The sequence below is a fragment of the Pagrus major genome, chromosome 12 (genome assembly GCF_040436345.1).
Source record: "Pagrus major chromosome 12, Pma_NU_1.0".
Taxonomy (NCBI): Eukaryota; Metazoa; Chordata; class Actinopteri; order Spariformes; family Sparidae; genus Pagrus; species Pagrus major.
Genome location: NC_133226.1, coordinates 17,149,066 through 17,271,323, shown reverse-complemented (window position 1 = coordinate 17,271,323; position 122,258 = coordinate 17,149,066). Strand labels below are relative to the sequence as shown.

The following is a 122,258-nucleotide window of genomic DNA, read 5'->3' as shown; positions in this document are numbered from 1 at the left end:
TTACAAAAAGGTGGTTCTGTCTTTAGGGGGATAGATGCAATTTAAAGACCACATGAAGACAAAAAGAAATTTTAGTCAACGTTATTAAGGCATTATTTTCTCATTAGAAGGGTGTCTTCTAATTCAGATAAATAAGAGCTTGGGGTGTGGCGCTAGAGGCTGCTTTTCACATTATTGTCTGCAAGTTGTTCTTTTCTTTATCTTTGCCATTAGCGTGATGGATACCAAGGTGCAGTCACTTGAGGAAATTACAGTAAACATGGTGTTAAAATCTCTTGATCTGCACTCATAGTTCATCTTTCTTCTTCTGAGGCATTTGGCTGGTGTCATCACAAACTCTCAAGTCATGAAAATATATATTGTTTTCCTTCATCCATATCTGAGCTCTAACTTCATGGGGTCTTTAAGTTTCAAGACAAATCAACACTATTCATAAGAGCCTAGTCTGTTCTGTTACATTTGCTTGTAGTTCCACATATCAAAGATGAATTAATGCACATCCTTTACAACTGGACTGTGTGAGTGTAAGTGACGCGCATGTGTTTCCTCTTCAGCCGAAGTTGCGTCTGTTGTACTTTTTTGTAGAAATCTATCAGATTATATAAGTATGATTGCACTAAAACTGTACAAAGCTTCTCATTCAGCTCTGTCCTCTCTGGCTGGTTGGACAGATGACGTTTATACCATAGAGCCTCTCAGCTGGGCTTCATAACTTCTGTGGAGAAAAAGGGGAATCCTATGAAGCAACTCGCTAATTGAGCTGAGGGTTCCGACTGAAGCGAATTTAATTGAAAGCGTGATGGTGTGTGTGAGTGTGCAGTGTTGCACTGGGAGGATGAAGGAGGAAGGTGTGTAAATATAAGTAGAAGGTGAAATTAATGAGATTGCTCACATTAAGAAGTCGTGGTGTTATTCCCAAAAAAAGAGAGGGACCAATCAGAAGTTAAGAAAATGAGCGACATTTCCAAAACTGGAGAACAAAACGAGTCAAATATGTCATACTCATGCACTTGCAGCCGACAAAACTTGAGTACATCTTCGTTGGGCATTAAAAGCAAGAAATTAGGTTGGATCCCAACATCTGGACCGACTTCATACCTTTTTTTTAAAAGACATTTCTGATGTATGCTTTAAGAGAGAGACGCTCATATTCACAAATGTAGATCGGAGGATGAATGTATTGACGTCAACAGTGTAGAGCTCTTTCCTTTTACAGCCAGTAACTTAGAGCTACGCTATCACAGCTAAGTTTTTCCATTGCAGATCAAATCATGGCAGAGGCCTCTGTTTTGTGAGAGTCTCCCCATGATTTGTAATGTGCGAGGACATGAGGGTCTCACTGTGATAAGTCATACACGAAAAAAAACACCTTTTGGAGGTATTGCACCCTCTTATTTGGATATCTTTGAATTATAAGGTCCTCTCTGATGTGTTTAGGACACATTTGCTCATTTATGAAATTGCACACTTTAATATTTATCACTGAAAGAGTTAATGCAAGTTCTGGTATTTTAAGCCTATGATAGGAAGCAAAATGTAATTTAAAATATAAGATATTTGGTGGCCATATGTACTTGGTGTTTTTTACAGGGAGGTAAACAGCACTGCGTCTACCCTAAACCACAGCACTTTGTTAGTAATTGCTGTGGTTACTCTCATTCTTGATTTTTTTTTTTTTTTTTTTTCTTTGATTTTTTTATTCCTCGCTTCTTAGCATTCTGTCACTTTTTAGTTTCCTTTGAAACACGCCACAAAGTATGATTTTCCTCTTTTCTCCATTTTGTTTTTGGGAGTGGGCAGACCAAAAGGTAAATATACATTAAAATCCTTTTAGTGTTGTTTCGGGGCTTGTAAAATAACAAAACAATGTGGATAAAATGACTTCCCACGCTTTCTAATTCACTGTTAAATATGTTATGCGTGATTGAAACAAATAGCAATGAGAAAGCATTTATTGTCTTTACTGTAAAAGAGGTGGTGTGTATATACTGTAACTGTGTAACATATTGTATATTCATTATGCCTGGTGTGTGGGGAGAAGAGCTGCTCTGCCATGTTTATTGGCAGTGTGGACTGTGTGTATGTCTGTTAGATCAGAGTCGGGGCATCGGCGGGTACTGACTGGCTGTGATTTAATACAAAGATTGACTTAAAAAAAAGTGAAAATATTCTATTTATTTGGAATAAGTTAGTGTCTCAACTAATCAGTTTTAGTGTAAAATAGAAGTGAGTGTTGGATCGAAATGAAGGATCATTCAGAGAACTGATTTGTTTGAGGGCTGCTTCTGACAGAAGCTTACTGATTTCTTTTTTTTCCTTGAGTAATATTTTCTCCCCTTTTCCTGAATAAAACTGATTGAGCAACTTGAATGCATGTGACCTGATTTCTTTGTCATTTTGATTCACAACAATGGCTCCAGCATGCACAATAACTGAAGCAGCTTAATGGAATTCAGTGTATTATTATTTAAACCTGTGCTTTTTCTACTGAGACAAGTCAAACTGTCTTTCATAATGAAGGCCTATTCCTTTTCCCACTCATGATCATAATTAAATACCAAATGCCCAGAGATTTTTCTGGTGAGTTTATTAGATAAGGATTTCAAACCCATTTTTCTGCTTGAAAAATTGCCAAAAATGTTGAGTTTTTGCCACCTTTTGGATACTTTATTGTGGATAACGAAATTTGAAAAGAATTTGTACTTAATTTCCCCATGGGCATGATTTTCATTCTCTCTTGCCTGAACCATTTTTTAGTAAGACAAAAACTGGTGGACGGACAGTTTGGTTCCCAGAGGATATTCCTCTGTATTAATCCACCTTCGATTTCTGTAAAATGTCTCAAAAACCTTTGGATGGTCTGTCATGATATGATGATGAACTGTAAAAACTTTGGCAATTCATTAAAGGTACAGTATGTAATATCTATGTAAGAATTTTTGTTTAAAACAATCAAAAAGGAACTAAAATTATCAACACAGTGGGAAGACATCAGTTTGACATCCTGTCGTCAACATCTATTCATTGCAGTGCAGACAAATCTACTAAGGTTAGCATGCAAACTGACTTGTCCTGGAAAGTCCTGTCTCGTAATACCACTTTGTACCACCAAGAGGCGACAGTCCGATGGTAAAGTCCTCTGTAGTTTCACATAGCGGCGAGTACGCTAGCTCTCTTGCCTTTTTCAGTCTAATAAATAAGCAAAAAAAAAAAAACGTCTACGTCAAGAAAGGAAATTCTTCTTTACACCTATTTTCCTTTCTTAACATATAAATGAAACCATACAACTAGCTAACTGCAGTTGGTGGTTACGCTGGGGACCTGTGACAGGTGGCCAATTCTTACATATTGCACCTGTAACTTCTCTAAAATTTTAGCTTGTTCGATGCTTTGGTTTGTGGCCAAATGCTAACATGCTCAGCTACACCTGCAAAATCGGCATGTTAGCATCATCATCGTGAGCAGAGTTCAGTTCACCTCCCACACCAGATCCTGTCTAGCTACTGCTGTGTTGATTACCAATGTTTACCACAATGAAGAGACAAAGAAGGAAACGTCGTTCAGTACACTGAGGTTTTTATTGTGTTGACAAAGCACGGCAGTCCTGCAGGTTAAAGTCATCGTTCCTCCCACAGCAGCTTGAACAAGATGTGGGACCTGGTTTCTGCAGGACTTCACACATTCACACTGTCTCTCCCTGCACCTCTACACACAGAGAGAGACAAGAAAAACAAAAAAAGCCCTCTCTGCTACAAGCTAAAGTATCAAAGAACCTGCCAAAGTCCATATACATCACTGCATTACACATTTTTTATACGTTTTTCAAATATTTCCTTATACACATACTCATTTATTCATAATAATTTAAATATTCAGAAATTTCATACATTGCAGACTAAAATCTCTAGACGGTGGAAGTACAAGTCCCATAAGATGCATCACACATATACATAATAACACAATAAGATATGTCCATTATAAACTATTTACTGTTAAATAATAAGTAGAATATGCTTTGTTGTGTTTGCATGGAGCACGAAGATGCACAAGGGGTCACTGAAGTGTTTCAAATCGGTTTTAAATGACATCAATTGAGGTACAGAGGTGGGGTTTTCATATGGCTGGTTTTTCTGTTTTGGAGGGGGGGGGGGGGGGTCCAAATACTACACGTCACACTGACAGCAGGTTGTGAAAAAGGTGGGTTGAACTCACAGGCGATGTGAGGGTGAAACAGGAGGAGCGTTTGATAGTTTTATGCATAGACTGTGGCTGTTTTCATGCTCTCACTCACCCCCGTGACCACTGAGAGAGGAAAGAGAAAGGAAAAGAAAAAGGAAAAACAGACATGAATGATGAATGGCAGATCTTACACCTGGATAAAAGTTTGAAGCATAATGTGATCGAAAACACTCCAAATATTTAAAACCTTTCCCATCAGGGACCTCATTCCCTCTGAATAAAAAGGAGGTATAAGGAGCTATCTAACAGTCTCAGGGTGCCACCCAGGCCTCAGATTCCCTTCCTCTCAATTAAAAATGCGCTCTCTTGTGTGATGAAGCCGTCTGCAGAAGGACTTTCTATATATTGCACTTTCTATTTAGATCCCGCCTCTGTAAGATAACACAGTAACAATGTTTTTGTGAAGAGGAGAGGAGAAAAGAGGGAAAGGAGCCAAAGAAGGCGCCTCTTAAAGCCAAAAAAGATTGGGAAACCATTTTCTTTGTCGCATATGTTCTGTGGGAGGTGGTTGTGACAAAGTAGTGAGATTACAGTTATGTGAGCTATATGGCTTTCCACTCAATTACACAAGAAAGTTATATCACAGGTGACAGTGAGGCCTTCTGGAGTCTACAACAGGAATGAAAGTCCAGAAGGTCCCTAAAATGATTGCTCCTCAAGTCCTAGTGCAAGAGGAGAAAGAGGATGAGGAAGAGGAGGGAAAGAAAGGATGAGGAGCAGCAGCCCCCTCCTCTCTCGTGTGAGCTGAGTGAGTGATGGATGTTGCAGTCTGTTTCATAGTTGGTGGAAAACCGGGATGAGTTTTAGAAGAGAGGAGGTAAAAGGGAGGAGGCGAGGGGTTTCCTCTAAGAGTTGTATGGCGGCAAGGGGCTCTCGGGCCGAGAGGGTCCGCCCCTGTTCGGCCGTGAAAAGGGTATAAAAAGAGGGAAAGTAAAAGAAAAGCTTAGATGTCAGGATGACCAAGTGGAAGATGAAAAGAGAAACCATAATGATGAGGAGACCCTGGGGGAAATACCTGACAAATAAAGCACCTCATAGCCTGAAATGCTGTGAGGAAAATGAGCGTTTAAAATTTTTTTTTGGTGAAGAAGAAAAAGCAAAGAAATCAACAGGAAAACAGGAAAAAAAATAAGTCAGTCAGCAGCCAGAATACCCATTAGAAAGGCTGGAGTATAAAGTAATACTCAGGCAAAGTGTCATGCTAAGTGTTGCAAATGTCTCCCACCAAATATTCTGCATCGTGTATATATATATATATATGTTTGTATTCATGTAAGCAGGTGTGCATGCACATGTGCACTCACACAAAATTTGCTTCTCATATTTCTCTACATAGTTTATTTGAATTCTGAGGGTGCAGCATGTTCGTACGTCACTCATGCAGGTGTGTTTCAAGTATTCTGCATCTCTGTGTGCAGCAGAGGGGTTGGGAGGGAAGGGGGGGGTGAGAGGGAGAGGGAAAGGGAGAGGGAGAGAAAGAGAGGCATGGCTTGTTGTGACGGAGCAGGAGAAGGTTGCCGGTTTGGGTCGGGTGTGGCAGAAAACGACAGGAAGGTGGCACTGTTGTCCACGGCCGCTCATCCAGAGGAGGGAGCGACCAGGCGGGCGGAGGAGGGAGGGAGGAGCTCAGAGGTCTAGTGGGTTGGAGAAGGTGGGGGTCTCCGGCTGCCATGGATACAAACACACAGGAAGAGATACAGAGAAGACAGGACGGGATCAGGTTGGATAAGTGATTTCACAGGCGTTTGCGGCTCATTTAAAGCTCAAGATTAGCGATTATACTTACTGTACATAGTGCTATTTCAGGGCCTCCCCATGTGTAAATACATGCACATACACATAAACACAGTACCTTCACTCGTAAACACAGACAACCATCTATATCGTGAAATAACACATGGAAGGAAACCCGGAAACACAAAAAACATCACAAAGATATCAGGATACATGGCCACAATGCAGGTAATTTATGTTTGCAGTCGAGGCCAAATGCAGGCAGTATTATTCATATTGTCTAAGTACAGCACAGTAGCATGCACTTAAACAGATTCTTTACTCCTTTTTCGGTCAGTGTAAATGTTCATATAAATCCATAAAAGTCTGAAAACAGGCTGTTGATGAATACTTTAATCAGAGGGCATAAATCTAAAATACCCTCCAAAACAGCCTCTGGGTCTCAATGAAATGTTAGGGGTCTCTATTCAAATAACAAGTAAGCATATTAAAAATTAAAGAATAGTTTTATATTTGCTCAGATCTACATGGCAAAGAAGAAGTTACGACCAGCACCCAGTTGGCTTAGCTTAGCATAAAGACAAACAGAAATAGTCTTTGCTGGCTGCAAACTTTGACAACAATAAGACTGAGATATAACATGTTATTTGGTGAGTTTTAGAGGCGCTGGCAAGTGGATCCTGCTAACTTTGGACAGAGCCAGGCTAGTTGTTTCCCACTAGTCTGGAATGTGAGATACATGGCAATTTTTATAATAAGTGAGTCATTTACGAAAGAAAAGTTTTAGAATTTTAAAATTGCCATATTTTAAAGACATAATCAAAAATGTAGTCAGGTAATCCTTGATAATATAACTAGAATCTAATGACATATTATTTCAAATGAAATCTGGACTGATTATAGCATCTTTATTAATCTGATTATGTAATCCTGATTGCATGTAATCTGTTACTGCCTAACCCTGGCCACTACTGTACAGATATATTGGTACCGAGCTTTTCATCCAGCTCTCTGCAAGACAGTAAATAAGCGTATTCCCCAAGATGAACATACTGTTCCTTTAAAAATGAAAAAAAGTTTCTCCGTTTGAGTTTGTTATTCGTAAAAATATATCTACTCACAACCCCCTTGTACAGGTTGCACATGTCTAGTTGCAGACATGGCAACCCTAAAGTGATGATCCCCTTTTAGATTGTGATCTTTTAATTGTTTTCTAGAAGCCTAATGAAGGTAAAACTATCTGATATTTTCCAGAGAAAAAGGTTTGCTTGAGAATCACCTGTGGTGCTGGCTGCCAAAGTCTGTATTAAACAGTGACACTGACAGATACCATCATTCTGGAGGACAACATCCGACACTTAGAGAGTTAGGGATGGGTGGGATGTCATGGCCTACATACATCACATACAACATCGACACAAAAACAACAATAATCTTTAGGTTTTGGACATTTGAGTTGACTCCTCCTGTCTAACCCATTGCTTCTGCAGTCTGCGAAAATGTCCCCCCTTCACGAAACACGTTGACACATTCTTATATCCCCACCAATACATAAAAAAAAAAATTGCATCAACTCCAAAAGGCTCAAACACTGACGCAAACACACACACGCCATCTGAAATGGGTGTGTGTTTGCCCATGCAGCGCTCTGAGAAGAGAAAAGAAAAAGTGAGAAAAAGAAGATGGCATGCAGCGAAAGGATGCCTTCTGAGAGGAGGAGAAAGAAGGAAAGTGATGATGATGGTGAGGATGATGATGATGATGATGGCGGACAGTACCCAACGTACCAGAAACGTTAGTCCTCATTGGTCAGTGATAGTGATTCTGTAGAAGGAACAATAGTCATGTGTGGGACAGAGGTGTGGTGAGGAAAAGAGGGATGAAGAGGAGGAAGAGAGAAAAGGGGGCGCAAACAGTTACAGTGCAGGAAATGACCAAGGTCACATGTGCTCAGCTCTCACTTAGGACAAACCCGAATAAAGGATGGAAGAAGTTCACTATTGAGGATTTTGAGTGAGGGCTTTTTCTGATTTTGAGGCTGCAAAATTTGCCAGTGAGAGCTTTGCTCAGCAACGTTAGTGTCTCCTTCAGTTAAAGAGGCAAGCCGCTACTCTGACAGTGAATAGGTCCGGGATAAAAAAACGTCAGCTAGCTCACAAACACAGGCAGGCACAAGGCAATTTTTACAGGTGAAAAGGCACATACAGTTAATGGAGAACAGAAAAGTCCCATCTAACGCTCATTCTGATCCCTGACTCGCTTTAGAGCACACATAAGGGCGTAAGCGATGAACATGAGTGGAGTGTTAGCTATCACTGGTGATGTTTGACAGCGTGTTGAGAGTTTAAAATGGTGGCAGAAAGGTAGAAACAAGTCTACGTCAAAGGTAGAAGTCAAATGTTTACCCACACCAAGAGTAAATGAGGGAAGCGGTCCACTGATCATGAGTTATATCACGGTCTATCCATCTATTTAGGGATCTATTCGTCTATCCATCTATCCTCTATCACAACCATTTGTCTTTCACTGTCATTTACCTCCTTTATCCCCTCATCCAGGTGTCTTCACATCCCCCTTAGTAACAGAGAGTATCCACACTTCAGGTTGGCTAACGTGTCATAATGTCATAAGCTATGGTTTGGATGTAAAAGGGCTGGTTGTCTTAAATACCTCTCACATGTTCACTCACCTAGGCACACTTGGGGGTGCGCGGTTAGGCCGGGAGGGCACGGTGGGCGGCGGCCCGCTGTAAGGGTCCGGGGAAGCGCCCGGGCGAGACGGAACAGGGGGTCCCCCAGCAGGGGGAGGCCCAGGTGGAGGCCCACGAGAGCCTGGGCGGGCCGGAGGTCCTGGTGGAGCCCTGCGGTTCGGAGTTGGACTGGTGGCTGGAGACCTGGAGGAGAAGGGAGGTAATTTACCAGGGACTATGTGTGACAGAGGCTTAAGAAAAATATAACAAATCTGATGTAAATACAGTGAAACATGGGCTATAAGTGATAGAAGTGTGTATTCCTAAATGTATTAAAGGATTCAAACAAGCTTTCCGTTTCCACCAACCGATGACTTACCTTCCTCCGGAGCCGCCTCGCTGCACCTGCAGCCAGGAGTCATCAACAGGAGGTGGCATGGCGGTGGTTACAGTGGATGTGCTGATGTCACCAATGATGCTGAGGGCCTCCCTCAGGGCGTGATACATCCGCAGCATCTCGTCGCGGTGCGTGGCCTGCTCCTGAGACTCCTCCATCAGCGTGTTCTGGTCACCACACGAGTACAGCTGAGCCAGCAGCTCTGCATTGATGAACTCCTTAGTCTGGAAAAAATAATGACAGATGTTTTGTGATGAAAGTTAAAGTTTCTGGCTTGTTTTTAGGAGATCTATGTTTGGAAAATACAGGATAGAAATCTGACATTGTTAATCATGAGGTGCATGATGGTCTTCGGCATCAAGTCGCGGACGGTCTTGTTGACGATGGCCATGTAGGAGTCGACCAGGTTACGAATGGTCTCGACCTGCCGCTCCAGCTGAGGATCCATGCTGTGCATGAGGTTGTCAGAGCCATTTTCTTCACTGCCTTCACTCTGTGGAGATGAATAAGGGAGGGGGGACAGAGGACACAGAGTTTGACTTCAGTTAATAAAAGGATTCGAGGAATGTAGACACAATATGAGAGATAAAAGTGAGGCACCATCACATGGGAGTTATACAGCAAGAGTTATATTTTAATAAAAGTATTTGTTTTGTAGTAGTACTACTAGTAGTAATTCTGTCGGATAAAAATGCTACATGAACATAGTCTCCTAGATCAGATAATAAAATAGCAAATAGAAGTTCTCCTGCTAACTCTGAATTGATTGTAAACACATAAAATGTCAAGTAAATTCCTCCAAAACAATTGTTTTAGGGTGAAACATTGTATAAAAGACACAAAATGATGCAAATGAAGGGCGCGGACAAAAAAAATGACATACCTTTCCTTCCTTGTCCTATAAGGTCAAAGAGCGATGAAGAACACAGACAGTGAAAGAGGACAGAGACAGCGTCACGAGAGACTCGACAACATTAAAATAGACTCCAAATCAACATCACAGCAACAGTCATGTAAACAACAAACCAATACCTACGTTTACTTTTGTGTAGGTTAATCATGTGTTGAACCTGCATATGGTTTCATACTGTATATCCAATCGTTAATGGAGAAATATCAATTCACCATATACATTTTCCTGCCCATATCTTTTATGTGCATGCATAAAACAAATACTTTTAAAAAATCGTACCGTGACCCGCTCAGGATAAACTCCGGCCCTGAGGAAGGACGCCTTCCAAGCATCAACATCCTCCTGACCCTCACAGGCCAGCTCCAGCTGACGGTAGTCCTTGTACACATTCCTGTGGACACACAGTAAGATCAGAACAACGCTCAGTGATGATCCCAATCTTTTTATATATTGTAGTCACCTGAGCAGCTGTATCAGCGGTGGAAAGTAACTAAGTACATCTATATATTTAGCTACTTCTAGCGACTTTTAACTCCACTGGATTTATTTAACGGATAAAGTTTGAGATTCAACATACAAAACATGTGATCATGTTACAGATGAAACTAAACAAAAGTATATAGAGCTGTTAACATTTATTTAATACAAAATTCAGGTCTTATTTATGTGTTAATTCTTCAAAAGCAATATCCTAAACGACTGACAGGAGCCAGTCTGCATGATTAGTAACTTTACTTTTATTACTTGAAGTCCTTTTTTTGTAAACAAAAACATTATGACTTGAGATCTCTTGAATTCAAATCATGAAATGTTGGGTCTACAGAGCAAATGCTAATGCTAAATGTTTCTTTTCACTTGATTTTATAATATATTCGGTTTCAGTTTTAACATGACATCATCATTTGCAATTTAAAATGAACAAAACATCCACATTTTGCTAATTGTTTCATGGTGAGAGAGTTTTTTTCACGTGTAATGCTTCCATATAGCATTTTGCATGTTTCCTGTAAAAACACTCCTTTGTAAGAAAAATGCAACAGAGGTTTAATATTATCTTGGCAGGAGAAATGCCACTGTGACGTGATCAATAATGTGTATCAGCTGTGTGTATCCACTGTATATTGATATGTGTGTGTATAATAACACCTCTGTTCGGTGTTGAAGAGGGCAAAGATATGCTTGCTGGACATGAAGCCTTTCTCCACGTCGCGCAGCTTCAGGTTGTCCACCTGCAGCATGTACTTCTTCTCCTTCTCCTGCAGGAGGCGAAAGAGAAACACACGGATTATTACACAAGTCAGGAAGAGAAAAAAGGAGACTCCATGGGTGAGGAATTTAACTGGAGAGTAAAAATGGTCATAGAGATTACAATTATTTGCGCTGACAATGTCACTTAGACCAAAATGGACAAAAGTGGATGATTTCCTACTTAATACGTACACTTAATATATTATGATTTTGGATAATCAACTTGAGAATCAGTCACAGAGAAACAAGAAGAGATTGGATTAAAAGAGACAAAGAGAAATCAGATGAAAGAACTCAGGGGAAATCAGGATTAAACGCTCTCATTTGAAATTTAACAGCAGACGTAAAAAAAAAAAAAAAAGAGAGGGAAGAAAAAGGAAAGAGAGACGAATGGGAAAGTCGTACAGTCCCCTCGTCTGTGGTTTTGATTACAGTTGTGCAGAGTGAAAAAAAAAAGAAAAAAAAAAGGCGAGCAACAAATGAGAAACACACACACACTGAGAGAGAGAGAGAGAAGAGAAACCGCGCTCCAGTGTAGAAATCTCTTGTACTTGTAAATCTGCACACAACATATGACATCCAGACATCCAACTATTTATGAATCAGGGAACCTCAAAGTTCATCAGCTCGGTCTGACGCATGCCAGCACTCTCTCTCTCCTCCTCCTCTATCTCAGTGTTTCTCACTCACTCGCTCACACGCACACACGCATAAAACACACACACACACACATGTTGTGGTTAAAAACTCTCAAAGTCTATTGTTACAAAAGGTTTGCGTGCGTGTGTGTGTGTGTGGGAATGTTTTACTATCGACAGTAAAATTAGTGTTTGAAAAAAAGAGGAGCCAAATATAGCACAGGGTGAGTGAGTTTCTATAAACATACACTAAACATACGCACACATGCATACACAGGAACACACACACACACACAAACGCGCACACACACACACTGCTTTGGTTGCAAACAGCACCTTTGAGCGTAGTCTCTAACTAACCTTAAAACCATCTGGATAGCTAACCACGGGCCTGCCCTGCCCAATCCAGTGTGTGTGTGTGTGTGTGTGTGTGTGTGTGTGTGTGTGTGTGTGTGTGTATGTGTGTGTAAGAGAGAGAGTGAGACAGGGGGGGTTGTGTGTGTGACCAAACTCCTTCATCAAAGGATTTATGACCTGAGCAGCCAAATGGTCATATCCCCTAAATGCATGTAAAAACTCTCTCTCTCTCTCTCTCTCTCTCTCACACACACACACACACACACACACACACACACACTTGGCAGCAGCAGTACACCCAGGTGCTGTACAAAAAAAAAAAAAAAACTAAACAAGCAGTCGCCCCAGACTGCTTGCTGGATGCTGACATCATCATTTATGGTGGCAGTGAGGGCGAAGAGGTCCCCGTCCTTCGTCTCTAGTTTGTTCTGTTTTTTCTCCATCTTTGCTCTCTCTCTCTCTCCAGGTCTTTTTTTTTACTCTTTCCCCTTGTTCCCTCGTCTCTGGCTTCCCCTCTCCCTGGGAGTGAGCAACCTTGGACTGATTCATACATTTTCCTCTCCTCTGGCCAGTAAATCCAGTCAAGAGAGTTGGAACGGGGGAAGGAGGAGGAGACGGGGGGAGTACAGAGAAACTGAACTAAAGCATGGACAGAAAGGCAAAGTAATGTGATGATAATGATATTGAGACCAAAAGACCCACTATCTGTAGGTTGTTACTGAGAGGAAGTGTGTGAGAATAGAAACATGATGTTTGATGCACATACAAACAACAAGAAACGTCAGAAAAGAAAAAACAAGACATAGGAACACAACGCAACCACTTCTGAAGGGTTTCCTCTCTCAATCAGCCCAACTTGTATGTGTGTTTTTATGTGTGTCTGTGTGTGTGCAGTTGTGTGTGTTGAGGGGAGTTGAGTGCTTTCCCATATGCTCCCATAAAAGCCAGCCAGCAATAGCAGACGAACGTACAGATTTCAGATGTTAAGCGCACACACACACACACAGGAACACAAGAGAAAACAAAAAGTCAAGCACACACAGACACATAGACGCACACATGACATGCATTTATGAGATACATATGTATGAAGAACGTGGACACACTTTATTTGACCTTTTTTACTTTACAGATCTCTGTGAATTAGCTTCCAAGAGACAGAAAGACACACGCACAGAGCGAGGTACGGATATGTGATGGCAAAACCACTACTGAGCTGTCAGGAGACTTCCCTTATGTTTGCATGAATCACCATGGAAAGTGTAAAACAAAGTTTTGCGTGTACACGGTCATGAGAAGAGCGCGGATTTGCAGATGCAGGACAAGATTTCAACAACATGTCGGAAAAAATTGTGAAAGACAAACCAGTGATCCTGTGCTGGAATACTACCTGACTGTGGTTTTCCATTACTTTGTGGTATTTTGATTCAACTAACATTCCTTTGTGCACATGAATACGCAGCATATAACCATTCATTTAAATCAACCATTATGTAGGCACCACGTTGGTGCATGTGTCAACTTGCTGTTGGAGATGAGAGCAAAAAAACACAGCAAGTCCTGGAGTATCAATACTGCAAAAAATGAGTATTGAAACCACTTCAAATATTCAGTACTATTCGATACTTTTGACAACACTATTCAGTTACCAGCATATTAGGCAAACCTAACAATAGAGAGCTGAAGTTACACCCCTTCCCGTGGACCCCACGGGACCCTATGTCAGAAAAACTTTGTATGTTAGTGAATGGAGAGAGACAAATCATTTTTGATTCGGTTTGAATTGTGCCATGAGCTACACATGTTTGTGAATTCAAAAGATCATTTTCCAAGTCAATAAAGTTTGTCGTAAAACAAGTCAAATATCATCTAGTTTTGTCAGACGATAATAAAATCAATCTGGTCATATTGACAACTGCAGTTATGTGACAGGAGAGTTTGTCAGTTCTATGAGCTGCTGATATGCAGGACCAGCTCTACAGTGTTTGAGTTATGGGTTTTGGTGACCGTTCAACAAGACGACATTACTAACGCCACTGTTGGCTGTGTAGTCCTTATAATTATGTATTTTCACAGTCTTATATTTCATTAGTTTTATGACAAAATGTGAATTTATTGACTTGGAAAATCATCTTTTAAATTGACAAACATCATATAGCGAAGTTGTCAGTTTAGCCATAGGCTACATTTAAACTCTAAGGCTTGTCTCGCACAGTCACGGCTGTCACTCTGAATTGATGAGGTGATTTTCTCTTTCCTTTGTCCAAAATGAAAGCCATTTTGACAGCTGACAGTTTGTAACCAACTTAACCAGCTGACTTTGCTACGAGGCGCTTATTGCATTACATGCATTACGTTCTCAAACCAGCCACCAGTGACTTGACAGGCTGAGTCACAGGCAACGCCATCAGCCGGCCCGAGTTTAGCTGAGACGGATCAGTTCACTCTGCTGCAACTTCACCCTGCAATGTTCGTCTCGTCACGAATCTTTGGTCTGAACTGGGCTGAATACAATAGTCCTGCAATGAATCACACCATCAGTATTTTTTGGGAACTGATTTAGAGGGGTGTTGATTTAACTTTATACTAATTTTAGAGGGCAGCAGTTTGTGCTGATGTATTGTATTGTAACGAAAACAATTCACCAGCATCACAAACTACAGCCCGATCGAACAGCTGAATCAACAGTTTCACCAAATATTTAACATTACAACCGTCATGATGGTGAGATTTATTGCACGACTAATACACTTATACAAGAGTGTATGTCAATGTGGCTCTGCTTGTGTCACATTACCGTAAGTTAAACACACATAAAGACACACAGTAGCTAAAGATGCTCTGGGTGTGGCTGTCACTGAGGTTACAGTGTACCAACCACCAGCTGAGCTTACTCACTTATTATGAGGTACTGTGTCAGCCAGGTGCCTCGAATGTGAATGCATTAGCAACGGAGCTCAATAAATTCACGCTCAATGAATCTGTTTGTGGATTGTCCATCGTTCAGGATAATTCAAAGGCCTCGCAGGAAACAGTTCATCAAAATTATTTTTTACCAAAGAAATAGTCCCATTGATGGGGAGCTCTGTGGGTTATACACAATCTTTCCAGTTTGCTGACCACCAGAGTTAGTTGAGAAAACACGCCTCTTACAATTTCAGTGACCTGACCCTTTAACTCTGGATACTAGGTTTGAAACCTTTAAAAGTTCAAACCCACAACAACTCGTAAATAGAATCAAATGAATTATTTTTATTCACACCTGAACTACATGTGCGATGTGTCCATTTTTTAATCACACACACACTCACACATAAACGCATCAGTCTAGGCAGTGCACTTGGTATTTAACCTGTGGTGTTTGGAGCGGTGTGTGAGCAAAGTACTTTCCATGGTTTTGTTTTGCTTGTGAGTAATAGCAGGCTCATTATGAGAAGCCAAAGGAAGTTCACTCCTGCATTCATAAAGGCACTTCACCACTCTGCACGCCGTCCAAGAAACGTCTCAAAGACTCAAACGCTGTTTCAAAATGTGGATGAAATATGGCCTCTCTCTCTCACACACACACACACACACATACACACACACAGATATGCTGGAGTATGTATACACACTAAAAACACACACACACGTGGGGACCTTACACAAACCGTATCCAATTAACACTTTGAAACAAATCTGAGTAGTTTGGTGGGCAAAACCAAGAAGATAGCCGTTTACGGCATCCATGTTGTTTTAAGAGGCTGCATGTCTTAGTATGTGTGTGTATGTGTGTGTGTGTGGTGGTGTGTATGTTGATGGGAGTCTTGATAGAAAAGTCCTGGTGACTTGGGCCATGCATCAAAGGGCTGCGGAGAAGCCGCACGGCATCTGGGAGCAATAACGCTGCTTCTAACCCTTCATTACCACAAAGACTGGGCCCTGGGTGGCAGCCAACGGCAATTTTCACAACCCTCCTCCTCACCTCCCTCCGTTTTTCTTTCCCTCCATTCTTCTACCATTCCCCCTATTGAGTTCTGTCCTTAAAGAAAAAAAAATTAAACACAGAGAGCATTTCTGTGAGTCGAACATAAAAAAGGATGGGACTCGCTGGGGTTGAAGCTTGTTCAGTGTCAATGCCCAATTAGAAGAGTTTGGTCCAGTTAATTAATTCATAAAGAGCTTTCAGCAATTTGGCTTCTCCCAAAATGGCTCATTTAAAAATATTCCAAACATAAATAAGACAGATAATGCTGATTCAAACAGAAATCCAGCTAACGCAAGCAAAATGAGTGTTTGTTCTGTGAGTAATACGTCTTTGAGAAACATCATCTGAGGAAACTTAACTCGACTTAATGCTGTTTGGACTTTATTTAAAGTAAGGCCACATGTTGCCAGCATTTAAATCAGGAACAGCAAACTATTTAGCCGAGGGAGTTACGATTGGGAACGGCTAGATTGGAGCTATTCTAGGCGAATGTGTAAAAACACACAGCTGTTGATGAGTCATCGAGCTGCATGGTTGTGCAATAATGCTCGTAACAAATCGCCTTGGGCGGCCTGCCAGTGTCCGAACTTTCTAATACTTCATATATCATGGGAAGTGCTACTTGATAGCAGCGCAGACACAAAGAGTCTTCTGGCTTGTCTAATCTGAAATGTCCAGTTTCACAGGGATAAAAACATAAATTCTCACATTTTCCGTTGATGAAAAAATTGGAATTTAATGTATGACATGTTTTGCTTGGCTTTTCATTACTTCATCTGACTTTGCCGACTCTCAAAAAAGTGACAGCCTCTGTGCTTCGCTCAGCTCTCCCTGTGGGAACGAGCACAAACACAAATAAACGTCTTCACTGAGAAAGGAAACATGACAATGACACATTCAGTCAGCGGGAAGGTCAGTGATACCTTCCTGTTTAGCAGCTAATTGCCAAGCAGTTAATGATCTGCTCTGCGTTTACCTCCGCAGAGGGTCAGTGTAACAACCTAGAGGCTATAAGCAGGACATGTGATCAATCACCGGTGACCACCAAAGAGTAGAAGAAGGAGGGAGGGGGCGCCGCAGCCCGCTAACCACATAAACACGTGAAAATCCCCACACGTCTGGCGACTGCTGTCTCACGGAGGGCAAACGCTCTGGAGAACCTGTGTGTTTAGTGTCTTTCAGTAAAATACAATCACTGCTACGTGGTGGCAATAAACCGAAGGATGTTTTTGGAGCAAGCTGACCGTATTTGTTTCTCTTTGGAACATATTGTTATACTGTTGACCTATTTTTTGTTATAGTTCACTTATTATTTTTCTTGTTATTTTTTCAGTTCTCTGTTGCAGTTTAGTTAAGTTTAGGCAACAAAGATAAATTAATGAAAGCAAGAGCAGACATTTCACTTCACAAGTGAACAAACGGAAACATTTCTCAAGAGCAATTCCTAAAGGGGACACCAAAGGTGCAGTACAAAAGATTCAAGTGTGAGGTAATGGGAAGAAAAAAATGCAGTCATAACTGTGTTAATGTGTTTTTGTTCTCTTAAGGTAGAAGTAAATAAAAATGTCAAATGCATCATTCAGCCCTGTGGACAGGATAGAATTTCAACTATTATATTTTCTGCTGTTTTGTACTGACATTTCCACAAAACGTGTCATATCATTCACATGTTTATTAACTGACTTTCATGTCAGGAGGTGCAGGGGACGGTGGATATTTCTGACTGAACACAGTGTTTCAACATTTGTAAAGGGGACACCACTGAATATTTTTAAGGAGAACTCGGGACACTTTCTAGCCGTGTTTGTGGCAACAAAACTGGGAGTTTTTAACGAGACCTCAGGACATCTACAGCGGTGTTTGTGACAACCAAAACAGATAACTATTTTAAGCCAAAATGCTAAGCTTTTCTAACCCAAACCAAGTGGTTTTGGTGCTTAAACATAACCCTTTGACACAAGAGAAAAATAGCATCTTTTGTTTAAAGTTAACTTTTGCAAAGTAGCTACTTACCAGCCAGCACCGCCAACACACTCCCAGAAACTGCTGACACTTGTTCTGAGCGCTAATGCGTTTGGAGGTGCAGGTTTATGGGGGGAACCAATCTTTAATTAATCAATAAATCGATTTATTAAAATGTTGTTTTCACTGATATAGGTTGTTGAGGGGGACACATCTCTGTTTTCTCCAGGAAGAAGAGGTCAGGACCCATTTCTACATGTTTTTAAGATTTTGCCTTTTTTCTAACTAATATATTTGTGAATGTAGTTATTTTGATCTTGAATTACGAGGTGATGAATCTGATATAACATTTACATATTGTGTCGGATGAATGTTTGATGTTTGATGTTTTGATATACGATATATTCTTTTTGGGATGTTTATTACTTTGGATATTAGTTTGGATGATAAACCACACCTGCCATCATAGAGCCTCTCTGCCTATTGTTGTGCATGATGTATCAATATGGTTGTGATTCATCTATTTTTCAAACAGTTAGAAAGATCCAAGTGGGATCGAAACGTTGTCTTTATTAAAAACCTGTATCATGGAGTAAATATGTTTCATTCTTCTTCTTCAACAAAAATACGTTCTAAACCATGTGTTATAAAGGATAACTTCTCCCATGTGCATATTTTTCTGGGCTTTTTCCCTTGTTGCAAAGCTATGATAATACAAAAACACAATTGGTCAATTGCAACGATCCAACGCCGTGACATCACGTTCTGCAAACCTGAGTAATATTTAATTGTAAGTTTCTATACTCATACAGTATTCATGTGTGTGCATGTGAAATCCATGTCAAAATGACAAATTACGCCTTTAAATAGTCTCTTTGTTTTCACATGTCAAACAAATATTATAAGATGTAATGGTGGGTGCATTAAGGAAGAAAAAAAAGGCACCGATAAACTGACACATTCACATCTGAGGAGCACATGTGAGTTAAAATGTTCACATATGCAAACCAACATGGAGTCACAACAGGGTTTCACGTGCAACTTTTTGGGAAAGGTTTCACAACGGTAAGTATAGAATCCTAAATATGTGTATGTGGTTTTACAGTAATAGATTCAAAATTAGGGGAAACAAGGGAGGAAGTTACTGTAATCCTGTTTAACTGACACATCATAGTCATTTCATCATCGGAACTGCACGATCCAAGCATAGTAATATCTAAATGAACTGCTAGAGTAGTTTTTATAGTTAAACGAACTGCCAGGATATAAAATTTGCACTTCTAAATCAAACTCGTTCTTCATTCTACAAAGAGGGAGTGTTAGAGTATAGTTTTTATGACAGGATTGTGCCAATTGTGGGCCGTTCCAAAAGGGTGGAGAGCTTTCTTTTTTTTTTTTACTTTACACATTTACAGTAAATCTAGTCTTGTAAAACTTGATATATATGAAGATGAAAATCTCTCACTTATGTCAAGGTTAAAGCCTCAGTTGTATCTCATTCAGGAAATCATGGAAAGGTGACAAAATATAAATATATACCAAATAGTATGAAGTATAGCTGTAAATATAAATATATCATATATATCATGAGAATATGTTCTTTAAAAGCTATAAAACAACCACAGAAATATTAAAGTTCATGTCATGTGTTATTAAACACATGCAGTAATTTTTGAGCGTCTGTCAATCCTCCTTCAAAGGAGGCAGCGAGCCTGCAGAGTCTCACATGCACATGACAAAATTATACACACACACGCGCGCGTGCACACACACACACACACACACACACACACACAGGCAGAGTGTGTATACAACATGCCAAAAGACGTTAAGTGCACACCAGCATGGTTTCTTTGTATCTCTCCTGTATCTGTAGGCTTTGTTTCTCTAATGACTTTTGTATTGACATTATGTATTCTATGTGTATGATGGGAACAATCAGAGGAATTTACAGAAAGACAAACATACATTACTCATTTATCTCATCAGTCAGGCAGGATAAACTTTGAATTATCCACAAACCGCCCTGTATACCTCCTCGGCTCCCCCTGACATGCTGCGGTCATCACTAGTCTCCTGTTTCTCTTTTACAACCTTGAACCCTCCTCTAATGTTTTCTTTTACAGTGAGACACAGTGATCTGTTCATTACTGGTTTTGGTACCATTGTTGCCATTTTTTCCATCATTTTGTCCATTAAATCTTTCACTTACATCCTTTCTTTTTGCTCACTTTCATTAACTTCAGTGGTTGGAATACAATTTCTAAATTTCTGCCTTTCTGTTGGCTGTCTCTTTTATCTCTGAGCCTGATATTCTTTGCATTTAACAGGCTGCAAAGACACAGAAGCCGACTTGACCATTTCTGTTTATCTTTATCAGTGTCTTATCACGAGTGTGTTAGTGTGTGTGTGAAACAGTCGACTTTGCATAAATCTGAACCACTCAAACGTGTGGAAAAAAAGCAAGCTTTACTTATTTTATCCAAACTTAATACTTAAATGCCACTACATTTTCCAGGGAATTGTTGTACTGTTTATTCCACGTCTGTTTGTTGATTTGTTGGTTTGTTGGTTTGTCAGCAGAATTACACAAAAGCTACTGAAAGGATTTACACGAAATTTGGATGGAGGATGGGTCCCTGCCCAGAATAGACCCCATTAACTTTCAGTGCGGATCCAGATAAAGGGACGGATGTAGAAATTTCTTTCTCACTTCTTTAACGCTGCAAGATAGTGTTTTTTTTGGGGGGGGGGGGGTTTTCATAATTTTCGTTAATTTCTCAGGGAATAATGGATGGATCTGAAAAATCAGGTGTATTTAGGTGGCTGGTATCTATGAGTGAGTACAAGTTGATGTGGATCAAAATAAAAATCCGGATCTATTTTTTTTTATCTATAGGATTAGGCATTATTGAATTAAAGGGGACTGTTTGGCCTTGGTGCTATATGCTGTACTGAGTGCTATTCTAGTTTTAAAGCTGTAGTTACCAGTCATGACTGAAAAGCTGTGTCCACTTGTTGTGTGTCACATTTTTAGATTTTTTTGAATTATTATTAGTTTCATTTAAAACAACTTTATGTCAATTTTAATTATTTTGATGGCACAGTGTCTTGTAACAGGGTTAATGGTGTCTCTGTCTCAGCCACTCCGCCCCTCTATCACTTGTTTCTGCACTATGTAATTAAGTTTTGTTTGTAGTTAGCACCTACATTACACCTGACAAATTGTTACAGACCTGGGATTTGTATTTTTACGACAGTGGCGTTGCATTCAGAAACTGTGGGGGGCGCCAAATCACACAAAATGCCAATTTCTACATAACGTTGCTTTAAAAAACGTATCAAGGTCCGCAGAGCTAAAAGTATCCAGTATTTCACAAAAAGTATAAAATTGGAGCAGGGCTGCAATTTACGATTATGTTCACGATTAACTGTTTAATCGTTCAGTCAATCAGGAACCTAAAGTAACGTCTTCAAATTGCTTCTTTTGTCCAACCAACAGTCCAAAACCCAAAGATTTTACTATCATAAATGACAAGCAAAATCAGGAATGCCATACCTCTAAGAAGCTGGAACCAGCAAATGTTTGACATTTTTGATTTTTCGATTTTATCAAAATAGTTGGCAACTGACTTTCTTTCAACTGACTAAACAATTTTGAGGGGCTCTGACCCTTAGGTTGGGAACCAATGACTGGACTAGACTATCTAACAGTTAAAAAAGTTAATACTATAGCTACACTTTGACCAGCTACAATAGCCCATTGCTGCTTACACGAATACACATTGATGCATCAGCGCAGAATGATGCTACATTTCCCCGATAATACTTTTTTACTTCTTATTTTTGTACGGTATCTGATATGATGAAGATGTTCCCTTTTTTTTTTTCCAATTTTAGAAAGAAATAATGGTGATACAATATTATGAGGGAGACAGGACATAAAGTGAAGCCATTATGTGGTTGACATTCACGCTATCCAACGAGCACAACAGCAATTTAACATGCTATCTCTGGTTTGAAAACTATCTGCGAGCTTTCAGTGTGACTCAGCTGACTGATGACACTCGCATGAAATACTGGGGATCACATTCTGGGGCTGCCTTTATGGGTTTGGCTGAGCTTGTTACACACACTCTCAAATAAATCTACAGCATGGCGTTCACACGCTCAGCATTGCCGCTCGAAAGATACAATTACACCCACGTAAAGTGACGGAGCCGTTCGCTTCATGCACAGTCAGAAACCTGAGGTTTCTCATGACAATATTAACGATCGAGACAGAATAACACAGAATCATAGATTTCACTGGATGTGTGTGTGTGCGCATACTTTCTCAATATTTCTGGCTTTACTGACTAAGAGTTCGCAAAGGAAGCCGCCTGCCTGGTCATCCAAACAGTGGAAACAATGTTGGTGCGACCGCAGCGCTCCCCCCACCCACCCATTAAAATTCGCTCCTTCTAATCCCTGCACCCGAAACTTAACTGCAACAAGTAACGAGGACTGACTTCTATCACTCTCTTCTCTGGCTTGTTTCTCGGCTACATTTTTTCATTTACGTTGAAGCTCGCGGGGCATCATTTCGCCTCCTTTCGCCCCACATTTTTAACTTTCTTCCTTCTTTCCTCTCTCACTTTCCCTCCATCCCTCCCTCTGTACTGCTGACTCGTCTCTCCTGGGATTGTGCCTGCTTTGATTTGGAGCTCAGGTTGGAGCTCAGAAACCATAGCTAAAACAAACACACGGCCTTGGCCACCTCTGCACACACACGCACGCACGCACACACACACACACACACACACACACACACACACACACACACACACACACACACACATATATACACCTGGAAACGCTAGCATTGATTACTCCTGTCTGCCAGAGGTTAGACACCTAAATATGCGTGTGTGTGTGAAACGAAGAAGGTGAAGGAGGCAAACTTTGGCTACTCATGTCTCAACTGTGAGTCACACACTTTTCCTCTTCGTCCACACACACACACACACACACACACACACACAACCCCTTTCGCTCTGGTTCTGATTTACCAGTAGTATGTCACCCTTCACCAGCACCCCCCCTCCGTGTGTGTGTGTGTGTGTGTGTGTGTGTGTGTGTGTGTGTGTGTGTGCGTGCGTGTGTGCGTGTGTGTGTTGGGAAGGCTGCAGAGCTGCATAAAGGGCTCTTTATTCGAGTAGGACAGGGAGAGGAAATCAGCTTTAGAAGTAAAAACAGAGGGAGCAAGAAGGAGATGGAGACCACAGGGCTGCACATCTGGAGTTATTACAAGGCTTCCTCCTGCTTGCCAAGAAAACGCCGACATTCCTGCCCCTCGCTACAAAGACCACGGAGCCTCTACTCTCATCCAGCCCCACTCCTACACACATCCATCACTCAAAAACCACATTTACGCTCGCATGTACCATAAGTAGGGATATGCACATACACTGGATGGAAGGGAACAGACAAATGCAGACGTTCCCGCCCTCAGCAGCCAGTACTTCAGTCCCATTCCAAACTTTACAACGCACACGCCAAATGAATGTGTCTCACTTCCTGTTCACCTTTGACCTTCCACTTTCTCCCCGAAAGACAGAGAAGAAAAAAAGAAAATGAGAGAGGAGGGGGGGGGAGCCAGACAGAGGGAGGGGGGGAGAGAGGAAGAAGAGAGGAGAGGAAAAATGGGGGGCCGGCGAGCTCCTCCTCTTTCTCTCTCCATATCTCCTCTCTCTCTCCTTCCCTTTTCTCCTTCTGGCTCTCGAAGGGGAAACTTGAGGGCCAGTCCTTTGCCACGTCGAGCCTTCAGCCGGTTCACCTCGCTCGCTACTGGAGCGGCTTTTTAAGCTCCGGGAAGGTTTCGGAAGACGAATCCAAACAACTTGAGGGCCAAAAGTAGCGTTTGAACACGATCGGCGTGGCTTTTGCGGCAATGTTGAATGAAAGGACATTGGGAGATGTTTCGGGTCTAAGCAGTCGAGAAGGAGAGAAAAGAAACATCAGCCAAGAAGAAGAGACATCAGTGAAGAGAGACTGACAAGTCGCAAGTATTCCCTCTGCAATTTCTTTTCCGTTTGGCATGTGTCAAGGAGGTAAAAGGTTTTCCGCTGTTTAAGTGGGAGGTGTTGGGTCAGAGTTAGTCTGATCTCTGACTACAACTATTGACTGATCAATTCTAACCAAGAGAGAGTAAGAGCACTTGGAGACCAAAGATCTGGCTCTGGGGTGTTTCAGTTTTTTGATGACGGCTTCGTCTTACCAGTTTTTTTAAAACTGTTTAACATCTTGTGAAATATCCTGGTTTTTATTTATTTATTCTTGACCTGGAGGTCAGAGGGGGCAAACCAAGTTTAGGTTCTATAAATCTGTGCTTTATGGGGTATGACCTTTATGTGTGTTTATACATTCATGCTTGTCTTTCTCTATCTGTGTATCTGCTTTAATCCATTTCCATTGAGAAAATCGTTTTTTGTGTTCTTTACTGCACAATGATCAACTGAAAGAAATAAATGATTAATGGAAGATTTGGCCAATAATCTTCTAAAAAATACGCAAAATTCATTGAATACATAATCAGATTTATTAAATTGATTAATTACTCTTCAACATCTCTTTGTGTTGTTGAGAAACATCCAAAATCGTCTGGTGTTTCTCCTACAGAGCTCGGTCTGGAATGCTGCTTCTCACAGCGGGAGTGTCGTTGAATCTGCCAGTCCGTGGCTATCACATCTGTCTAACCTCTCCTCTTCCTCCTCCTTCACCTCCCTGCCGGCCCCTTCATCCATCCCTCACATGCTGTTTTCCTTCAGGTCTGCACAATCAGCCTGATCAGCACTTTGTAAGAGTCGGACTATGAGAGCAGAAGGACCTGGAATCGCAGTGAGTATACTTTCAAAAGTTTCATACAGTGGTGGTGTCTGTAAAACCTTCTCCACAGCATCCTTCAGCCGCCCAGCCCGCCTGCCCAGTGTTCAGACTACCTGTTCAGGAAGTAGTGGTTGTACAGTAGTCTGCACATTGGTTAGGCTGGCCGGGGAAGCACGGGACGACTCACAAAGCGCTCCAGAGGGGCATCCAGCAGGCGCAAGCGCATCAGGCTGTGGGAACACGCAGCACCACCCCTCGTCCATCTGGGCAAGCCTAAAAAAAGCACCCGAAGGCTTCACCACAGAGGCCTGGCGTTGGATTTATGAGTGACAGATAACTAAAGTCCCAAAATGTTTGAGTTTATTTTGCTGTGTAAGGATTTTTTTTATTGTTTGAACAAAGCATGAAGCCTGATGAAGATAAAAATGTAAAAAAGTGTTTGAAAAACTTGAAATAAAATGAATTGGATATCTATTTCGCATTGGTTCTTTTTTCTTTTCTCAAGCAAGTTACACAGTCTCGGAAATTAAACCTAAAAAAAATTGGAAATCCTACGTTGACATACAGATTTACACTCATATGTTCATTTTTCCTACAAACCCAAAAGTTATAACTGAGAGCTGAATCCAGAAAAAGTTCAACCGCACTGAAAAAAGATAACTAAAACACACAGTAAACCCCCAACATCGCGCTGCACTCCTGACCAACATGTACAATTACGTCTCAGCCTTCCCTGCATCAACTTGTGGCCGCTTTACCTCAAATGACCATGTAATGTGCAGAGAGGCAGGAAGCCACCATACAAAAATGTTGAAAGAGCAGCCACTCTATCATTGTCTGTTCGCCAGTTTAACGAGTCTTTGTATAGCTCTCCCAAAAAAAGACAGAAAATTGTTTGTGGCTTCGAGTGTTTGTAGGTGACGTCATGTGAAACACTGCAAGTTTAGCTAAGACCCCCTGTCTCGTTTTTTCTTTTTCTACCTTCGCCGGGGCCGCAGTTTGTCTTCCAGCCCGCCTGTCTTTGATAAAGCGAAGCCGCAGCTCGCCGTTTTTGAACTCCCTCTCCCGCTCGAGCACACAAAAGCAAAGTAGAGAGGAGCAGAAACATTCACACGGTGTCCCATCACATCACAGAGCATTGTCTGCAGGAATGAAAAACCGCAAACCAACCTGTTTCCATTTAGAGCCATGCCACCATGTCACACACACACACACACACACACACACACACACACACACACACACACACACACACACATAAACACACACATAGTATAGCAGACATGTTTCTGGTGAGTGCGTTGAAAGCAGCAGTCTGCTGTTTCCCCCCAGGATGTTTACAGCTGGGATCACCAGGCGAGTCTGGCTTTCTGGCAGCTTTACAGCAGCAGCAGGGAAACCCGGCACACACACACACACACACACACACACACACACACACACACACACACACACACACACACACACGCACACACACACACACACACACACACACAAAGAGGGGGCATCCAAAGAAAATACGTCCCAACGACCACTAAAGGAGCTTATTTGTGTGTCAAAGTGAAAATGGCCCTGTGTAAATACATGAATTTTATTTCAAGAACATACAAATATCACATGTGACGTGTTCAGCTTTTTTTTTTTAAGTGCGTTTCTGTTTTCTTTTCAACCATTTTTTCTCCATTCACATCTCTCACTCTCCCTCCCTCCCTCTCTCTTTAAGCTACAGAGCAGCCTGATTCAAAGAATTGGCATGTCCTGTGGTAATACAGACCAGAAGGTTTCTAGGCGCACACACACATTTACACACACACACATGCACACTAACCAAAACATCCTGGCACCACTAGTTGGGTTGAAAGTTATTATTAGTGTCTGGGGGTGGTGTGTGCATGTGTGTTTCTGTGCCTGTGTGTATGTGTGTTACCAGGCTGCGGCGAGGGTTTTCCCCATGACGAGAGGCAGTCAATAAAACGGCGCTGCGCTGTTTTGCGAGTTGATGTTAAGAAACATGTGAATGTGCCTGTATGTGAATGCAAAAACGGCACAAAATGATGCACAGAAACATTTTTTCAGCAGGTAATCATACTTCAAAAAAAAAAAATCTAAACATGAAACTGTTTCCAACTTTTTATCAACTGTGTGTATTTTGGCAAGCATCCACCCAGGTGCACATGTGAGTATAAGCCCTAAGGAGTGCTCTAACCTCTAGCGTGTGTGTGCTTGTGTGACTGGACTATGTAAAAATGTTCAGTTTGGATAGAAAACAAAATGGAAAGTTCCTCTTTTCTCTCATTTTCCTGTCTTTTCTTAAATAATCTACAGTGCTGCAGCGGCCTTTGGCCTCTGCGCTGAGCTTTAACACCCGCACCGTGTGTTGGTTTTGGGTCTCCCCGCGCCCTCGCTCCTTTAATGTTCAAATAAATATACAGAACAAGAAGCGAGGGAAAGACGGAGGGAGGGGACAGGGGAGAAGGAGAGGGTGACGAGGAAAGACTGAGACAGAGAGAGGATGGAGAGACGGGTGAGGGGAGGGGAGACTGAAGAAGAGTTTCCTCGAGGATGTGTCAGGGAGCGATGGGAAATAAGGGGAGGAAAAAGATAGGAAGAGAGGCTGTAAGAGCAAAACCCCCAGCACTTTCTACCATTTTCTGTCTCCCCCCTCCCTCCCTCTTCTCCTCACTTTCTCTCCCTTCACATGGTCCTTGTTACTCCTGCTGCTAACCAGCTAACAAGAGACACTCCTGCCTGCTCCCCTCTCCTCCCCTACAACCCAGTCCCGCTCCCGCTCCGTGCCCCTTCTTTGAAATGAAGTAAGTTTATTAGAAGCAGCTTGTGTGTGCGTGTGTGTGTGTGCGTGTGTGTGTGTGTGTGTGTGTGTGTGTGTGTGTGTGTGTGTGTGTGTGTGTGTGTGTGTGTGTGTGTGTGTGTGTGTGTGTAATTGGGACCAGGGCAGGGCAGGGGGCCCTGGTATGCACATGTGTGTGCCAGCTTCAGTGTCTGACATACTGGGGGGTCCTGACTCTTTGTAAAGGGCCTTCTCAATGCTACACACGCGCACATACACACACTCATGTCAGAGAGCAGAGCGGCTGTGGCTAAGGCCTGGAGACAGTGAGACTGTGGCTAGCTCCTAATAGTTCTGCAAAGCATCATGGGACACCGCTCTGACCAGTCTGTCCAGTAACAAAAGCACGTGGAGGACCAGCAGTCAGTTTTGCCCGTGGGATGAGCTGGAATGAACTTTGGACCAGAAAGTGGAAAAGAAACTCAAGTAATCGCTCAGATCCAACTGAAATAAATCTCCTGGTATTGTAATTTGCTGGAAAATATTACAAAAATGCTGCTGTTAAAATGAGATGCATAGTGGTGGTGGTGTCTGAGGTTGGCCAGTAAAGATAGCTCTCACAGTAAAATGCAATGTCCCGGTGCAGAACATAGTTTTAGTCTGATCACATTAAACAACATCCAGTAGGGTTTATTAACATTTAAATATGACAATTCAGCTACTAAAAATAAACTAGTTTGCTTACAGGGATGGCTGTAAGATCATTTGTATTGCTTTGCCAGACATGACACAGGTTTGTTTTTATTAATTAATGTGTTTTGAGACGTTCAATGAAACCTTCAAAGCACCAACTGCATAATTAATCCAAATGCTATCGTGATTGAGGTACAGACCCCAACAAATTTCACATCATCATCATGATTTCAATAGTTTTTTCACTACTAATCATGAATCACATCCCAATCGCAATATCTGTCAAAACTATTGCAATAAGACTTCTTTCACTAAATCGTGCAGCTCTTATCAACATGAAGGACTTTTATACTAGCTCCTGAAATAAAACTGACAACACTACACTGCCTGACGATAAATTGCCGGGCTGATTTTATTACTGCCATTTTAAAAAAGACAAATCAATGGCGGCGTATACTATCATGAAATTGCAGAACGAAAAAGTAAAGAGCCCTCGAGGGATAAATACTTTTTGCATCTGTAAAATGTACAACTTACTGTGTACCTTGGTCACAAACAAACCAAATTAAAGGAATCCTTATCAAAAATATTTTTCATATTATGTATTTATGTAAAGAAACAAAATCTAGACTGTTATCACATTTCTTAAACACAAAATTGTCAATGTTGACATCAGCTTAAAAAATTCAGCACCAGTCGACTCCTTTTGCATTCAAATAATCCTTCGTCGTACAAAAATACCCAAAAGCAAAATGTCATTAAAGACATTATTTTTATTAATAAAGAGTAGTTGTGTATATATTTTCCAGTGGATGATTGATTTTCCTGACTCCCTTCTTTTCCCTTTTAATGACAAAGAGTGTTTTTCTGCCAAACACTCTCGCCCTACAACGAGCTAATTAGTGAGCTGTCGCATTATTTTACCATTTTTTAAGCTGCTTTGTTCTTTGGACAACACGAAACAGATAAACAAATGCACAGCTGTCAGTTTGACTGATGCATTGAGGATTTGACAGGCAGCAGACAATTAAAGTGTCTTTAAGTGTGAGCGCGTGTGAACTCACCTCGTCATCTTTATACCAGGACAGGGACTCGGCGGTGAGGACAAACCAGTACTCCTTGGCTCCTCCCTTCATGATGCCGATGTTGTTGATGGTCAGCCAGCCCTTCCTGATCACCTGACGGACACACAGACAATAAGGGAAAGTGATTATAAATAACATCCAGCAGATAGAAATCAACAAAATTGACACTACATTTGTCAGACTGTGTATGTAACACACATATGTACCTACACTAACAATATAATGTCACTGCTTCTAGTGGAGATAAGAGGCAACTGCCACAAACAACAGCAGGATGACGCTCACCTACATGACTGAACACATTCCTCACACTCTTTTTTTTTTTTCTCTTCCTCTCCTTATATTTCATTCTCTCCACCATACAGGAACTATACACACATACAGTACATGGTGTTATTTACCTTGAACCGATCGTTAACTCCTCTCTCCGGCTGAATGAGAATGTGGAGAAATGTTACAAAGCTACGCCAACGCAGGACATTTAGTAAAGGGATGGTCAAGTACCAGCACATTACAGCTGGCTGCTGGGACGGCAGCAGGGGGACAGCAAGCAGGGTGGAGGCAAAGGGGAGTAAGGAGGCTACAACAAGAGTGGCCCATGTCAAACCTTTTGGAGGCCATGCAGTGAAATGCAGGAGCCTGACTGTTTTATACTGCATGTGCTTCTTGAATAGAAGTGGAGGAGTGATCAAAATCCAGTTACCAATATATATTCCAGCTGTTGTTCTTAGGACATTCTCTCAATCTACTCTCAAGTTATCTCCCCAACTATCTTCTGGTGTAGCCACTTGTATCCATACACTGTTTAGTTTCCTCTCAAGTAGCTATAAAGTAATAAAGCTTTTTTTTTTAAAAAAGGTGCTAGTTTGTGTCTTTAAGATGAATTAAGCAGAAACATTTTGGATATTAACACCAAATGGATGTAATGATACCTTCGGTTTAAAATGCTCTTGATTGGGTCCAACTCCCACATGTGTTCTCACTCTGCCCTTGTGTATATCACTGAATTAAACCTAAACGCTTTGAAGAATGCTCATTAGCGTTTATCAATTGTGATGTGAGCCAAATAAACATGTTTTTGAGATGTGCTGCCCTTTTATTTGCTCACTGGATTTTTTGGGTCCAGCTCTCCACTAGCTGTTGATGCACAGCCTCCTTTTCCGATTAAATTTTATTTATATAACACAAAATTAAAATGATAAAAAGAGTAATGACTACACACTGACCCCAAACCATAGATTTATTTGAAGATTAAACATTTCAAGTGTCTGGATCTGACGGATATATATATATATTATATCTACACATTACATAAAAGAAATTTGGGTTTGGAGTCAGTGTACAGGCTTATCTCTTCTCATCGGTGGCGTTAGCATGAAGGGCTTTACAATCTGGATCTACAATCTACATCTCTCTTTATTGTTAGAACCTCAACTTGGATGTGGAAAAAAAAACCATATCTGCACATCTGTTATTCAGCATATTCTGTATAAATGGTATCTTTAGAGAGATAAGTCCATAAAAGTGGGTTTTAAAGGTTCCTTCAGTTTTCAGTATGGAGGTCAGATGGTTGTTTAATCAGGAGAACAGAAGCTGCAGGGCCGACTACATCCATCTGTAAACAGGAAGTGAAGATCACCACTTTGTTTACAATGTGCCCTAACCTTTGACCTCAACCTGGGTGGTTGTTATGACAACTGACAACTATGGAGGTGACATATGTCTGGCACACTGCAGGTCATCATCTCCCCGGGCCTTCTGCTATTTTGGGGGAATAAAAGAAGGAGACGGAGGGAAGAAGTCTAGTGACGTGTAGTTAAAAATGTTTGGTTTAACCTCTTTGAGCTCTCTCTTTCTCCTTTTCTGTGCGAGGCAACTCAAGAACACACAGAGGGACTTTCTCTTTATCTAGTTCAGACTACTGCTGGGGGGCGTCTATTTACTGCCAAAGCAAACTGGCCTCAGTGTCGGAGACACAGCGAGCATCTAAAAACTGAGCCTTTCAACAAGACTGAGAGATGACAGGAAAATTACATAACACGGAGGCAAATCTCGATCGGACTCTTTTATGATCTCTCAGGCTTCCTTTACTGTAAGTGTGTGTATGAGCGTCAGTGTGTGTGTGTGTGTGCCTGCAGGGAGGATACAGCTGAAAAAGAGAGTAAAGAGAAGCAGCCAAGCATTCCCCATGACAGCCACCTGCCCATTTACTGTTAGTTACTAGAAAGCTCGTTTCATCCTCACATACAATCACACACACGCTCAGGAATCTCTCAACTACAATCCAGCACATGTAAAAGACATAAAAGTTTAAAGATATATAGATACGTGTATCCTGACAAATAAAATTATGAGCACATACGCATGAAAGCTCACTTCCAGACATGCACAGAATCTCACACACTCACACTTCCAGCACACACACTACTCACCATGATCTCATCCTGAAGCAGAAAAGCCACAGAGAGGAGGACAACACGGCAAAGAGAGAAACGAGACACAGCAAAAAAGAGAAATCACTCAGAGGAAAGAAGAGGAAAACAAAAACAGAAATGAAGAGCTGAAGAGAGAAATATCAAAGAAAAGTAGACGAGGATTGAGATGCTTTCAGAAGGCAAGAGCAGAGTGCAAATTATGATAAATGTGTTTGTTTAATCCCCATTATGTCGTCATGAATGTGATATTGTGACATATCTACAATAAACAGGTAATGTTAGCACACAGCTAAAAAAAAACATGTCAAATTTAAGTGAAGTTCTGTGGAAAAGTCACAAAAGTCACATGATTTCTTTATAACCAAATTGTAACTTTTTTTTTATTATTTCTGTTTTCTCCACATTCACTGCTGCACCTAAATAAATGAAAAAACCTGTCACACGTGTTACATAATTGTCTCTCACTGTGACACACTTCGAGATCCAGATAGAGATTTAAAATTTCCAACCATTTTCTGTGATTAAAATGACAGATTTTGAGGATTGTGCAACCCTGGCAGAGGTATTCTAGTGCTTTCTATTTGATATTAATATTATGATCATTGTTTTTAAAGCCATAAGCTGCACGGACTCCTCCACATCTCAGTTAAACTAAGGTCTGGTATTTTGCTGACGTCACCGTGACTCTCACCAAAAAGACAAGTTATTTCAAGATTCGACAACTGTTGTCCATTAGTGTGTAGCATGTACAAAGGCTATACAGGGCTGCATTGTGTTGTATATGGACTGTTGCCCAGGGTAACAAGATACTGTATAGCTGTGCTACATTTAACATGGGCAAAACAGAGAGCTGAGTGCTAACAGAACAACGCCTGAGGCCGAGACCGTATGAAGTTCAGATGTCATGTTGCTGGCCAACAGATGAAACGCGCTGGATGAGTTCAGTCTGGAGTAATTTTCCTGTAGCTTAACGAGAGATGAGTCCGTACTATAACCTGTAAAATGTCAAATAAAAGTGTGCACTGGACATGACAGTATGTTAAGTTGGGTCAGAGTACCTGGTTGCCAGCTGTCTTCTTCTTGTTCATTTGGCTGATCCTCTGCTGAGCGCTGCACAACAAAAACACATCAGAACATTTTGGCCTTTAATTGCACACGAACTGATGAATCTCTGAGCACTAAACGCTGCACTGATTGTTGATATATGTACGACATAATGGAGGAAACAAACAGAAGCTCACTTGGCAAATCCAATGAAGTCCTCATGGTTGGTGTTCATGTAGGACAGCTCGATGTCTATCAACAGCAACACCTGAAAAAGAAAGAGAGAGCGAGACAGAACTGTAACCAATGATTTATTTACTGATTTTGATTGATTTTTAAAATTTTTCATGCATTTATTTCTGCTCGGCTCGATAACTGTCACTCTCTTTTCACCTGTCTTAGCAAAACTTCCACAATCTGGTTCAAAACGCTGCTGCCAAGCTTCTGACCAAGTTTGCCAAAGATCCCATGTTACACCAATCCTCGTGTCTTTATACTGGCTGCCCATCAAATTCTGAATCAAATTCAAGATCCTTGTAATCACATTCAGAGCCTTGCATGGTCACAGGCACCTGCCTACATTAAAGAGCGACTGCTGCCATAAAATTCAAGCAGGAATCTTGTTTCTTTTTGACAGAATATGGATAGATAGATAGATAGATAGATAGATAGATAGATAGATAGATAGATAGATAGATAGATAGATAGATAGATAGATAGATAGATAGATAGACAGTGTGTAGTTTTGTTTTTATGTTACCTGTCCCTTCGTGCGATTTTCTCGATCCCTGATGTGCTGGGTGACGATTCTCTCCATCTCCTCTCTCAACATGGGATACTGAGCCAGCTGTGAGCACAGAAAACAGTAGGTAGGTAGCAAAAACAACGAAAAACACACATGCAAGGGCATCCACACACACTCTCAATTCTACATACAAGCTTCAGTACACCACAACTTTACTTATCGCACTAAATCACAACACACGGTTCCACTAATACAACAAAATACGTTACAGAAACAAAATCAAACAGGTTATGTTTTAAGGAGTTGATCGCAGACTCCGCTCTTGTCTCTGCACACCCTGACCAGTGGGTGGATTTTATGTGCAAAATGTCTATTTGTTGCCAAAATGGAACAAATGCAGAAGAATAGAGCGAAGTCTGTGATATTACCACACAAACACAGAATAAACAATGTTCCTGGCAGAAAAGATTCTTTTTCCCAGCACACTGTGGGTCTTTTTCCATGAGCTCATTGTAAACCCACGAACGCAGACATTGGTGGGCCTCCAATGTGACACAAACACATTTGGAGAAGTGTGAGGAAAGAAGAAAAATCAAAACCAAAAAATCACAGCGTGAGGAAGAAAAATACACGCTGTTTTCTTGCAAGTTACAATGCATCTTTCATGTCTGCCAGACAGCTTGGTGATAGACCTCTTTCTGGTTCCCAAGTTGATTTACTGCTTCCTGGGTATGGTCCAATTACAAAACAGAGAACATCCATAAACACTAGATGCTTTATAATAATGGGCCACGCTGGTAAGATGAACATTACTCACATTGCTATTGTTATTGTTATTACTATATTGCCAGCAATATAGCAAACTGAAACAGAACTGAAAAGCAATTAACCAATCATAGCTGAGCAACCGTGACGAGGCACAGCAGGTGTTGAATGGGGCTGTAAGAGGAATAACTCTACATTAAAGAAATTGAGAGTTTGGAAGGTCACGTCTTCTGTCATTGCCAAATGAGCAAAAGTTTAAGGCCGGGTTCAAACTGTGTGTTTGTCTGCTCTAGCGTAAGTTCAAAACGTTAGCATACCCGGCTAATCCCCTTCAGTAATAACCTACCATTACTTCCAAATCCAAGGAGCCTTTCATTGGCTAACTACATTATTTTTTGGGATTACAGGTTACAAAAATAAGTTAGAACATTTGAGTAACAATAGCAGCTCATGTTCTTTGTCTTATCTAAAATACAGTACAGTAATACAAGGGCTAACAAGCTTTACAATGCAAGAACAATTTTATATTTGCAAAAAAAAGTCCAATTGAAACATTAAAAAGACAGCTGAAGACTGAGTTTTCAATATGGAGTTAGCTCAATTAGCTAGCTTGCTAACATTTGCTACAGAGAGAGTCAGCTTGAAACATTAAAAGGACAGCTGAAGTTTTCAATATGGAGTTAGCTCAATTAGCAAGCTAGCTAGCTACAACGAGAGTCAGACTGAAACATTAGAACGAAAACTGAAAATGTTTGTTTCAACATGGAGTTAGCTTAATTAGCCAGCTAGCCAGCTAGAATAACAATTGTCATTGTAGTTGTCAAAAAAGCCTGCTTTTGTTTGCTTCTGTATGAAATTGAAGAAAAAAAATTGCTATAGCTTTTATATATGCCACCGCTATCACCGTAAACTTCATAGTGCCACGCTAAAATGGAAAGTTTGACATTCATAGAAACAGTAGGGCCTAACCTCTTTGAAATATGTCAATTTTACAACTTGGTAAGCATAGATGGTAGGCTAACATTGTCACCAGTGTCTCATTATTTTAACTGTAAACTGATTTGATATGGTTTATTTTTATGGTTTTCACATCTTGTGAATTCACCCAAATCCTAGAAATTTGTGAAAACCATGAAAAGAAAACATTTATAAACAAAACTCGACAAACTGTGGATGTATTCAATGTCCAAGCAACTGAAAGGAACAGAATTTCTTGAAAGGTGCATAGAAACTTGAAGACAGACTGTCAAAATTTGATGAAATGTTCAGTGTCTTAAAAAAGGGACACAGAAACACAAAACAGACAGTTGAAAGAAATGTTTTTTTTTATCACCAAGGCAGCAGGCAGAGGCACTCAAACTGATTCAGACTGACATGCAATGCAAAGGAGCAGGGAGGGAGGGATGGGAGAGAGGGTGATGGAGAAGGACTTCAAACTGACCCCTTTGTGGATTTTCCCAACCACTGTATATTACAATACAGTATCTTTAAATATAGTATGTCTCTGAAAGTGAAATCGAGATAAAAGTGTGACAGAGAAGAGAAATCCAAAGGAGGTCACGCTTTTTTTTTTTTTGGTCATTTGCTTTGCGAGGAAGCAGCCGGTTCAAAGGGTTAGAGGAAAACAGGATGGAGAGGACAAAAGAGAAATAAAACGAGAAATAAAGAGATGTTCGAAGTACGTAAATTAGTCAGCGAGTGGAACGACACAATCAGTCACCATACTGACAAAGACAAGAAAAAAGACTTTAACCAACTTAAACCAGAGTATTTTTAGACATCATGAGGTCAAATATGAAAGAAAATTATCCAACATGCAGGTTAAGAATTTGTTAAATTGTCAATATAAGGCCAATAATTAACAGAACACAAAAGACAAAGAAAGTTTAATTAAGATGCAGATTATATGGTTACACTAGTAAGATTAAAAGTAAGGATAGACCGATATCTGCTGGCTGAAGTCATATTGTCAAGAAAAGATATAGCGTTTTTTATCTACACCTGCTCTGAATATGCATGTAACAGTGGTTTCTAATCATGATGTTTTTCCAAAAATATTACAGCGAGTATTGAATTTGATTCACTTTACATTAATAAAATAATCTCAATACACTGAACATCGGCAGGGTGATGCTTTTTAGCCACACGAATGCCTCGTGGCTCTAGGTATTGATCGGCCCGCCACTTAAGTCCAGACTGATCTTTTAATTAAACGGTTATAAAACTGATAAAAACAAATATAGCTATGACAATTTTTTTATGTAAGACTGGGTTGCTAAAAATCACTGCATGTCATGATGACGATGTTATCTGTGCTGTGAGTACAGCTTAACAGCGCTAGCCTTGCTGCTAGTTTTACTGAAGCTAGATTCTTGTTTATAGGCAAAAAAAGTCCTAATTAAATTATGTGTTAATTTTTTGGGGAAAAAACATTCTCAAAAAAACACAAAAATCTAAGTTTTTAATCTCTTTTTATGTGCAAACGCTTAAAATTAGCATTACCCCATCTTTAAAAGCGTTGCTAATCATAAATAGTCGCTCAAACCTACGTCATGGATAGTTAAATTCCATTTGGCTCTTTATGCGAACAATCTGTCTGGCGTATTAATGCTTTGATAAATTATATTTATGTTAGACATAGCATTTAGGGGGGATAACTTCTGTAGGCTAAATCAATAAAACCAGTTCCACATTAACGTAGAATGGAAGTCTTGCTCATTTTCCCTGCTGTAAAGACATTTTTTTAAATAAATAATGTAATATTTAACTCTCATTATATAATATAAATCTCCTGAGTAACTCCTTAGTATTATTGTCACTTTAAAGGGAGGAAGCAGGTCTTTTTTTCTCTCCCGCCCAGCCATCGGTCTACCCATACCTGTGCGATTAACAGAGATAATGAGAGTGGCTTGGTTCTCCTTTGGCATTTTACCTTGTTACTACACTTTTGTATGGTGGAGGTGAGTTCGCTCACTACCATATCTATACACTTCAGTGTGGGCTCCTTCAGCTTTTGGATCTGCTTTTTCACTATAGCCTCAAAGGCCAGGTCAGGGGTGAACAGCCCCGTCCTGTAGGGATAGGGCAGGCGGCACGGGAGAGAGGAGGAAAAAAAAAAAAAAAGAAAAGAAAAAGAAAGAGACAAAAAAAGGTGGAGATAGAGGAGGAGTAAAAGCACCAAAAGAAGACATAAAGGAACAGGCAGACAGAGAGAAAGTGAGGATGTGAGACAAACAAAAAAAAAAGAAAAACACGTGAAAACAGATGGCGAGGGAAAGAGATAACACAGACGAGGAAGGTAAACATTTGAAATGGAACAGAAGAAACAACAGATTGAAGATTAAAAAAAAAAAAGAAAAAAAGGCAGGAGGTGTGGAGGTTGGGGAGGGGGGTAAACAGCACAGAAGGAAGAAAATGCAAGTGAGACATTTGGTTTCCCCTGAAGCCATTCTAGAAACAGGACAGTGCTGGAGTCTCTCTCTATCAATAAAGACCAGAGATAAAGAACAGTGTGAAGAGAGGAAGAAATAGAGAGAGCTCCCAGCCTGCACAACTCCACCAGCCAAAAACTCCAAGCAACGCACAGCGAGACCGCAGCTGTGCACCTCGACGTTCAGCCAAACCCCCCCTGATCCCTCCTGGTGTTGACCCTTTCTCCACCCATCCCTCCTTCTCCCCTGACTTCCAGAGGGAGTGCAATCATAACATTTATTATCCCAAGGCCTCCAGGTTGTTGCAGTCCAACCGCTGTTCAAATTGTTTGGTCACAGTGGATCAGTTTGGATACAGACTACTGATCTTTCTTTTGGCCACACTCATAAGCCTCCGTAGCTGAGACTGCAGCCCCTGTGGCCTGCTGAAGAGCTGTTAAACATAATGGTCATGGCTCCTGTCTGCTGCAGGTGCACAGCTTCAGTCTCACACACAAGGACGTCTGAACGCTGAGGTCATCCAATATGACTGCCAGGTAATGTAAATGACAGATTATCCCCTAAAAATATGTTTTGTATCTTACTCAAGGTTCTTGAAAGAGAGGACCTGAAGTAAATATATATTTTACAGCCAAGCTTGCCTCAGAGACTAATTCAAAAAACTTAAACTGTCCCAATTCCACATTAAATACCAACTCTCAGTTGTGTGCCCAATATTATAGCATAGTGTATATGTGCAAACAATATAGTAACCTGTGCAATGTTAATATCTTGTGTAAACATGATACATGTAATAACAAGATGATAAGATAATATCTTGTGCAAACTATGCTGTAATATAGATATCTCGTGTAAACAAGGTAATAACTTAAGAGAATATCTTGTGTGGACAAGATACACGTAGTAATGAGATACTAACAAGATAATAACTTTTTAAAATTAGCAGTAACTTGTGCAAATAAAACAAATAAGTTAATATCTTTGAACAAGATAAGTTATGCAAACATAACTTAATATCTTCTGCACAGTGGAGTGTAACTCGTGCAAACGAGATAGTAACTTTTGCAAACGAGATACATGTGATAACAAGATGATAACAAGATAGCATCTCACATGAACAAGATAAGATCTTGTGCAAACTACACTGTAACTTGTGAAAAAAATAAAATATCTTGTATGAACGAGATAATATCTTGTGTGGGCAAGAAAAACTTGTGTGAACGAGATACATGGAAACAAGATGATAAGATAATATCTTCTGCACACTAGAGCATAACTTGTAGATACAAGATAATATGTGGTGTGAACACGATAAATGAAAAACAAAATGATAATGATTTTCTTTGTTTAAATTGAAATGGCAGTGGCACTTAGTACTGGAAGTAGTTTGTATTTTGTAGAGCAGAAAAGAGAATACTATTAGCTTTCCAAGATGACACACTGGCAGAAAGCCTTTTAATCAGTCATAAACGGAGCTGAGACTGCTGCTCTGACATTTAACATTGTACAGGCAACCATATTTTGATGACTGCTCAGCCTCCACACTGTTTTTTCTTCAGCACAGCTTTCTACCACGGCCAGCCTGTCCAGCGGCACAGTCGGCAGGCAGGCAGGTATATACCGCAGCCCACCCCGCCACTCCAGGTGTGCCCTCGCTGTCCAAAAGACAACGAGGGCTGGAGAGAGCAGGCGGCTACAGTAAAGGGAGTGAACAGCAGAGGGACCTTGCAGATGAGGGTTGAAAATAAAAAAAAAGTGCTAACTACCGTTCACTTTTATGTTTTACCTTCTTGGTACACTGCCTAACCGTATTGACTAGCTCAGAAATGACCATGTCCACACATTTGGTGCAAGGCTCTTTAATCTTCCCAATCTGCCTTTTCACAATGGTCTCAAAGGCCATGTCCGGGGTGAAGAGGCCAGTTCTGCCCGACAGAGAGAGAACCAGCCACAGGGCCAAAAAAAGAGAAGGATGGAGGAGAGAAAAAAAAAACAGAAGGAGGGAGAAGGGTTGGGTAAAGAGAAGAGTGTTAATTGTAAAGAATTACCCCCAGTTTCTGAGCTTTTCCCCAAACATAAACAAATGACACAGAGAGAAGGAGTGAGAATGGAAGTGAAAAACAGCTACAAAGCAGCATGTTAGAGAAAATATTAAGTTATATCAAGTAATCAATTACATTTCTAGGGCAGATATCCTCAAATTTCCCCTCAAGAAACCAAATTACGCCAAATAGCTGGTTACAATTGACTGCTTTGACTACTATTACTCAATCATCAACAACTCATTATAGCCTGTAATTATCTGACTTAGACAGACAAAAAATATTTTTGCAGCAAATATAAATTTAAATGATTGTTCTGATGTTTTCGGCCTCATTAGGAGCCAATATCATCAAACAAAGAGAGAGAACAAGGACAGAGTGGGCTACCACATGTCCCAGATAAAAGGTGCAGGATTTCCCCAATCAGACAAATGACTGACAAACAGGCCACACAAACAAAAACAAGTATCACAGTAACCAATCTGATCCCAAACCCTCCCTGTCTAAGTGTACCGATGCCATAAGTATTCAACAGAGCACTCAGTCTGAGTATAGAGGTCTTGGCGATTAGATAAGCAGTTAGATGCAGTCTGGCCAGCAGAGGTGACTGAGATGGAGAGAGGAAAGAGGAGATGAAGTAAAGAGGGAGGGAAGCAGGGATGGAGGGGTGAGTTGGAGGGCGGACGTGCCTGATTCCATGAATGTTCTTGATGGCGTAGCTGATCTCCTTGCGGAGCTCTTTCTCATCAAACTCCATCTGCAGACGAAACAGGGACAGCAGGAGAGGATTTAGTAGACACGCTCTTTCTCTTACAGATTCATAAATCAGTTATACTTTTCTCTCTCTTTAATCCTTTAGTCTTTATTTTCTCTACAGATTTCCAAACACCTTGTCAGCTATAAAATGCTTTTCTTGGCTTATCACTTTCTGTAAATTGCGATCCAGATTTTGCACAAATTTGCAGTACAATTTCAATGCATACATTATTTATTGATTAGACCAGTGCTTCCTAACCTGCGGGTAGTTCACCACTAGCAATTCTAAATTTGAACTATGAACACACTGTATCTTGTCTGTTTTTCAAAGAACTTTGTTGTGGACTATTTCCTTGATGTTAAACAGCGACTTCCTGGAGTCTTTTTGTCACCATGAGGTTGCCAGGCAACCAGGTGAGTATCCAGGAAGTGACTGCCTCTTGAAAAAGAAAAGACTACAACTTGTGTTTTTACACTTGGTTTCTGAACAGATTAAACAAACTATATATCAGGGTTAAACAAGTTCTCCACTGAAGCAAATATCCGCACAGATAATTCACTTTTAAGTAGTTGTAGAGTAGACCTCTAGTTGACCTTGTCTTAATCCCGCAGACGTATTCAAACAGGTGCATGAGTCAAAAACAGACTTTATTTTAAGGCGTCATGATCTAAAAATGTTCAGGAGCCGCTGAATTTTAATACACATCCTTCATTATCTCATAAATGTCTCTGCCGCTTTCATTTTCTAAACCTGAAACACTGGCTGCAGATTAAGCTGATTTCTTTCCTGTACAATCTGTTTTAAATTTGAAATATATCCCTTTTATTTTCTGTTTTGAATCATTCTTTCCCACATTCCTCAACAAAGTTTTATATTTTCTTCGAAGCATGCATTACAAACATATGAATCACTATTTTCTGTGTTGTCAGTCAAGTTTCTGGATAGCAAGCAAACTGCTTTGTCCTCTCAGTGGGAAACCAACATTTTTCTGAGGCCTCAGTCACAGACAGTAAGTTTTATATCCTCAGAGGGAGGGCGAGAGAGGACGGAGGAGAGGGATGGATGAAAGGAGGGAGATGAAGGAAGTGAAGGGCTGACTGAAAGAGAACGTGACATGTAAAAGAGGGCGTGAGGTAAAAGGCTCAGGAGGTAGATGAAGGGAGGGAGAACGTGCTTGGGATAAAGATGATGTGAAAGGTGAAGAGAGAGGATGTGGGGGGAGGGAGAAAATGTGGATGGATGTAATGAGAGAGTGGGAGAAACAGAAGGAAGAAGGTGAAGTGAGAGGAAGATGACAATGGGAGAGGTTGTCAAATGGAGAGGGAGGAAACAGGGAATGTTTGGGTCAGAAAAGGCCTTTCTCGCCTTCTGAGGCTGGGAAATGATACCCAGAAGAGAGAGACGTTACGATGTGACGATTATTTTATTATAATTCGACATATAAATAGAAAACAAAATAAGGAGAATTTCCACATATTCACAGCTGTTGAACAGACATGATCAGGGTTTGGTGGCTGTGCCCACGTCTGCAAAATCAGATTGGGTGTTTTTTGCAAATAAATAAGCTGCAACAAACCGGTACTGTTAGGGTAAAACATGTAAAACAATTACCTTGTGGGATTTCAAGAGTCATCAGCACAGAGTGTTTCATGCAACATATATATCACCATCTTTTTCCTTAATTTATTGTATGTATTACTTAAAGAAAGAGAGGAAAAAAACTGTCTGACACACACCTTGACCAGCTCAAAGGGGAAGCGTTCATGGAAAATGCGATTGATCCTGGCACCGCCCGATAGCTCAGCTGTGTCAATCTGGTCCCCAGAGCCCTCTATACACTTCTCAAAGTCCACAGAGAACTGCTGCACCATCCTACAGGGAAGCACAGACACAGGTATCAATACATCTTTTAGCCTGTTTCTATCTATTCCATCGATTTCCTTTCCAATGTATCTACTCACTGGAGCAGAGCCTTGGTCTTGCGAGATGGATCATCAGGTCTGAAGTTCTTGTACTCCTCCACCTCCTTCTCTATGGAGAGAAGCTGACTCTGCAGCTTAGCCCGCAGGTTCGGCAGGGTGTCCCGGATGTGGTTGGTCAGTTGCTGTGCAGGTCAAAGGTCAGAGTTAGATCAGTGGGAATATGGGAAATGTCGGAATTACCCTTCCCATTTCGCATGTTGGGAAGTCGTTTGAAATTACATTAAACTGCTTTTAAAGAAGATTTGTTGTATTTTACACATGTTTATAGCTGTTTGAAGCAGCTAAAACCACTCTCTATATTCCCTTAAACCCCTAAAATATTGCTTTACCTGACTTTTTATGAGGGTTAATGTTAATAAATAACTTTTCTTGTGATAAAAATATGACGTTAAAAGCGGCAATTTGCGTACCAACCAACTTGTTCTGACTCGAGGAGCCGATTATTCTGACATCACATAAACCCACTATTACTGTGCGTTCATGTGCTGTCGGAATTATTGGAAAAACGTTTTTCCGACTGGGAAAATTCACGTGAATGCCCTCTCAAGTCAGAAACTACAACTCAGAATTTTGGTACACGAGTTGGCGAGTTAACGTCCTTTGACGCTGAAACATGGCGGAAGAAAGTTAACATTGGGTTGATGGTAAGAAGCTTGAACCAGTCATTCATTGTATAGTCACTGCATCGTTTCCTTTGCTTTTCCTTGTCACTCAAATACTGGAAACAGCTGCAAACGTGTTGTTTAAACAATCTGAGCGATAAAAGGCAAAGCAGTTATTCTTCCCAACTCTGGAAATGGAACCATCCGAGACCTGGAGTTGCTGGAAAACATACACCCATAATGCAGACACTTGTGACCAACACTCTTGTGCTTATACACACCTGATTGAGGACTTTTTGGAGGTAGGGAGTGCCCATGCGGTCAGCCAGGTGTCTGTATGAAGGGTGGGAGAGGAAGAACTTCCTCTCAGCAGCCATAGCAGCATTGATGTCTTTCCTTCCATCTATGTCCTTCTGGCTCCTGTTCACCACGCCGATGTAACCTGGACACAAAAGACAAGAGTCCACTCAGACGTTAAGGATGCAGTCTGAAAAACACTGTAAGATTTTGCAGAAAACCAGATCCAACTCTTTTTATCACTCTCTGGAATTTCTGAGAGCGGACTGGAACTGATTCAATACTTGTGGCCTGACTGGTAATTTGGAAGATAATACAGTCTTGCATTAAAGAATCTGGGATTGTGCTGGGCTCTTACTTTCTACATATGAGCTGTGTTGAAACAGCCAAACCCAAAATGAACAGCCCCTCCAGGACCAAACCGCTTAAAACTGTGTTTAATAATGTTTAGCTGACAAAAACCACATTTTAGGAGACTTCGGGGTTAAAGAAAAGAATATGGATGAGGAATGAAGAGGAAAGAAAGGAAGGAAGGAGGAATTACAAGAATAAATGTCTGCATGTGTGTGTCCAACTTTTTAAGACAGAAAGAGAAACAGAAAAACAACCAAGAGAGTTCAGGTCACACAGATCCCGTTTCACCTCCAGTTAAGTTTTCTCATGCATCACTCCGTTAAAGGCTGTTTCATGCTCTATAACTAATGCAACTGTGAGCCAGCAGCCTTGTAAATGTGAGCGTCGGCAGGATTAGACAGAGAGAGAGAGCAAGAGAGACGGGGAGGAAAAGAAAGGGGAGGGAAAAACGTAGAAAAAACAAAGGACATGGAAAATATTCAAAAGCACATGCCTGGGTTCTAACCAAGAGCAAATGGAAAAGAAAATCACCACATCAGCACATTGCAGGAAAGGGCAGCTCACAAGATACATGCAAGCTCTTTTTCAGTGTTTTAATCTTTTCTCCCTTCTCCTTTCTTCTTTCTCTGTCTTTTCTTACTCAGTATCATTTTATCCCCCCCTTCCTCCCTCCATCCATCCGTCCTTTTTCTGTAACTTTTTCTCTGTGGTCTGGAGCACTGAACATCTCTGCGTACGACTGCCTTATTACCACAAGAGGGAAACAGTGTGTCATTGTGACGGTCTTGAAGTGGAGAGAACAAGCACTGTTAGTGTGTGTGTGTCTGTGTGTATGTGTGTGCTCACCCCTCCTGAGTGGAAGCAGTTTATTCTCCAGGATGTCCTTCGCGTCTGTCCCCTCGTCCATCAGGTCCAGCTTGGTGATCACACCGATGGTCCTCATCCCTACATGAACCCACAAACACACACCGCAGTGATGAACAATCCTAAATATGGAGACCTGAACAGAAATGCTGTAAAAATGTATATGTTATATAATTAAACTGAAAAACAAATACAAAAATTTATGTCTTATAATAATAACATATTATAAGATATGATAATGACACATTTAATGTATGAATTAGGGCATCATATTTTATATAGTGAGCACATTTTTTGGCCTGAAAAGTAACTAGTAACTATCAAATAACTCTAGTGGGGTAAAAAGTACAATATTTCTTATTGAAATGTGGTGGAGAAGTATTAAATAACACATAGTAAAATGGAAATACTCAAGTAAAGCACCTACAAATTACATTTAATTACAGTAAATGTGCTTAGTTACTGTCCTCCACTGGCTTCTGTAAATTACAGTCAGATTACAGTATGTGGGCCTGTGTGTGTGTGTGTGTGTGTGTGTGTGTGTGTGTGTGTGTGTGTGTGTGTGTGTGTGTAAACTAACCCTGAGGGTCGACCTCTTTGGCAATCTTTAAAGCGTCAGAGTTGGCCAGATCAGAGTTGGCCGGGGACACGGCCAGCATCAGGCAGTTCTCCTTGGTGACAAACTGCATCAGCATCTCTCTGATCTGGGCCTCGATGTCTGCAGGTTGGTCACCCACGGGCACCTTGGTCATCCCCGGCAGATCCACCAGGGTCAGGTTCAGGACTGTGAGACGAAAAAAGGAACAGCATGACTAAGAGAAAGCTAAGAGGGCTTTTCAGATGAATTGTTGCCAAATAAAAAGCATTGCGGTTCATAATTTATTGATGTCAGACATGGATAAATTTAGCCCAACAAATACAGTTTCTTCAGCCTCACCATGAGGGGAGTAGACACGCAGGTTGATGGGCACAGGGGAGATGCCCTTGTTTGCTCCAGTGATGCGGTCAGTCTCTGCCTCGATCTCCTGCCGGACCTCATCAAAATCTGTGAACTTTTTACCCTTACAGTGGAGGAACTCTGCATGTTCTGAAAGAGACGGTAAAAAATAAAAGATCAGTGAAAGTGAAAGTAGTGTAAGAGAGGAAAAGACAACAGTAAAATAGACAGTGAAGAGGAAAAAAGCTGAACTTTTCATCTAAAAAATAAGGAAAACTTTTTTTAACTTTAATTTGAATGCACACTACAACTGGAAACCAAAAGATTCCCTGTAACCATAAAATATTCAAAGTCAGTGAAATACTTCATGCACAACTCTGTAACCAGGTTTTAAATAAGCATTTTGCCACCAAAAGATAGATTCAATAATATTATTTGAGAAAAAAATGTATGCAAAAAATTACAACACTACAATTGCACTTCTGAGCATTAGTAATGTAAAAAATATTGGTAGCACGACATGAAAAAGTTCATTTCATTTTGTCTTGGGGGGTAATCATCTCTGAGTTTTAAAAACTACAGTTCCCATAATTTGAGGGTTTTGTGTACACGGAAAGTAAAATATTGTCAGTCAATATTGTTGTCAACACTTGCTTAGATTTGGGCAAATTGGCACAAAAAGTATGCCGAATTAGCACTTAGCTGTTCCTGTTTGCAATTTACCCACGGACCTACAGACAACTTTCACCATGTTACTATGATACTGAATAAAACCTTAAAATGTGAGAATTCTAAGGCAGGTTCTGGAGTTATAAAAATCATTGTTTTCCTATGATTTCTGAGTGGATTTATGGACTTTTATCCACAATGGACATTAGCGATATTCTCAGAAGGGCCAAACAGAGTCTTCAATGCCAATTGCAGCTCTTTTGGACTTGAAGGATTTTAGAGTACCTTAATTGCCTCTGTGAGCTGCCTCACAGTTGGGAAAATATCTGGCATAAGGTAACCCAGCAGCCATGACTGTGTATTAAAACGAAATTAGGTTTAATTAATTTCCGATCGACTGTGAGTGAGCTGTGAGGGAAAAAAGCTTGCTAGCACGGCCCTACAACAATCTAATTAATTGAAACCAGGATTAACATGTGGATGCTGTGCTCTTCATAAGGTCTGTAGAGATAAATGGAGTGGAAAAGATGTTGAAGGAGCAGTGTGGAGGAGGATCGTTTGGACTCCAGAGGGCAGAGCTAAAAGCTGTGTCAATGTCTTAACTGCTCTCTTCTTCTCAGAAGAATCAAAGAAAATGCTTCATGAATTAATGAATGGGACTGTTATCCTATTCACATCTCCAAGAACAATGGGAATAGAAAGGGGAAAGTGTTTTGCTGTAGATGTTGAAATCAGTGCCCAAGTGCTTTAAGATGCAGTTCATTTAATGGCCACTAGATGCTGGTTTTAACCAAACCCCCACAGAATTGAGGGGAATAGAAGGAACTGAAAACTTCTCTATTAAAATGTATTTTGAAATATCTCTTTCAACTCATGGACAGCATTTGCAACTGAAGCCTCTCAGCTGAGTGGTGAAACAACAAATGTATCTATCTCACATCATCAACATCTATCTGTAATGGGATGTATCTATCAACATCCCATTACATGGAATAAAAGAACCTCCTTGGTGTTTAAGATGTATTTACCTGTGGGACAGTTCATCAGCTGCAGAACCAAAGGACGACGAGTCACAATGCCGGACCCACGGGGAAGGAAATCCCTGAAAGACAACAGACAGACCACAAGGACGATGGTCAGTAAACTAACAACAATGCAAAGGGACTAAAGTAAAAAGTCAATCTCGAACATTTTACATAAAGCAGAAACACTGCGAAAACAAATAAACCCATTCAAGAAATCAGAAACGGACACAATATGTTATTAACAACATGAATTAACAAATGACTAAAAGACGAAAGAGCATGAGTCAATGATAATAAATCAGCATTCTGGGGATTTGGGAAGACTGAGGTTAAAAAGAAGCATTATTCCCTCAGGAAATCTGTGCAAAGTAAGGACACGTGCAAGTGCAATGTGTGTGTTTGTGTTTGTGTGTGCAATCCTGACAAACAGCTTACCCTCACACGACAGCTGTGGTCTCACCAGGCTCAATGTCCATTTGATTTACTGCAGTGCTTTTCTTTATAGGTACATCCAGGTGGAAAATTATTTAGAAAAGATTTTTCTGAAATTTCCTGAAATTATTCCTGGATTGATACATCACTATTCCACATGTAAGAATGTTTTTTAATAAACAAAAGTACAAGAGTACAGCTTTTGCGATCCTTCACATCGACAGGTGACAAAATCAAAATCAGGAAAAAAACTCACCGCACACAAGACAACCTGATGAAGGTCTAGGTACCGAAACGTTGTTGTCATTAAACTTAATTGCAAGTGAATTGGACGGTGTGGGGCAGTTTTTTTTCCTAAAAAACGAAAAGGTAAAATTCAAAAAAACATGACTGTGGGAGGTGATACGGCTGTTCATCAGCTTTAGCTGTTGTTTAAATGTAAGTCATTACTTTACAAAGAGAGTCGACACGTCCTCAGCAGCAGATTAGTACAGAACAATTTCACACTTTAAAAACACTTTATGGTTCACAGGCAAATACAAATCCAAGTAGAAGGCTAGACAACTGAGCTACACTAGCTGTTGGCGTGAGCATCTTTAGATTGATGATGATTGAAAATGTGTGCCAGTATTGCAGCATTTATAATGTTCTCTTAGCAATCTGATATTTCTGTTCCAAATTCTGATACTTTACTGATTTACTGAAAACTAACAATGATGTTGTTTTGCAAAAAAAGAAGATATTAGTGATTCTTTTAAGTTATTTCAATAACAAAAGGGATTTTATGTAATATTACAATTTCTGTCCCTTGAAGTTTGTTGTCTGTGCGTCAGTGCATCGCATCTGTCTGCCCTGGCGTGTCTGAGGTGTGTTTGTGAATCAACTAGAGCATGTGTCCGCACAGACGACTGCCTGCCAACATGTTTTTTTTAAAGCACAAACACTGTTTTCTTCGGGGGAGTTCAGCTGCTTATGCAACATCAGCGTCAACTCGCCACTGGCACAGTGTGCTCCTCAACCAGCTGACTGGACAGTTATCACTCAGTGATGCGTGGTGGGTGTGTGTGTGTGTGTGTTTATAACAATGACAAGAGGCTATAGGAGACACATTCTGTTGTTTTCAACAACAAACAGCTTAATGACAGAGTTGTATTTAAAGCACTCGGATGAAGAACTGCAAAATGTTTCCATTAAAAACTGGGTTTCCAACAATACATTAAGCTACAGTGAACAACACTCTGTATAATCAACTGAACAACATTAATAAGTAACAGATGAAGCCTCTGTTTGAACCCGAAGCAAAGCCTGAGGCAGTTTGATACATGAGTCATAAGCTGAGAGTTAATCACAGAGAGAACTGCTTTTACTCAAAACCTAACCAGAAAAAGGGTTAGGAGTTCAACAAGGGGATCGTGTTTAACTGTAACTGTGCCTCCACGCTTAATCTCTTTTGGTTTGTGAGTTTGGTCTTTCTGAGGGCGGTAAACATTTCGGAGTTACAACATGTCATTACATTCTGTTTTGGCTTTGTTGGAGTAGTTCAACATTTAGATAAATATTGGCTTTACTCTCATGTTTGTGCGCTAAACATGAAGCTGACCACGCATCTCACAATGCAAAATTCAATGGCATAAAGTCCCGAATTCCTTCTTTGATAGGTTCCTTGGTCGGGAGCAGGAAGCCTCCGTTAGTTGCCTGGCAACTGGTCCGACCATAGTCTGGCACATAACACCATAACTTGTGTTTACATGTCAGTGTTTATATGGATTAAAGAAACAAAATATTACATTTTAATTGGTGATCTTCATTATTGTTGGATAAAGCTAGGCTAGCTGTTTCCTCTTGTTTCCATTCTTTATGCTAAGCTAAGCTAACTGTAACTTGCAATAGTCTTTGGTTTAATGGTCAGATATGGGAGTGGTATTGATTTTCTTATCTCAAGTTGAGCTATTATCTTAATTTGATCAGAGGAATCAAGAGCTGTAATTTATTTAACGCTGCTCGCAACTCTCTCACATACACACTGATGCCCTTAACAGTCCTGGTTCACATTTAAAGCATTTTTCATAAACTATTTAATCATTTTTCAATTTGACCCCCCTTTCCTTTATCTGTGCAAATCATAAAATAGTTGTTGGCAATGGTAGGTTGCAGGTTTTAATTCTGTGAACAAGCAGATGTATTAATACAAGGAAAATAAGAAAGAGAGGCAGTGTTTCTACTTGATGGCTTCCTAGTTGTTATTCACTCACATTGAGCACTAATTAGTGTTGAAACAGCTCTGCATCAGCCCTAAAATAGGCAGTAACATAAACAAATCTTTAACAATTTTTTAAACACAATTTCTAAGTGTACAGGTAGTGATCAAATCAAAAATGGTCCTTTTCATTATCCTTTTCCAACCTGCAGTATATCACTTAACGCATAGGGGACTTTATGACAAACAAGCTTTGATTGTGTGACTGTTGAAGAGACATAATAGCTAATGTTTGCCTATCCTCCACACCTGCTACTCTGGATACAGCAATCCATTTCAACCATTGTTTCAGTGTTTGTTGTCCTAAGGCAGCCCTTTACAACAAAGGCAACCCCCCTCTCTGTTGGCCTCTACGCGTGTCTGCCCATCTGCTGCTCTACCTGCCCGCCACTGTGTTTCTGAGGCTGTCCCTCTCGCCCACTTGGACGCCTAATGGAGAAGACAGATGGCCTTAACTGCAGGTCTTCCTCTCACTCCTCCTCCTCCTCCTCCTCCTCCTCAAACTGCCACTACGAGGATGCTCCGAATGTGAGAAGCTACACACAGAATCTGCTACGATACTGAAAAGACTTTACTCTAACTGTTCCCTCATCATTTACCTAATCCTGCTGAGAGGATGTGAGTCCTCGCACACCAACCTTCCTGTGGTTTCATCCCCACTTATTAAGGTGGGGGAGTGAAAACACTTACACTCATCACAACCCCCCGCACAGCAGGGACACAGAGGAGAGGGCTGAAATTGGAGAATTAATAAAAAAAGGAGCAGATCGAGTAGACAAGGAGAAATGCTGATATTTTTCAGAACAGGAACAGAGAAGCCAGACAGTGACGGAGAACCGCACAGCCTTCACACATTTTGCAATAGTGTTCATAGTAGTAGCTGTGCTTTAATATCTCTGGATGTATTCTGTCACTCCTGCATGGTTATTTTACCCTAGAGCTGCAATTAACGATTATTTTCATTAGCAATTAATCTGGCGATTATTTCAGGATTAATTGATCATAAAATATATATATAAAAAAAAGAGAAAGATGCTCATCATAGTTTTCAAGAGCTCTGAGCAGCAAATTCTTACATTTAAGAAGCTGGAACGAGTAAATCTTTGATTGTTTTGCTTGAAAAATGACTGAAACGATTAATCCATTCTCAGAATAGTTGGCAGTTCGTGTTCTATTGATCGACAAATCGATTAAATGATGGATCATTGCACCTCCATTCTGTCCAATAGCAGTTTGTCAATTGATTTCCTGAAATTTAGATGTATGTATATCAAAAAATCATCATAGGTGAACAATAATCAGGGGAAGAGGGCATGTGAGTCTGTGTATGTGTATGTGTATGTGTGTGAGAGTGTGGGTGGGTCGGGGGAGGTCGCACACACACACACACACACACACACACACACACACACACACACTGAGCGTCATTGTTGCAGAGTCACCAACGAGCACCAATCAGATTCATTTGATTGACTTTTTGTTGAGCATCTTGTTGTTCTGAGCAAATCAATTACAGGTCAAATGATTTTGCAGAATAAACTTTTAGGCCCTGAATCAGTCATCCACTCTCTGTCGTTGGCTACAGCGTGCACACACACACACACGCACACTCACACACACGTCTAGTTGGTGCCAGCTGCTGTGGAGTAGTGACTCATTGCTTCATTGTTGCAAACTGTACACATTCAGTGGTAAACAATCATTACACACAGATGTAAGGATATGTACACACACAGATGACCTATTCACACTTCACAGTTCTGTTGAGACGTTACATATGACACACATGTCAAATGAATGCATTGTATTAAATGTGTCATGCATTTTCCAATAAAACAATTTTAAAAAATACATATTTTGTTACATTTCCGCATTAAAATGACAAAAAAAAAAAAATGACTAGACCTTGTTATATATGTTGTTGGGTTGCGTACTCACATCATCCCAAATGTTTCCTACAAAGTTCAAACCCAGATAAATCTGAATGTTGCGTTTCATTTGGTCGCCTGTCACTCTAACTTCTCCGAGAAACATGGGATAACACATCAGAGGACGGAAGTCGGCAAACGTGACTAAAGATAACATAAGTAACACTTTGAAACATTACCTCCTCTGTGAACATTTCTGCCTGAGTCACGTCAGATACTTCCACTTGCAAGATACATTACATCATCATTAGACTGAGTCTTTCTGTGCGTTCATGTCTTGTTAGAAATATCAGAAAATAGGAACAACTCAGAAAGTCTGAGAAAATTCTGGTACGCGAGTTTCTGAATTGATGTGATATGAATCTAAAACATGGCAGATAAAAGTAAACACTGGGTTGATGGTGAGAAACTTCTATCAAAGTCATGTATTATATAGTCAATCAACCACTACTGGAAACAGCTGTCAAAGTGTTTTTTTAACGCTCTGAGCGATAAAAGAAACTTATTTTTGGCGTTCATGTTGCTCCCTCATTCCGACATGACTCACATGAACACACCAAAGTCGGAAGAACGGCTTCCCAACTCGGGAAATGGGACCATCCCAGGAGCACATGAATGCAACGTTTACTTTGATTAGGCAGAAATTACATACTGTGTGTTTAAAATGTACATTTCAAACAGTATCTGACTACAGGGTTTGTTTGTTTTTTTTGGGTATTTGGTCATGTATGGTTGTGCTTTTAAAGAAAAAGAGAGAATAAGAGCAAGATGAACACTGTAAAAAAGTTTGCCCTATTCTCTCAGTGAAAATAAACTGTTAAACAATAGTTTTCATGTGAATGTCTCTTCTCTCAGTGGTTGTTTCTTGCTGTATAAATGTTACTTTCGGACATTATAATAACTCAAACTCAACACCCTGTTCTGCTGGTCTCATCATGTGCGTCACATCACTTCCGATTCCCCACACACAGTCAGACACTGAGCCTCATCTAATCCAGCTTTAATGCCTACAGCAATAACAGCCCTGATGACAGTCGTGAACCAGCACAACCAGGCAATTTCCCTGCTGAGCAGCGCGTGGGTCGCAGAAAGATGAGACTGCTTTTTGGTGATGAGTTTTATACACATAAACACTCACATGCACACACACACGTACAGTACATATTGCTGTCAGCCACAGCAGTCGACCGAGCCAATGAAACGTCCTGTTGCTGGATGGTGAACATCCAGATTAGACCGGAGCCAATGGGAGAATGTATTGCAGGTGAACTGCGGCCCAAACAGAGATTAGTGGTAATCCTCTGTAGCAGTATCAGGACAAACGGTCTCCTCTCTTCCTCTTCCTCTGCCTCTCGCTCACTGCTTCCTCACCTCTACTGTGTCCGCACCAACTGTTTTTATACTTTACAGAGTACATAAAAAAGAGAGCAGTAACTTTACCATTTGGCGCAAATTAGAACTGAAACAACTTAATAATAATAATAATTCAGTAGTCTATGGATGGAATAATAATCTGCAACTATTTTTGTTGTGTTTAGTCATTTTTCAAGCAACGTTACTACTTCCGACTCTCATTTGTGAGGATTGTAAACACTTTTATTTGTCTTGTATGATACTTAACTGATCTGGTCTTTGAGGTTTGAAGTGTTGGTCACACAAAACAAGCAATTACTTGCATGGTTGTAATGGTTGTCTTGACTACAAATGTAGCTGCTGTAACAAAGCAATTTCCTGTAAAGGATCAATAAAGAATCTATCTATCTACTTAATGTGACATCAGACTATATGCAAAGAGTTGGGTAAATAGACACAATATTTGAAACTGCTTACTGACTAATTTATTTATTAGTTTTTAAGAAAGAAGCAGGACATTATGTTTGTAGTTAAATAGTTGTTTCCAAGTTTATAAGCAGTTGTTCATTTCTATTTTCATTTTTTTTAATAGATTGCTAAAATATCAATAAATGGAAAAAGACCCATTTAAACTCAGATACAGCCAAGATGAATGATTGTGATAATTAAAGGTGCATTATGTAGTTTTGGGGAACAATTTTTAACCAGAAGCGAAAGATCTCCAGACAGATTGTTTTTGTAGATGTGACTGAGTAAACAAACTGACTTTAAAAGGCCTTTGGCGGACCCTGCCACCTTTCTAGCTTCAAACAGTGTTCTGACCTTAACAGCTTGTGTATTCAGTTATAGAAAAAAAAATTCTGAGTTTGTTCTATTACCTCATTAATACTGACTTTGAATTGTTTCCCCAAAACTACAGTGCCCCTTTAAAGGTGATTGGAAGTTACTTTTCGTTTATTCTTCTCTGGCTTGTATGAATTTTCCTCCTTACACACTCAGCTGACCTGTTGTGCTTTAACTCAAGATTATTTATTATGATAGCAAATAATTTGAATTAATCAAATGGAGGTACAGTAGTTGAACACTGTCTCCATTTTCCCTATAATTAGTACCAAATTATCATATGGTCCTTTCCAGAATTAACAATTAAATATCCTTTTTTTCCCCCCAGGAAATTATAAGGAAACTATGGAAAAATAATGTGATTGACAAGCTGCTTTTAAAGAAAAAATCTAATTATGCTGAACAACAGAACCAGAAAATCTGCATTTAATCCGTATGGTCAATAGTTTATTATATTGCAGCATCATCGTGTCATTAAACAACTCTTCTTTCTGTGTTTCTATTACACTCCCTCCAAAGCATTCCTGAAAAGAATAAAGGCTTTATCAACGGCGCTCTTTACTGTCCTTGTCTTCCACATGAGTGAAGCTGCTGCTACTCGCTGTAATGCCTCCAGCCTTCTCTGTGTTATGTAATACATGAAGCTATATATCATCAACTTAATCTCTGTGTGGGGGGTTGGATGGCAGCCGGGAGAGAAAAACGTCTGTGTTGTAGTTTTATGTTGCTGGGTTGTGCTAGTGCCAGCAGCCTTCAGTGATAGCAAAGTGCTTCAGTCGACTAAGCAGCAATATTCTCCTGAGTGCGTCCCAGGAAAATGTCACACAGTTTGAGAGCTTTTGTGATAATCTCTTCTTTTGCATGCCACTATTAGATATAAAATTGACCCCACATCCCTCAAAATGATTATCAAAAAGTCCCCGAGGCAAACCTCCAAGCATAGCATTTACTAAACATACATGCTATTGTTTCTATAATCCAGCATGGTCTGAGGTGCCCTTTGATCTATTATGATGATATATACAGTATATTCTACATGGAAAGCAATTCTCACTGGAAAGCGATCATCTAAGGTACATTCAGTGTCTGCTGTGTTTTAAGAGAAGCAGCTGTGGTGCTGATTTTGCATCAGCTGTTTTAAAAAGAGCTGTCCGCGGTGCTGAAAGTGGGTTCTGGGCAAAAAACATGTAGCTGAGGACATACGCTATACTTCTGTAAACGTCACCATACTGAATGTGCTGCATGCTGTGGTAAGCAACTGAAGTGATTAGCATATTGCATGATAAACAGAGCAAACTAAATCCCAGCCTTACTGAAACTCTTCTGTGTCTGGCTTGTTTAAGAGTCTACTCGCTCATTCAAACCAAAAGAAATATAACATTTCCAGTGCATAAATGTAAAAAGAATCTCCCTTAAATGCTTTCTGACCCATTTTCAGAGTCATGATGGTGGAACAAAGCAGCATAAATCAAACATGAAGACATTACTGTGCAAAAGCTACAACAAAACCAATACGCGTCATATTTGCTGTGGAACTGCAAATCCCCAAAAGACACCCTAATTCAAATCATAGCTAAATACAGAGATAAACACAGCGTTGAGCTTTTATTGTGAAGAAAACTCTTTAAAGACAGAATCTGCCACAAACTAACTTTCTGAGCGATTTACTCCTTGTTTCCTGCTACTTTTTTTTTACCTCCTTTCAAGATAAAATGTCACACTGCTCACATAATAATCATGTTGTATTTAGTCAAATGTCAACATGGGACCAGACATCCCCACCTCCACCGGAACGACTGTGCACATGAGTAGTTTTAACCAAGTTGGCACCGTATGCGTCAGGCCCTGGAGACCAGTGAAGCTCACTGCCTTGTGCTTATGCCTTAATTAGACTCATGGGAGACTGAAATACAGACTGGCTGACAGACACAGATAGGAAACGAGGGTTGGGCTCCGATTCAGATTTGTGAAATGTCTTTTTCACTGTTAAATCAATGGGAAACGACTAGAAGAGGACTATGGAGTCATGTGTGTGCAGGTATTACAGATATGGTCCTGAAGCATAACTTTTAATCGATAAGCCAATCAAAGAATTAATCAGAAGCAATTTTGATAAGCGATTAAGTGATACTGAAAGTCAATTATCAAGCAAAAATGTCCAAACTTTACTGTTTTCAGCTTGTAAAAAGAAAGAATTAGCTTTTTTTCTGCTTTTGCATCATTGAAAAATTAGTATCTTTGACTGTTTTTGACTTTGGACATTTAATAGACTAAATCCTCGTTCTTTATTAAAAAAGTAATAAAAAGACATTGACCACTCGGAAAATAAAAGTGTGTCGCATGCTTTATTCAAAGTGCAAATAATTCAAGAAGCAAAGGAGAAAGTAGAGTCCCACAATCCATCTCAACTTGTATCTTTTATATCATTACGTTTGGTGGATCCCTGTCATTTTTTCATTTAACCTCGCTGCCTTTGCTTTAGAGTTGGGCACTTTTATACCTGACAGCAACAAAGCACCTTTGAGTTCCAACTGAATGAGACAGAAAAGGCTGCGAAGCGTGGGTTGAACTGAGGTGACAACCAGTGAAGCGAGCAATAACAAGAGGGGAGACATCAGTAGACTCTCCGCAAGGACGAATTATGAAAGCAGGATAAAAAAAAAATAAGGACGGACGACAAAGGGGAATAGATTAATTCGATTAGTGTCCTCAGGTGTTCTCTCAGCCATTAGTGCACCATATCCAAACGGCTTGTCTACCACTGAGAGGTTGGTTGTCCTTGGGCCTGAGCCACGCTAGCCCGGCTTGCATCAAAAATCTAATCGACCTGAGAGGAGAGGTGCCATGGCAAAGTATCAGGAAGAACAGTGTCTAGATGTACAGTTAACTCCTTTCAACACGGATTGCCAGTTTTTCCCCAAATCCTATATCAAGTCTCGAAGGAAAATGCCCGCTGTCTTGCCTCCATTTAACCTAAAAAACTGAACCCAAACAAGTTTTAAACAGCTGATATGCCTTGAGAAATAATTGATGAAATATCTCTCTGCCATTTATACGTCTCCTGTACTTTGGTATTGATTGTCTGTGCTGACCGTAAGCAGCAAACAGAGGGGGAACGCAGCCAGGAGCAGAGCTGAGTGAGCGAAATATTCACTCCTATGTTGCTGTCAAAATGTTCGACAATGCTTTTCAATTAAAAGTAAAAAGGATTAAAAAGCATGTGAATTTCTGTATAAAAGACAGAGAAGGTACAATAGAGATGGAGAAAAGAGGTGTTTCGACGTGTAAACACACAATACAGCTGTAAGTGTGTGTTGCTTTAGGCAGATAACGCAAACACAATAGGCTACAGGGGGGTGGAGGACTGGATGAGCACGAGGACCTGAGCGACGTCACTGCAGCTGGACCAAGAGACTGCATACATTAACACAGAGAAGTGCTGCATGACAGGATGCTCCTCTGCAATCTGTTCACTGTAATGAGATGGCAAACACTGCAGCTTTTACTGACACAAATCACTTGGCATCTTCATCAAAGGTTGGCTTCATTATGATCCAACATTTCCGAGAAATGATGTTTCAATGTTTTCCTTTTCTACCTCCTGTCGTGATCATCTAAACCACTGGTCCCTGAGGGGAGGCAGTGTAATTAGGCACAAGCTGTTTCTATGACAACTGCTGAGTGAGTACAGCAAAACCTGCCCCCCATAATGAGCGTTAAGAGACTGTTTTAACAGCACTAAACACTGAAAAACACTCAAGAAGGCCTTCGAAAAAGGACTACATGTTACTGAAGGCATTTTAAGATGATGTCAAAACACTGAATCTGAAATGAACCTCCAGAGAATGTCTGATTTCTCTCCTAGACGGATATGTATAAAATAAAGTACCACACGATGGCTTTGAATGGTATGAACAATAGTTTGTGTTATAAATAGCAGTGTGTATTTCTTACATTTTAGATCATTTAGGTGCTGACATGGACTTAATGTTGATGTCTGTTTACAGGCATTAGGAAGTAACGCTACTGCTGCATAATGCTAGCTGTAGAAACCCTTTTGTAGTTCCAAAAGGAGCAACACAATGTCTGATAAATTGCCTACAGGGATGTCACGAAAGGCATCGGTTGGAGCTGAACGCTACATATTATAAAAAGAAAAACATCTGGAAGTGTTGTGGCGAATAGAAGTGAGCTTACCAGACCTTTATACCCACTCCTCACCTCTGCTTAAAACTATCAGCTTGAGAGGGAACTTATCTAAGTTCCCAAAGTCCTACGTTCCCAAGGTCCTTTGTTCCCAGAGACATATGTTTCCAGGGTCCTACTTTCAGAAGTTACCCTGTTCCCAAGGTCCTATTTTCCTAGAGTCCTATGTTCCCATGGTCTGATGTTCCCAAGGCCCTAAGATCCCACGGTTCCAGCTTGCCAAGGTCCTATGTTCCCAGGGTCCTAAGTTCCCCATTTCATTAGTGTGTTAACACATACTAACCCTCCTGTTGTTTTTGGATCAAACAACCCTAACACTCCAGCTGGGGAACACAGGACCATGGGAACATAAGGATTACTCCACTTGGGACTACATTAGCACTACTAGCATAACACAACCAAATCTTTGTCCGAACTGTTGGCGGTTCAAGTTGCATTGTGGGTAATGCAGGCACTAGGTTTTGAAAAGGGAAAGAACGCGAAGTTAACTGTTCATTCTGAGTTTGACAATGTTATAACAGTACAATGTGAAATCAGTGAGGGGCTCTTGTAAATGACACTGAGGCTTGATCGTTCACCACTGTACGGCTTCCACAATCAGCATCCCGTGTGGATTACCCTGACATGTAAACAGTAGGCATGCCTCATGTACTACCTGTTAAAATAGGGATTAGCACCGTCGCCATGTGGTGAACTGTTTGTCTCTGCTGCCAAACAAATGTAAGAGATGAGATTGAAGGTGTTAGGCAAAAGAGATAACAATGGTAGAAGTGTTCACGTCTAATGAGATCTACCGGAGAGTGATGAATCAATTACAAATGTCAAGTCAGTTCCTGCACAGATGGATCCCTCTTGTCTAGTGTGATATATTACAGTTTGTCCTGGAATACCCGGCCTTGTTTAGTGTTGGGGGGGGGCTGGCCTGGAGCCACAGTATGCATACAATCTGACCTTGCTTAAGCAGGAAAATACTGCTGAATCACACACTCGGTCACTGAAGTCTGTGAGACCACAAAAAATCTTCAGATCAGGTGAAATACAATCAAGCAGGGCTGACCAACAGTTAGTTAGTGACACTTGCGTTGTCGCCTGCATGCAGTAAGCTTCACTTACAGCATAAGCACTGGCAGACAGATGGATGAGCTGAGCTGGAAGGGCTCAAAGCTCAGGTGGACTCTGTCTCTCTCTCGCTCTCTGTGCAAGGTCATACTGCAGCATAACAGATCAGATTTGGTTCCCCTTGAATCATCATCAGCTCTGACGGAAATACAACTGAGCATGTTGGCGAGGCTTTCCGCTAAAAAAACAGCAAGCGTCACTGTGCACCTTTTCGCCTGGTCAGGATTAAAGAGCCTGAGGACAACAAAATGGTAGCACAACAACACATCCACAATGTGGCTGACAACAGGAAGTCAGCCTCCAAACTTAGCCATGTCAGAGGACGCATATTCACAATCACGTACAACTTTTTACTCAAATAAAAAAATATGAAGTTTAGAAACTTTGCTCATAACACTCATTAAAAAGAGGTGGTTCCTCCTATGAAACACCAAGTTATTGGACAGAAATGTGTGGTTCCGTGAACGCATCATGCAGCAGTTGACAGATAAACTTCACTGGGGATTTATGAAGGGCCTAACAAAATAATCTCCTCGCCTTGGTGTTGTGTTCACGGGAGAAGAAGAAGAAGAAGAAGAGAGGGAGGATTTCAGGAACATTCATAAGATCTCACTGAAGTGGATTTTAAACCTGCATGAGAAGGGGGATGGGGATTGGGGAGCGCATAATGAGCGCACCGGGCCGCACCGGCGTGCATGTACAGCCTTAAAAAAAAAAAAAAGCCACTTACTTCCCGACGAAGTTCTCCAGCACCGAGCTCTTCCCCGCACTCTGGCCGCCCACCACGGCGATCTGGGGCAGGTCCAGGTTCGCGTTTTGTCCGATGGCGGAGAAGGCATCCTGCATGCGGTTCACCAGAGGAATCAAATCCTCCATTCCCCGGTTCCCCATCTCTGCGACGCACCAGGCACACTATCTATATGTCTCTCTATCTTCCTTGTCAGAGCAGGCAGGGAGGGACTGGTGTGTTGCTGTTCTCTCCTCGACACCCTCGCGTTCAGAGGGTGTTTTGGACCTCACTCCTCGGGTCGCTCCCTCATTGACTGCCTTGCGCCTCCTCGGTGTGTCGGATCACCTCAGCCGGGACTCTCTCCAGCACTCGAGCGTGAACACTCCTCTCCACCGAGCACCGCAGGGGGGGAGGATGAGGATGATCTCTTGTATTTTCTCAGGAGGGATCCCTGCAGTTCTGCACGCACACCGCTGGGTGGTACATCGTCACTGGGTTTTCTGTCACATTGTGCTGTTTTATTCACTGGGAATGTCTTTTTTTGTTCTGATACTCCGAAGTCTACACGTGTGTGAGTGTGTTTAGAAAGTTTGCCATCAAGTTTTGAGTGTTTTTTGCTCAAATTTGGGATTTTTGGGGGATGCACAGATCTGTCCATGGTGCTGAATCTGTGAGCCACAGCTTTTTGGATACTAAAAGCTACTGTATACATGTTTTATTAAATACTTGTGATTTTGACCTTTTTATCCAGGTCAGCATCCAGCTGTGCAACACTTCTGTTCTTGACAGGTTGCTAATCACATATCAACATACATTTGAATACAATATGCATTAAAAATAGGGTCTGGAAGTCTGCGACCACGAGGGAAAATACTGCTATTTTGCATTTGTTTCAAATCTTACACTATTTTTCCATTACAAATGATAATATGAGCCTAAAAATACGAGTGAAATGTTGGATCAAAAACAAAACAAGAATGTTCATGAATTTGAGTATCTTTATAGTATTTGGTATTTCCCGAGTTGACTTTACTTTTTTTTAAATAAGACTTATAAGACAGTCATCTTACGGTGAAACTCTGGTATTTCTTTCACCTTGTCTCCTCTCCTTACAAGTAGTTTAGAAAGTGCTACTTGTCCCCTACAAGACAGCCTTATTTTGAGAATATAGCTTATACTTTTATATTTAAGTTTACTGTAATTGGCTACATAAATTGCATTTAGGATAAACGAGCCCTTTTGTATACGCCAAGACATATGACAGATTATAATGTAGTATATAAAATACCTACTGTAGGCTATATAATGTACATATTTACACTGCAGCTGCATTGTTGTAAAGTGCATGTTTCAATGTGTATTAATTTACATTTCAATATCGTATACCCACTCTCGGTTAGTGTTGCAGGGACATTTCACACATGCTGTTTGTCAATATGAAAATTCAGATGATGGCTCTCTTGAGTATATGATTAACTTCATTATTTCCTTTTTTTAGTCACACCACATACATTTTTTTTCTTTTTAAATCTCCTGCAAAGTTTTTACCTTTTCTTTTGGACCTGAGAATGCTACTTGAATCCCTGAGTTTACAGAGCCCCTGTGAAACCCCTTCTGCTATTTTTTTTTTCATGCATTTATCTTCTAATGTCTCAATGTTTTACCTGAATTATGTGAATATTTTTTTCTTTTTTGAATAAATAATTTAAAAAAAGCTTTTATTTATTATTCACTTGCTGTTCTCCAGACGGCCACCAGAGGGCGACAGGGTCCACTCATCTCTCCGCACTGTCGAGGCTGTTGTGGGTCCCTCTCTGCTTTATGCAAGTTGCACCGGGGCTGAGAGCAGGTACTTCACCCTGTGCTATGATTTTAGTTGGATAATCAACAACCATCGCTGCTCTCCTCTTTGAGAAGTAAGTCTTAACATCTGTAGGAAGGGAAAATGTAGAAAAGACGCGAGAAAGCGCAGCTGCTTTATGTGTAAGTTAGCTAGGTAGTTCTCTGCTATGCTAAGCTAACTTGTTGGGTTCAGTTACGGAGCGGTGGCTAACGCTAGCTTCGTTCATTTCACGGCAGGTGTAGCTTGTTCATTTATTGACTTCACGATTTCTACTTTCTGTTAGTTTCTGAGCGAGGTGCCGCTCTTTTCCACAAAGAAAATGTAAACGCCTCATTCTCTCCACGGAGTTGGCTAACGGTAAAGGAATTTAAATAAGCTAAGTGCTAGACCAAAAAGTAAATTATTGTTAGCCGACATGCTAACACTAGCTAGTTGTCATCACGAAATGTGAGAGCGACCTGTTGTTTCAGGAGGTGCGCACTCATATTGAATCAGTTTTTTACAAAGAGGAGAGTTGTTCTGAGAGCCGGGACACTTAATCACACACACGCCTTTTCCCCCTCTTATCCACAGATATTTTATTTTCAGGGCTGTCAAAACACTGGTACCTCACAGCTGCTGCTCTGTCAACTCAGTCTAACGGAGGAAATTAAAGCCCGTAATGTTCAACCCACACATCCATCAGCAGCAGCAGCAACAGCAGCAGCAACAGTTTCACCAGCACCTGCGGCAGCTACAACAACTTTTCCAGCAGCAGCCTCCCCCTCCTCCACCGCCACAGCCGCCTCCAGGGCATCATGTTCCCCATCACCACCACCAGAACCCGCGGTAAGAGCGTTAACTCGAGGCCGGGGATTAGGCAGGGCCCTCCGGATGAGATGTGTGTGGCTGGCTGGTGGATGGCAGCTGAGCTGGAAACAATACATGGCAGACTTTAGCTTTCTAAGATGAGTTAAATGTGCAGATGTGAAGTCATTTTTTATTTAAATGGAATAGTTGTACACCTTGGTGAATGGACATCCACCCCAGGCTGTGGTTTGTTGTGATTTTTATTGAAGTAAATCTATGACCTAGATCCTGCAGCTATAAAGGCCAGTAATACATCTGACTGGTATTCCTTATAGGAAGGCTTGAGTCACTGTTTTGATGACTTGCAACTTGACTTGACAAGAAATTAAATGACTTGAGACTCTACTTGGACTTGGAAAACAAAGAACTCTTGACTTTACTTGAGACATGATGATTTGAATGACTTGTTTTAATTTTTAAAAAACATTTTTTAGTCTGTTTGAAAGTCGTGGGGATTTTTTTATTACAGAAGAAATTAAGATATAAAAAACTTTTTATAAAGTTATTGTTTTTTGTTTGATTACTTTGATTTCACTGAATATAAATCATAATACAAATTCACCTTATTGTCATACTTTTTGAACAGGTTAGATAAACTGGCGAAGTATATCGTTTTATACAGGTACTATTAACCCGTCTTTTCTATTCATAAAGACAGGAAACCGATCAGATATCATTTGTAAAACTGTGTTGTTGCCATGTTCTGTCATCTGGTCTGCTCAAAGGTAGTGTTGATAAAATGTGGATTATGTAATTACGCACGTGTCATGCACTCTGCTGCAACATTAATGGCTCCAGACCAAAAAGTTATGATGATGACATCACCTCTGTTTTGTCCCTCTGGCACTGGTTACCAACACAAACAAAGTTTAATTATAATTCCACAACTTCTAGTTAATCATACTGTCTGTTTGTGTCATGTCACATAAAAACTCAGTGTCCTTGTCCTTAATAATTTGATTTAGCATCTTAATGTATTGGGTTGTACTTTTTTTGATGTAACGAGAACTATTTTTAATCACTGCTTACTGACTCATACCATGATTTCTTAAAGTAGACTATATTTAACCTTTTTTCAAACTAGAAACTTAGATTGACATTAAAGTCAAACCTTCGACAAGACAGGGTCAAAATAGCAGTGATGAGGACACAACAAGACAACAACAACATCAAATCAGATCACAATAGCAGCAAAATGTACAAAAATTGCATAAATAATTGTCATAATCAAGAAAGTGTATACGTCCAGATTGGTTTGGGGAGAGTGGTTGTAGCTGTCCATGTTAAGTCATTTTGTTTCCCACTCATTATTTTCTACATCAGGGTATTTCAAAATATTACAGATGCATATACATTTCCACGTTTGTAAGAAGGCAGACTCTTTTGCGCTGGTTGACAGATAAATCGTTCAGCTGTAACATTGTGTTTTTTAGCTACAGATTTCAGTGAGGTCATTTGTTTTAAAATAATGCTGCATGTTCCATTTTCTCTTGTGTATTTGTTGCCCAGAGCCATTCCCGTTGCTCCCCAGGCAGCCCCTCCTCCCAGGATGGTCAACCTGTGCCAGGCAAGCCAGACTACGCTCATTGCCCCCAATCCCATGCTGCAGGGGGCCCTCCTGATGCAACAGATGCAGGGTACAGTTTGAATTACAGCTGCATCTGGAAGCGCACAACAGTGCCAAATATAAAGACTTTTTTTCTCACCTTACCTTTGTGTGTATCTTTACCCATCATTCTTTGCCTTCATCCAGGCAACATGCGGGGCTTCGGGATGGGTGGACAGCAGTTCCGTCAGTTCTTTGCAGCTTCCTCCAGGTCGTCTCTTCTCGGGCCCGTTCCCATGGGCATGGCCATAAAGACCCCCATGATGGGTTTCCCCGCTGGTCGACAGTTCCACCCCCATGCACGCTACTACAACAATGCTGCCACCACCACAGCCTCCTCCTCCTCCTCCTACTCCTCCTCCTCTACCACAGTAATTACAACAGCACCATTAATGACTGTAATCACTGTAAAGGTTTCAAGTCCAGCTAATGTGGTCAGCACAAGACTAGCTGGAGCGAGCATCAAATCGTTAGTGATGTCTGCAACTTACAGAACAGATGACACCCATAAGCAAAAACATGTCTCCTCTTTTTGTTTTTAATAGTTTTTTTCTTTTTGACAACAACGTAGTTTGGAGACTTTGGCCACACACATAACAAATACTTAATTGTAGAGCTGAAACAATTACTTGATTAATCAATGAGTTGTTGGGCAGAGAATTTAAAGAAACTATTATGATATGCGATTAATCATTTACGCAATTTCTTAACTTGGAATGGCCAAAATGAATTGCTTTCAGCTTTTTTACAAGTCTTACATAATTTTATATTAAATGCCTTGTCGTTTTAGACAGTCGGTTGGACAAAACGAGATATTTATATACGTTAAATTAAGGTGATTTTATCCACTCTGATTATATGAAACATATTTGAAAAAACATTGTTCATATATCCAAACGTATTTATAGAATAATTTTTGCTGCCTGAATCAATTATATCCTGTTCTATCTATTTTGTTCTATGTTGGTGTCTCTTCGCTGCAACTTTTGCAGACTGGGATGCAGAGCTTTGTCTGTTTAGTCTTAAATTAACAAGCCAGGCCTTTCATACACAGTATATTTATAATCCTTTTCTCTCTGTGTAGGATGCCGCAGCTCGTCAGCCAGACAGGAAGAGAGACAGCGAGCAGATGGCAGCAGGGAGCACAGACGACCAACCAGCAGCTAGCAGTACCAATGAAGCCACTGATAAGACTGAAACAGGTAGAGCTGCAATCTGACCAGCACTGACACATGCTAAATATTTAACGTTAGAAGCTTGATACAGTGTGTAGGACAGTATGTACAGTGTGTTAAATGTTTGAATGTCATGTGACCTTCAGCTTGTGTAGAAAATTAATTAAGAGTAATTTTTTTTGTTTCCAACTTTGGTTTTCCTTTTCTACCCACAGATGGTGCCGTGGGAGGAGAGGACGGATCCGCACAGCCCTCTGAGGACCAACTTGAAGAACCTGTAGTTAAGAAGCAGAGGACAGAGGAGTAGGAAAAACCTTGCTTATTTCTGTGAATTTAGTAAATGTTGATCCGACTTCACATGCTCAGTGCTTAACACCTTAATCTCTGACAAAAATACACAATGAAAAAGAGGGAATACAGGATGCACAGTGTTTTCACTGGTCCTCAATATCCATGAAAGTTTGTGATCTGAGGGTGAAAATTCAAGGAATAGAAAGTTTTAGGAAAAAAACATGGGTCATTGTTAGAGCTTGCATGTATATATTTTGTGCATTAATAGAAATTGAAGTTCTTTTAAACTTTATCTTTAATTAACAGTAAGAAATAGGTTAAGTTCCACTGTCTGTCTACTGCAGCTGCATCATTGTTTCAAACGCCATCTGCCCTGAGTTTTAAATAAACTTACACACGTGAGCTTCTGTAAAGCATCTCTGTGTTTTTACATTAAATAACCTTGATCTGTGAAACTTCTGCCCTCTCCTTGACTACTGACCCCCAACGTTGGGCTTTTTTTCTCTCAGGCCAGAGGAGCCCAAAGAGCCGTGTGTTGTTGAGACTGTCACTATATCAGATACAGATGGGGAAGTTCTTTTCTCAGAGTGTAACAGCAACACAGAGGACAGCCAGCCTGAAGGTAAAACCAGCAGAATCATAGAGTATATTGTCTCTAATACTAAGTACTAATTTGATTTATGTAGTATAGTTTAGTTTAGATCTGAAAATAGATGAAAGCGAACTGTCTTCTTTTTTTTTTTTGGCTTGCAATCTTTTCCCAGACTGCATCATTCTGGAGGAAGGAGGCTCCACGGGGGGATCAGATGTTGTTGAGGCGCTGGAGGAGAGCAGAGCTGCTGAGGTGAGCGGGGCTTTTATTTGTGAGGGTATATCATGTAAACATTAAATGATAATTGATTTTGAACTAAGCTGAATGCTGGTTGTCAGTATTTTTAAACCTCCTGCATGCAGTACATATCTGGTTTTCAATCTCTCAGCAGGTGCGCAGCTGTTCGTCAGCTCCTTCCCCATCAGGCAGGCTGAGTGAAGATGACCACCAGGTTACTTTGCCCCCGGAGGAGATGCCCCAAGAGGAGATGCCACAGGACAAAGATGCCCCTTTGGCTTCACCAGACAACCAGGAGGAAGGAGAGGAGGGTGTAACGGAGGGCGCCAACAAGTTCTACTGCTACCTCTGCGGCATCACCTGCCACAACCAGCAAGTAGGTTGAACATACTGTACGCAGGTCGTAATTGAAAGTACGAGGATTTTGTTTAACCTCACTGTTTTCTCTTTCCAGAACTTCAGGAGTCATATGAACAGTGTTTCCCACCAGCAGAGGATGATGGAGATCCAACACATGAGCAATGCATGCCTGGTCACCTTGCTGCCACGAGTACATGAGACTCTACAGGGAGCAATCAAAGATGGGTCCGTTTAAAAACACAAACAAGCATCTGATTTTTTAATTTTGTTTTAACCTCAAAGAGATTGAACTCTTTTTTTTCTTTTTCTTTTTCCTGCCAGTCTTTTTACGGTTGTTGTTTTTCTGTGTTGTCTGCAGGGAGAAGAAAGAAGACTTAAAGCACTGGTGTGCCACCTGTCACACTCACTTCACCAGCAGCATCACGGATCACCGTCGCACAGAGGAGCACAGAGTAATCAGCTACTCACTTTTTATACAAGCACATTTACATGGCATAAAAGTTTGAGAAGTTTTAAATATTTTAAAGTGGTTTGAAACCACCTGTCTGGTTTTAATGTGTCCCTCTGACTCTTCTCAGCTTGCCAGTAGAACGGCCATCTCCTCCTGCACAGTCTGCAAGAAACACTTCAGGACCTCCCAGTTTTTTGTGGAGCACTTGCAGTCCCTGGAGCACAGACAGAAAATGGAGAAGGTATCTGTGTTGACATTCCTGATTTAGAACCAGTAAACTACAAGTAAGTGTTTTCCCAAAAATGAAAATGACATGAAATATCCATGTTTGACACCATTTAATAGCTCCAGGAAAAGGAGGGCTGTGAGACCTTGGGCAAGCTGACTGCCATGGACACTGAGGGCTTTTCATTGGAAGAGGTGGAGGGCAGTGAGGTAGAGGAAGAAGAGGAAGAACAGAGGAGAGAAGGAGACCAAGACTGCTCTGAGACACAGGTGATTTGCACTGTAATTTGCTAAGATTTTCATTTAAATAGCCAGTAAGCTTTACATGACAAGATTGAACTAAAATTCAACATTACTTTGAGATAATCTCTGAAATAATTTAGTACATCGCAGTTGAAGCAATTGTCATACTCGAGTTCTTTACTGTGTTTCTGGTGACCCGGTACAGGATGGCTGGTCCTCCCTGAAAGAAGTGACTCTAAAGGACATGACCAGTGATGAGCAATATGACCCTGAAATGGTTTACGGTGAGAAGAGTAACTCCTGATTCTTTACTGCCTTATTCATTTAGTTGTTTTCCTGCTTGTTGTTTCGATTTGATACTATTCAATATTACTGTGTAATAGTTTATTCTCCGATTTCTTCCGCCACAGGGTCCAGTTTTTTTGTTCCAGTCGCAGGTTTTATCTGCAGACTCTGCAACAAGTTTTACCACTTTGAGTCTTCAGCCCTACATACCCACTGCAAATCACTGAAGCACTTCGAGAAGCTCAAGGTTGGTTTTTGATAGAGCTCAAACGATTAATCGATAAATTGTCAACTATTAAATTAATTGCAGACTATTTTGATAGTCAATAACTTGGTTTGAGTAATTTAAAACAAAAGAAGCCAAGTTCTCAGATTGCAGCTTTTTAAATGTCATTATTTTCTGGTTTCTTTACACTGAGTATTTTTGGATTGTAGACGAAACAAGTATTTTTTCCCAATTTTCTGCCATTTTATAGACCAAACAACTGATCGATTAATGGAGAAAATTATCAACAGATTAATCGACACTGAAAATAATTGTTAGTTGCGGGTCTAGTTTTTGTTGACTTCACTCAATCTTTTTTCCACCTTTTAATAGGGGAGTTGTTAGCATACTAACTATGTACATACATATATATATATATATATATATATATATATATATATATATACATATATACATATATATATATTTTTATTTCTAATTTATTTTATTTTATATTTTTGGTCATTTGAGATGTATATATTTTGTTTAATTGATAGTATAACCCTGGCATCAATGCATGCGTGTGTTAGCTTTTGATTCCAATCACTATTTTTATGCTTTCTCCTCTCAGAGGCACAAAGAGATGCTGAGTCAAAAAGATGAAGCTGTCTCATGTTCCAGAGGTTCTCCCCAAGCTACAGACAGCCTCATGCCTGTAATAGAAACTGCCACAGACTTTTTGGATGAAACTTCCTGCTCTGATGACACTGGTTTAGTTACAAATGTAAACTTCATGCAGCCTTTGACTACGCTTGAACAACTGAACGTACAGACAGAAGAGACCAGCAACCTCCACATCAGTGAGGAAGAGACCACATCCCAGCCTGCTGAGCTGCCTGCTGGCAGCAGAGAGGAACCAGAGTCGGTGGCAGGAGCTGCTGCTGAGGATACTAATGAAGGAGAGGAGGAAAAGGAAGCTCCTGCTGTCCCAGGGAGAAAGAGCGGCACAGGGAAGGAAAAAAACACACCCAAACGCAGGTCAGGGAGGGCAGCAAACAGACGCTGAGTCAAAGATAGGATGTAGAAAGAGAGGAAACCTTGGGACAGGATGTGTCGGTATGTGAAGAGGTGCTTTCATTAAACAGAGACCAAGAAATTAACAGCCCAGAAAGTCTGAAATAAACGCACACCAACACAGAGGAAGACTGAAGGACGGTTACTCGGTTGTTGAAACATGACTTATGTGTTCTCCCAGGGTGGGAAATTTACACCTGACAGCTACCAAATACAGGTTGAATCAGTGATCGGTGAGCAAGTATCTTACAATCGCCTCCTGGTAAGAGAATGATGTTCTTGAGTTAGCTTATCTCCAGCCTTAACATGAGATGAAAGCAAACAAAATGAGATAATTTCACAGTATGTGCGCCTAGCCTCTGTATTTATGAATCTGTCCAAACTGCATTTATGTTGCCTGATTTCAAAATAATATTTCATTTATGAATAAGGAGAAGCTCCCTCCTGGTAATTGCGATATCTGTATACTATGATAATTATACTATTTTGGAACTTTGAGAGCTAAATGAAAATTTGTAGGTTTAATGTGACGTTTATCTAAAAAAAAAAAAAAAACGAGAAGAAAGGAAATATGAAGTAATTTATGTATTTTTGAGGTTCCCCAATTGAAAATCTTATTTTTTCATTTCCACCTTCTACATTAAAACTGGTACAAGGAACTTATTTTAATTTTTTGTCGATTCTGGCGACCCCTGTAGTCAAAATTAAACGAAGTAAACTTGTTTTAGTGCTGCACCACCAGACAACAGAGCAGCTTCTTTCCTCAGGCTGTGAGACTGCTCAGTTATCCTCAGCACTCTGCCATAAAAACTACTTTTAATTTAATGACTTATCCAACCCAGATGAGTGGGAATCCGAACCGGCGTAAGAATAACTATAGTGTACAGAAGTAGCCAGTCTTCTCACTAATGTCCCATTTGCTTCTTACCCCTAAAAAACAGTGCCCAGGCTTATTACATGTGGCTGGATTTAAGAAAAGAACACCTTGTTCTGTTAGATTTTCCATCCATTTATTCTCCGAGGCTGGCTCACCAAAAAGTTAATTTCCCACCCTGCTGTCTGTGAGGATCAGGAGGTTGATGAGGGCTGATTGTCAGCTTCTGCTAATTCTTTAGCTAGCTGTGATGAATGGTCGTTAACTTAATATAAATGTCAGAGACATTTTCAACATTGCTAACCACATAGCACACGCTTTTAGCAACCTGATATGTAGAATGTAACCAAACTAAGTGTTTGAGCAGGTGACAGCTTTTGTTTATTTTATTTAATTTTATATATATAAAAAAAAAAAAAGTGTTAAAATGGTACTTTGCTTGAGTGTTTAAAAATTATGAATCTTAAATAGATCATAGCTTCGTTCAGGGCATTTCATGATATTTTATTTATTTTATTTTGGGTTCAAGTTGATGTCGTGTTTGGGGCAAAAAAGTTGTGGCAGCTGTCGCTTTTGCTCTGAAACAGTCCTGCACACATTCTAGTAGCCCTCACTACCAGCAATTGGCATTTTTGGTATATTGTAGATTTAAAAAAAAGTCCCCATACAAATCTGTAGGAGCTGAATGTTGTAGTCAATGAAATATCTAAAAACCCTTTTACATCTGCACACATTCATGGAAAAGAAACCCCTGTATTCTTGGAATGAAGCTCTAAAATGAGAAACTACAGCAGCCAACAGCTTCATTAGCACATCACAAGCAACAAAAGTAAGGTGTTTGATTAAATGATTAGCTGTCCCTGACTCCCTGAGGACTCCTCACAGTCACAGAAGGCTGCACTTACATCTTCATTATGCTTATTTTGACATCTGAAAGCGTGTCCGTAACGGCAGGTAAATGCTACCTGAAGCTTGAAAGACTGTAAAGTTGTTTTGTTTTTTTTTATAATTCCTGCTGGGTGTTGAAGGTCTTCAGAGAGCCAATAAATCTGCCTTTTAGCTCAGAATTTATGAAATCACAGTTCAGTTAATGGAAGGAGAAAAACCATGAAGTGTCTGTAGGTGTTTAATGTAGCAAATTATCCTTGCAAACTTTTAAACACTGATTTATTTTAAGCACCAGTAATTTACAGCAGATGATCCCAATTACAGATGATACAAATGTAGAATTTCGGTTCGAGCATTTCCTCTGTTCTTCTTGACTAGTGTGCTGCTCTGGAAACATTTAATCCTCCATTATAGAGAAGGATATTTTAAACCGCAAAAAGACTGACTGACACATGTAGCAACTCTTGTAGTCTTGGTGACGACTGTCACATGATGCATCATATTCTGTCTGAAGGAACCAGATATGATGATGGATGGAAACTGTACTATTTTGATCTCAAACAGAAGGAAGCGAGAAAGAAGAGGACATGTACAGTATAATTTCAAACAAAAGCTGTTTGTTTCTTATTGTATTTTTATTCAGCTACTGACAAAAATTGAGATGAACAAACAGGTGATGTTTTCTAACTGCTGGAAGTTTAATGTATTTTTGGATGTTTGTTTTTCTGGGGGGGGTGGGGTGGGGGTCATTTTAATTTATATTAAAATGTCTGACAATTCCCACACTTTGTCGATTTTGACTTATTTTAGCAAGCACTTAACAAGCAAGCACACATACAAACACTTTTAAGACTATCACTTATTCTAAACAGGTTAATGAAAACAAACAGGATAGCACAGAGTAGATTTACAGTCATGCTGCAGATCAGTCATTATTCTGTACAAGGGTAGACATCTGGAATGTTGCATATTTTGTTTTTGGGAAGCTGAACATCAACACAATATGGATCAACATACTACACAGACGTACAACTGTGACCCCTGATTGCCTGTGTGGACAAAGTCTGAATATTATGGGGGTTCTGGAGTGATGTGTTCCACGTATGGCAGGTCACTGGGGATATCAGCATGTTAGATTTTTATAGCAGCTTTAGAATTAATGCCAATGATGTCCCACTTGGACCTGAACAACACTGTGCACGAACAGAAGGATACAGCTTTTTCAACTTCAAGTCTCTTAGATTTCCCCCGTAACCGTGGTTGTACAGAAAACTGCTGGACGTCAATAAACTCTGGTCTGCTCGGAGAGCAAACGTCGTCACACCACAGTTCAACAAAAGGAGAAGATTGAGTTCAGTGACAGAGGAGAAGCAAATTATCACACACCTGCTGATGGGGTGGGACATTCACAGAGGAATCAAACAGGCATCAAAGGTCAGTAGTCCACCAGACTCAATCCCCCTCATCCTATTGCTTTCATCACTCATTTTTGCCATCACCATTGTCCTCATTTATGTCTTCTTTGCTGGCTGAGGATTCGTCTCCCTCTGCAGGACAGTTCTCCTCCTCCTGGTCTGGGGGGCCGAACAGCTGGGCCCTGAACTCCAGCCGGGCTTGCCTGTTTGACTCCATCAGTTCATGCAGTTTGCCATTGAGTGAATCATTCCGATCTTCCAGGTCATCGAGATAGTTGTTGATCTGATCTAGCATGGAGTTGATGGCTTCATACTCTGTGGAGATGCAGCAGAGAGATTATATTTATTCTGCCAAGCAAAGTAAAGAGCTTCTGTTGCAGAGTAAAGAGTCTGATAATTTAGGTGATTCATTTCTATTTATATACCCAGTCATTTAGACAGGCATGCTGACAAAATCACCCAATTTTACTTCATATAACTTGCAGTAACTATGATTTAATGCCTAAATGACAGGAGAGAGGAGAGCAACTTACTAAACATTAAAACTAATTTAAAACAGCTTAAACCCATGAGAAATCTCAAGAAATAAACAACAAATGAGGCCAGATGCTGCTTTTTAAAGATGTGAACAACATTTATCAAAGGTTTGATGATATATCAGTGCATTTCTGAACAGAATTCTCATCATATCTCTAAAATACTGAACAGAATTAACTTAATTTGATGAATTACAAAGATCCCAAGCTGAAAAGCACAAAGACAGTACTGATGCTATCTCGACATGAAACTTAAGATGCTCAACATACTGCGAACACACACATACTGCCAATTGGAGAGTCTATGAGAGTACATATAATGGTATTACTGGTGCAGATATGGGTCAGACATTCAATTAAACCTGGAAACTTGCTCGGATTTACCATCTCAATCGGAAGTCTCATTAACCTACTGAAGCCAATTCAAACTTTGTGTCACCTGACATCAAGTGAAGGTTAAATGCTTTCATTTCACATTACTGCTTCGAGGGGAATTGTTCTTAGTTTGTAGATTTTGACTTTATATACTAAAAATCGCTGCAATTGCGCACTGAATTCAGTGTGAATTTCGGTGTGGAAGTTCCCCTTTGCTGCGATACAGCTAGCTAGCCACTAGCATCAAACAATGTGAGTGAACACATTAGCTCCTTACCTTCTGCATCGCCGAAATCATCATCGTCGTTGATGATACCTTCGTCCATCGACATGTCTGGATCTCCATTTGGCCCAGACATGTTTTCAAATATTTCTGTTTATTAATTTATTACGAAACGAGTTACAGTTAGCTTCAGGTACTGTTACACTGCTAAGCTAGCTAGATAGCCAGCTAATTAGCATTAACAAACTAATGCGCAACTGTTGAAATTCAGCTCACAAAAGCACGATTAAATGTCAGCTTTAATGTTACTTTGAGACGGTTTGAACGATAATCCAGGAGGAAATCTCCATAGATAGATGTCTCCGACAGGGACAGGTATTTAGCTTGACATCTGCTGTCATTGGCAGACGTGAGGTATTTGTTTACTGAACCGGTGCATTATGGGAGAAATGTGGGCGGAGCTTCTTTTTTTTTTTTCAATTCAATTCAATTCAAAGGGGGCTTTATTGGCATGAAAGTTTAACAACAATTTTGCCAAAGCATATGTCCAAACACTTGGACAGAACACAACAAATAACAACACAAACACAACACCAAGATTGATTTACATTAATTATATATACAGTATATACAGTGTGTGTGTGTGTGTGTGTGTGTGTGTGTGTGTGTGTGTGTGTGTGTGTGTGTGTGTGTGTGTGTTGTGTGTCGGTCACTCACTGTCCCTCAGGTTGTGGCATGTTGACACATATTGGGCAGCAAGGTATGCCTTATCTCCCTCGCCAAGGAGTATTTTTAATTTTGATATGTCGTTCAGCTCTTTGAACTCTGAGATTACAGACTTGAATTTATTAAAATAAATGTTCCTGGTTTCGTTGAATGCTTTACATTGTAGGAGAAAGTGCATCTCTGTCTCAACCTCACCTGTCGAGCAGTGACCACATGTTCTGTTTTCTTTTGGTTTCCATGATTTTTTGTGTCTTCCTGTTTCGATTGTCAGTTTGTGGTCACTGAGCCTGTACTTGGTGAGGATCTGTCTCTGCTTTCTAGAAATATTCTGCTAATTCATAATCTCTTTTTAGGGCTAGATAACATTCTGATCTACTTTGGCTTTTAGTTTCTTCTTTCCAATGTTCCAGGTAGGTTTCTTTACATTGTGTTATAAAAGCGAAAACGAAATTAAATTTACGAAATTAAATTTACGAAATTAAATTTAAAAACGAAATGCTCAAATGCAACACCCCAGAGTGTTGCATTTGAGCATTTCGTTTTTAAATTTAATTTCGTAATTTTAATTTCGTTTTCGCTTTTACGTTCTCAGCAAAGATTGTTATAATAATATAATAATAATAATAATAATAATAATAATAATAATAATAATAATAATAATAATAATACTAAACTGATTTCATGTAGCACACTAATTTTGTTTGCTAATGTGTTGTGTGTTTTTATAGACAATGGCTTTTTTTCCCCAATAGCTTCCATATCATGTGACCCAGTGACTCCAAACCAAGCCGAATTGTATTTCTAAAGGGGACAAATGGGACACACGTCCTTTTAATGGATTTAACTGCTTCTTTTTATTTTATATGAATATTTATTGTGAAGCTTTTCTAAAAATTAGTCAAATTTAATAAAAAGAGGTGTGTCCTATGTGACCTGTATAGTAATACAGTAATAATAATTGTCTTCATGCTTTATGTTGTCGTCTCAGCCTGCCCTTCCTCACTTTGACCAGTGGATGTCGCCAAGATCTCACGCAGCAGAGTCGGTGCAGTGAACCCACGTGTGGACACTTCCTGTAAGGGGGCTGTCCTGATAAACACACCGAAGGATCTGTTTTGAAGTGTTTTTGAGGCTATGGATGAATTACCTGCGGACCTCAGAGCTTTTCTACTCAACCACCCTTTCCTTCAGCTTACAGATGCCAAAAAGGTTTGCGAGCTAATTACACCACATTACACGGGACACGCTCCACAATGTGATGCTAGCTGTGATGCTAACTTCTGTCATGAGTCGTGTACTGCCAAGCGATGGCTGAATGTGTGAAACCAAGACTGAAAAACTAGTCAATGATTACCAGGATTATTGTCGCACCAAGCTAAATTAAGCGAGTAAGCACCACTAAATGTGCCACATCTGTCATCTGTGTGCTGTTTGCAGATCAAATGCACTCTGAACGGCCACGAGTTTCCCTGCAGCCTGACGGAGCTGCAGAAGTTCACCCAGGGGAAGAAGTATGAGAAACTGAGTTCTGCAGCAGACTTCAACTACAGCCAGTATGAACCACACATCGTGCCAAGCACAAAACAACCGTAAGGAGACTTTAACTTGACATGTTGTCATTATGCCAGAAAAAAAAAAAACACCTTCCTCATCTTAAGTGCAGCAATGGGATTAAAGGATGAATGCACCCAAAAATGAAAATTCAGTCATTATCTACTCGCCAGCATGTAGGATTGGAAAGTCAGGTGAAGTTTTTTTTTTTTTTTTTAAGTCAACAAAGCATTTCTGGAGCTTCAAAGCAAATCAGAGTTGCAGCATTCTCCCAAACAACTGAAGTAGATGGGGACTTGTTTTTAAGATGTAAAGAAACAACTGAAAAAAGAAAATGGCTCCATACAGTGTGTCCGGCATAATCCAATTCTGCTTGAGATCCCCAATTGATTTGAAATGATCCTTGATAAGGCAAAAATATTCACTGTAGCTGCTAAGCTAAAAGCATTAGCACGCACACGTATTACTATTATTTTAAAAACAACTTTTCCTTTTATGGGTGAAACCTTGAATATAAGACACAATTTTCCACTGAGTAGCATTTCAGTGTATTATAGGACACTTGTTTTTAGACAATTTCCACCTGTTTCATCGACAGATATTTTTATACTTATTACAAGCAAGAAATCCCTTGTTTTCTTGATTTCTTTTAATTATTATTTATAATCTTCCTTTATTTATTTACTTATGTATTATTTTACTTTGTAGTGCGTTGTCTCATTTGTGTGTTGCCTGTCTGTTTTCCAGCAATCAGCTCTTCTGCAAGCTGACCCTCAGACACCTCAACCGCCAGCCACATCATGTCCTTAGACATGTGAACGGGAAACGCTTCAAGAAAGCCCTCTCCAAATGTCAGTGCTTATTTTTCTTTTTTGTTGTACAGGTTATTAACTGGTACATATAGTTTGCCTTTTGGACAGTGGGGATGTTATACAGTCACACATCACTCGATTATGTTCTGCACGATTTCTGCAGAACATAATCGTGCTAAATCTGCCTTAACAACATTTTAAAACACATTTTTGTATTTTGTGGAAATGTGCAGAAGGCAGTACATTAGAAATACCTGAAATAACATTTATTATCATTTAATATTTATTTTTAGGCAGTTACCTCAAAAGAATATTCATAGTTTTGTGTATCTTACAATGGATTTCAACATCTTTTTCACATTTACACTGTACAGTAGTATTGCTTCAGTTCTTATCAGTATTGTACCTTGATCTTTCAAAACTCCTTGTTACTATTACTTAACTTCTTACATGTCTTTCTCCATGGAGTTGAATGTTTTTACAGCACTGACACTATCAAAATTTAACCAGAAAGGTCACGTCTTCTCAGACTGCACATCAGCCGAATCAGACAACACTACAATGTTCAACCAGTGTTCCCAATGTCCATTCACATATTACAGATTTTGTTTTTATTTGAGCTGAAACAACAGTCAAAAATTGGTGACTCATGTGAATGTCTCGTTCCTGCTCTAGATGAAGAGTGCGTGCAGCAGGGGATTGAATACGCCCCAGCCAGACTCAAACAGAAAAGGCCCAGAGACAGCGGAGGAGAAGTTAATCGGGGGAGAGCCTCAAAACACGGGAACAGCGTGTGGGAACCCACATCCAGTGATGAGGACCACAGTGACTCAGAAGACAGCATGAGCGACCTCTACCCTCGTCAGTGCACACTGCAGACATCTTTGTCCAGTAGTATTCAAGATCAGGAGAGTGACTCAAAGGCTTACAATTGTACTTTCTTTTACACTTGTGTCACATGTTCCCACAGCCACCATATTCACTGTAAGAAACCCAGAAGAGGAAAATATGGAGGGTGAAAAGAAGGGGGATGAGGAGGAAGATGACTTCCAAACAGATGAAGATGAAGAAATGGAGGTGGATAATCGGGTGCTGCAGAAACGCAAGAAGGTCTGTAGAAACCTGAAGAACATTTTTCTATTTTTTTGTTCTGATGCATCGATATAAGGTTTTCCTTGACTGATGCCAATGCTGTAATGTCTTTCAGGTCCAAGGAGGCGGTTTTCAGAAGAAATTCAGAAACAACAACTGGAAATCAGGGCGTAAGAAACGTGGAAAAGTCCCAAATGGGAAGTAAATGCAAAACCTTATATGTGTAGTAATTTTACACCTGCTAATTTGTATGGGAGCAACACTGCACTTCCAGTTTGGAGTAGCATTACTGTGTCTGTCTGAACCAGCTGGACATTTGTATAGTAAACATCCCTTCGATTTTTCATATTTTCTCCATATGAAAAATAGTCTGTTGTTCAAGTTGTGATGCTGCACAGCTCCAATGAGGCTGGTTTACGTAGCATGGAAAATGTCTGAGTGGCAGTAAACACATCATTTTTGACTGGATAAGTTGTATTTTCTGGTTTGCAGCCGAGAGCACTTGTATAAAATACAACTCTGTTTGGATTTGCAAACTTTGTCTGTGTCTTTTTTTTTTTGTTTTGTTTTTTTCTTCTCACAATGATTGCCTATAAAACAGAACACACAGGGGAGAGACCTCTGCAGAAACCAATTGTTGCGGGTCATAAAGCTAAATCATCGAACTGGAATTCGCTTTTCATAAAAACCTTTTTATAAATTGTCAATTTTCCAACAAGAAAAACATAGCATGACACACATCTCCTTTTCATTTCAGGACTATACAACCATATAAGAAGGTAGCTGATGACAAAGCATGAAACCACATTACTTAGCAGATAGGCTGATGGATGACAGAGAGATAACGGCTCTTCCTGTGCCTCTAGAGGTTTCAGTGTGTCTGCAAAAATATCAAGAATTATCATGAGTTTGAGGCCAAGTATTTCAGCTAGTCACTGCAACAAGTTGATTTATTGTTTTCATTAAATATGTAATTTAGATTTACATGCATGGACTTGCATTTACACTGATGAGATATGACTGCAACTTAATGTCAGTGTCACAAATTTCCTCTTTCCTTAGTTTCTGTGTAAATGTTCAGGGTTTCCTGTGCAAAACGATTGATTAAAGCTAGGTCACAGTTATTGCTGTGCATTTAAAAAACATCACCTGGTATCAATTAAACTGGACCTCTGCTTGTGAAAATACCTTTTTTTCTGCGTAACTAACAGGGAGTGGACACATGTTTAGAGTCTCTCGACTGTTAACAACCCATGTGCAAGCTCTGGCCCATTTACATCTCCATCCTGTTTCCTTTACTGTTGCTCTGGCATTTTGTTATAGTTGTGGTTATCATCCTCTCCCAACCAATAGCCACATATCTGACCACCAACACAACTATGGGCTAGCCACATGTATTGACAGTCAGCCCCCGCAAACACTACTATTACATTGTGTCCCTTCGAGTTGCATAAGCAGTCATGTTAGGAAAGGACCTCGAGTCTTGACAAGGGGCCAGGGGAGTCAAGAGTCATGGAGACGATTGGGAGAACTGACAGTTTGAACAAAACCCTCTGCACTGTCTCTTTTAAGAAGCTGTGGCCGACCTGCTGTTTGTGGTCTGTCATACACACATAACCAAGCTCCAGAGGTGTGTGTACATAAGAGCCAGTAGTAAGCTAATAGTTCACTGAGGGCAAACAGACAAGAAACATTAATGCGGAAAGCGATGAAGTGATTTGTGGACATGTGGCCGATAAGTGAAGGCGTAGTTGTCTCTCTGCCAGGATGATAATGCCCCACTCTGCAGGGCATGAGGGGTCACTGAATGGTTTGATGAGGCATTAATCATATGATGTGGCCTTCACATTCGCTAGATTCCAAGGAATTTAGGGGAATTTCCTGTTTGTTCATGACAAGGAGAACCGATGCAATGCCCAAACACCTTCCCAGGACACTCTATGATGGTTGTTTTTTGAGGGCTGTTCATGTAAAATATTTTGTTTCGCTACAACAGTTTACAAAGATGTGTTTGTTGCAGAATTTGAACAAAATGCGATGAATAACAAAATTGCCCTGTCATAATGTGAAGGCTGAATTATGTGTGATATTGAAGCTTCTGCATGTGTTTGTTTGCTTGTTTGTGTGATCTGTTTGAGTCATACAACTCCTCCTTGTGTGAAAAACCCTGCCATTTCTTTTTTCATTCATTGATTTTTTTTTCATGCCTAAACAAACAAATAAACTCTTTGTTTTCATGTCTGAATAAACTGTGTAAACAAACTGACCTTAAAGGACAACACAATTTCAAACTGTTTTACTTTATTTATATGTGGCGGACCCTGCCACCTTTCTAGCTTCACACAGTGTTCTGGGGACCTTATGTTCCTGTGAGAACACCTTGTTTTAATAAATTATGGAATTAATACATTTTTCATGAATATTGTAAACATTAAAAATCAAAGTTTGAATTTCTTCTCTTGAATTTCCTTCTAAGTTATGAGTTTGTATTATAACATCATTAATATTGTCCCAATAGTGCTCCTTTAACTTTTAACTCGGTAAAGTGCATTCAAATAATAATTGTAAATATCATTTTAAAAAAATGCACTGTCGAGAGTATAGTAAATGTTAACTAATGATGTCTCTTTTTTTAAATAAAGGATTAATATTTTAATAATTAGTCTATGTTTAGCTTACTGTCTAACATAACTACTGAATTCTATCATATGTAATGCTATAAAGGTAGGTCTTTTTTATATTTAATTTTCCCTGTATATAAACAATAAATACACAATAACATCACTGCACGTCTGCCTCAACAGTGTACATGAACCGCTGGAGTGTACAGCATTTGTAGGGTTAAAAATGAACATGCCTTACAGTTCATGGTGAAAATGAATTCAGATGAAGTAGAAGGTTTAAACCTGTGCTTGTTTACAGGTGTGAAAAAACACCGGTAAACAACGCTGGATAGACGCGTCGAGCCCCGCACGGATCAGTATACGTGGCATACAGCGGTTGCAGTACCATGTAGGGGGGCTCCGTCTCGCTCGTCAAATCGCGGGGCATTGTGGGGCGGAGGCGGCCTTTCTCTCTGCGTCCGAGCGATCGGGAAATCTTCAAGTAAATAACGTTAACGGGGGGAGGAACAGTACGAGCGCAGCCTGCGGAAAAAAATCCAACACGTTAACGCTGTGTTGCGCTTAGCCTTAATTATTAAAAACCTTAATATTACGCGAACATGGGGCAGGAGGATCTCATGAACACAGCCGAAGACGTGGCAGACCAGGTAACTTCGGGTTTTTTAGCACGGCAGTTGTTAAGGTTAGCCGCTGTTAGCATGTTAGCTGCTAACTAGTGCCTCTGAGAATGAAGTAACGGTGGCCCGAGTGGTTTCTCCGCTGTTGTGACGTCTTTATTTATCGTTTGTACAAGTGCTCGGTGGCTAGCTGACATCGTAAAGACGACATTGACTGAATGGTGGCTAATCTGGTCGTGTTTTAAGTTGCATGACAAGTGATAGAGGTGTCTGCTCCTGTCATGCGTCTCCAGATGGATTAGGTAGCATTAATAATTGACACTGACATCTGTTTGACAAGGGCCAACCCAACGTTAGCTAACACTGACAACTATATTATGGTCACTTGTTAGCTTGTCGTTTGTAGCCACCTGGTTTATGAACGATAGTAGTAGTTAACGATATCAAAGGCTAATCAGTGCCAGACAGCATTGTGAAATCACTTACTTAGCTTAGCCCCCAAGTTATTAGCTAACACTTACTCTTAGTCATGTTGTGTTGCAGCAACCTAATTGCTTGGCTTTACTAGTGGCTTAGTGTGACAGACTATCTCAAAGTTGAAGAGGCATTTGTTTTGCCTAAAATGTACTTGGCCTCGACAAAGCTGAACGTGAACCTTCACTTTTATTACACATGCCAGAGCAGCCTCTCTGTAGTCATTTCTGTCTTTTGGAGGGATTTTCGCTGTGCTGATGTGACTACACGCAAAACACTTATCTAAGAGAGGTGAGCTGAGATTTCAAGATCAGATTGCAGGTCAGCCTGTGACCCATTTTGCTATGTAGACCCCAGAGATGTTGGGTTTGTGTTCTGCAGCTCTATGTGCTCTGAAAAGTTGGTGTAGTCTGGCTCATAGGAGGCATGTGTGCTGGATTCATGGCCTTGTGTTTGTGTAGGACAGATCAGACTTTTAGCTCTAGCTCTTTTGGAGGAGTACTGTCAGATTACACATAAATTCACTGAGTCAGATCCGTGTGTGGACTGAACACAACCCTCGAATGCCAAGCTATGTCAGCTACTTCCTTAACTGAATTACAGCTGATTGATTCATAAGCTCCTATCACGAGTGCTGTGTACTGTAAGGGAACCTGAGATGTGTTCAGATGCTTTGTTTGCTTAGGAAGAAACCCTGCTGAGCCCATTTTAAGGCCACATTTCTCACTAAAGGGGTCTTGAGCTAACATGTTACTTACATGTTACTCCACAAAATGGTCTATTTCTAGGCTGTTGCAGCAACCTCGGGCTTGTTCGGATTGGCTCCCTGTCCGTCCATTCATGTCCCACATAGCAGTCGTAGTGGGAGTTGGTGGACGCTGATAGGCTGCCGAGGTCTGACAGTGCTGATGTGGACTGCTTAGTAGGCGGGGCGGCAAGGGGGCAGATCACTGCTCCTGTACTGTGTCACTGTACTATCTGAGGATCTTTTTCATGAGAAAGAAAGTAGGCTAGTTTTCTTTAGTCTTGAAACATTTTGTACTCTTCAGCTCCAAACAATACAACAGGCTATTTGGGGCTGTGATAGGGAGACAAAACCCTGTTCATACCTTGATTTGTGGAGCACAACATGACTTCCACCCTGCACATGATTTGCCGTGTTACACTTCTGAAATCAATTGCAGTTTATTCTGTCCAGGTCCTTCGTTTAAGTGTTTCTGACTGAACATTCATCACGAGTAAATTGGACGGGAATAACGCCAAATAACCTCTTCACCTTTTCTTCGATTTTTAAATAAAAGGCTACTGTAGTGTTTGTACCATTATAAATAATCAGAAACCTGTGAAATCATAAAAATAGAGCTGACAATATGTAGCCAAATTGATTTATTGACTTTAAAAGCATTGTAATACAACAGGTCTTATTAGAACAATGGAATAATGAGTCATCCATCTTTGCTCACAACACCTTAGCCTTTCTTTCCCCTTAGGTGTGCAGATATTACAGTGTAGGAACTGCACTGAAATTATCGGTTATCTTAATGGTATTGGCCATGAGAAGCAGGTTGTTATTGGTTATCAGTATTTGCTGAAAAAAATCCATATCCTACATCCCTAATGATGGGTGTTGATGTTCAAATGCAGCTATATAAGAGACTACTTTACTGAAAGGGTTGTTCTTAATGGCTGACGTTAAGTTATAGTCGACTAGTCTAAACATTCAAAATTGAACACAATTTAATCCACCAGGTAAATCATTGTCTGTGACAAGAGCCCTTTGAAACCAAATCGTATTTTAAATGCAGCTGAGATTTGTGGCACTTTGCACCAAGCATTATGAATGTTGCATATTATCCACAGCATGACAACAACTCCCAACAAAACACATTTATTGAAAACAATATTCAGTGTTCCAAAAACGTCATCAGAAAAACTGCCAATAATACAATACAAAATAATACAATTATTAGGTTATTCAACAACATTATCAGACCTGACCTTTGACCACCTGTAAAAGAAGGAAAATGGATCAGTGAAGTCTCAAGTGAATAGTCACACCTTGTGTGATTCTCACTGTTATTCTCTGCTATTATCTTATAGGGCATTGCACTAGGAACAGAGGCTTGTTTTTTATAAAGCAACATTTGACTAGGAAGACATGACATTTCAGTGCAAAATATGTTGATGTGTGATTTAAATGTGCACTTTTATTAAAATGATAATAAGTTGAATTGAATTCTCGACCAATCACACACATTTCTACTTACAAGTCCAAAAATTGAAAGGGCGATTGAGCGACCAAAACTGATCTACATTTTGCACTTATTCATTCTTTGCATTAACTTACTAAAGCAAAGTAAAAACTACCATAGCTTCACATAGTAGTGTGTTATTTCCCCTGCTGTACAATGAGATCTACATTATCTGGCAATAGGGCTTCTTTGGGATTTTCTGTCAAGCTAAGTCTAAGCAAGTCAGCAATTCTGCTTTAAATGACTGCTGTTTCAACATTCACTTAGCTTGACAATTACATTCAAATGGCTAGTGGGTTAATTCCTATCCCTGTAGTTGACAATATAAATAATAATTAGTAGCAGACCTGAATTACTGCTTTTCATCCAATGTTTACCCTCTGAGATCGAGAAAGTGAAAAAAGCGTTACACACTCTAGCCTCCTGAGGGCCGAAACCTTATCTTATTGAAGAAAACTGCATATGGAACCACAGTGTGTGACACATTTTTTACTTTCTAGTCTACTGTCAGTGATCAGCACCTCATTAAAGCCCCTTGGTGCGTGTTACCTGTCTATGATAGACACTGAGATCTGTCTGAGTAGTAGCAGGTCTGAATGTTGCAGAGTTTAAAAAAAAAAAAAAGAGTCTTTAGTTGAAATTCAGTATGATGTGTTACAGCTAGGTGACCCAGTAATGTTGTTTGCAGTTTTGCCGTTGTAAACTAGTTCCTTAGAAAAACCACATCCTGTGATTGGTTCTCTTTGCACTTCCTTTTTCTTGTCAATCATTTACCCTCTTCTTTCTCTCTGTTTCCCAGTTCTTGCGGGTAACCAAACAGTACCTGCCCCACCTGGCGCGACTCTGTCTCATCAGCACCTTCCTGGAAGATGGCATCCGCATGTGGTTTCAGTGGAACGAGCAGAGAGACTACATCGAGGCTACCTGGAGCTGTGGCTACTTCTTGGCTACATGCTTTGTGCTGCTTAACCTCATAGGACAGCTGGGTAAGTGAATGGGAGGCAGTATCTGTTCAGGTTAAGGTCAGGACACAAATGAGTCAACTTTAATTTGACTGTTGTAGGAAGTTATGTGGGGTTTTTTTTGCGTCACTGGGTGGTGTTTGACACAAGTTCTTGTAAAAAGTAGTAGTATCAGATTAAAAATAGTCAGACATTCGTAATCAATATGGAAATTGCATCAGTCTGAAATTGACTAGTATAGTATAAAAGGTGAACTCAATGCATTTCAGCCCTATTGTGTCTACAGTTCAAGATAAGTTGTGCATAAAATAAAGACAGAGCTACAGACAGAGCAAACTTCACTTCTGGGTTATAATCCACCTGTCTGTTTAGAGATGTCAGGGGATACTGATGTAGGGTTTCTGCAGGTCCAGGATGTGTTAAAGTCAATTCAATTTTATAAATATAAGGCCTTAAACGTCATGAAATTGTCATAAATGTGAATTTCCGAGGTCTTAATTGCAGTTTTAATTTCTTTTTTATCAGGATGAGTAAAGCTCTTGTGTGTTAAAGTCCGCATTTCTGATGATACAACTCTTGAAACCTTCCACTGAAGCTTATACTGTCTTTATACTTTATACTTGCAAATATCTGTTGGCAAAATGTAGATTAACGTAGCTCACACTAATAACCATAGTCCTACATAAAAGCTACCTCTGCACGGGAACACATATTGAATAATATCAGCCAATATTGGCCTATCACAGATATGTCTAACATAAGATATGTTGTTTGATATGCACCGATATGCAGAAAAATGTGCTGAGGTTAGTTTATAATTATTAGATTCCTAGTGAAGTTTACTGATTCAGTGCACTGATGTCATTTTAGACATTAAAGTTTATTGCTACCTGTAAAATATGCTGCCTCCATTACATATCTTTGTCGCAAGTGTCTGATAACCACATTTTAGGGATGATTGTGAAATATGTGCGTATATTAGTATGATATATCGATATCAGAATTTTTACCTCCCAATATTGATATTGGCATCAGCCCGAAAAGTCAAGTTACAGTCAGACTCTACCACTTTACCATACCTACCAGGTAAATAAGTACTATATACCTTCATACCAACCTGCAGTGTTTGAATAAAAAAAGATGATTGGTCCAAAAATCAGTTCTAAATTTGGTTTAAAATGATCCTCAAAAGGTCTTAAAAAGCATTAATGTGTAAGTGTCTGATACCTGGAGATACTCTGCTGATGGCACTTGTCGAAGCAAGCCAAGAGACACTTGTCCACAAATCAGTTAAGTATTTCATTGGATGCAAAAATGAATCCCTGAGCTCCTTGAACTTTCAAGCAGATGGGCTGTAAGAGCAAGTAGCTTGCACGCCGGCACCCAAAACGCAGCAGAGGAAAAGTCAAGTAGATGTCAGGTTCCATTCATGTGAGAAACAGAAAATGATGCTACAATGACTGCATGCTGTAATCACCGAAGCATGACGGTCTGGAAATTTATCCTGGGAGTGTGATGGGGTTTCTGCTGAAGACATGCTGAAGGTAATAGTCAGAGTTTTGCACACTATGTCAGGTAAAACATGTGGTAGATCAGGTCCAAGGAAACAAAGTCAAAGCTTTTCTGTCAACAAAAAACATTAAATGTTAATAATTGCTTTGCTGTGTGTGTCCTCACAGGTGGTTGTGTCCTCATCCTCAGTAGAAATTTTGTACAGTATGCCTGCTTTGGACTATTTGGCATCATAGCGCTACAGGTCAGAACAATTAAGTTATAATTACATCATTAATGTAAACAAAACTGTGTCTTTGTATCTAATCTGGAATGTCTGTTCTCCCCCACCAGACTGTTGCATACAGCATTTTATGGGATCTCAAATTTTTGATGAGGTAAGTTTCACTTTCTACAAAGAAAACATCTCTTCAAAGTACAATATTCTCAGTAAACAAAAAATGTTATGGGGAGAAAATACAGGGGCAAACATAATTTTATATGTGTTGTCAGGTTATTGTTTGCCTGATTCAAATATACACACAGATATGTAGCTGTATGTATGGAAGCTGTGTTGTGTGCAGTTTTGAATTGCATGGCCTATAATCATAGATAAGAACCAGTTTAATCAATTAGACAGCATGTAGTGCTTTTGCTACGGTGACACTTTGATTTGCTCGTAGTAGTAGCAGATGAGCCAGCATCTCAATTATCAAGCAAACAGCAACAATTACTATAATTACTGTGGACAGGACCTGTGATTTAATTAAACATCGACAGGCCAGATGAGTCATCAGCCATCTGAGGAATCTGTTAAATACAGCGCGACATGTGCGGTGGCTGTTAGTATAATGTCAGGGTATACTGAGTTGACTGACAGAAGGATAAAGGATGCAGATTTTGATTGTGAAATTCAACAACTTAAATAAGCAATGTTGTGATTGGCATTTGTCATTTGTCATTCAATGCCATTCAACAGACTAAATGAAAAAAATAAACAGATTTAAAAAAAAACAAAAAAAACACATAGCCTCCTATCAGTCAGTAATGAGATCATGATCAGCTGATTTGGGAACATAAATCTGCCTCACAAAAACCTGATTGTACTCTGTGCACTCTGTACTCCAGACATTATCCTGCTTGACTGACTGCAGGTCTGACGGGCACTGTCCAAAAATAACCGTCCTCTCTCCCCTCACAGAAACCTTGCCCTCGGAGGTGGTCTGCTCCTGCTGCTGGCCGAATCTCGTTCGGAAGGAAAGAGCATGTTTGCCGGAGTCCCCTCCATGGGAGAGAGCTCGCCGAAGCAGTACATGCAGCTGGGTGGTCGAGTACTGCTGGTGCTCATGTTCATGACTCTGCTGCACTTTGACTCCAACTTCTTCTCTGTGAGTGCTGACAACAATGATGCTTATATATCACTGAAGGATATTTCATCAAGATCACCAAATGCTTACAGACACAGTCAAAATCTACTTACATTTAGTCTTAAAGGAGTTGTTGATCATTTTGGAAAATGCACTTATTTGCTGTCTACCGATGGTTAGATGAGAAGATTTATGCCACTCACATGTCTGTACACAAAATAGAGCCAGCTGCTTGTTAGCTTCGCATTAAGACTGGAAGCAGGGGGGAGGACACCTAGCCTGACTCTGTCTAAAGGTGGCAAAATTCGTCTTACTTACACCTTTAAAGCTCAGTAATTAACACGGTATATTTTGTCTGTTTCATCTGTAGAAAAAACCAAAGTGTATGAAAAGGACAGTTTGGCCCGACAACTTCACAGTTTGAAATTTGAGGAAGTCATCGTGCCCGGCCAAGATATAGTCTGGCACACAACCTTCCATAAAACAACAACTTCTTGTATTTTTACAGAAAACATGATATAACATGATCATTTGTGAGCTTTAGAGGTGCTGTTAGGTGTTTTTTGTTAGCTTTAGACAGAGTTAGGCTAGCTGTATCCAGTCTTTGTGCTAAGCTAAGATAACGAGCTACCTGCTGTAGCTTCACGATTAACAGACAGACATGAGAGTGGTATCGGTAGTCTTTATCCAGCTCTTAGCAAGAAAGCAAATGAGCAAACTTAAAATAAAGTTAGAAAATATTTAACCTTATTGTTAAAGACTGTGAGCCTGTTTAGACCTGACAATAACATCCATCCTGAGTGATCTGATCATGAGAAGATAGCTCTTAGAAAGTGCAAATCTTCGCTCGCCTATTGTAACTTGCACGTTCTTCCACAGATCCTGCAGAACATGGTTGGGACTGCCCTCATCATCCTAGTGGCCATCGGCTTCAAAACCAAGCTAGCAGCATTGACCCTCGTCTTGTGGCTGCTGGTCATCAACATCTACTTCAACGCTTTCTGGACCATCCCCGCCTACAAGCCCATGCACGACTTCCTCAAGTACGACTTCTTCCAGACCACCTCGGTCATCGGCGGTCTGCTGTTGGTGGTGGCACTTGGACCTGGCGGAGTGTCCATGGATGAGAAAAAGAAAGAGTGGTAGGCAAAAGGGGGGTGAGATCAGAGGATTGCACAGCAGCACCACTTACTTCCCCCACAGACCGGGACACAAAGACCCTCCCTCTCCTCAAGTTCCCCCCACCAGGGTACATGTTTTTTGTTTGTTTTTTCTAGCTCATTTTTTATTTGGCCAAATCCACAGACACCACGTCAGCCATCTATGGACTTTTTTTTTTTTTTTTTACTCCAAACTGCTGTTTTTTAGTTGAATATCTATAATGCCAGATTTTTTCTAAACCCTTCTTGTATGTCCTCTTTTTCCATGACAACAAGATTAATAAAACATCAGTGTATTTCAAAGTGCAACGTAAACAGCTAATGGAGTGGAAGAAAAGATTTATGTGTTCTGTGTGCAGGAGGAATGAAAATAATTTATTGTATTTTATGGGTGTTATGCCATAAGTTATGATAGATTCATGTTCATAGTTTCTGAATAAAACCGGCAAATTGGATAGAGTGCAGCAGTTTTTGATCCCACAGTGGATGCTGATCTTTTTCTGCCGTTGGATTTTGACGTGTCTAAGACCGACTCGTCATATCCTTCCAGAGAACTTGGGCACTGATTTGATAGCAGCTCGTCTTGCCTCTCCAGGTTCACCTCCCCTTTTTTTTCTGTGACACTCTAGCGTTTCAATACATCTGTACACCTTCAATCTCAACTGACTCTTGTTCATGGGGGAGTTGAATTCAGGGGGATGTGTACATTGTATACAAAGTGGTGGATTGCAGTCGAGCTTGATTGAAAATTTCAACGCAGTTGTTAGCTCCAGGACTTGTTATTGGGCACTTTGTACTGTACGTCTATGGCAAATGCCTAACTAGTGAACTGTATATGATCGGGGATAATGGGGGTGGGAGGGCTCAACGTTTGTGAAACACCATATTCTGCGATCTAGAAGAAACAAAGGGGTATAAGCAGAGTCACTAGCCACCTGGACTTTGTCTTTGCTCAGTGTTTTTTGCCTAGTGTAAGAAACTTAAAAAAATATTCAGTGTATTGATTTTCAGAAGTTTATATTGTATTTTTTGATCATTTGTTTTTTTGATTTTGGAAGTTCGTGGCGAAGAAATAAAAATTCAAAAATATCAAGTCATTGTCTCTTATGATGTTCCCAGAGGTTGAATTACATTGGTGGACCAAAAAATCTAAATAGTGTAAATCATCTACCAATGAAGCAAACATGGAGTACAAACATGGAGTATAGTAACAGCTTTGTGAGGACCCACAGGACTGCACAGCTTCTCAGAAAATGGTAATGAGAAGCTCCAAAACATTTTTGTGCTGTATTGAATGAAACCTGCATAAAAGGATCAAAATAGACACCTATGTTAGTTATACACACAGGTGTTTTATTGGACAGGTGTTGGAATCAGCAGTTAAGGTTGAAGACTTTGAGCAAATACTGACCTCTAATGGACGGCAATGGTAAAAGTCTACTGCAGTGGATTGTTTAATCATTTTCAGTAGTATGATGACTACATACATTCATAACCTGAATATTGTTGGTGTCACGTTGCAATGGGTTTGTGATTGCTGCCATGATCTAAAAGCTGTTTTGTGTGTGTCGTTTACAGTCGTAACTGCTGGGGGAAAAAATCTGAAATACACAACTACTTAACCATAGTATTTTATAAAAGGTTACATGAACTTTAATAAAGCTGCTCTTACTAAACTGAACTGACCAAGTACATTCTAGAAATGCTTGATTTTTTGGGGGAAACTTTGTTTTGCAATGATGTAGACCTAAGAAGAAGAGAAGTGTTTGATAGAAACCTGCACAGATAAGCAAATGGACACTGTCTGTTTCAGATCTGGTGGAAGATGCCAAACTCCAGTGAAAAAAAGATAAATGAAATATGGGAAATAATACACGCAATTCTTTCAAGGCCATGTCTGTGTGCATATATAAATGTTACAGTGGATGAATACATAATTACATATGTGTACATGTATGTGAAATGTCAAAAATATGTATACATTGTAGACCCCCTGGTAACTCTATTTACCTACTTAATTCATTATATACATAATGTTTAATACTGATCTGCAAAGCATAACAAAGGGATTGATGTAGTCATTTTTTTACAGCCTATATAAATGTATCATTGTAATATGGTACCAAAGTATGACTTGGACATCTATTATCAAAAAGTAATTTAACAGAAATCTGTGTTGTCAGACTCTGAGACTAGAGATTCAACTATGAAAGAAAGATCAACAGATTGAACAGATATCGGCAGATGATGGGTTTGTGATAGACATACATATTATATGCTACTATCCACAAGTTTCTGCTAACACAGGTATCAAATTGTGTTACCTTGTTCACTAGTTGCTGGCCAGAGCCTTAGAGCCTTTCTAGAAGAAACAAGTGCTCTGAAAACAAAGTGATACGAAGTTCAGTTTAGCAACGTTCAAAATTTTCATGAAGCACCCAGGAATATACAGGCTATAGTCAGGAACAAAAACTCAAACAGGTTGAGTGGGAAACTATGAGTCGAGGTCAGATGAAAAGGCCATGTTTAGGGTGTGATGAGAATGAAATGTCACAGAGAGAAAAATATTTCACAATGAGCAAGCAGTGACCGTATGAATAACATCCAAATAAGGTAACAGAGTCAGGCAGAATTTGCCCTTAATTTAATTGTTAAAACAAAGTTGTCAGGGGATTTGCATGACTAAAGAAATGGAGAAAAAAAATGTCTATGACTATCCACAGATCATTTTCAGGTATTGAAGAAATGCAGTTTAGCTCCCAGCCATTATTCAAGCAATGCAGTGTAGCTCCCAGCCATTAGTGAAGCAATGCTGGTCATCTGCTTACACTATGACATACAAACTCCAGTCAAAATGCTCCACCACTTACAAGAATTACAAGAGTTTTACTCAACTTCTAAATCCCATTCGATGACTTTTTCCCACTTTTACATCTCTTTATACTCCCTCAAAGACATGTGCCCCCTAAATATGGCTTGAGCACCTGTCGTTTTGCCTTTTTGGTTGGTGTTCCTTGTATTAGGCTATTATTAGGCTATTATTATTATTATTATTATAAAAATGTTTTTTCCATCTGAGCTGGCTGATATTACTAAATCATATATGATTTAATTTTTCTGAAAGTTGGAATCAGTTTTATTTTTTATCCCATTGCAGATAAAATAAATACATTTTAAAAAATCCCTACTTTGGCTCTGATGCTGCATACAATCAACAAAGTAAGTTGTAACTAAGGTTATCAAATAAATGTAGTGAGTAAAAGTGCAATATTTGTCTCCAAAATGTAGTGGAGTGGAAGTGTGAAGTGGCAGAAAAGGGAATTACTTCAGTAAAGTACCAGTACATCAAAATTGTATGTAAGTACAGGGTAAAACTACTTAGTTACATTCCACTACTGGTTACATTTTAACTATCAGTCAGAATGAGTGCTTTTACTTTTGATTCCATGAATGTTCTGAATTGAAACAGTAGAGACTAAAACACCCTGAGCTCTAAAGATGTTGCATATTGTAAATATCCCCAATGCAACTCAGGAGCATCTTTCATCATGCGTGATACACGATGTGAGAGCAGTGGATGACGCAATGAGAGGTTGGACCAATCATATATAAGCAGCAGCAGCGCGTCAAACAGACCCTCCTGCTCACACCGCGACGACGTCTCCACACATCGGCGGTTTGTTTATCCCTCTCGTAAGTACAACCACATCTTCACGCTTTTATGAGTCAGTTTAAGGTTTCATCTGTCGGTCACAGTCTTGATTTTCGCCGCTTATACCTTCAGGTAGCAGCGGTTCGTCGCTCGGGTCTTCAATTGACAAAATACGTTGTTTTTTTTTACTCCGCAGAAAGAAGCTAGCTAACACAGAGAAAGGACAACAGTGTGTTTGTGTTAAGATAATTCATGTATATCCTGTTGCCGCCAGTCAGTTAACACTGTTTTAAAGAAACAGATACAGAGATACAACTCATCAAAATGTTCATCGTTAAATGTTTCCCACGTGGGTGGACTTTAAAAGAAAAAAACCCTTACTAGAAATGATGTGTCATCATCATCTCCAACACCTGCTATGTGGCAAAACCACAGACACATCAAGGGAGGGGTAGCTAGATTCAGGAAGCGGGAAACCACCTGTAAAGATTTCATCATAATCATCAAACCATGTGGATGAAACTTTAAAAAGCATTTCCAGGTTCAATACAAGAACTATCTTTAAGCTAAGTGTAATTTTAGGGTAGTTTTATGACGTGATGGTGCGGAAGTTGGGAGGCACTGTTTGTAACATTTAAAGGAGCACTCTGTAGTTTTGGGGCAGAAAGATAGGTCTTCATTGACTGTTTTATTAATGCCTAAACAAACTAAATGAGCAAACTTCTTTTCATGACTAAATAAACAAATTGGCCTTTAAAGGACAGCACAATATCATACTGTATAACTTAGAAGGTTATATAATATTTGGCGGACCCTGCCACCTTTTTAGCTTCAGACAGTGTTCTGGGGACCTTATTTTCCTCCGAGAACAGCTTGTTTATTCATTTATGAGAAAAGAGAAGAAAAAACTGCATTAACAGTTAACTAGCTAGTGTGAGGCATGGGTCTGTGGTGTGGCTGCTACTCATTAACTTATGAATGTTATTCATTTGACCAAAAACAGACAAAACACAATAATCCAAGTTAAGATAAGCATATTTTTTTTCTTCTCCCAAATGTCTATATACATCCTGATAATGTCTTGAATTCTTTTGGCCACAATCATCGTCCAATGAAAATCTGATATTGTGACAGCCCTAACGTCTATATTTTGAAATCTCTTTTAAAAGTGTTTCAATCAACTATCACAATATTTTTGAGCAATTATTGATATTGTGACATCATTGTAGGGATGCTTTTTGGCACTTTCACAAAATATAAACCCAGTGAGATTCATGTAGTCGTCATCATCATCATCATCAGTAATGTGTATATAATAACTAATGAAGTGAGTAAAAATCAAGTATTAGAACAAGTAGAACAGTGGTGATTTAAAAAAATTATCACTTTACTGTAATGCAGCTTTTAAAACCAGGAAAAGGAAACAGTTATGCCACATCACCATATAATGATATCCAAATTTTAAGACCACATATAGTCTTGTATCACGATAATGATAAAATATGGATATACTGCCCAGCCCTACTGTTAAGCACTTTAAATCTGCCTGAGAGACAATCGTACCTCAGTCCTAGGACCAGGGCTCCAACTAATTATTATTTGCTTAATTGATTAAACTGCCTCCCGGTAATCTAATCCTTTAGTTTCTAAAATGTCAGAAAATAATGAAAATGCCCATCACAAGTTCCCAGAGCCCAAGGTGACATCACCAGATTGCTTGTTTTGTCTGTTCAAGAGGCTGCTGTAAAGTATTCACAGCAAATGTTAAAAAATTAAATTAAAATGTTGGTTTTAATTATGCGCTGCCCGGGGGTCTGTCTTGGAACTGTGCGTCTTTTACGATAAACTTAGCGGTTATTTGAAAACCTAGGACACAGATGAGAGAGAGCCACATATGTTGTTTAAGGTATTATATGACATGAGGCTATTTTAACTCCCCCATACATGCAAGTTACATAATGACACTTAGTCCCAAGCTAGGCTAAGACTGATATACTTGCCTCCCTGCTGTCTCTTCTCAGCTCACTCCACAGCTACTCTACCTGTTGGATTGAACAGCCCTCATCATGTCTAAAGGTACAGTGGTTCTGGCGTACAGCGGTGGACTGGACACATCCTGTATTCTGGTTTGGCTGAAGGAACAGGGCTACGATGTCATCGCATTCTTGGTAAGGTTCAGAGACCAGCGTGTGTGCAAACAGGTGTTACAACCAGCTGTGTTTCTTGTGTGCCTTGTATTTGTGTATCTGTTTTCAGACAGCTGACAGTTTGCCTACAGGCATTTAGGAGTTTCTCATTGGCTGTCCTGAACAAACCTGTTAGTGCTACAGTACTGGTTAACTCATTACAACTGGATTTGGCTTCATAATGCCTACGCAAACTGGAGGGATTTACTTTTTGCCGTGTGGCAGTTTAGAACTGCACAGCAGGCAGATTTACTTGTTGTCTAACCTTTTATTCAGTCGTTATGTGGTCCGATGTGGGGGATGGGTGATGGTCAATAGTTCACGGCTGTCCTGCAGTAGCCCTCCAAATCTTTTTGGCTTTGGCTGTGCAGGGGAGCAGAAGAAGAATAGCAGGCACTGATCCAACACATAATCGATTGTTTTTGATCAAACTACAAAATTATGCAGTTGCGTCAACTTGTCAAAGAAAATTGCGTCAACAAAAAGCCAAGCAGAAATGGATAATTACACTGTAATAACTACTTGTGGCTTGCACTGGAATGTGTTTCATGACGAGGTGTTTGACATGAGGACGTGGTCTTACTATCTTATGTAAAGTAGGCTCTTGTATGCAACTGTAGTGCACAAGCAATGGAGAAATGTTGACATGCATGACATTATATGTACTGAATCTAAGAACTGAATACGACTCATCCATAATCTGTGGTGAATGAACGAAAGATAAAGGCATACCACAGTGTTTGTGCCGTAGATTTGTTTTGTTTACTCAATCAGTATTATGTCTTTGTAGGAAAGTATTACCATTTTTAGTGTTCAGTTCAGGAGATGAGACAGTTTCTTTAAGCCCTTAAGTGGTTCATTCATTCATTCATTCATGCTTGGTCTCTGCTGTGAGGAGGTTGTTACACACCTCAACAGATGTGATCTGAATAACAACACGATGCATTGTCAGAGTTAACACTTGCACAGTCATGAGCCTGCATGTTTGTACACGGAGGGCATGCAATTAACTGTTGTTTTTTTTCCCAGGCCAACATTGGGCAAGATGAAGATTTCGAAGCTGCACGGAAAAAGGCAGAAAGCCTCGGTGCAAAGAAGGTAGGAGATAGAATGAAATGTGATGTAGCTTTGCATGTTCCTACGCAGCTTTTTTCCAAAAATGCCTAAGAATACAGTTTAATCTCTTACTTGTCAGGAAGCAGATGGTTTCACATAATGCTTGTACACAGTATATATCTTTTTCCAGATAATACTATGATAAGCTTTATTATGAAGATCAATCTTTTTTGCAATTAGATACCAGATTATTTAATTTGTTTTGTCAGTATTTATTTATTTCTGTCATGCTTTGACTTCCCACAAACTTAGCGAATGAATGTGGTTGCTTTCTGCTCGCTGATGGTCAAATCTCAGATGTCAGAGCTTGTGTTTCTAACATGTCTGACCACAAGCAGTTTTCAGCCTCTTCAAGTAGAATGTCAAAGCACAATTTAATGGATTGACATCAGGAGCTGCTTTTATCCTCATTCTTGAGTGTTTTGTCACAAACTTTCAGTATCAGACAAAGCTCTTTTGTGGCAACCAGAGTTATTTCCTTTAATAGAAAGGAACAATATCATAAATAATTCATTCACTAAATACTTCTCACATAAAAATGGCTAAGAGATGAATAGAATCAAAGACTTAATAGAAAAGCCCTGTTCTGTGTCCTGACCCCTGCTCCTGTGTAGGTTTTCATCGAAGACCTGCGGTCAGAGTTTGTGGAGGACTTCATTTGGCCCGCAGTTCAGGCCAATGCCGTCTATGAGGACCGATACTTGCTGGGCACTGCGGTAGCACGGCCCTGCATCGCCCGCCGGCAGGTTGAGATTGCACAAAAGGAAGGTGCCAATTTCGTCTCCCATGGTGCCACAGGAAAGGTAAACAGGACAAGAGATTTCACTTATTCACTGAAGATTATTTACATTTTCTTGCCTGTATTTTAGAGTTGGGAGAGAAAAGAGTGAGTTTGGGGAATTATACAGACCACTTTCTGGCACTGGTATTTAACCCTAGACATAGTGGTTATATGCTATGTGCTTAGTCCACTGCCACTGCAAGTCTTTTCTAAACAAACTAGTTCACAGGGTCACTTTCTATAGTCAAGGCCGTGTTTTTGCAAGGTTGAACATTAACTTTTTAAAATCAAACAGCATTAGTAAGTCTGAAATCTACCTCCCTTGAGCCACCACCACTCATTCAGAAACTATAATTTTCATGTCTTGAGTCACCTATTCATCGAAAGAAAATGTTTCCTGTGAATGTGAAACAGATGTTAGCACCTCTATTGCCTGCACTTTTCCTCACACTTATCTTGATCGTCACTGAAATGAAATGAGTCACTGCAGTTCAAAGGAAAATGCAAATATGGTTTTGCTCTTTGGAGGCCTGCCAAATGTTTTTTCTTGGTTAGTATGAGTGAGAAGTGACTGTGAAATATTTAATACAAGCCTTAAAGGGATAGTTTGGATTTTTTGACATGAAGTTGTATGACATCCTCACCATCAGTGAAACAGATCCCCTCCCTTCGTATCACTGCGCGCTTCCGCCTGTTGACACACCGCACCGCTCCGTCAGCTGTTTCATATCCCTTTAATTCCGTGCAGAATTTTATCCACAAAATTTACTAACATAACCAAGATATCTATCTGTTCAAAGATCTATATCCCCTAATGACTTTTAATTCAATTAAATAATTAAAGTCAATTTATCCAGCCCAGTATTCACAAATCCCATTTTTTTTCTTAAGAGGCTGTACAGCATACCCTCCATCCTTAAACCCTTGATTCAGATAAGATGTGAAAAATAAAAAGGGAAGAGGAGAGTGCCAAGAACAGAGCCCTGAGGTTAGGGAGGGAATTGAGACCAGTTCTAAATTAAACTGCAGTTAAACAGCAGAGCTTTTGCACACCTGATGGTAGATGCAGAGAGGTGGCATTTGAATCAATAGAGGCAAAATGTAATTTATCACTTTAGTAAGTGCTGTTTCAGTGGAACAACAAGATGTGAAAGCTGATTGAGAAGTTTCAAAAAGATAACTGTTAATTCTGTGTGCTGATACATTATCAATATTTAACATTGTAGGTCCCTGAGATGTTTAGCTAGAAGGGGTTAAGTTTCTCAAGAGGGATGGTTTCAGAATGTGTAAGAACTGAGACTAGCAGGGGCGTGGTAATTTTGTGTCCTTTACCACAGGAAAAAGGGGTTGTGGCTCAGTACACTCATGCCATGTGAGGTAGAAAACTAGTTTTGATTTGCACCATTTATGATCCAATTTTGTGTTTCATTCACCCAGAAAGTTTGCAAGGGCTGAGTTAAGTTACAAGTACAACTTTCAATAGGCATTGCCTGTGTTGTTGCTCATTAAGTGAATTTAAAGTTGCCAGGCCAGTACTAGAGAGATCGGTGCCAACATTACAAGCACAGGCTAGTGTTGCTTCAAATTTGATTTGAAGGTGGTTTAACATGGCAGATAAAAAGCATTCAAGGCAGACACCTCTATCCCGTAGGAGAGAATTAAGGCCAGAGTGTTACCACTGCAATGCAAATTGAGTGAAACAAAGAAATAACAGAAGATGATGTGCTCCTGCAATGCTTTTTGGAGAAATGTTGAATCTGTGGTATCAAAGTTTTGATAGTTTAAGTAGAATTATGTTTGTAATTGAATTTAAGTAGAATCTATTGTGATTGAATTAAGAAGAAATACAGTTGAATGACCTTCAATACCTTTACAATACCTTACCTTTTTCTTGCATTATTTCTCCAAATGTATTACATTTGAACTGCCATCAGTTGGAGTGCAGTGTCCATGTTTTACCTGTAGATGGAGACAGATACCACACTTTAAAGTGACAATACAAACCTTAAGTAATACCTTGTTACATCCTCAGCTGTGACTTAACATTTTACAACTGTTTTTTTTCTTTATATACAGTATTTGTGGTAGTTAGGTCTATATCTAATAATGAGGAAAGTGACCGTACAACACCAGCATACAGAAAAATGTAGGACAGAAAACTCAAGCAGGATGTGATCCTGGCACGTCAACAGACACTCCAGACGTGGGAAACCTCACTGTTCAAAATTAAAATTTTTAGGGAGTTAATTGAATAGTTGATTGACAGAAAAGTAATCATTCTAATAATTGATTTGAGAACTTTTTTAAACAATTTTACTGATTGTGGCTATTAAATTGTGATTTATTTATTTTATTTTTTTCATTTCAGTCTTCAATGATAGTAAATTGAAGATCTTTTGGTTTTAGTCTGTTGGTTGCACAAAACGAGCTATTTGAATATGTCAAATATCTCGTTTTGTGCAAATAGCAAGGGGCTTTCTTTCATTGACACAACTCACATGTGATACATAGAGCTGAACCATTGTGTTTATGTTTTTCAGGGCAATGACCAGATACGTTTTGAGCTCACATGCTACGCCCTCTACCCTGAAGTTAAGGTAAAGTGTGCTGTTTCACTCTTTGGAGGTTAGATAGTTTGTACTGTTTGACACAGCATCTGCAGCAGCAGGACCAACACCTCCACTTTCTGTTTGTGCTGTTCAGATTATTGCACCGTGGAGGATCCCCGAGTTCTACAATCGCTTCCGGGGGAGAACAGACCTGATGGAATATGCTGAGGTAACTCACAAATCAAAAAAATCAAAGTACAGTTTGGCCGCCAATTGAAGATTACTTTCAGTATTGATATAGATAATTCCAGAATTACTGATTCACCATTAAGTCTATAAAATATAGATATGCAGTGAAACTAAGTTGAATGAACATGATTGATGTAAGAGATTGCTGACAATGTTGCTGTCATGTTGACTTTTATTTCAGTAAAAATTAAATTGGAACCCTTTTCATTTGTTGCTTTCCCAATTGTTGTTAATGATAAATAAAAAATGTTGCATCAGCAGAGTGAACTTTTTTAAAGGTGCACTATGTAGGTTTGGGGAAGAAGTTTTAATCAGAAGAGAAAGATCTTCATTGACTGATTTAAAAAAATATATATATAAAAATTTGTGCCTAAACAAACAAACTCCCTTCCACCTTTTCTAGCTTCAGACAGTGTTCTTATTTTCCTCTTAGAACAGCTTTTTTATTCAGTTAGGGAAAAAATAAATATTTCTGAGTTTGTATCATTACCTCATTACTATGGTAAATAATTTTTAATGTTTAGTTTTATATGAGCTTTAATTTCTTCTCCAAACCTACATAGTGCCCCTTTAAGGTTCTGAAAGCGGGGCATGCCAGAAATGTTTTACAACCACGGCATTTCTTAGACCACACACGCATTTGTTGGCTGTTTGCTCATGTGGTCCATTAGATGGTGGTTTCGACCAGTTTTCCCCACTAGAGGGTGGTCATGATGTTTTAGTCAACACCTCTCTTGCTGGCTTGTGGAGCACTTGTGAAATCACGCAATCTTAAAACACTGAATTGTTGACTTTTCCTTTGAACATACCGAAAACATCTTTCTTTGTTGATTGTTTTTTGTTCTTTTCACTGTAGAATCTTAAAGACAAAAGCAGTATGGGGAAACAGATGTATTTAGGTTACACAGCATGCCAAAAACCAGCCACTGGAAATAGTTTGCTTGGTTCTTCGTGTTTAGAACTTTCTAGACAGACAAGTACAGCTCTGATTTAAAGTCTGTACTCTAACCTTCAGGTGCAGTTAACTTGCAGGCAAACGGTATATAACATAACAGTTTTCTCTGTCACACTGTAGAAGCATGGCATCCCTGTGCCTGTCACTCCTCGGGCACCCTGGAGCATGGACGCTAACCTCATGCATATAAGGTGGGTAAGACTGGTGTGATGCACCTTCTTTAGTTCCTATTTTGAGGTCTTATTTCGATCACAATTAAATAGACTGTAATTTTCTAAATTATGTTTCTTTACAGCTATGAGTCTGGCATCCTGGAGAATCCTAAGGTAAGACCAGTTCTCAATGGCATGTCATTCTTTAAAAAAATAATTCATACTCCTGTGTGACATACTTAAATGAACTTGCACCAAAACCAGCATGATATACCACTGACACATTTAGAGTAACTAAAGAAATCTCATCACATTCACTGAACACTGATATGAATAAGCACTCATTAAACACCAAGAAAGTCACTTATCTGAAATAACAAAACTTCTTTTGTACAATTGTAGATTCATTGACAATACTGATGTTAAAGTATTTATTATCTAAATCAGTGACAGCATTGTTCAAGAACCTGTAATATAATAACTGAACTGAAGTTTGAAAGAAAATGTAAACCTGAAGAGTTTTAAAAATTGGCTTTAGAATCTACGTAAACATCTGGACAGTGTATGTCATCTTCAGATCAGTACCTGTTCTTAAAATGTTTTGTGCTTGTAATTCATCATGATGTAATCTAGTGCCAACACAAAATTACCCAGAACATTTTGAAATCTACACAGAAATAGATTTTAATATTGGTACAGTTTACTGTACAGTAAATAATCTCTGTCCCACCCTCACACAGTGCGCACTGTCATTTTCACAATAGCAGAAAGACAAAATGTTAAAAAAAAATGTGTACAGTTAAAATGCATCATTCATTTGGAGTGACTGTAAAAATAACATAGCAGTAAGGCTTCTGTGCCTTCTGCTGACCCATGCCAGCCCCATCAGAGACAAACACGACTCTCCCACAGTGCCATGGGTGAGACAAAGTTTGATCTCTGCTGGGGTCGGAGGTCAAAGCAGTACATACAGGTTGCCCCCAGTGACCCCCAGAGCTCCCATCCCTTGGTCGCTGTGTCTGTGTCTCTGTCTCTCCTCACCCCGGGTCCTCGCCGGGCCCTGGGAAGAGCCTGGGACACACAGACACTGACTTGTCGTCAGCAACGCTTCGACTAATTCCCGATTTCATGGGAGCCGGGGAGGGGGAAGGGTTAGGGCGTTGCGCCCAGCTGGGGCCTCCTGAGTTCCAGCCCCAACTCCTCGGGACCTTATTGTTCCACTGGTTGCGCCGCCGCGGGCTGCAACGTGGGAGGGGAGCCATTTCATCGTGACACCGTGACACCAAAATGTCACCAGTAACAGTAAAGTACAAAGACAGCGCGCCAGACAGATGAGTCCCCAATGGACGGGGTGTCACAGGGAGGCGAGGGGTCCCGCGTTGCTGCAGTGGAGATGCAGGGGTAGGGCCACTGTAACTCATAGACCTCTATCTCTCTCACTCTTTTTCTGTCCCATTCCCACCCCTCCACTGCCTCTTTAGTGGTCGGCCTGTGGAGAAATGTTTTGAAAAGAATGAGACGAACCGGCTCAATAGCATAGCGATGCATGATGACAGTATTGTGTAACTGATTTCATTCAAGGGTTTTGTGTTGGACCATTTACTTCAATATTGAATCGATTAATGGCATTAAATACAATGAAATATTTATGGTGCAGGAGTCCAGAGTGGTAAAAGGATTTGAATACATTACAGAGGCCACGAAATGATAATTTGAACTCCGAATGAGCTGTAATAATTCAGCAATTTTCAGTAGCCACAACTCCTGTCCGCTGTGGCAATCTGTTTCCGAGTACGTTTGTTAATTAGAGTCAAGGTATACTCAACAATGACACAATATTAAAGTGCAAATCATAGCTGAATTTAAATGCTGTCTAATGCAGGATATTATTAATAGTTGAACTCTTTTCTCACCCATATGACCAAACCAACTTGACAGATTCTGATAGACCTAGAAGGTCATCTGAAAGGGGTCATCTTGTTCTAAGTATCTCCTCTCTATATCAGCCTCTCTCTCTCCTCCAGTTACAGCCCTAAAGGCTCAGGGTGAACCTCAACTATTCAACCCCCCCGACGCCCCCCACCTGTGGTACAAAGGCCCCTCTCTGCTCAACACAGTCAGATTAGGAAATGTCCAAATGGTCGCTCATATGTTCTCCTGTAGATAAGAGTCAGCAGAGTTCAGGTTACTCTATGATTAACACTGTATCCTTCCTGATAACCCTAAACCATCTTGCCTGTAGCACAATGACTTTTTCATTTACTTACCTCCATCTGGTAGCGTTAACCTATGTGAAGACATGTGCCCAGGGCAACTTCAACTATCCGTTCACATCAGATTTAGTACTATTAGCATGTACCTGTTGACCACGATGAACACTGTCACCTCATGAATATCGAAGATATAAGGGATTCTTAATGCTACCCTTCAATATCTCTGCTTGTTTCGGACAATTGCAGGTGAGCAGGAATGCCTGATGGCAATATTGGATTTACAGGATTTGGATTTGTGATTTGTCAAGTATGTAATTCACAGTATTAGCCATGAATGACTTTTCCATCTGGTTATTTTATCTATAAATGTTCCTCATTTGAATTCCCAGAAAATGTTTTTAAAGTTTGTGTAGTCCCATAGACGATTTTAACTGAATCAACCACCTCTATGGGCATTAACAAGTCAGATCTACAGCTACAGTGTAGATCTCACCCATCCTGTAGGATATAAACATATATATTGTGTGACGATAAAATAATTATGCTCTACTTTTTATTCCATTGTGTTGCAAATCACACACTTTACAGCAATATTTTAGATTTTTCTCAATTTCCAAATGGCACTAATGCAGGCAGGAAATTTACCTGATGGCAACACAAACAAACGGAGGAGAGTGAACATGACACTGAATGGGTTAAATCTGAACAGGAGAAAGACTCAGTCAAGACAAAATGAGAATCTCGTACCTAAAAGAGGGGCTACTACAGTTGCCTGGCTTGGGCACGATGTGGTTTGGGTTTGAGAAGTCTGACACGGAACAATAATCGTACTTCGCACATTATAATCTATATATTATAATATATTCTAAGGAAAGGGAAAAAACAAAATGACCGCTTTTAAGATTGCACAGCCCCACTACATTTATTATGTTGTGGTATTCATCACATTTGATTAGCAATATGCCAGTTGTTGAATGGCTCAATACCCAGCAGTTTCCTCACTATCTCCCCCCTCTGTCTCTGTCCCTCCACACATGAGCAGTCGCGGCCCAGCCTGAGGCAGCCTGACACTCGTCCTGAGTCATTAAAACATCACCTCAGTCTTAATTATAGCCTCTGTCAGCGAGCTTCCCCGGGCCCACTCCGCTCTTTGATCAGGGAGCTGATGGGCCACTGCTCGTGTTGACCAGGAGTAAAGAAGCGTAACGCCAAGCCCCTGCTCACCTAGAGGAAATGAAAACTTGTTTTCCGCCGGTCGCATGGCCGGCTGGAAAGATGGATGGATAGAAGACTGCCTGTAGGGAAAGGAAGTGGGCTTGTAGGTGTATGTATGCATGTGAATGTGTGCTTTGAAGCAAAGAGGTCAGCGTTTGTCATGTGCCTTCTCTGCCCTCAGGTCTGATTGGTCTGACCTGTAATACTTAGCAAGTGCTCCCTGTGTCCACCTCAGTGTCACTGGAGCTTTGCCTCGATGTAGAAATGGCTGTTGTCTTCATTAAATTCAGCTGAGGCCCCAACATTAACCAAAACATGCTGGGTGTTAAGAATATAAAAATCTCTCCAGCACATCATGTGTATATTGTTTTAGTTTCGTCTCAATTTGCCATGTTTGCATTTTAAAGAGAAGGACAGACTTGAAACGTGGTGATTTAAGCGTCATTTCCAACCCATTGCGCCAAAGATGTTTTTACCATCCTCTTCTATCTCACTCTCAACTCTCCCTTCCCTTCCTCCCCCCTCTCCCTCCTGCCACCTCTGCCTCTTTTGGCTCCATTGGCTTCGATTGAAAACCAATGAGGCAACTAATATGTGGAAAGATAGAAATTTACTTGCTTTAAGTTCATGCGTCAGCCTTCTTCTTTGCTGTATGGGACATGTTTAGCACAACAATATGGCAGAAGCAAAGACTGCCAAAGGAGCTGCTCTGTGCTACATGATGGTGCGCTTCATGCCCCATTTCCCACCAATACCCCCCCGCCCCCCGCCTTCTCTGTCTCTACCTTTTCCTCTCTTTCAGGGCCATGGCTTTGGGACAGGTCCACCTGCAGGGGGTTTGAATTGAAATGCATTGATCTCTCGCTCACTGGAAACAAGCCTATTCCCCTTATTTTTTTCTTTTTTCTTTGTATCCAATGAACTATTAAGTTTGAGCTCTCATTGTTGAAACATGCATGAGTTTTCAAGAATTACTCAGCCAGCAGCATGAATTTATATACATTTAAAAAATGTGTTTTTAATTGATCTAGAGGAAATTGTTCTTATATGAAGCCCTTTTTTGAGCCACAGTGCGGCTAGACACTTTTTTAGGCAATAAAGACACTCACATGGAAAACAAAATGATTTTGTAAACCTTGTTACTCAGGAATATAATTTGAAATTCATCCCAAACAAGAAATAAAACGTTTATTCCTCCAGAGCTAGAATTAAAAAGGTATACTAAGACTAAATCTGGAGTTTCTCATTTAGTTTAGTGTAACGTCTCAAAAACCACTATGGTAATATACTGCTTTAAGTTTTCCAATAAATTAGCAACCTGCCACCAGTAAATCCTGTTACAGCTAATGGCTCTTATGTGATATACTGCGTTTTTTGAAGGTTGAAAAAGACAACCATCGGTTTATAACCGGTATGGAACTGTAGACTTTTCGTTCTATGGTATTTAAAATTCAGTCCATCTTTCCCCCCTCAACGAGTATGCATCAAAGGACTTTTTAGGGTAGTCATTTCGCCCCTCTCCTGTTCACTCTCATTTGGCATCTTTCAGGGCACTGAGGCAGAAAATAAAGGAGAGGAAGACGGGCGCTTTCCCGGTCAATTTTGGTGTTTAGTTAAAAGGAAGGAAAGTGATTGCGCTGCTCGTTTTCTCCTCACTGACAGGCGACGAGCAGATGCCGATTAGTTATTGTATGATGATTTAGTGTCTGGTAAAGCTTTCCATTTAAATGCACCCAGTAGTTATTTTGCATAGTCCCCCTGCAATTTGCCTCAGCTCAGGAGACATTGGCCATCGTCTTGTCCTAATGCTGTGTAATTGTTGGAGGGCCACATCGCTGGGCAGACACGTCAGACCACCACGCTCTTTTAGGTCCCTACCACGACTCACTGAAATCACTCCCGGCTCCCGCCGACTGGAAAAATGACAAACGTCTGTCACCCAGAACAACTTTAGTGGATTTCCGGTGTGGACTTGTGTGATGCCCCTTTAGCAAAATTCTTCATTTGAAAATAGAATAGAAGGCAAACGTCGCTCAGAAAATCAAAAACTGGAAAATTAGAGGAGGACACAGGTAGAGAAGAACGTCGGACACATGATAGAATTGTCAGATCTGAGATTTTTACAGAAAGGCTGAATACTATCGAGGATGTAGTGTTGTTCAAATAGGTTCTGTCATAGTATCAGGTGTGTTTTGACTCGTCAAGTGTTCACAATTCTTGAGGATGTGAGTGATTTCTTTCTTTTGCCCTTTCCCACTCTCCTTCTCGCTGCATCCCACTCCCCCCCTTCCCCTGTGGTGAAGGGCCACACAGGGAAAATGAAACCAAATAGAGGAGAAAAATGGAACATCGATTTTTTTTTTTTTTTGTCTTCACTGAACTCCTGATGGTGTTTTCAGGTTTCTCCTTTTTCACGCATCATCCTCTCTTTTCTTTTCCAAGCCATGTCTCGAGGGTTCTGTTATCACCTCACACAATAGTCTCGCCATCCGCAGTGTTGTTCATTGATGAGGTCTCTGAAGGTCCTGGTTATTCATTGAGGAGAATATATTGTGTGAAATAGAGAGAGTGAGTGTGTGTGTTTTTGTGTGTTTTTCAGAGCCGCGCTCCGGCTGACCTGTACCTGATGACCAAGAACCCAGAAGATTCTCCCAACACCCCCGATGTCCTGGAGATGGAGTTCAAAAACGGTTTGTGCTTGTGTCACCTGTTGATGCCTCTTGTCAGTCTACTTTTTATAACTTTTTATTTAATTTTAAAATCTAAAGCCTGATGTAAATGGACAAACTTGCCAACATTATTAAATATACGTTATGAAAGCTCAGAACTGACATTCACTTGAGCTTATTATGCAAATAAATAATAATTCATTTGATTTTAATGAACAATCAATCAAATTTGTCATTTCATTTACCTTACATGTGCCGTGATTTACAATAAAATTCAAAATCAATAAGTAATGTTTCGCTTAAATTTCAAACAGGATACATTTTAAACATGTGATTGATTAAACACAATTTGATGGAAAAGTTTTTGCTGTATAACACACTGGAACGAGAAGTTTCAGATGTTGAATGATATTAGATATCAGTTCTGATCTTCTTTAATGCATCAGTAAGGGATAGTGTCCATCTCCGATCGTCGTTCTCTTATGTTACTTAACATTGATGGTTATCGCCGCAGGGCTACAGCTCTCACGCTGACCCAGTTGCACTTTATCACCATTCCTGACCACCCAGACTTATCCTTAACCCCTCACAGCATTACTCGGCCCAAAGCTGCTGTGTTTGGCCCGGGGGCACACACACAGGCCGGAAGCATTAAGTCCAGCTAATACACCAAGCCCTGAGGGGCCAGAGAAACGCTCATTAGATATATTGCCATAAGGGCCGGGCTGAATAGTGGAAAGTGTCACATGTTTGCGCAAAGAGAAAATGGCAAAGAAACATCCATGCCTGGGGCAAATAGCACAGATGTCCCTTCATCCCTGGACACTAGTGGAAGCTTTGGAAGCGCTTACATCAATCGGCTGAGAGACACTGGCTCCTCTGATCACACAGGATTGATGGGCAGCTTTATGAGCTATAATAGTAATTTAATGGAAGTTCAGAAGGTTGGCTGGATTTGGTGGGAACATTTGTGATCAATAATGCTGATGAAAGTCAAAATGAAAATGCTCATTCAATGTGTTTCAGCATTGGAGTGGTGTTCAGATCTCATTTTACCAGTTTCCCAAAGAAAATGTTAAACTACAAAACAAGTAGCTGGAGATGAGATATGCTTTTGTAAAACAGCTATGCGGTAGTGAAGCCTAGTCTGCTTTCGCGGGTTCTTTGCAGGCCTGCGCTCTGTTTTCACACATATTCCCTGTGCCTTTATTGAGCACCCTATGACAAAAGCTGTTTTAGTTGTCCACACAAAGGCCAGAGCCTACTCCTCCCTCTGAGCACAAGATCAGCACAAGAATGTTTCATTTCATTCCCCCTCCCACCTTTTCATCCCTGCCTTTCTCACCAAAGTTTTCTCACTGATTAAAAAAGAATATTTAACACAAGAACCTTTTTCCCCCGTCAAACACTCCATTCCCCATTCCTCTCCCTTTTTAAGAAAAAAAATTTCATCCCTCCCTCCTTTCATGCCAAAGAAGTGGAGAGGAAAAAGAGACAGAGAGGAAAAATGTAAAGCAGTAATTTTTCCTACAACTGTGTCTGCGCTCCCATTGTCTGCACTGTTAGGCTGCGAAAAACTGAAGAAAGGGATCACGGGGAGAAAAAGACCCCTCAGTGAATGATAGAACTTGCATGATGGAGAGAGCTAGGAGGAAAACAGGGAACGAAAGGCCAGCCCCTACACTCCCACGTTCAGACACTTAATTTATTTGAACTTTTAATCTAATTATTAAGTATCTGGGAGGGGGCGCGGTTTTAGTAATGCATCATCCGTACTACCCTCTCCTGCACCGGGAGGTACTTTTTCTTCTTCCATGGGAGCCACCGCGTTTCCCGCGATATGAGAATGGGCCATCAACAAAGCCCTTGTCTAAAAAAATTTGTCAAGTCCTTCACGTGTCATTCCTGTCAGGGCTTTGTAAACGCTGCCTGAAAGGCGACCAGAAGTGCTGCTCCTATCTTCAAAGCTATTTGACTGACAACTGCAAGCCTGCTAAAGTATGTATAGCCCTGAACGCTGGATGGATGGAGAGCAAATATCGGCAGATTTCTTTCTCATTTCCGCTCCTCAGGCAGTCCTCAAATGGTTATATTTTCTTCTCAACACGATATGGACACACACCCATGTGTCATGTTTGTTTCCTCGCCTCCACCTTTGGCCCGTGTTGCTCATTGAAGGCCATGAATAAGCAGGTCCATGACAGTGATTGATGTGTGCTTGGTTTAAGTGGCTTTGGAGAGGAAGTGTGTGAAGTGAACGTGGGTGTCTTTTTTTGTGTGTGTGTGTTAGACACATGGTAATAAGAAGATGGGTGATGAATCTGCAAGTGGTTTTGTCCCCTGCACATGCGCATGAACACACAAACAATCAGTGGCGCAAAAAAATCTCAGAGCTAAAGAGAGTATGGGTAACAAAGCTGCGTGAGTAATTGAATTAGGTAAAGGCCTGCCCACGATTTCACAGCTTTCAAACGAGCAGAGCCTTTGAATTTATTAGCCCTTCTCACCACCTCCTTTTGTAATGGTTTTCACTTTTAGCTGACGACTACTGATTTCAGTGTCTGAGATAATGAGCACTTGTCAGCAGATTTGATCAATTCTGTTTTCTGACAATTTAGTCAGTTGAAATTAATTTTTCCATTAGTTTTTGAAAAGCCATTTTCCCAAAAGTCTTGATTAACTCAACTGTGTAAAGGTTACATTCTTTACCTGTTCCCTGTGGGCTATGTGTTGATTGCTCTTGGGTGAAAGTGATTTTCGATTTAGAGATCAGGGTATCAAAGACAACTTTGGCGGCTAATGTCAAACTATTGTATTGCTATTACATTTCCATTAAGTCATGAATGACACCATAAAAGTTCACACAGGTGCTGTGTTTTTTCCTGTTTTCAAATGACCCTTTTTTGCAATACAGCTTTGTGTTTAAAAACTTTATTCATGTTGAACTAAAAAGATTGTTAAAATTTCTTTGGTGACAACAAGGGCAACCAAAAACCAGAAACATCATAAAAACAGAACTGAACTGGAGGAGCTGAGGGAAAAAACACATTTCCAACAATAAGTAATACCAATCTGAATCCTTTTATCAACTCCTAACCAGCAAATTAACTGTTTTTTTTTCTGTGGGTTTCTTCAGTTGTATATTTCAAAGTAGGTATTTTCTAATTGAAAAATTAAAACTGTACACAAAGTACAGGTAACTGTGGTCTACTACTTTATGGTAATTTCCGAGAATGAATAATGTGAATTATGTCCCATACAGGCATGCAAATTTTAAGAAATGTCTTTTGATTGTCGCCTGCCTTAACAATCGATAATTGGTTAATCATTAATAATATATTAAATCTGTTGGACGTTGCTCCATTAGGAAACTGTTTTAACCACTGACATGACCTATGTTCCATGCAAAATCAGAATAGGTTACATTAGGAGTAAACAGAACACATAAAGTTACTTGTATTTTAATGAAGTACATTCTCTCATACTAGTATTTTATTTTGATATATTTGATGAGCAAGTATTTGTAACTTGTAGCAAGATACTTTCTGATGTGCCCATCTGTGGTTGTCGCTTATAACAGTTTTTACCGGTTAAATTCTTAACGATGATTACTTCATTAGTAATTAATCATGAACCTCTCTAATCATGTATGAAAAAGGTAATTTTCACTATAGTAATTGTTCAAGCAAAATATGCAGGAATGGTACAATTTGAAATGCATCTCTCTTTTTTTATCAACCTACAGTATTTTAAAGTATTTTGTCTTATTTTTATGTCTGTGTAATATCATTTATGAAATCAAATTCTTTTCCCTTAGGAGTGCCTGTCAGGGTGACCAATGAGCAGGCAGGCGTATCTAAGGGCTCACCACTGGATATCTTCTCATACCTCAATGACATTGGGTAAGCATGTTTTTGTGGCTGATCCTAATGTCTGTACAACATTTACTGAAAAGGAGTTTTACCTTCCGTGTTTGATTGGTGAGTTATCCAGTATAAAGAAGCGTTTCTATCAAAATAGTATGTAAGAGTCACAGTGTTAAGTTCAACACCTCTGGAATGATGCATGTCTGTTGCTGCTGGCCTGGGATCGAATCCCACCAGTTTTCCCCACTCTGTCTCCCCCTCTGCTTCCCAACTGTCCGAATAAACAAACAGTACTAAAGGTTAGCCGAAGAAAAATCTGTTTCCTTTGCTGCTTTTTTCTAAAGTTTTTTGTTTTGTTTTATGGGGCATCTAAGTTGTGTCTACTATGTTTTTAAGGTTTTGCTGCTCTATCATTACATGCATCATAATCTAGTTTGTAATATAGTTTTGAATTAATGCCAAAATTAATTTCAATTGTCAGGGGAAGACTAAAATAGATTTAGATCAGCTTTGCTATTCAAACATTACATTTGAGAAGAGGGGAAACATGAGGAGAAATATTCTAATAAAGTGTGTATTGTTTCCTCACTGTCTGTTGGGCTGCTATGTTGTTTGTTATTAATTGGGAGCTTTAATATTGTAATATTTACTAAAAGATGAACATGTTTTGGACTGGCAGGGCAATAAACTTGACTTAATTGACTTAATCTCCGTAAGTGGACTTCCCTTGTTCAAGGTGAAATTGATGTACAAGTGTTTGTCTGGTTCTCCTTCTCTCTCTTAGTGGAAAGCATGGCGTGGGTCGGATTGACATTGTAGAGAACCGTTTCATTGGCATGAAGTCCCGAGGTGAGGAATTAAAAATTATGTTTATGTTCATCCGTCTTATTTATGACATTTTTCTTTCTGTGCCTGACAGGCAGTGATATGCACTCTAAATGCAGTGTGATGGACATATTTGCACTTACTCTGAAATACGTCTCAATATTTTAATTTTACATCTATTCAAAAGTTTTCCTTTCAGTGTCTCGGGCTTTCATGCATTTCGCAGTTATTTTACCTGAGTGCTTTAAGTGTCACACTTGCTATTCCACTTCCATAAAAGCGGGCTGGATGGCAAACACACTCTCCTCAAAGGATTTTTTTTTTTACTCTGGTTCACCTGGAATCATAGACACTGAAGTTTCACTTATGCATGCACACACATACAGAAAACACACCCACTGTGAAGTGCATGCTTCACTGGATACAAACAAATACACAGTCGATCACATATGTGCACATGCAGTCACACAGGATGCCTTTGTCTCTTTATCCTTGAATCAACAGGCAACTGGAAAAGCTCCTTTGTTAGGTCTCTACATGTGTTACCGCAGCTAATATACAAGGGCAGTAAGCTGTCCTGGCCTTGGATGCCACACACACACACACACACACGCACACACACACACTCTCTCTCCTTTTCCCCCACGACACTATGTGCTATGATTGGCAAATTGACTGGCCAACAGACTGTGGCTGTGGCGCAACTTGGCAGGTAGAAATTGGAAAATGGGAAGCCCACTTTTCTCTTCCCTCGGCTGAACAAAAGATCAAAGCTTTTTCCTCCACTGAAGCAATAGAAAGAGGTGGAGCACAAGGTGTCCAAGTGGTTGAAAAACTACCCCTGAGTGTACATGTTGGTCTCCTCTGGAATGGCAGTCGTGTTAGCACAATAGATGATTGGGAGGGATTGAATGGGGACATGTCATACCTATTTGTGTTGGGTCATATTTATTTGTGTGGGGTCAGGGAGGCGGAGGGGATTGAAATGGTTTGTCAAGAATGTTGTCACTGTGCTATAAAACATTCAACTGCCTGTGTGTCAGACTAACATTTCCTGCCCGTCACACTGCTGTCAGGCCTCTGACCTGTGCATCGGTGATGGCGTTAGCTGAGGTGCATCTATGAAATGCAGGAAATGGCTGTATTTTTTGATGATGAACGGGCTGCCTCATGTCAAGCCCCGGCTGCTGTCACACTTCAAGACAGTAGCACTAAAAAAAAAAGCTCAAAAAACATTTTAATGTATTTACTTGTTTTTTTGTTTTTTTCATTCATTGAAATTACTTAGAAATGTTCAAACAGTATATTCAGTGTGACTTTTTATCCATCTTAAGATGTTTATCTGCTTTTATTTACATGTGTTGCCTGTTTATGCCTGACTAACAGTTTGCCCGAAGGGTCAGAGAGGATCAGCTCAAGAAGAAGTCATTCCTGGCCCGAACCCCTTCAGGCCTGCAGCATGGTTAGCATACCTGCAGTATAAAAGATTAAAACCTCAAAAACCACTGGGGGTGTTGTCTCTAAGCTTAACTAAACTGCCACTGTTGGAGCTTACCCAGATAGCGTTTCATTGTTTGCGCCTCTCTGTTAAGATAGCTCTCTTTTGGAGCACTTAAGCCAAGTTGGAGGGCAGTTTTAACTTATTTATCTGATAGAGCCAGCGGAAATGTCCCTACGTGCCCTCCGTGGCCCTGGATCACCAAAAAGCCACAAGCCATTCTGGCTCAGGTGGCAACCTTTTGAGGCTTTAGACAATTAGCAGCATTGCTAAGCTCTGTTTTTGGCCAGCAGCACAAAGTAAGTGCTTCTCCATTTTCAGATCAGGGCCGATGCTGGAGTATTTAGGGTCGTAGAGATTTGAGCACCGCTGCTCACCAGATTGAAAGAGATTAAATTGTGTTCATCTGTTAAATCTGTTAAAAGAGTTCTGGAGTCTGGAGAACACTGTGCAAATTATAAAATTTGGCAGCTCAGTGTTGGCTGCAGCAATTTGTTCTGTTTGGCAGCTTTGCAACATAGCTTGAGTCAAAAAAGAGTGACTATCATTCAGATTGACAGATGATGTGAGGAACCATATATTGGATGGGGCAACAGCACTCATTTTTTCAAAATGTCAGCTCTCACAAAAATGGATGTCATTGATAAAGCTCCTATTTCTGTTGTCAAATCTTTCTGGTAGCATTTTCCCAGCCCTCCTTTTGTTTTAGCTGACATTTGAGTGACAGCTTCATTTCTCCTGTCATCTACCTCATCTTTTCTCCTCTCACCCCTCCCTCCCTGTCCAGAGGGGGTAAATTGCAGGGTAGGCAGAGCCCTGGTCCAGACTCCAAGCTGGCAAGGGCCTCCTACCCTGTCATTTTACCCAGGATGGACTCATCCATGTTTTGTGAGCACTGTGAAGGCCTGTCTGTCAGACAGACTAATGGAGATGTTTGCTTGTAGGTAGTTTAAGGCTTATAGTTTATACTTCTATGATGGCCTTTGATGATGACGATGATGACAGTTCCGCAGGTTGTGATAAATTGAGGGAATGAATGGGAGGGAATTATGCTTACTCTCTCAGTATATTAGCCATAATTTCTATCATTTGGGTCTCACGGGTGGTAGACTACATAAAATCATAAGAATAGTAAGATTATGTTTTTTTATTTGAGATGCAAAACATTATCCAGGTTGGTAAAGGCTCATGCATATCCTTACTGATCTTTTATTCCATGTTTAAAAAAAAAAAAAACCTCATCAACTGCTGTTGTGTTTGGTGCAAATATTCATATTTAGCTGATTTGTTTTTCTGTGTTTATCAGGGATATATGAAACCCCAGGAGGCACAATTCTGTTGAAGGCCCATTTAGACATTGAGACCTTTACCATGGACAAAGAGGTGCGTCGGATCAAGCAGGGACTGGGTATCAAGTTCTCTGAACTCGTCTACAACGGTAAGTCCCTAAAATACATACTTAATTAGATGGTTTCACTTAATTTGTAATATGTGTTGTCTCTTACTTTCCTTATTCCAATATAATATGTTGCTTAGTCATGATATTTTAAAGCCAGATATTGAGTACCTAGATTTGACATTACACATTAGAATCCTGGTTTTTACTTGCTGCCAAATCCAGAGCTACTGTCCATGAAACTGTTGTATTCTTTTAAAATGTTGAATTATGCCTGATGTCCTTTGTACCATCTCAAATTAAAGCATTTACACAATTGTATGAGTACACATATATCTGTGTGTATTTGTGTATTTGTCCAAAGATAAGTTGCACAAAATTGCAGGACAGGAATGCAGAAGTGAGATAATTTAGAAACAGCTTCACCTTTATATAGTTGGTCCACCAAACAGCTCTGACAAGCTAAACTAAACTTTGACATATCCCGCTCAGTATGTATCTACCATGTTCTTTTAAAAACTCAAAACTAAGGAATTAATATGAAGATTGTTTATTTATTTATCTCAAAAACTACAACTAAAAACAAACTATTGGTCATTATAACATTATCTGTTTTGTTTTTTAACTCACAATAATCACCATCACTATCAGCTTCGAGAATCCAGTATCACTCAGGCTACAGGCAGAGGGCTAAATGTCGCTTTGCAGTTTATAAAAACCAGAAGTGAGCATGCTAAATGTGTACCTGCATGTGTGTGTGTGTGTGTGTGTGTGTGTGTGTGTGTGTGTGTGTGTGTGTGTGTGTGTGTGTGTGTGTGTGTGAGAGCTTTTCTTGGCTCAGGTGTCTTAATCATCCCTTCTGCTCGGTCGCCAGTCCCCTGCACCTTCATCCACATAATAGGATCAGTGCCATTAGAGACTGACTACTAGGCCACTTCAGTTATACCCTCCAGAGACAGGAAGCAAACAGCAAACACACACACACACACACAAACCGCACAAAGGTGCTACCTTCAGAAGCAGGGCAGAGATTAAACCCATTGTGGGTTTAAATCATTAATAACTCTGCAGATAGATAGCAGACGGCTGTCAGTGGGGCTTATGTTAACAATCCACCTGTCCTGCATCTGTTTTGCATTAATGTGTCACTTTTTACCCAAACAATTTTCATGAGAGAATTTGCAGCAATTAAGGGTGGTGCAGGGCTGATGCAGGAAGGATTTCACATCTAGAAAGTAGAGACAGCTACATCCATATTCGTGGTCAAGTCAATCACAAGAACATTCATTCAAGTACATTTTGAGAACTGAATAATGCTTAATGTCATTCATCAAGTAAAAGCACCAAACCATCGCAGATCATTGCTTGTTTTCCCAGGTTTCATATCATTGTAAATTTTGAAGGGTTGACTATTTAAACGAAGCAATTTCAAAACATAGTTTTCGAATAAAAAGTATTTTTCATTATTTTTGAAACCAAATAGACCAAGTGATTAATTGATTAATCAATTAAATAATAATTATCAACCCAAATAGCCACCACACAGAGATGCTCACAGTGAAGTGTTGTAAAAGAACCAACATGAAGATCGAGTAAAATATAGCTGGCTGTAAACTAAACTGGGCCGTCTGTGTAATTGTCATGTCCGACATCTCGTGCCAATTCAGAGGCAGTGAAAGCAGGGAAGGATTGTGTCTTTGAACATGGCCAGACGATGAGGTGGAGGTCAGCCACTGATGAGAGGAGAACCCCTGCTGAGTGGGGCGTGTCTGACCTCTGAACATATACAGACACATCCCTCGCCCATCTGTCTCCGAGACTGACGGGGCAGGTCAGCGAAATGGGACAAAAGAAAGGGGTGTTTGAAGATCACCTGGAACAGAATTGAGACCAAAGCAGAGTTTTAGCCCATGAAAGAGGGAACTGTGGGCATCACACACACTCCTGTAGACACTGCTGGAGGCCCCCGTCGCCACTTGTCAATCCTATACATTATTATTTATTTTTTTTTGCATTGGCCAGTTAATAACTTAAATATAAATACAAATATGAACAAAACCAAAGGCACTTTTACATTTGCTATATACAGTAGGTGAAATTAAGTAACATTTCCAGTTGGATCATTTAAAGAGATTTCGCCTCTCTGTGTTTTAAATTGAGTAAAATCAAAAACAATTGCATGTAAATTAACCTGTACAGCCATACTTTTTGTTATTAATGTTAATGTTGACGTTTTCTTGCTCTCCTCAGGTTTCTGGTACAGTCCAGAGTGTGAGTTTGTGCAACACTGTATAAACAAATCCCAGGAGAATGTGGAGGGCAAAGTACAGCTGTCTGTCTTCAAGGGTCAGGTCTACATCCTGGGACGAGAGTCGTCCAAGTCCCTTTACAATGAGGAGTTGGTCAGGTAAGCAGGGACAGAATAAGTGTGTGTGTGAGTGTGTTTATCAAAGCAGCCATGTGTCAGGGAATCAAAGTGTGTGCTTGTTCTGACTTGACAGCTGCGTTTGACTGCTCTGGGCACAGTGCAGCTATTCCACATGTTCACCAGCCAGCCTGTTGTTAGGTCATCTTGCCCAACTTTTCCTCTGACCCTCCACATCAACATACTAAACCGACCCTGCCTCACAAAGACATCAGAGAAGTGTCAAGCTCAGTTCCTGGAGGGCAGACCCCGACCCCGACTCCTCCTACTGCACCCCCATGGCCCTTCTAGGCCGGGTAACAGTGGGTTTGTTCAGGATGCTGACCCCTGATGCCCTCTGGGCAAGCTCAGCACTGACCAAAGTAAAACCCCTCCATATGCCATCTCCTTCTCCACTTCACACACACACACACACACACACTCCAGTTGTACCCTAGAGTCAGAGAGCTAATGGTGTTTTTAAGCCAGAGGAGAGGGGTGATTTCATTGGGCTTTTATGAAAAAAAAGAACATGGGTGTCATGCTAGTTAAGCAGGTCAGAAAGAGGGAGACGAGGAACCATGTCTCACACAGTGAGCCATTCACTTCCAGGTTTGGCAAGAGAATCAATACACTGAGTGTATATTTTGTCCTGTGTGGGCGAGAGCGATAAATCCAGATTATACTGTACTGCCCTTTAAACCACTATTGTATTAGCTTGTAACTTTGTCTCATGCTGCTTTAGTGAGTATTGTGTCTTCAGTAAGACATTTAAGAACAAACTGCTGAGTCACTCTCAAGATAAACTACGGCTCATCGATCTTTTAATCAAGCAGTGGCTAAGAAACTCTTACTGATGAAGGTTCTTGCTCTCAACACCTGACCTTGTAGAGACACAATTCTTAGCCGGGACGACATGAGTGTGACCCAAGTGTTGAGTTGCAGCATCACAAAGACCTCGAGGCCACTGACAGATGGGCGCAGTGGTTCCTCATAAGGGAGCACATTAGAAACGCCCAATTGAAAACCATCACATGTCAGTCTTAAATGTAGTCACGCACAGTAACATTATTTTATATCATGCTACCATGACCATGCCGATGGTGAATTTACAGTATTGACGTGCTGGGCAGTTGGTATTTTCAAATATCCATCTTCATGGCTGTATATCCGCAGTCATGACTGTTTTTAAATTAACCCACATAGCCATGTTATTAACTCAACAGTTATATAGTTTTTTCTATAAAAATCACATGACATATTCAAGCAAGGATGCAAATATTAGTTTTTCCATTCGAAGAAAAATGTCATGGTCTATTGATGCACAACCAGAGTAGGCTACACCAGGAGTTAAAATTACAGATAAAGTAAACAAGTTGCTTTAATGATTAACTAAACAAAAAAAAATGGCTTAAATATATTAATGATATTTTGTAAAGAATTACTTATCATTTTTTAAATAACAAGTTACTAGTATTTTAATTAAATAGCAGTATTTTGTACTTTTTGATATATTTGATAGCCAAGTATTTCTAATTTGTGATGAGATACCTTTTGATGTATTTGTGGCCATCATACCTCTACCGGTCTAAACCCAAAATCTATTCAGTTTACTCTCATATATAACAAAAAAAGGCATCAATGAATATTCATTAACATCATATCATCTTGATATTTTTGTCATAGAAAAACAGACAATTTTGAAAGAGGTTATTCTGGATTTTCAAACTTCTACAGTGCCGTTGTATGCATACATAGGTATACTGTACTTGACAGCTATACACCTGGAAGTAGCAGACTCGCACACACGACACACACTTATTCGCCGCCACATGACGACCTGCCACAATCACACACATACACACACAGACCAGATTAGCCATGAAACCCCCGCTGACATCCTGTTGGCTCTCCACGGGCAACAGTAAACGGCGTCATTAACACAGTGGTAATACAGCCCGTCACCGCACCCATCTGAGACAGAAATGTCACCCTCCTCGCTGTCCGCTGGCTCCACTCTCAATTAGACTGCAGGGTTTCTTCAAGGAATACACAAAATATCACATGCTTGCACACATACACACACACACACACACACACACACACACACATAGTGCCGTTTTCTTTTAAGCCACTCACTCATAATGGTGTTCAGGTGCCGGGTAGGGAGCCTTGTATTGAGAGTTGATGATTTAGTTGTCGCTCTTTCTTTTTATAGTGTTTATCCTATCATTTGTTGGCAATTTCCTCTTTTGCTAAGTGCTTTTGAAGAATGAGTGCAAGCTGTACATCGGGAGTTGGGGGTGTCGTAGGGAGGAGAGGACTCAGTGAGGGAGTGTATTAAGCACTGCAGGTAGAAACTGCTGTAATTACACAGCACACGGACACTCTTTGTGAGACACTCACGCACACTAAGAAGAGAGGACTTTACAACAAGCAGCCTTAACAACATAGACGACTCAGTGGAACAAGTTATAGATTCACGTCTTTTTTTTTAGAAGAAGTGGATATGGTGGAAAACAGAAACGTCAGATTACAAAATCACCTCGACACTTAGCTCAGAGTTGATATGATGGGATTGTTTTAAAATGGATTACGCGCGTCTATTGTGTGCTTGTGAACATAAGCGTGTTTTCATTCTGTGATATTGATTCTCCGTTATTCAGGACAAACAATGCTAAATAGGAGCATTTAGAGGAAAATCGATCGGGACATTATTTCAAAAGAGCAGATTATCAATGATCCAGTTATCCCAGTGGTTGATGAGGCTCCATGTCTCTTGTGTTTACTGCAATGATACCAAACATTTCAATCATTTTGTTACCAGAATATCCGGTAACTTTTTCCTTCAGTTCCAGGTTTCTCTCGAACTATGTTTTCCTCATAGAATGCTGCACGGATGACAGATTTTATTGTCGGCATTTGAAGAATTGTCCTGGTTCCCTTCGACAGAAAACCCTATGTGATTTTTCAATTGGATTTTAGATTATTGCAGAAAATAAGCCCTGTGGCAAAAACAAGTTCATGATATTTACACGTAAAAAAAAACAACCTTTGACTTCGAAATGAAGGATCCTGAAGTACAAAAATGCCAACTTTTTCTCAGGTTGTTCATTCCTGTTGCACTCTGTTCCTCAAATATGAAGACTGGTCTCACATGCCTCTTTCTTGACTTCTTCTCTCTCCAGCATGGACGTGCAGGGAGACTACGACCCATGTGATGCCTCTGGATTCATCAGGATTAATGCTGTCAGGTTAGCATCCTTTTAACCTTTTTTAAGAGTAATTCCAAACAGCTGGAAAAAAAGTTAAAAATTGTATATTAAAGGTGACTTCTTCCATGTAGCCCTCCCACCTACACTTTAAATCTTATTGTTTTTACCTTCTTGTTCTCCTCCACAGGTTAAGGGAGCACCATCGTTTGCAAGGTTTCTCCAGCACCAAGCAGTAACTGCTGCAACCATCTTCTCTCCGACATGTCTTAAGCAGTAGTAGGTTTAGACTCTGTGCCTCCACTGTCTACCTTTTTAATCATATTGTCTACTGTTAGTTATATTAGCATCAGGGAATCTTAACACACTGGGTTGGCGCACACTAAAATCGTAGGTGATGAATCTTGGAGGAAGAAAAATAACTCTAACACCATGATAATGGGAATCATGTGTACAGATGATTGTTAATTATATGCTGGATGTTTCTTAGTATATTATTTCCTGAACTTGTGTCATTCTTGGTATCAGTGGGTCAGTACTTGAAATATTAAATCATTAGTTATTTAATATTGACAGATGTTAAAACTAGGAGTTTTTTGTTTCTGAAATAAAATCGAATGAATCTTGTTTTTTCTTCCTCCGCTCTTTTGTCATCAGTTAACAAGCAAACACTGTGTTGACATAAATCATCCCCCGTCAGTGTGAATGTGTTAGTGATTAATAGTTCATGTCTTTGGCAGACAGCCTATTTATTAATGCCTGCCTGTTTAACTCGTGGGGCTGTACAGTTATTGCCCCGTGAAGGCGTCAGGGCAGCGAGGACACTGTATCATATTTGCAATATGTAGATGAGCAGGTAGCAGTGCATGGGTTCATCACAGGCGAAAGTCAACATGGTGGCTTGCTGATAGCAGCTGGAGCAGAAGTAACGAGGCCATTTCTGAGCTCAAATGGCACAAGTCAGATGGAAGGAAAACCAATTGGCCACATATGTATATTTCCCCGCTCTGTATGGGGTCTCCAGGGTTAGAGAACAGAGGAAAGTGGGAGAATCATTTTAAAGGCAAAGGTAGAGCATTGTATCATTCATTATTACCTTTTTTGAGAAATAGAGCAACTTGGAATGGATGAGCATGGTGCTCTGTTTTTTGTCTCACGTATTGTCCCAGAATTTCAAAACATTTGACTATAAGGATGCACTTTAGGCTTTAATTCACACTATCATCAGGCACACTATGAGTTTTAAATAGAAAGCAGCAAAATCACAGTCAAATTACAGCTACACAGATGAGTGATGAATGTTGTATACCTACTAGGAAATGTGCCAGCTTCGAAAGAGGTCTGACAATCAGCACTTTTGTTGTTTAAAGCGAGCAACAATGACACAACAACCAATATCCAAAGAGCTCAGACACAATGTGCACAAATTGCATGTATTTATCAGTCACCAGAAAACCCTGCAAATTCTTTTATGTGGCAAATAGCCTCAAAAATCATGACAGCACATCAGAAAATATACCAGAAAATGTACAGTCTTCAGAAACTATATTGAATGAAACACTCTTAAACAGTAATTTATGCACCAAATGACACGCCGATCTGGAACCCTAAGAAATTTCAATAAACAAATGAGATATAACATTTTAATTAATTATTAATTAATCGGGTTGCTGTTAGGCTGCTTTTGTTATCTGTGAACAAAGACTAAGCTAAGCTAGGCTAATGGACCCGCAGCTAAAGGGAAACGGCAAGCTACTCCTTTAATTTCTATAATATTATTTGCTATGTTGTGAGTCTTGAGTGTCTGTGCAGGAAATATTAAGAAAATCTTTTCCATCCCTCATGACTGTCACTTACTCAGAAATTAATGCCACAGTGTACTTGGAGGAAGTCGCCCTCCATCACAGAAAGTTTTGAAGAAAAAGAAGATAGTTTTCACCTTCTTTAACCCCTTAAACAAATGGAGGCTTTCCTTGTCCAAATCCCACTGCAGAGTTCAGTGCACTTACAAACAGCAGTTTCAGAGAGGATGAGTATTTAAGGTTTGTTAA

General features: G+C 40.2%; 6 protein-coding genes across 9 annotated transcripts; 4 read left to right on the top strand and 2 right to left on the bottom strand.

Moving 5' to 3' along the window:
* Positions 1–3,559: 3,559 nt before the first annotated feature.
* dnm1a (dynamin 1a) lies at positions 3,560–60,764 on the bottom strand. 2 transcript variants are annotated; one of them, XM_073477833.1, is made up of 21 exons: positions 60,395–60,764; positions 47,530–47,603; positions 45,833–45,982; positions 45,476–45,679; positions 44,878–44,976; positions 43,662–43,822; positions 42,758–42,900; positions 42,533–42,668; positions 40,729–40,796; positions 37,499–37,637; positions 33,817–33,903; positions 33,254–33,324; positions 33,071–33,122; positions 29,557–29,670; positions 11,119–11,228; positions 10,252–10,363; positions 9,943–9,957; positions 9,382–9,552; positions 9,042–9,283; positions 8,663–8,866; positions 3,560–5,904 (listed from the first exon to the last, which is right to left on the bottom strand). In XM_073477833.1, exons 1-21 carry the CDS (start codon positions 60,553–60,555, stop codon positions 5,874–5,876), a joined length of 2,544 nt encoding a protein of 847 aa, XP_073333934.1. In that variant the 5' UTR covers positions 60,556–60,764; the 3' UTR covers positions 3,560–5,873. The 2 variants fall into 2 exon arrangements, with proteins under 2 accessions (XP_073333934.1, XP_073333935.1); XM_073477834.1 differs by lacking the exons at positions 3,560–5,904; positions 37,499–37,637 and adding an exon at positions 39,784–39,922 and having other exon boundaries at positions 8,659–8,866.
* Positions 60,765–62,180: 1,416 nt separating this feature from the next.
* Positions 62,181–70,489, top strand: ciz1a (cdkn1a interacting zinc finger protein 1a). 3 transcript variants are annotated; one of them, XM_073477845.1, is made up of 16 exons: positions 62,181–62,310; positions 62,826–63,065; positions 64,596–64,723; positions 64,840–65,063; positions 65,777–65,894; positions 66,083–66,170; positions 66,668–66,780; positions 66,923–67,002; positions 67,139–67,363; positions 67,442–67,572; positions 67,706–67,799; positions 67,926–68,039; positions 68,144–68,293; positions 68,472–68,550; positions 68,677–68,798; positions 69,388–70,367. In XM_073477845.1, the coding sequence occupies exons 2-16, from the start codon at positions 62,899–62,901 to the stop codon at positions 69,820–69,822; spliced, it is 2,268 nt and encodes a 755-aa protein (XP_073333946.1). In that variant the 5' UTR covers positions 62,181–62,310; positions 62,826–62,898; the 3' UTR covers positions 69,823–70,367. The 3 variants fall into 3 exon arrangements, with proteins under 3 accessions (XP_073333946.1, XP_073333945.1, XP_073333947.1); XM_073477844.1 differs by having other exon boundaries at positions 62,182–62,310; positions 62,811–63,065; positions 69,388–70,489; XM_073477846.1 differs by lacking the exon at positions 62,181–62,310 and having other exon boundaries at positions 62,819–63,065; positions 67,142–67,363; positions 69,388–69,918.
* Positions 70,490–71,812: 1,323 nt separating this feature from the next.
* On the bottom strand, positions 71,813–74,537 carry bbln (bublin coiled coil protein). The gene is made up of 2 exons (XM_073477847.1): positions 74,196–74,537; positions 71,813–73,322 (listed from the first exon to the last, which is right to left on the bottom strand). The coding sequence occupies exons 1-2, from the start codon at positions 74,275–74,277 to the stop codon at positions 73,072–73,074; spliced, it is 333 nt and encodes a 110-aa protein (XP_073333948.1). The 5' UTR covers positions 74,278–74,537; the 3' UTR covers positions 71,813–73,071.
* Positions 74,538–75,936: 1,399 nt separating this feature from the next.
* surf2 (surfeit 2) lies at positions 75,937–78,858 on the top strand. The gene is made up of 6 exons (XM_073477866.1): positions 75,937–76,076; positions 76,305–76,456; positions 77,166–77,269; positions 77,906–78,091; positions 78,201–78,340; positions 78,438–78,858. The coding sequence occupies exons 1-6, from the start codon at positions 76,002–76,004 to the stop codon at positions 78,525–78,527; spliced, it is 747 nt and encodes a 248-aa protein (XP_073333967.1). The 5' UTR covers positions 75,937–76,001; the 3' UTR covers positions 78,528–78,858.
* Positions 78,859–81,445: 2,587 nt separating this feature from the next.
* Positions 81,446–90,358, top strand: surf4 (surfeit 4). The gene is made up of 6 exons (XM_073477888.1): positions 81,446–81,593; positions 85,089–85,275; positions 86,931–87,007; positions 87,097–87,140; positions 87,944–88,130; positions 88,989–90,358. The coding sequence occupies exons 1-6, from the start codon at positions 81,546–81,548 to the stop codon at positions 89,253–89,255; spliced, it is 810 nt and encodes a 269-aa protein (XP_073333989.1). The 5' UTR covers positions 81,446–81,545; the 3' UTR covers positions 89,256–90,358.
* A 2,547-nt stretch (positions 90,359–92,905) lies between these two features.
* Positions 92,906–120,834, top strand: ass1 (argininosuccinate synthase 1). The gene is made up of 15 exons (XM_073478010.1): positions 92,906–92,962; positions 94,943–95,089; positions 96,137–96,205; positions 96,838–97,026; positions 99,545–99,601; positions 99,708–99,782; positions 100,878–100,948; positions 101,053–101,083; positions 106,937–107,027; positions 110,824–110,908; positions 111,657–111,721; positions 114,502–114,633; positions 116,842–116,998; positions 120,184–120,249; positions 120,398–120,834. The coding sequence occupies exons 2-15, from the start codon at positions 94,988–94,990 to the stop codon at positions 120,444–120,446; spliced, it is 1,239 nt and encodes a 412-aa protein (XP_073334111.1). The 5' UTR covers positions 92,906–92,962; positions 94,943–94,987; the 3' UTR covers positions 120,447–120,834.
* Positions 120,835–122,258: the final 1,424 nt, after the last annotated feature.

Bases quoted from the DNA above. Each gene is read 5' to 3' on its own strand.
- dnm1a (XM_073477833.1), bottom strand. From the start codon at position 60,555: ATGGGGAACCGGGGAATGGAGGATTTGATTCCTCTGGTGAACCGCATG. The intron at 43,823-44,877 runs GTGAGCACACAC...TTTTGTGTCCAG, and splicing joins ACTGCTTCCACTCAGGAGGG to GTTACATCGGCGTGGTGAAC. The intron at 5,905-8,662 runs GTGAGTGAACAT...TATCCATGGCAG, and splicing joins GCACCCCCAAGTGTGCCTAG to CCGGAGACCCCCACCTTCTC.
- ciz1a (XM_073477844.1), top strand. From the start codon at position 62,899: ATGTTCAACCCACACATCCATCAGCAGCAGCAGCAACAGCAGCAGCAA. The intron at 68,551-68,676 runs GTGAGAAGAGTA...CTTCCGCCACAG, and splicing joins TGACCCTGAAATGGTTTACG to GGTCCAGTTTTTTTGTTCCA. The intron at 68,799-69,387 runs GTTGGTTTTTGA...TTCTCCTCTCAG, and splicing joins AGCACTTCGAGAAGCTCAAG to AGGCACAAAGAGATGCTGAG.
- bbln (XM_073477847.1), bottom strand. From the start codon at position 74,277: ATGTCTGGGCCAAATGGAGATCCAGACATGTCGATGGACGAAGGTATC. The intron at 73,323-74,195 runs GTAAGGAGCTAA...GCATCTCCACAG, and splicing joins TGATTTCGGCGATGCAGAAG to AGTATGAAGCCATCAACTCC.
- surf2 (XM_073477866.1), top strand. From the start codon at position 76,002: ATGGATGAATTACCTGCGGACCTCAGAGCTTTTCTACTCAACCACCCT. The intron at 76,077-76,304 runs GTTTGCGAGCTA...TGCTGTTTGCAG, and splicing joins AGCTTACAGATGCCAAAAAG to ATCAAATGCACTCTGAACGG. The intron at 78,092-78,200 runs GTCAGTGCACAC...ATGTTCCCACAG, and splicing joins CATGAGCGACCTCTACCCTC to CCACCATATTCACTGTAAGA.
- surf4 (XM_073477888.1), top strand. From the start codon at position 81,546: ATGGGGCAGGAGGATCTCATGAACACAGCCGAAGACGTGGCAGACCAG. The intron at 87,008-87,096 runs GTCAGAACAATT...CTCCCCCACCAG, and splicing joins TTGGCATCATAGCGCTACAG to ACTGTTGCATACAGCATTTT. The intron at 87,141-87,943 runs GTAAGTTTCACT...CTCCCCTCACAG, and splicing joins GATCTCAAATTTTTGATGAG to AAACCTTGCCCTCGGAGGTG.
- ass1 (XM_073478010.1), top strand. From the start codon at position 94,988: ATGTCTAAAGGTACAGTGGTTCTGGCGTACAGCGGTGGACTGGACACA. The intron at 99,602-99,707 runs GTAAAGTGTGCT...TGTGCTGTTCAG, and splicing joins CCCTCTACCCTGAAGTTAAG to ATTATTGCACCGTGGAGGAT. The intron at 120,250-120,397 runs GTTAGCATCCTT...TCTCCTCCACAG, and splicing joins ATCAGGATTAATGCTGTCAG to GTTAAGGGAGCACCATCGTT.